The 113,709-nt window shown below is 44.8% G+C and overlaps 2 protein-coding genes and 1 long non-coding RNA gene across 3 annotated transcripts; 1 reads left to right on the forward strand and 2 right to left on the reverse strand.

Annotated features, from left to right (window-relative positions):
- Positions 1-31,346: 31,346 nt before the first annotated feature.
- LOC106984773 (uncharacterized) lies at positions 31,347-64,529 on the reverse strand. Its single transcript, XR_001431775.3, has 5 exons — positions 61,942-64,529; positions 60,774-60,920; positions 41,637-41,722; positions 35,953-36,026; positions 31,347-34,514 (listed from the first exon to the last, which is right to left on the reverse strand). It is a non-coding gene; the product is annotated as an uncharacterized LOC106984773 (long non-coding RNA).
- Positions 45,054-63,644, forward strand: TECTB (tectorin beta). Its single transcript, XM_015082969.3, has 11 exons — positions 45,054-45,332; positions 45,486-45,648; positions 46,348-46,538; positions 47,729-47,871; positions 47,977-48,049; positions 53,233-53,336; positions 53,457-53,540; positions 57,674-57,836; positions 59,345-59,417; positions 60,609-60,641; positions 61,784-63,644. Exons 2-11 carry the CDS (start codon positions 45,573-45,575, stop codon positions 61,831-61,833), a joined length of 990 nt encoding a protein of 329 aa, XP_014938455.1. The 5' UTR covers positions 45,054-45,332; positions 45,486-45,572; the 3' UTR covers positions 61,834-63,644.
- A 1,223-nt stretch (positions 64,530-65,752) lies between the features above and the next one.
- On the reverse strand, positions 65,753-109,527 carry LOC106984748 (guanylate cyclase 2G-like). The gene is given in 23 exon segments (XM_027063513.2): positions 65,753-66,489; positions 67,814-67,905; positions 69,151-69,249; positions 70,648-70,822; positions 72,766-72,891; positions 72,893-72,960; positions 73,865-74,004; positions 75,600-75,777; positions 81,526-81,555; positions 81,558-81,683; positions 83,495-83,660; positions 90,672-90,743; positions 91,267-91,371; positions 92,084-92,167; positions 94,363-94,500; positions 96,775-96,938; positions 97,582-97,703; positions 98,814-98,949; positions 100,620-100,764; positions 102,203-102,388; positions 105,588-105,697; positions 107,252-107,597; positions 109,024-109,527. Coding segments are annotated over 23 exon segments (3,294 nt in total). The 5' UTR covers positions 109,405-109,527; the 3' UTR covers positions 65,753-66,384.
- Between the last annotated feature and the right edge of the window lie 4,182 nt (positions 109,528-113,709).

Raw genomic sequence — 113,709 nt, forward strand, 5'->3', positions numbered from 1 at the left:
TGAATTAATCACTGGGAGGAGGGGGACGGGAAGGAGCACCCTGGTGGACTCCCCTGCCCTCAGGAAACTGTCACAGCTCAGCAGGCAGGAGTTTATTATAAAGAGTCCTTTGTGCAATCAAGCCAAAGGAAGGGGCCAGTGAAGGCAGCTTGTCACAGAGGGTTTGGGCCTGTCCAAGGGCAGCAGGGGAAAGCCAGCAATGGTGGACAGGAAGTGGACTCAAGTTAGAGGGCCAAATAGAGCCAAACCATCTCCAAGGGAACTCCTTGCAGGGCTCCGACTAGGGGAAAAAAGAGGAAAAGCAAAGGTAGGTGTGTGTGTGTGTGTGTGTGTGTGTGTGTATCAGCCTCCTTAAGATATAACTTACATCCCATACAATTCAACCATTTAGATGATATAATTCAATGATTTCTAGCATATCCACATAGCTGTGTGGTCATCGGCAGAATCAGTTCGAGAACAGTCCATCACCCCAAAGAGAAACCCCTTCCCATTAGCCGTCATTCTTCATCCCATGCCCCTTCCTTACCTCTACCAATTCTAGATAACCACTGATCTACTTAGTGTCTCTTATGGACTTGCCTATTCTGAACATTTCATGTAAAGGAATCATATACTATGTGGCCTTTGTGACTGGCTTCTTCCACTTGGCATCACATTTTCAAGTTTCACTTCATTCCTCTTTATTACTGAATAATATTCCATTGTGAAAATACACCACAATTTGTTTATCCATTCATTCATGGGCATTTGGATAGTTTCCACATTTTTGCTGTTATGAACAATGCTGCTATGGACATTCATGTACAAGTCTCCACTCCCCTTTAGCCACAAATTCACAATCCCATAGCGGAAAACCAAGAAGACAACAAAGCAGGTGAGAGAGCTAGGCTTCGAAGGGTGTGTCTCCAGCTAGAAGTTAGGATATCCTAGCAGTAGCTGAGTCTGATATGTGCACAGGTTTTTACAATGTGGAAGCACCATCACACATTGCCACTTGTGTAATTGCCCTCACAATCCTAGGCATGAGGGAGGCATTATTTTTATTGCCATTTTAAAGATGACACCATAAGAAATAAAGTTTCAGTAACTTGCCAAAAGTCACCCATCCAAAAATCGAAGCCAGAATTAAGTCCAATGTTTTTTTCTAGCTCCAGCTCTTCGCACACAAAATGGGTCTTTAATCTTCTCTTACATTCTCAGTCTGGCTTCCAGGATGTACTTCAAGGAGGAAAAAAAAAGGAAGGAAGGAAGGAAGGAAAAGAAAGAAAAAAGAGCTTAGTTATTATTTATAGAGAAAATGGCAATTAGACCAACAAATAGGTGCTATCATCCGCATTTTAAAAATGTATACATTCCACTCAGAAAAATTAAATATCTTTTCTAAAGACACAGACCTATTCAAAGGCAGACACGTGATTCCCAAACATGGGCGAGATCAGCTTGCTTCCTTGCTAACATTTAACTGAGAGCAGTAGAGGTCTTGATTGTTCAGGTGGGAGGAAGGGTAACCTTGGAGGAGGCACCATAGGTTAGGATAGACCTAGGTGAGGGAGATGCCATGCATCACGGGGTAGATTAGGGAACACGAAAGCCTGAAGATGAGGAGAAAAGATGGCTGTGAAGACAAGAGCAGGAGATAAAACAGAGAGAAGGTGGGGAGAGTCCTGTTGAAAGGTTGGCCATGGTCCCAGCTTTCCTGTGGCCAGCAATGTTTCATCCAAACCCTAAGGTCACTTGATAAACAATACAAACAGATGTTCTGGATGGAATGATGTGGGGAAACATGAGCCAGGAACAGCAAGTGTGGTGATAGGGCTACAGAGCCCACCCAGCTTCTTATCACCTGTCTAGCCCCAGCCAAAGAGCACAGACCTGGCAAGCACCACCTACAGGGGATCCTCCCAGAAGCAGGAGGGCAAAGCTCCCCGTGGGGAGAGAGGAGGCAAAGCCAGTGATGGGCATGGCCATAGCTCACCTCTGAAGTAGAGATTCCAATGCAAAGTGCTTCAACCTGAGAGTCGGGAACATGGGATGAACAGAAGGGGTGTGAAAGGACAGGAAGTATGGAACCAGCCAGGAACCTCATGGCTTCTAGATCTTGACCCATTGCAGCAAGATCGTGCCAACTGCACTTGCTTTCCTTGGGCCCATTACTTGCGGACTGCAGTACAACACCAGGAAAACTGCCGGAAAGAGCCAGTTAGAAAACTCTCCAAGATATCAAGCGGTGCCAAGCCAGTTCCAGGCCCCTCATATCTCTGAGCTATCTACAGGACCCACTCATGGAAGATGAAAGGGTATCTTTAGATCTGCTCCCACTTCAGGGGGAGAACCAGAGAATACTGGGCATCAGGAAAAACAAGGCAAGCACCTATCAGCAGGTTCAACTTGCTGAAAAGAAACAATATCTGTTGTCACCTACCATGAGCCAAGTCCTGGAAAACCCTATAGGGTAGGAATATGTACACCCATCTCAGAGAATGAAATAGTAGAGCTCAGAGAGGTTAACTAAGTTGAAGTCATGCACTTAATAAGTGGTGCAGTAGGGACTTAAGCCTAAGGCCATCTGACTCCACAAACCCATGATCTTTCTGGGAGTTCACGTTAGCACTCATAAGAGAGTTCTTTTTAATTTTAATGTAATCTTATTTATTTGAGAGAGAGAGAGAGAGAGAGAGAGAGAGAGAGAGAGAGAGAAAGCACAAGTTGGGGAAGAGGGGCAGAGTGAGGAAGAGGGAGAGAATCTCAAGCAGGCTCCATGCTTAGTAGCATGGAGCCCGACATAGGTCTTGATCCCACAACCCAGGATCATGACCTGAGCCAAAACCAAGAGTCAGACACTCAGCCGACTGAGCCATGCAGGCACCTTAAGAGAGTTCTTAGATTCATTGCCTTTTTGTCTCTCACAAGCTGCCACTTATTCCCATTCTCCCTCAGTAATTTTTCCAGCATTCCCAAAATCATATGTGTGTGTTGGCATATAACATGTGCATCTAGATCCATATTCATACATATCTGGGAGAATACAGATCTATGCACATATTCATGCATGTGTTTCCTTGCTTTTAGATACATGTGTTCTGTTGCCTTCAGAGAAGGGCACAAGTAGATTTAGTTTTAATTTCCTCAAGGCTATGTAAAAGTCTGTCCTTACATAGGTGGTTGATGGCTGTCTTCCTATTTACGTCGGCCCTTGAGTAGAGAAACTGGCTCCTCTGACCAGGTAGCTTTTCCTACTTCAGGCATCTTCTGAGTGCCTAGTTCCGGGATGGGTGTTTCATCTCTGAGAAGATCTGTACAAACTTCCATTAATAAGCTACCCATTGATGCCTACCATTGATGTCTGTGTCATAGCCAAACAAAAACCCTGTTTGATTCGGGCTTGAACTATCTGCACCGCACAAGGGCAGAACACATGCACACACACACACACACACACACACACACACACACACAACTTGCCAATGGAGTTGGGGAGACTGTCCAGTATATATCACAAACCCAAAAGCATCTTAGCACCAGGCAGGTAATGTAAACAAGAAGAAATAGGTTAGCTGTAATTAATAGGGAGTAGTGGGGGCTGAGGTCAAATGCAGGGTACACACCCCATCTAAGGACGTCTACCACCTTCAGCCAAATATTACATGGGGAAATGTAGGCCATGCTGCCAGATTTCTTTATTTTCAAGAGAGGCTGGAAATAGAGATTTTAATGTGGAATCTCCAAAATTTGAAAAAATTCAGCAACTGTTCAGGCCAAAAAATCCCCACAGATCTTCAAGATAAAGTCAGTCTATGCACGGGTAGTTTTTTGCTCCATAATGTAAACAAAATACCCATTCACATACATGTACGTACTAACTCTCTTTCACAGTGGCCAAAGGTTCTAAATAGACTATAAGAGCTGATCCTCCAAGGGGCTTGTGGGTTTCTCTCTCTTGCTTCCCTACTCAAGAGTCAAGAGTCACTAATGTGCGGTCACAGAGGACCCCTTTATCAGAAGGCTCCAGCTACTTAAGAAGCATACAGATCTCCAGGCATCACCCAGGGAACCCCAGGGACGGAAACCAAGAAGCGCCCATTGTTTGCGTCTTGCTGTGAATAGCAGCAGGTTTCTAGTCATTAGGAGTCCCACACAAACCCACACGCCTTTCTGTAGATTTGTTTTTGTTTTTTTTAATGACTCATCGGTGTCTACAAGGCCCCTCAATATCAAAAGCTGGTTTATGGCCAGGGACCCACATAATCACAGTACCTGGCACAGAGCCTAGTCCCTGCTCGGTACTCAGTGAATGCTGAATGGGTGGAGGCAACACGTGGGTGTGGGCAAGGCTGTGTTGACACAGAACGCCCAGCATACACGCCTATCCTAATGCCTAATGAGAATATCCCAAGCTTCCCCCCAAGGATGCCTCTTTGAACCACCACTACACTTGGTTCCTCACGATCTCAGACTGCTCCGTCACTCTCCTTTCACTACCGGCTTCATCGTTATTTAATGCACATTCCCTGTCCGGGTGTGCGGATTGGTCTTCCCGGCTAGATCCTGAGCTGCCTGGTGATGGCAAAGATGTTCCTCGGATTCCTGTAGCTTCCGGGCCTGCCATAGAACCTGGCAAGGGTGTGCAGGCAAACAATGCATGCCGTGGCACTGTAGAGGTGTACTGAGCAGCTTCCCCTCCTGGAGAGCCTACTGCAGGAGCCTAGTTGATGAACATCCTCCAGATACTGCCTCTTTGCATCCATGACATATTTCAGCCAAGACCGCATTTCCCCAGGCTGCTGCTGGTCAATGGCTGGGCATGATAGAGGGCCAGAGCCAATCCTTTTCTGCCCATGCAACATCACTCCATCAGCCCAGCAGTGACGTTTTCAGAGCTGCACCGCTGTCCTCTGTGGCTCCTCCTTCCTTCTTTCTCTCCCTTCCCAGCTCAGACCTGCATCACGGTCCAAGGCCCACCTACTTCTGCTTCCTCCCTCTCCATCCTCCAAAAGCATTTCCCCCAATAAAGCTCTTGCACACCTACTCATTTCGGCACCTGCTTCTTGGAGAACCCAAGGTGTTGAACAATCAAAGTGCCTAAACCCCACCAATAGCCATGTCCCTTTCTTGCACATGAAAAAATAATAATCCATTGACCTCATTTGAACACATGGTGTGAAATTCTTACCTTAGAACCAACTGAATAAATTCTGCTCTGAACTAAGATGTTCTCTTCTATGCAGAAGCCATGAGTTGCAGTGGAATGAATCAGGGCCTCTGGAGATCTATATAACTGTAGATGGCTTTGTGACCTTAAGCACAGGCCTTTCTTTTGGGGTGCCTCTTTTGCGTAAGAAGGCTAATAAGATCTTCCTTAAGTTGAAGTACATTTCTAGGCCCCAGATGGAGATGTTCCTGCCCAGGACGCCACATCAACATGTCAAATCTTTGATAACTTTCATCTCCCTGTAATTGCTCTGCTCCACCGAAAACACAGTATATCCAATCGGCTAATCCTCAGGTGTAAAGTTAACTCTGGGCTCTACAGTACCTTTTTCTTTCCTTCTTCATTTTATATTTGTCTCTTCCCTATATTCTTTATCGTAGAAAAGCTTCCTGACTTCCATCCACCCTTGGTCCAGAGACTGCCTGCTTCATGAGGTATTAAATAAATTTCGCCTGTAATCAACTCAATTGTCTCTCTCAGTCATTGCTAACTCTTACCTTCCAGGATGCATATATTTGAAAAACATGTCTTAAGTGCCGTAAAACAAAATTAGCAAACTTGTTCTGTAAAGAACTAAATAGTAAATATTTAGGCTTTGTGGGTCTTACGATGCCTGTCACAGCTACTCAACTGCCATGTCGACAAAAGCTGCCATAGAGAATATGTAAAAGCAGTGTGACTGTGTTTCAACAAAACTTTATTTTTTTAATGGTTTTATTTATTGTTGTGAGAGAGAGAGACAGAGCATGAGCCAGAGAGACGCAGAGAGAGAGGGAGTCACAGAATCTGAAGCAGGCTCCGGACTCCGCTGAGCAGTCAGCACAGAGCCTGTCGTGGGGCTTGAACCCACAAACCGCAGGATCATGACCTGAGCCAAAGTCAGACGGCCCAACTGACTGAGCCACCCAGGTGCCCCTCAACAAAACTTTATTTAAGTAAAAATGTGTAGTAGACTGCAGTGGGTCCAAGGGCTGTAACCTTGCCGACCCTTGCCCTCATCACAGAATCTTACGGCTGGAAAAGGCAATAAACATTGTGAGGTTCAGGGCACCAACAACCTTCCTCCTACATTCATGGCAGAGCTGACCAATCAGGAAGCATCTTCTTGCAAAGCTTGCAAGTGACCTCAGAACCCTTAACACAGGGCTGTAGATGAACCTCAGTTGGCAGGTACAGTGATGTCCTTCATTTTCCCCTGATCTTGTTTAGTCCCCACAAGTCCTAAATGAGAAAACTGAGGCCAGTGATTCAAAAACAATAAACATAAAAGTATTTTAGGGGCGCCTGGGTGGCTCAGCTAGGTAAGCTTCTGACTCTTGATTTCGGCTCAGGTCATGATCTAATGGTTTGTGAGCTGGAGCTTTGTGTCAGGCTCTGGGCTGACAGCGCAGAGCATGCTTGGGATCCTCTCTCCCTCTGCCTCTCTCTCTCTCAAATAAATAGATTTATAAAAAAGTATTTTAAAATGTGTGACGCTCTTCTTCAATGCAAAATGCACTGATATGGGGCTAAAAATTAGCCATTTAAAACAAAGTTCAAATAATAATAAATTAAATCATTGCATACAAAATGATCATGATCTTCTGCAGCAGGAACAATTGGGTTGGAAATTTCTATTGCCCAATTCCTACCTCATGGAAAGTAGGGATTCACCATTTTAGTTTGTACAGATAAATGTTTGCTGTTTTCCCACTGGCAGAAATGTGCTGGGCTCCCCGGCCCTGGGCTGGAGCCAAGAGACGGGTCTGCATCTTGCCCCAGCAAGACCACACAGGTGCTGGAACACAGTTGCAAGCTGTCTTAGATTCCCTCCAAGCAAGTGTCTGTTCAAAGCAGCGTCCACATGGGCACCTCCAGGTGCTCCTCTGGCTGGTGTCTCCTTGAAGTGGTTTTGTCATGGTGTTCTGGGAAGGCAACCTTGACATTTCTTCTCTCTGCTCGACTCGTTGATCAGAAAGATCAAAGCCTTTCGTAAAATACGCAACTGTTCAGGATTCGTGATATTGTGAGTTTCTTTTTAATAAGGAATGTATGTTTTGGTCTTCGTTCCAATTCCTGGCACAGAGTTCCTAAAACCCTTGAAATTTCTGAAGGGAAAAGGCGGTGAAGGATAAAGATGCCTTTTAGTTTTCCTAGCAAGCCCCTTTCAACCACACTGCAGTTCATGTTAAAATGAGGTGATTCTTGGAAAGCCCCCAAGGATGGGGGGCTGGTGGCCAGGGGGAACCTCCATTAGTTGGTTGGAACTTTAGCTCCACCTCCCGACCTGGCAGGGAGAGAGGAAGTGCTGGAGATTTGAGTTCAATCACCAATGGCCCATTGGCCATTAATCACTCACGCTTATGCAATGAAGCTTGCATGGAAACCCAGAAGGACTGGGTTGGGAGTGCTTCCAGACTGGTGAGCTTACCGAGGGTTCCGGTACAGTGGCACACTCAGAGAGGGCGTGGAAGCTCCTTGCCCCTTCCCACACACCTTGCCCTCCCCACCTCTTCCACCTGGCTGTTCCCGAGTTGTATCTTTTATAACAAGTCAATAAGTAGACTGTTTTCCTGAGTTCTGTGAGCCACTCTAGAAAACTAGTTGAACCAGAGGAGTGGGTCATGAGAACCTCTCATTTATAGAGATACAGGTGTAACTTGGATTTAAGATTGGCATCTCAAGTAGAAGGAAGGTAGTCTTGTGGGACAGAGCCCATGAACTACAGGATCTGACACCAATTCCAGATAATGTCAGAATCGAGTTTAACTGTAGGACACCAGGCTGGTATCACTGAATTTCTTACTGTGTGGGATACCCACACGTCTGGTGTTGTAGTGAGTGCTGAGAGTAGAGACACACAGGAGAGTGACTTTGCCTTTACAGGACTGACAGTTTACCTCCCCACGCCTAAGAAGCCAAGTTCCCTCACACATTACATAGGTGAACTCCACCATTGAGAGCAACTGCCCTTTTAGAGTCTGATGATAGCCCCGGACCTTCTCCACAGGAAAGGCACATGCCCTATGGTCACCCCAAGTTTCCCAGTCTTCAGGATCACCTCCTTATTTATATCCAAATGATAGTCCCAGACTATCGATAGCATAATCATTGCACAGAATACAAATGGTCCTCTGTATCATTAAGCAGAACGCGTAACATCTCAGTTTGGAACACAGTCCTTAGGACGACTTTGCCTGATTAGGGCCTCTCGGGGGATCCCGTGTGGATGCCAACCTCACAGCTGCCGGACAGAGAAGTGCCCCAGAGATCCCTCCCAGAACAGGTGGATCTGTTCCCTCCTTGAACAGATCTGAGCTTCCAGTCTAGAACACAGAATGCTCTACATCTCCACAGGACAGCACTTTCCAGGTTCCTGATATGCACAGGCACAAATCTGTCTACGACTTTATAATCTCAGAGGAGAGCCCAGCGTTGGATAAGCTATAGTAACCCACCTGGGGGACACTGGCTTCTGGAGGGCAAGTTGGGGCCTGAGGTTCAAAGCTTCAGGACACTCAGCCACCTGGCCCAGGTGTCACTGCCATACCTTTCCACACCATAATTTCACCCTCCCAGCTCTGCCGCCAGCCAGCCTAATTTCACTACTGGGACGTCTATGTGGGGAAGTGAAGGAAAAAGAACGTTCTAGGGAGCAATGGCTTGAAGGTGGGAGGATTCTGGGTAGGATGCCCGGGCACTGTGATCTCTCATAGAACAGGACACGCTTCTCTTTTCCTAAATGAAGCCTTCTCTGACCTCTATGTAAATAATGGCCACTCCCTCCCCACCGAGAAGAATGTCTGGCCCAAGGAATACTCTGTTCAATACGTTTAATATATAACGAAAGAAATCACAAGTGGTCATGTTTTTGGAGGCTGGCTGAGGCTCCACCCCTTCTGGAAACCTCCGCTGAGTACTCTGAGGATCGCACCATTTTTTCATGTGGACACTCGTTCATTTGTTTTCGACAGATTCATATTGAGCACCTACAATGTACCAGATCATATAGCAGGCCCTGGATTTGAAGGAGAGACTAAAGGAAAGCCCCTGCCTTCAAACAGGTCACAATATAGTTTAGTACATACAAAGCATCCAGTTTGGGTTTCCAGTTGCTTCTGATAGCTTTTTCTTCCCAGAGAGCAAGAGGATGCTGGAGAAGGGGGAGGGCTGACACTGCCTGGGCACCGGCACATTCCCAGTCTTGTGATATGTGCTCTTCTGGAACCAGGTGGTCTGACCCTGGAAGAGGGACCTCAATAAGGAGATGATGGGAGAGGAACAGAGAAGAGACGTGCAGAGCACAGGAGTCAGAGCCCAGAGGTTGAAGGGCTGTGGACAGCTGTTCCCCATTGGAAATATAAAAGGAGGCTCAGAAAGGATGGAGGGAAAGACCACCAGGCCTGGTGAAAAGAAGCCAGGTTGCATCCGGAACCCATGTGACCTTGGGCACACCACCTTCTTGTCTTGGCATTTCCACATCAGTAAAGGCAAATGGTGGCCCAAACAACCTCCAAATCTCTTTATGTGCAAACATCTATGATCCTTGCTAACCTACACGTCTTCCTCCTTTATTTCCTGTGGACCTTCTTCTAATACCTTGTTATAAGAAATGACTTAGGGGCGCCTGGGTGGCTCAGTCCGTTGAGCGTCCGATTTTGGCTCGGGTCATGATCTCATGGTTTGTGAGTTCGAGCCCTGCATCGGGCTCTGTGCTGACAGCTCAGAGCCTGGAGCCTGCTTTGGATTCTGTGTCTCCCTCTCTCTCTGCTCCTCCCCTGCTCTTGTTCTCTCTCTCTCTCTCTCTCTCTTTCAAAAAAATAAATAAAACCATTAATGAAAAAAAAATGAAAAAAAAAAAAGAAATGACTTAATGGTGCTTCCATAAATGTGATCTTTGTATAAGGGAGGGCCCATTAAACCTGAACTTTTAATTCTTTTTTTTTTAAGTTTATTATTTACTTAGAGAGCGAGAGTTCATGCACACAAGTGAGGGAGGGGCGGAGAGAGAGAGGGAGAGAATCCCAAGTAGGCTCCACACGGTCAGCACAGAGCCCCATGCGGGGCTTGAACTTGTAAATCATGAGATCATAACCTGAGCTGAAGTCGGACGCTTAACCAACTGAGCCACCCAAGTGCCCCAGAACTTTTAATTCTTGAGGAAAATTAATTTGGGGAATGAAGGAGAATAAAAGAGCTCAGTGGTTTCTCCATTCTCCTCTTTCCAAGCGCTCTCCTTCATGCTTCACCTCCTCCTCTGGCACCACTCAATCCTGGAGCTCAGCCACTGGCTGTGTGGGTTCTTCTCTTGCGCAGGTGACTCACCTGACTGGCTGTGTGGCCAGAGCCCAATAGGCTCCTGCAGTCACCAAGATGCCTTGGCCTCTGGCCCTCCGGGCTCCCATTGGGAAGAGACCAACAAGACTGTCCTCCCGAGTGACATTTTCCTCATTGTGCTGGCCCCCTGGGCTCAAGAAGATGGGTTGAGACAGGTAAATGAAGGCAAAGGAAGATGCGAGCCGAAGACCCTCATTAAGGTTCTCATCCTGCTGTTGCAAATGCAGAAGCAGAGATCAAGTTTCCTGCCCCCACCCTAGCCACTGACCAATCACATACTGAGAACTGCATGATGAGTACCTGGTGCCTTTTGGAACCACAAACAGTCTGGGTCAATTTGTTTCAAAAGTTCATTTGGCAACCATACTGCTCTCTTCTCTCTGTCTGCCTGGTCATGAGTCTCCTGCTGACCCACCACCTGTTGAGACAGGCAAGAAAACCTACCCCTCAATTACAAGGGTCTGGGTACACTGAGCACAGTGCAACTAATTAACCACATTCCGTTTGCAATCATGAGATGATATGAGCAGAACCATAGCATCCTCACTAATCATTTCCAGGTCATTCAAAATACAACCTCTTTTTCAAAAGGATAATCTTATCACTGGGCTAAGTTGCTGATAATAATAATTACTAAATGATGGAAGATGGGCAGCTGAAAATATTCCATAAACAATAGTATGACAGTATCATCTTGATTATTCTGCTTAACGTCTTAAAAAAACAAACATCATTTTGTGTTTCTGGGTCCCGTAAAGATGTCTAAATCAATAGTCTCAGAAATCCTTACATATTCTGTAATCAAGAAACCAGAGAGTTCAAATCGGACCATCAAACGACTAATATTTGTTGAGTATCTACCACTCACAAAACACTGTGACACACAGAAACATAAAGCTCAGCCTTTGACTTGGGGATGCAAGGCGGTCACTGAAGAGGGTTTAGGAATGGAAAAATTAGAAAGCTACATAAAAATAATTGAGTAGCCAGGCATTAGGAACTCACACTGAAATGACCATCTGAAATAAGTACTTGGCTGGATTAATATCAATACAGCCTGACCAAGTTCTGATGTGAGAGTTGGTAATTTTACATGGAGCATAAAAAGATAAATGACAGACAGGAATAATACTGGATTTCATATGCGTCTCCAATCAGTTGGAAGGGCATTCAGCTGCAAGTGACAGGAAACTCACAAATGGTGATTTAAACCAGCCTGGGGCATGTTTTTCCTCAATAAGAATTCCAAAGGTAGACAGCTCAGAGCTGGAGAAGTTGTCATGAAAATCATCAATAGCTTCTACTATTTCCTGCCATACTGTCTTTTGTGGACTGTGCCTCATGTACTCAAAATGGCTGCTGCACCCCAGGTATCATATTCACATTCCATGAAGAAAAAAAGAGGGAAATATAAATGGCAAAAGTCTTCTCTTTTTAAATTTATTTGGGAAGAGAAGCCTTCCTCAGGTATCTGCCTTCATCTCATTGACCAGAACAAATCATAGGGCCGTCCCTAGCTGCAAGGGAACCTGGGCATTTTTTACTTTCCAGGCTCTACAGTAGAGAAAGGCAAGGGAGAAGGCGATTTAAATAGATTTCATTGAGCCTACAGTATGAACTGTACTTCATGAAAAATTTTTTTTAATGTTTATTTATTTTTGAGACAGAGACAGAGACAGAGTGCAAGCAGGGGAGGAGCAGAGAGAGGGAGACCCAGAATCCGAAGCAGTCTCCAGGCTCTGAGCTGTCAGCACGGAGCCCGATGCGGGACTCAAACTCATAAAGGAACCGTGAGATCATGACCTGAGCTGAAGCCGGATGCTTAACCAACTGAACCACCCAGGCAGTCCTGTACTTGATTTTAAATAGCCATATTATAAGAGACTATTTCCCTGGACTCACTGACTATACAACATGCCCTATTTTTACCTTTTTAAGAATAGGTTTTTAAATTTAATTGTGTTTTTAAGAATAAGTTTTCAAAGAATAATTAGATACATATTTTATAGTGATTACCTCCGAGAATGATGAAATTCAATTTTTTAATAATTTATTTCCTGTGCTATTTTTTAAACTTAATTTTATTTGTTAGTTTTCTCTAACAAAAGTATATTATCTTGTAATCAAGAAATATTTTTTTCTTAAAGAACATTCACGATTGCTTGTGATATATTGTCAAGTGAAAAAGCAGTGTATGACATGTTCCCGCTTTTCATAAATACATACAAGAGAAACCAATATATATGAGAGAAACAAACAGCTAGAGAGTTGCCTCTGAGTGCTGGAACTATAGATTGTTTTCATTTTTTTCCTTTTTCCTTTTGGTATTTTCTGAATGGGTCCCAGTAAGGAATATTCGGAAAACACAGCAACACTCCAGTCTTGAGTGTACCCTGAACAATAGGCTTTGAGGATGAAAATTTGAGCAAAAAAAAGAAAGAAAAAGAGAGAGAGAGAGAGAGAGAGAGAGAACAAAACATTCTCCTGAGGAACAGGCCTTATTTGTTAAGACCAAAAAGGATACAGGAAAATGCCTCCCTGGGTCCCTATTTCCTTTCTCCTAAAGCACTTTCTGCTAAGAAACATTAAACCCCCTTAACATTCTTCAGGGGATTCTCAAGTCCCAGGCTCAGAGACCCACAGAGGGCTATTTGTTCCTTCCTGGTGAGTCAGCTGGGAAATGTGGCTCATTGTTTTCTAGCCAATATGGCCACAGGAAGGGCCCTTTCATGGCCTCTCTTCTTCCCAGGAGGCTGGAAAAGCTGAGGAGCAGAAAGATGGCCGATGGCTCCTTTGACTCTCAGGTGGCCCAGTCTCTGTACAACCCAGCAGCCATTTTCTTTCCCTTGTGTGTTTTTTTTTTCTTTCTACTAAACACTCAGCTTTCTCCCAGAAAGCAAGAGCATCTGTAAGTCTCCTGAGTTTTCAGAGCAAGAGGCCATACTCCCAAAGAACTGGGAAATTAATAATCTGGTGAAAGGTTTCTCCTACCAGACCAACCTCAAAGACAGACAGTCCATTCCTTAGGCATTCATTCATTCATTCACTCACTCACTCACTCACTCACGCATCCATCTATCCATCCATTCAGCAAGAGTGCCTGGCTTGAGGATATAGTGAGAACCAGACAGATTAAACATGGCCTCTAGGGGTATGTTTATTATACTGGGGGCACATGGGGTGGGGTAGACAAAAAATAAGAAAAAAGGAAACACACAATAAATACTTTCAGAAAGTGAGCACAGGTTCTAAAGAATATGAAGCAGAGGAAGGTTCTAGAGAGTCACAGAGGAGCAGGGTGGGTAGTGAGGAAAGGGTCTTTTGGGAGATGACGTTTGAATCGAACGAAGGAGGAGACTTGAGTGACAGGAAGGAGGGAGCTGTGAGCAGCTCCAGCACAGTAGAGGCAGGCACCTGCAGAGGAGGGAAGCTGTAGAAGCATGGGCTCTCAGGGGCTATAGGGAGGGGGACAAGTGGCCATCATCAGGGTGTGACCCGCCAGAGTGAAGGGTTGCAAGCAGCCATCCAGCTGTCCGCAACTATGTTCCAGTCCTGCTGGATGAGAACATAGACGATTTGATGAAAAGCTTCTTTTCTAGGAGCTTCCAGTCTAGGCCCAGAACCAGAAACAACAACTAACACCACTGCGGAAGAAATCAGGGCTAAGTTGCGTGGCGCTGATTCTGCACAAAGGCATTTGGAGAAGGCAAGATCACTGTGACCAGAAGCAGTCAGAGGCTTTCACCGGGGAGGAGCGAGCCAGACCTAGGTGGGGGGAAGGATGGCACCAGCACGGGTAAGCTTTCACGGCACACGCTCACTCCTCCCGCTGCAAACACCTCGAACCACTTTCTGTCCCACAAAACTTGGTCTCAAAAACTTTCTCAAACTAGCATTCCAGGCAGACGCCTCCAGAGAATCAGACTTAGCAAGGAAGAGAAATCTCAGCCCGAGCCAGAGAGCATGGATCAGGGAAATCGACAGGGGAAAATGCCTCCCAAAAAGAGAGGCCTTAAGATCAAGTAGGAGTTACCTAAGAGAAGCTGGCCAAGATGGTGGGTTGAGCCACAAGAACAGCAGGTACAAAGGGCTGGAGGTGGACAGTATGGGGCAAGTGGCTCCATGTGGCCAGAGTTATAAAGGGCAGACAAGATTATCACAGAGGGCAGTGGGAGCCACGGGGGGAGCTCGGGTTTAGGGGAAGCAGCACAGAGGCTTTGAGAGGCTTCAACCAAGGAGGAGTGTGATACTTGTCCAGCTCTAAGCATCACGCTAGCTGCTCTGCAAACCAGGGGAGACAAGGCTAGGGAGGCTGTTACAGGAACCCGGGGGACGGCACTAGGGTGGTACCCAGGGGAATGCAGACAGGTGGGTGGCTCGGAGACAATTTAGGACATGAAATTGCTCGAAACTGGTGATCCGCTGGGGGGCAGGGAAGGGAGCCAAGGATAGAGTGCAGCTTCCTCATGGGAATTCCAAGACCCCCCCCCCCCCACCCCTCCCCTTCACCGACCAGGGAGAGATGAGAATTGACAAGGTCAACTGAGCTGTGCATCCTGACCTAAAGTACCCACAAGAAGCGATTGGCGCCCAAAGCTTTGTCAAAAGACGTCTACATCTTCCCTGAGAACTCGATACCCCCAGACACGCAGCTGTTTGTGACTTCTGCATTAGGTCTCAGACAAGTGGTACACAAAGGCTTTTCCATCCAGGGCCTCTCATCTCGAATGGCACTGAGCAGTAGCCCAACCTTTGAAAACCACTTCCTACTCTAATTTGCTGGTGTCGCTTCTTTGCAGAAGATAATCCAAAGTCTCAGAGAGGTTGGGAATGTGATTCAAGGCCACACAGCAGGTTGGCGATGAATAGAGTTAGAACCAGACTGTCCCAATGTGTTAGACGCCTCGCTGCTCAGGCTCTGAACAAATCCTAAGTTAAGTCACTGCCCACCTTAGCATAGGGAAGCACCCTCTGAACACTGTGTCAGCACCTCTGGTCAAGCCCCTTCCCCCTTATAGGCAAGCCTCAGGGCGAGGCCTAGAGGCAGCACCTCTGAATCTCAGTTCTCACCTGAGCACCTACTGTGTGTAGATGCCACCATCAGCACTGTGCACTGGTTACCTATGTGCACTTCTGTTGAGGCCTCTGATAAGCACTTTTTGCAGAACAGGAAAAAAAAGATTTTTAAAGTTTGCCTTCCCTTGAGCTCTCTTGAACCCCTCTTGGCTGGCCTCTTCGTGTGGGGCATGCAAATTCAAATTCAAAGGAGCTGAACTTCTGTGCAAAAGTTAGAGACATCTGGAGATCCGGGGGCTGGAGGAGGGAGGGAGGAGCAGGGGATGCAGGAGTCTCAGAGACTGGAAGCACCCAAGATTGGAAACCCCCAGGAGTTGGGGCGGGAAGGCAGTGAATAAGGTGAGCTGGACAATACAGGCCGTCCTCATCCCTCACATCTTCATTCATTCATTCACTCATTCATTCATCCAACAGTTACTTATGAAACACCTTCTAAAGTGTTCTGGGTGCTGGATGTTATGCTAAGTGAAAAATGTCGGGCAGAGAAAGACAAATACCATATGATTTTACTCATGGGTGGAATTTACTCATGGTTACCAGAGGGGAGGGGAGTGGAGGGATGTGTGAAATAAAGGGGATTAAGGGCACATTTATCACAATGAGCACTGAGAAATGTAAAGAATGTTGCATCATGTTGTACACGTGAAACTAATATAACACTGTATATTAATGACACTTGAATAAGAAATGTAACTAATTTTTAAAAATAAAGTGCCCTGGGTGCTGGGACTATAATAGCAAAGTCAACAGACAAAGTCTGTCCACATGCAGTCAGCACAGGGGTAGGGGAGACGGTCTGTTAGAAAGGACATCAGATGTCAGGGTGAGATATGCACTAGGGAGAACGCCCAAGCCTGGGAAGGAGACACACGGACTGGGTGGTAGGTGAGAGAGGCTCAGCTGTGGTACTGGGGAGGCCAGGGAAGGCTGCAGGGAGGAGGTGAGTTTTCATCAAAGACTAAGGGAAATGAGGGAGCTAGGGCAAGAGCAGTGATCTGGGCAGTCCCCACGTCTGAGACCCCACACCACCTCCAGGGTGGCCTTCCCACCACAGGGTTCCTCCCATGTCTCTCCTGAAACAAAACCCAAACCAACCAACCAGCCCGCAAAACAAGTCTCCCCATTCCTCCTCAATTCAGTAAGAGTTTTTGTGCTGGATCTGCCCACCCGAGTGGTCCACCCGAGTGGTTCTAAACTCCATTTAAAGATACATTGATGGACTCCCCCCATGTGAGTAGTTTTCTCTTTCCAGAGTCTGTGGACCAACAAATAGCTACTATGACTTCAGTAACACTTTTTTTTTAATTTTTAGTGCTTATTTATTTTTGAGAGAGAGAGAGAGAGAGAGAGAGAGAGAGAGAGCGCGCGCGCATGAGATGGGAAGGGCAGAGGGAGAGAGAAAGAGGGAGACACAGAATCCAAAGCAGGCTCCAGGCTCTGAGCTCTCAGCACAGAGCCCGATGTGGGGCTCGAACCCATGAGATCATCACCTGAGTGGGAGCTGGACGCTAACCGACTGAGCCCCCCAGGCATCCCTAGTTCGGTAACACTTTCAAATGAACGGCATGTCTTCTTCATCAGTACCCCGTGTGCTTCAAAAATACCACCTACTGGGAGCTGCCACGTGATTTGCTACACGTAGATTCATTGACTTGCAGGGACTTCACAGGCCCCAGGGCTGGTCGCCCACAGAAACCACCGATGAAGGTCAAAATGAAAACTTTATTGAGCAGCAAACTGAAGCCAAAGGAAGACTAGAAGGATTTCCCAAAGCCACACCATGAGAGGTGAGGCAGAGACCTGAGCCCTCAGCTTCTAATGACCCGTGTATCACTCTTTACCGCAGAATACTCAAGACTCTCCTACCCCGGGCACCTGCGTGGCTCAGTCGGTCCAGCGTCTGACTCTTGGTTTCAGCTCAGGTCACGATCCCAGGGTTGTGGGACTGAGCCTCGTGTTGCGCTTCGCGCTGAGCCTGGAGACTGCTTAAGATTCTCTCTCTCATGGCGCTCGGGGGGCTTAACCGGTGAAGCGGCCCACTCGTGATTTCAGTTCAGGTCACGATTTCACAGTTCATGAGTTAGAGCCCCATGTCGGGTTCTGCGCTGACAGTGCAGAGCCTGCTTGAGATTCTCTCTCCCTCCCTCTCTTATCTGCCTCTCCATCGCTCCTGTTCTCTCTCTCTCAAAATAAATAAATAAAAACTTCAAAAAAAAAAAAAAAAGATTCTCTCCCCCGCTGCCTCTGCCCTCCTCCCCCAAGTTAAATTAAAACAAAACAAAACAAAACGAAACCTAGGGGCGCCTGGGTGGCTCGTCCGTAAAGCGTCTGACTTCACCTTGGGTCATGATCTCGCGGTTTGTGAGTTCAAGCCCTGCGTTGGGCTCTCTGCTGACAACTCAGAGCCTGGAGCCTGCTTTGGATTCTGTGTCTGCCTCTCTCTCTGCTCCTCCCCTGCTCATTCTCTGTCTGTCTCTGTGTCTCAATAATAAATAAATGTTAAAAAAAATAAATTTTAAAAAAACCTCATGAAAAAAAAGCAAGATTTTAAAAAAAAAGGCTCCCTTATCAGGCCACACCCACCTCTGCGTATTTGTGTGGTATCACCTCCCCATAAGCACCAACATGCCTGATAAAATCGATTACTCACACCATAATTCCCCTGGGAGAGAGAATAATGGCCTCCAAAGCTGTCCGTGTCCTAATCTCCAGAACTTGTGAGTATGATACTTTACATGGCAAAGGGAACTCTGCAGATATGATGAAGTTAATCATATGGTTAGGGAACTATTCAGGCCGGCCCGATGTAATCCTATAACGTTGGTAAAAGGGTGATAGGCGATAGGAGAGTCAGACGGGGAGATGCGAGGATGGGAGCAGAGGTCAGAGTGAGGCAGGGCTGGGAGCAGGGATGCAGGCAGCCTCCAGAATCTGCAAAAGAGCAGAGGCAAGAGCCTCCAGAATGAACGCGACCCTGCTGATGCCCCCTTGAGGCCGGATTTTGGATTCCTGATCCAGGTTCTTGGCCACTAAGGTAGTGGTAACCATCACAGAAGCAGGGCACAGGTAATATACCCTTGCACACCTGTGATAGTTTGAGCCAAATTTTACACTGTGTATGTGCGCACTTACAGGTAAAGGGAAAAGAAAACACACCAAAATATTAATAGTGATTAGCTCTGAGTGTGGGATTATTGGTGCTTATATTTTTATCCTTCTGTGTTCACAACACTTCTACGATAAACATACGCTGCTTTTATGATCAGAACAATAAAAAGACTTCAAAAGCCTTACCCATTCTTGAAAACCCATCTCGAGCGCCAGATTAGCAAAGACTTTCACTCTCCCAGAGCAGAGTGAGAGTGATTTGCTCCTCCCTGGTGCTTATCTTACGCTGCCTTTTATTGGCAGTTATTTATTTACTTTTCTTATCATTCCATCTTTGCGGAGAGTGCTTCAGAAGTGAGCTGTATTTATCTCGAGTGTAGCGAGCACACACAACGCATACTTGTGACATACAATTGCGTTGGCTATGTTGTGCTAATACCTTCCAAACACACCAAGGGTGAGACCGCCTCTCCCACCTCAGCCGTAACTGTTCTGGTCCAACCCTACGACCCAGCAATACTCTGGCCACTGGTACCTCTTTGCTTCCAGGGGACCAAATGAAGTCAAGCCAGCACCCAAAAAGGCTTGGAAAGATTTTTCTCAATAGCTCCTGGTTAAGGAAATTCTATCCAACCTGCTGACTCTCACCTTCTGGACTGATTTTTCCAACCATCTTTGGGGCTCAGAGAAATTAAGAAACTGGCCTGAGGAAACCCAGGCAGTAACTGTGGAGCCAGGGTTCCCAGCCAGGTCCCCCCTCCCACCCCCACCACCCCGCTCCCAGAAACACTGGATGTGGGCCCTTGGGGTGAGATTGAACAGCCAGCATTGTCCGAGTATTCACCCTGCCTGGACTCCTGCTCTCAGTCTCCCTCACAGGAACCAAGGGCAGGAATTCGGCCCCAGCTTCCCCTTCTCTTACCTGAGCACCACCTGACCCACCAGGTGCCCTGCCTGCTGCGAATGCCCGTGATCATCATCAGCTGTCCCACTCACTGGACCTTGAAATTGTTCTATTCTGGTATTACTGTCTGTACTTCCTAGTGGACAAAAGACACCTTGAAGGCAGAGCCTGTGTGGAATATGTCTTTGTGTCCCCCGTGGCATCTGGCATAAAGCCTTTGTGGTTTTTTTTTTTTAAGTTTATTTATTTATTTTGAGAAAGAGAGACAGAGAGAAGACAAATGGGGGAGGGGCCGAGAGCTAGAGGTTCCCAAGCACGCTCTGCGCTGATAGCGTGGGGCTCGATCCCGTGAACCGTGAGATCATGACCTGAGCCAAAATCAAGAGTCAGATACCAGGGGCACCTGGGTGGCTCAGTCAGTTAAGGGCCTGACTTCGGCTCAGGTCATGATCTCACAGTTCGTGGGTTCGAGCCCTGCGCTGGGCTCTGTATTGACAGCTCAGAGCCTGGGGCCTGCTTTGGATTCTGTGTCTCCCTCTGTCTCTACTCCTGCCCCACTCACACTCTGTCTCTCTCTCAAAAAATAAACATTGAAAAAAAAAAAAAGAGTTGGACACTTAACTGACTGAGCCACCCAGGTGCCCCGGTATAAAACCTTTCTTATTTTTTTTTTTTTTAATTTTTTTTTCAAAACCTTTCTTATTAAAGCTTGAGGAGAAATGAATTTCCTGTAGGTGCCATGAAAATGGTAAAGAGAAGCAAACTTTACTTCATTACCAGAAAATGCTTGTCGATCCTTCAATGATTGGGCTGTGAAGTTCAAGGTGAAGTACTAAGCAACTAGGTTATGAGTGACTTGGGAACAGAAACTGATTCAAGGTTGAACCCTTAGATCAAAAGCTCTTCACTTGAAGCCCATGACCTCAATGGACAGACTTGAGTAGGTCCAATAACACCCCAAAAATGTATGTAAATATTTGTCTGCCACAAGGATCCATACCTTTCATCAAATTCCCAGAGCGGGTGAAGACCTATTTCCTAAGTCTCACTCACACCTCCAAGGACTGTGGAACTAGCACTTCCTCAACAACCAGTTGCTACATGGATTAACAAATTAAGGAAAAGAAGTAAACAGGAAGCAGACTTTTAAGCGTGGGTCTATTTATTTCACTGGTCTTAGTGAAAGCCTTTGGAGTCCTCCCACGTGGTCAAATTCTTCTTCTCAGTTAGAGGATCCCTTAAGTCAACACTCACAGGCCAAATCTTAAAAAGTGGCAATGTGACACAAGTTTTGGACTGGAAACCGGGAGACCTGAATTCTGATTCAAGTGGTTACTAATCAGTCAGAGTGGCCTTGCGCAAGTCCCTAAAGGCAAGGTGTTTTGTGACTGTTCTTAAACGTATTCTGCCACAGCCAAATGACAGATGATTGTCCCATAGGGAAACAAGGAGTACTTTTAAAACAATTTTTTTTTAATTTTTTAATGTTTATTTATTTTTGAGAGAGAGAGAGACAGAGCACGAGTGGGGGAGGGGAAGAGAGAGAGGGAGACACAGAATCCAAAGCAGGCTCTAGGCTCTGAGCTGTCAGCACAGAGCCCGATGCAGGGCTCGAACCCACAAACTGTGAGATCATGACCTGAGCCCAAGTCAGACACCCAACCGACTGAGCCACCCAGGCTCCCCTTTTAAAATTTTTTTTTAATGTTTATTTATTTTTGAGGGAGAGAGACAGAGCGCGAGTGGAGGAAGGGCAGAGAGAGAGAGGGAGCCACAGAATCTGAAACAGGCTCCAGGCTCTGAGCTGTCAGCACAGAACCCACCATGGGGCTCAAACTGGCCAACGGCGAGTTTGACCTAGGCCAAAGTAGGACACTTAACCAACCGAGCCACCCAGGTGCCCCAAAGTACTTGTTAATGTATTCAAAAGTAAAATGTGACAATAATTCATAAACACTATGCATATATTAACAGCATATTCCAGAACATTCTTTATAACACCACACACCCCCATCTTTCCATGCCCCTATACTCCTCACCCACTTGTAGCCTCCCTTTCATTTCCACCCAAGAAAGCATATAAGCAGGCGAACCACAGCAATTCCTCCTAATTTAATCTAAAAGTTCGTTGTTTCCAGACACGAGCGCTTTGACGAGTGTATGTTACAAACTCCTCTGACATATCTCCGGGCAGATCATAAGCATATTGAGCTCAAGGACCACAGCGGAGGTGGAGAGACCCCCTGCTTTACCATCACATCAATTGGAAAGCAAATCTTAACTCTGCTAACGGGCTGTGTGACTTTGGGAAGTTTAATGACTTCTCTGAGCCCCTATTGCTCCAACTGAAAAAATAGAGATGATACCCCTTATTCACAGGGTTGTGGGGATTAACAAGGTGGAAAGGGCTTTGTAGCCCTGTGCTCAGCTTATGATAATTTTTAATGCCTGTCTCGTCCTGATTCCCCTCTTGGACCCCAGGTTCATAGTCATCAGGAGGAGAGGATCAGATTAGACCTATGTTGGTTCCCCTCACCTCCTACCTTTAGCTTAGCTACCAGGTACCTTGGAAGGAAATTCTTATTAAGAAGAAGAAAAAACACAGAAACCTTGTTAGTAAAATAATGCCTCAAAGATTTGCAACGTAAGTATCCGCTAATGTTATCAAGAGAAACCTGTTTGCTGTCGCTTCTCTGAAGGACAGGAAATATCAGCCTTCATTCGCCCCTCTAGCAGCCACAAAGGGAAAACTGTAGGGAGTGGCGCATCCAGGCCTTCCATACTCTGCAGAATTAGGTGGCATTGGGTGCTTCTCAGATTCAGGGACTGGCGGGGCACCTGGGTGGCTCAGCTGGTTGGGCATCTGACTTCAGCTCACGTCATGATCTCATGGTTTGTGAGTTCGAGCCCCAGGTCGGACTCTGTGGCCACAGCCCAGAGCCTGGACCATGCTTTGGATTCTGTGTCTCCCTCTCTCTGCCCCTTCCCCGCACACGCGCACGCTCTCTCTCTCAAAAATAAATAAACATTAAAAAACATTCAAGGGGCGCCTGAGTGGCTCAGTCAGGTAAGCGTCCAACTTCAGCTCAGGTCATGATCTAACAGTTCGTGGGTTCTAGTCCCGCGTCGGGCTCTGTGCTGACAGCTCAGAGCCTGGAGCCTGTTTCAGATTCTGTGTCTCCCTCTCTCTCTGCCCCTCCCCCGTTCACGCTCTGTCTCGGTCTCAAGAATAAATAAACATTAAAAAAAAAATTTTTTTTTAAAAACATTCAGATTCAGAGACTGGTACCCTTGTGGGAATGAAGCAGGGCCTAAAGACACAGACACAGAGTGAGCCAGCCCGTCTTCCTAAGACACCAGGCTTCTTCCAATTTTGTTTTTAATTTAATTTTTATTTTTCATGCTACGTTTTTCAAGCGGCAATATAAAACCTTATTTTTGCTTTCATTAAAACAAACGGAAATATTATGGTGTCACAAGGCTTTTATGAATTCTGAAGATGGGGGGGAGGGGGTACAATCTAGTCCCATCCTTTACCATGAGGGAGAAGTTTCAGAAACTTGGAACAGGATGATCTCCCTAAAATCTCATGTGGTTGTGTATTTGCATCAGCTCCAGACCTGCCTCAGACTGTCACAGCTTAGCAAAAACAAACAAATAAATTAAAATGTAAAACTAGGGGAGAAAATTCAAGTTCACCTTGAAAAGAATTACCTTCCAAGGCAAGCAAGCCAGGGATAGCCCATGAACTAACAGCTCCCTGCTGTCAGCCTGCAGGGCTGCATGATCCTGGGAGAATGTTCCCAACTTATGCCAAGAACAGAAGGCACTCCTGGACATGCCCTGGGCTGAGGCAAGTGCTCCTATGATAGATGTTAAAGGCAGGGAGGGAATGGACCAGCCATTCTTCCTGTGTGTGAAAGGAAACCCGGAAACTGTAAACGTTCCCATAAAAGAAAGCTCACAAGTCAACCGAGCATCAAAAAGGACAAAATTCTTGACATTTCTGGGCACTGCTCGCATTTTGAAAGCAATTCATTTTATCATATAAAATTGAGGAAGTGCTGGCAAGTGCCAACCAGAAGTAAAAGTTACACATAATCCTTGTCTTCGTCAGGTGGGGCTGCTCTAACGGAGTATCAGATCCTGGGTTGGTTGTAAATGACAGAAATTTATTTCTAACGGTTCCAGAGGCCGGGAAGCCCAACGTCAAGGTGTCAGCAGATTTGATGTCAGGTGATGGGCCACCTCCTGGTTCATGGGTGTCATCTTTTTGCTGTGTCATCAACGATGGAAGGGGAGAGAGCTCTCTGGGCATCAACCCCATTCACGAGGGCTCTGTCCTCATGATGCAATCTTCTCCCAAAGGCCCCATCAGTGAGGGGGGGGGGTAGGATTTCAACATATGAATTTTGAGGGAACACAAACATTCGTTTCATAAAATCTGCCTTCCCCGAGATAATAAGTGAATAACTGTTACCACTTTTGTATAGCTTTTCATAGATGCATGTTCTTTGCATTTGCAATTGTCCTATAAGCAATGTTTTGTAGGCTTTTTTATCACTAAACATTAAATTATCAGCATTTCCCCCATGTAATTATTCTGCAAAATTATGGTTTCTATAAGTCATTATATTTCATTGAATATAATATACATATTCAATACACATACAGACCTTCCTCCACTTACGTTAGGGTCGCATCTTGATAAACCCATTGCGACTTGAAAATACAAGTTGAAGTATATTTAATGTGCCTGACCTACTGAGCCTCACAGCTCAGCCCAACCCATTCTAAATGTGCTCAGAATGCTTACATTAGCCTACAGTTGGGCAAAATGATCTAACGCAAAGTCGATTTTTTTGGAAAGTGTTAAATGTCTCGTGTCGCTTATTGAAGAGCGTGCTGAAAGTGAAGGACAGAATGGCTGTAAGTGTGTGGGTTGTTTGCCCTCACGGTCGCGTGGCTGACGGGACTGTAGCTGCCACCATTTTCCAGCATCACAAGAATCATACTGCATATCACTAGTGCAGGAAAAGATCACAATTCAAAATCTGAAGTACCATTTGTAATAAATGCATGTTACTTTTACACCACTGTAAAGTCAAAAAATCGTTAAGTCAAATCACCATAGTTGGGGAACCATCTGTGTAGTCAGACAATATATATGTATATATATGCGTATATATATATTTTTCAATTGCACAGTTATGTATACATTTAAATATACGTATCTGTGTATATATGATTAACTAAACAGTGTTATTAATTTATTTCTAATTTTTCACTATTATAAACAATAGGAGCAAAATAGCTCATTTTTATTGTGTTAAATGCTCAGACTGAGCTACCCAGGCGCCCCTTTATTATTAAGTTTCACAACAATGCCAGAGGTGGGTATTATCAGTCCCATTTTATAGATGAGGAAATAGAGGCAGAGAGAAAGAAGTAGATTGTCCCAAGTCACAGGGCTAGTAAGAGACACAGCCAGAATTTAGACCCAGGCAGCCTCTTAACCACTCTGAAATCTGACTGGGTCTCAGTTTCTTTCTCAGTATAAAGGAGACTGTTGTGGCCACTGGTCTATAAGGTCCCTTCCAACTACACATCGCATTTAATCCATTCCATTCCTAGGAGAGATATAACAGTGGGGAAAGCAGAGGTTTTGAAGCCAGGTTAGTCTGAGTGCATAATCCGAGCTCTACTGTCCACCAGCCTAAACTCCTCGCCTTAGGGCCCTCATCGAGAGGGTGATGGGAGTCCTACTTCATTGGATTGCCCTGAAAAATGAATCAGATGATACCTGCTAAGTGCTTCAATGTTCCACAACGAAAAGTTTAGTTCCACTACTAAAAGACGAGCGGTTTTGCAGTTACCACCATTGAGGTCTTGACAAAGGATGGCGACTTCTATTATTCTAGAAGGTAGAAATGAATTCAGGCAACATTCCAGGAATGGACTTATATTCACATCACACCAGGAACCTCACCTGAATTTTACCATGTACCAGCTGGGACTTGGCAAAGGATATCTCTGGGAAAATTCAGGCCAGATTTGATAGTCAGCCCCTTCCCTGCAGACCAGACATGGACGGAAGTGAGTTCTCTGCCCTCCCAGAGCCCAGGCTGGCCAGTCATAGACCCACACAGGGAAACCTGGCCCCTGTGGCTAAGATCCAGGATGAAGTCCTTGCAGAGGGTCCCAGAGAGGCAAGGAGCCCCTGGCCGGGGATATGAGGTTAGGGACAAGGAGGCATCAATCACAACCTATGGCTTCTCAAAGGTCTCCAGAACAACCCAGCCATCGTCTCTATTTCCAAAAAAAGGAGCTTTTATGTGGTTTTATTTCTAACCGGTAAGAGAAATAAAGAGATTTACCATCCCAGGGAGGGCACCAGCCAGGGGTTTATCCAGAAAGTGTCGTAGGATGGTATCATCCATAAGAAACGATGAGGCAAAGGGGCGCCTGGGTAGCTCAGTCTGTTAAGAGTCAGACTCTTAATTTCGGCTCAGGTTCTGACCTTACTGTTTGTGAGTTCGAGCCCCACATCTAGCTCCTCGCTGACAGTGTGGAGCCTCCCTGGGATTCTCTCTGTGCCCCTCCTCTGCTCACTTTTGTGATCTCTCTCTCTCTCTCAAAATAAATAAGTAGACTTAAAAAAAAAAAAGAAATGATAAGACATCACTCTCAACATACACGAAACAACACACCCGTTGCTGAACCAACTTACCAACACCTTGTTTTTCTCAATCACTCCGAACCTTCCTGAAAAGGTAGGAGCAGCAGTATTATAGGAGGTTGTAAAACCACTCTGGTTCATGGCCCCAACTTCTCCACCTCGCCCACCTCTCTACTGCTTTCACAAATCTGATAAAAATCCCTTTTTCTTGCTTCCAGTTTCTCATGTTTTCTTCCAACAGAAAAGGCCGTTTCAGAGGTTGGAAAATGGCCAGTTTTACCAAGAACCTCCCCGGCCCTCCCACCCACCTCTGAGAAGAGCTTTTCTGTTTGAAGCCAATGAAGACCCTTCTCCATTTTGGCCCCGAGAAAGAGGGGAGAGGGGTCGGCTGGGGAGAGACGAGAGAACAAACCACACCTGTCAACGTCTCCCTGGGGACCCTTCCTCTCTACCACAGCCTTTGGAGAGGAAAACAAAACATTTTTAGAAGGCAGTAGAAAGCAACAAAAAGCTCCTTGGAACAGCGCTTTGTTACAAGATTCCTCTAATAATATTAGGACGGGAACCAGATGATACCAGAATGGAATGTTCCATATGTTCTCACACATCCTCCCCGTTTGCAGGAAAGAAAACAAAATGCCTAAAGTATTATTGTTACCACACTTCCTGCCCTCAGTCTACCAAACCTGAACAGGATGGATAGGTTAGGCTTCTAGAGAACCTGATTGTTTTTCATGCAAAACACTTCCGTTGTTTTGTGTGTTTTCTATTTGTTTGTTTCAGCTTACTGTTTGTTAGAGCACAGACTCCTGGATAGGTAAACTTTTAAAAACAAACCACAGTACCCACCCTGTTTGTAATCAACTGTTGACTCTGTGAAGTGTCTTTTCAGAACCTTCCTGCCAAACCCCTTGTTCCTCAAGCAACATACCTGCGTCTGGGGGAGGCATGACTTACTCGGGGTCAGACAAGGCCACGATGACCAGGAAAGGGAGATGGCTCCTCAGCAACTGTTGACCAGACCAGGGCTGTGACAATGACCTCGGCCAAGCACAAGCATCCCCCACTCCCTCCGCCACCCTCATAGAGAGTGTTTTTAAGAATTTGTTATTTTAGATTTCCAAAAGAGCATTAAAAATTCAGAACTACATTGGATTCTTGATTTTTTTTTTTTTTTTGCCATACACTGTTTATATTTTGAATTGCAAGTAGGAGAGGGGGGACACATGAGTATTTGGGGCTTAGGGACTCTGCACTGCCCACTGTAGCTTTGCTCTGTGTCACCTCCCCAAGCCCCCCTGCTCGTATCTCAAACATCCACCTCCCTTTCCCCAAAAGTCACATTCGCAACCCACTCGGGCAGCATGATGACTTCCTGTGACATTTTTCCCTTTCAAGAGGCTGCACGTGATTCTCTCATTGACCTTTAGCTGTTGGAAGCTGGAGTACAGCAAGAGAAGAGGAAGGTACATGGGTTTCCCCTAGTTGCCCCGAGTGGGAGGGGATTAGAATTAATTCCACACAGAGAGAAATGAAAGCTAGGCCAGGCTCACTGGCTTCCCTTCTCCCATTGCACAGATGAGGCAACTAAAACCCAAGGGAAGGACTCAAATGCCCTGGCGGCAGTCCAGACCCAATCCAGGACTCTGCAGTCCTGCATCAGTGCTGTGCCCACCTCAAACCCCAGGCAGCTGAATAGAACACCTGCTCCATGGACTCTAACGTCTTTTGAAGGGTAAATAAACTTTGAAATAAATAACTGGAGTTAAGGTTAAGCAATAGCTCTCAGGTAGAAATTTTAGACTCCAACAAAGACAGAGAGAGAGAGAGAGAGAGAGAGAGAGAGAGAGAGAAATTTAGAGGCAAGGCTAGTGGAGCCCTGCCAATCATATTGTGAGCATGTTGGGTAGAGGCCAGAGGGGCTCTTCTGAAGTAAGCATCTTTGCCCATATTCCTTACCCCATCCTCTCTGAACCTACCTAACTTGGGAGAGAAAGTTCCTTGACACGGTATTGATACATAAAACCTTCTCCTCCAAAGGTGCTGGTAAGAATAACAAGCCCAGCCCCTTAACCTCCTCCTGTTCCCCCTCCATGCCCCCTCCCCTGGTGCTGTGTGAGGATTTCCTGTAAACAACACCATCCGTGAGGGGATGACCCAGGAGAATGGCTGACAAGACGTGTCCTGAGGCCTTTTGAAGGTTGTCACACCCATTAGCTGGTTACCTTCTGCCAGGTTCCCAATTCCTGTGCCGGCCCCACCCCCAGCTCCAGGATCGGTCTTCCCCTTTCCACACACAGGCCCAGAAGGATCCAAAAAGGATTCTCTTTAGTTCCTTTCAGCACAGCTAAAACCAAGTAGAATTGTCGCTTACAAAGAAAACAATAAAAACCTTTGGAATACCATGGAGAAGCAAAAAAGAAAGAACTCCCCAAAATACAGAGTAACTATCACCACATTGTATACCAAAATGTCATGGTCTCCATGGAGGTCATGAAATGCTTTGCTGGCAACCGAATGCATTCACCCAAGGATGCAAACGCGCGTCAGGCATTTTGTTTCTTCCAATTCGATGTTCATAGCAGACATCACTAAGTCAAGCACAGCATTTTATCCAAATGTCGATGTGCTGATCTGAGAATCTATTTCAGCACAGCATTCTAGACAGCCGCAACCAATCGGTCTGAGTGGGCACAGGAGATAAAGCCCATATGCCATGCCTGCTCTTGCCAAAATAGATGGGAGAACAAGAGAGCGCCTTGTCCAGTTTCTTCCCTCCTAATTCCATTTTTCTTTGGACCAAGAGGTCTTCATCTTGATTTCTTTTTCCCCAGGAGATGGTCTCACAGTCACTTTCAACTAATTCCCAGTGCATCCCTCATTGAAGCAAACTTAGCCATGTTACAACAGACCATGGAACGTAGGAATCTCCACTAGTTCTGTCTCCAGGCTGAGCAAATCTTGTCTTCCCTGATTGGCTTAAATGCAGTGCTGGTCCCACTGAGTGAGTCAGGCTAGCCCCTTTGTCATCTTTATTGTTACATGAATTTTGAAATGGACTCATCCTGACATCTCCCTTCTCCCCCAACTTCTCTCAGTGTCTGACTTCCACAGTTAGAAAAGCATTCCTTGTGTTCCAGAGGCCTGCGAGCCCTTTAGAGGAAGCCCCACTATGGAGTGGTTGAGTCCAGTCTTGGGAGCCACTCAGGCTGACACTTGAGCCATGAGACATTGGGGGAATCACTTCACCTCTCTTGAGATCAATTTGTACATGTGTTAAATGGATGAGCTGGAGATCTGTTTGTCTTCCCAATCTCGTTTCCAGCCTGTTCTCTGCCCCAGGTGTGTGACCTCTATGAACCACTTCAATGAGCTCCTTTGTCCTCTGCCTTCTCCTTGGGTTCGTCATTGGAGAGACAAGCATGAGATTGGAGGGAGGAGAATAAGGTTGGGGTATGTAATCCTCCCTGCATCCCTCCCCAGTGCCATGTCAGGTGGGTGTTTCTCTTCCCTGCCAGGGTAACCCATCCTCATAGCCCTCTTTGTCCCCAAGTTCCCTTGTCTGTCCTTTCTTTCACTTCTGCAGTCCTAGCAGTTAGCAATCTCAGGGTCTCACACTATTCCCTGAAGTTTTCCTATATCCTGCCCACCCCTGGGAAAATACTCCCTTTATTAATCCTTCTCTAAACTATTCATATTGCTTCGGGGCTCCTGACTGACACAATTGGGCATAAAAGACTTAGGGCTTTGGTGAAGAATAAAATAATGTAACCGAATTCCAATTGCACACATCCTATTCATGTTCAACATTTGCAATCAGATGCTGTGTTAGTTTCCTGGGGGCTGCCTTAACAAAGGATCACAAACTAGGTGGCAGAAAACAACAGAATTTTATTTTCTTATAGTTATGAAGGTAGAAGGGGTCAGCAAGGTCATATTCCCTCTGAAACCTGTAGAGAAGAATCCTTTCCTGCCTCTTTGAACCTCTGATGGTCCCTGGCAATCCTTAGGGCTCCTTGGCTTGTAGATGCAGCATTTCAATCTCTGCCTCTGTCATCATCACACAGCCATCTTCTCCCTGGTGTGTGTTGTCTTCTGTTGAAAGGATCCCAGGCATACTGGTTTAAGTGTCCTTGCGGCTCTAGTAGGACCTTGTCTTAACTGATTACCTCTTATTTCCAAATAAGGTCACATTCTGAGGTACTGGTAGTTAGCACATCAATCTACCTTTTGGGGGGACACAATTCAACTCATTAAAGATGTCTAACAAGGTCATCAAATCTAACAGGCTCAAAATCAAGCTCTGAATTTCCCCCCACAGTCTATTTTTCTCATGGTCTTGCCTGCATCAGTCGATGGAAACTCCATTCTTCTAATTGCAGAGTAAAAGCCTGGGCAATTAGGACCCCTGAGTCCTCCCTCTCTTCCACATCTCCCATCTCGCCCCTCACTGCCTGTCCCTGTAAGTGCTGCAGAGACCATCCAGGATGGGGAAATTTAGGCTTTCCCCGCAAGATCACAACCCAGATATCCTCTCCCACTCTGCAGTGTGATGTTCTAGGTGGTGCTTTCATTTGTCTTAGTAGTGCTTTGGAAGACTCTATGTATGTGTTTTCATGATTTATTATTGTAAAATTATTGTTGTTTTACTTAAGGCAGGAGTTAAAAACACAAATGCCTGCAGAGTCCAGATGGAATATGAATTTGAGAAGCAGAAGCAGGTGGAAACATGCATACAAACTGTCTGTGAATGGTAGGGATCATGACAACAGGGGGGCATGTGACCTGTCAACCGCATGTGAGAGTCAGTCTGTAAGCACAACTACCACTGTGCCGAAATGTGGGCACAGTATGGTCAGAGTGTGTTATTCTTCAGATTGAGTTGAGATAAAGGTGGTTGTTAAAGGTTATGTGAAATCTCCCAATTTTAAATGTTGGCTCAAATTCATAAAGTTCTCTGAGGGCCAAACAAGTCATGTAGTCTGCTGGTTGAATCAATCTATAGCCTGCCTATTCCTTTTTTTTTTTAATTAATTTTTTGGGGGGAGGGGCAGAGAGAGAGAGAGAGAGGGAGACAGAATCTGAAGCAGGCTCCATGCTGTCAGCTCAAAGTCCAACGTGTGGCTCGAACCCACAAACCATGAGATCATGACCTGAGCCAAAATCAAGAGTCGGATGCTCAACTGACTGAGCCACCCAGGTGCCCCATGGCCTGCCTATTCCTAACCTTTGACCTAAGGAAAGGTACTTTTCCTTAGGTCAGCAAATAGTTATGTGTTAGGTGAGTAGTGGGAAGTGACCTGAAGAGAAAGTAAGGAAGGAGGTGGGGAGCCATTGCCAGCAGAGGAGGGGTTAATCAGTGGAACACAATGAAGAGACCACACTGAATCTACTAAATGGATGGAGAAAAAGGAATAAAACCTAGAAGGGCAAGTTAAGGGAGATCATTGAGGGGTCCCTCCAAGTATTGATACCCAGGGATTTGATTTTATCCTGGAAATCATAAGGAGCCATTAAACACATCTGAGCAAAAGAGTGACTGACAGTTGGTTGCAGAAAGATTTTACAAAATCCGGGCATCCCTAGGATGTCTTCTGAAGTGTGGCACTATCTCCCTCCCTTTGATGAAACTAGCAGGCTGCCATCAAAGGATGAGTAGCAGAGGGCTGAAACCTGTGCCCAAATCAGCTTCACCACTCACGGGTTTGGCTTTGTTCTTTTCTCCTAAAGCCACTTTCTTGTCCTTCTCTCACTTGCAATGTGTAAGCCACCTCTAACGGGCCACCTCGAAGTTACTCAATATGGGTTCCAAAAGGCCTGGGACAATGAGGCTGGCTCCAGGGGGGATGGTGCTATCAGCTCCCTTGAAATCACAAGTGTAGAAAAACAAGGATTGCCTGATAGGATAATGGCTTTAGTGTGTTCACAAAAGGAGGCCCTGGAATGAAGTCATAGGCTTGAGTTATGCAGAGGAGAGAATTCTGATTCCACTCAGGATAAGCTCAAGTGCAGCGGGGAGAGGTCGACATTTGCATCTTTCCAGTGGCCATTTGATAGGAAACCTCTACTGGGCCCCATGAGAGATTCTGGAAGGGGGCAGCTTACGGTCACATTGCTTTATCCCCACCTCAATCCCTTTCACCATCTGGAAAATAGAAGACTTTTGCTGTGGGTCTGCCCTCCCTGGATGGCAATGAGGCTAAGTGAGGTGATTCTCCAAGGTTGCAAGTCTCCAAATTCCACCTGGGAGAAGGTCAAGAAAGATGGATGAGAAACAGAATCTTGACTTGCCCTTCTCCAGCGGTGCAGGGATCAGGACACCCTTGGTAGCCACAGTTGAATATTTGAGGTTTAAACTATTCACAAGTGACCCTGAAAATCCAAGACATGGAGTCATTTGTTCTTTCTGGTCAAGTGGACTTGAGTTTCAAGCAGTCAAAGATTGGGTTCTGGGATCCAGTTCCATAGTCAGTAATGGAGCCCAGTCAACAGGCTACAGTAGAATGCAGTTAGTGTCACAGATGTACAAGTTCATGGTAGGTAGTGGAAACTTATCCTGAACAGAGAGTCAACTGCTGGTGAAATGGGTGAGAGAAATTTTATTGAGGAAATTATACTCTATACCAGTGTTAGCAAATATGGGGATTCAAGAGGGTCCCAAGATCTATCCCTAGGGATCATAAAGGTTCTACTATGCTGCAATCAGAAATGGAGGTGGGCAGGATACCAAAATGTCATAAACCATAGGCTCTCAATGATGTCTGAAAAATGTACAGCTAACACAACAGTAACAACAACAATAAAAGAAAGGGAACAATTCACAGTCTCCACAGGGGTTGCCTCAAGGAGATGGGATTATGCATTTTTCTCTGTGTCTTGAATATTTTCTAAACTTCCTAGACCATCTGCAATGAGCAAGTATAACTTCTTTAGTAAAAAAAAAAAAAACCTAAAAATAAAAAGGGGAGTGAGGGCAGGAAAAGTGAAAGGAAAAGGTTGGTAAGCTCCCGAGGAAGTGTCTCAGCCTCACCGCCCACAGCTGTGCAAAAGCCACAGCTCAGAGCCACCACTCAAGACCCGTTCTCCACCTGCACAGCAAAGCAGTCTAATCGGCAGCCTTTCCTCCAGCTAAAAACACCATCAGCCACCAGACCAGCTTCACTATTAGAAAAGGTGACCTCTACAAATACCCTACGATTTCACTCATATGTGGAATTTAAGAAACAAAATAGAGGAGCATATGGGAAGAGAGAGGAAAAGAGAAGAGAGGGAAGCAAACCATGAAAGACTCTTAAAGATAGAGAACGGAGGGTTGATGGAGGGAGATGGGTGGGAGATGGGCTAGATGGGGGATGGGTGTTAAGGAGGACACTCGTGATGAGCATTGGGTGTTGTATGTAAGTGATGAATCTCTGGATTCTACTCCAGAAACCAATATTGCATTGTATATTAACTAAAATTTAACTTAAAAAGTAATAAAAATTAAAATAATAATAATAAATTTAAAAAAAAGAAGAAATGGTGGTCTCTACTAGGACCTTGCATATATGTGTGATCTTAGAGTATTGACAATGCACTCATGGGGCACCTGGGTGGCGCGTTAAGCGTCCCACTTCAACTCAGGTCATGATCTCGTGGTCAGTGAGTTAGAGCCCCGCATCGGTCTCTGTGCTGACAGCCCAGAGCCTGAAACCTGCTTCATATCCTGTGTCTTCCTCTCTCTCTCTGTCCCTCACCTGCTCGCACTCTGTCTCTCTCTGTTGCTCAAAAATGGATAAACATTTAAAAAATATTAAAAAAAAAAAGAAAAAGAAAAAAGAAAAGGCACTCATAACCTCCACCTACCTGTCTGCAGACTTTGCTTAGTAGCAAGAAATTATATCATTGCAATTATATACTTTGATATACAACTTCTAGTTTCTAAAACATTTTTTGATGCCTCTCCTCTGATCTTCATCATAACCTCGTAAGGAGCTTGATGCAAATGAATGGCCAGAGAAGTGGAGCCATTTGACCAAAAGCAGGACCAGAATGGGGGGTGCAGTGGGGGTGGGATCGAAGTGCCCTCCAAACCCAAGCCCTCTGTTCTCCAAGGGAAGACTGTGTTGGGCTGTGCCTATCTCGGAGTGTGCATAGAGCCACAAATGGATTTCCTATCAGATGGAGCCATCTTTCACGTCCCTCTGGCAAGGATTGATTTCCATAGCTTTTTAATCCATCTGTAAGAGAGCAGAGTTAGTTTCCAACCAGAAACTAAAGCAGTGTAAATGGTCTGAAGTAACCAGTAAGGGTCACAGGGCACAAAGGGCAGGGCACAAAGCCACAGAACTATCCGGCAATTGCAATACTTGAAACAAAAAATTGCAGGCCGGACTATGCAGCTGTCCAAGTTGCTCAGATTCAACATTTTGGGCTACTCCGTGTTGTTTTGTTTTGCTTTGCTTTAAAAAAAGTAAAGGAAAAAAAAATCACCACACTAGATTCTCTCATAAAGGATCTTACAGCTGCGTGTGCATTCTGGATGGTCCCAGAATATTGATACAGGTTCCCTCCGCTATCTGAATGTAGAGTGTTCCTACGAAACCTTCAGTAAGCTGAAAGAGTAAAAGCAAAGAAGCAATGACTATTAATTTACATGGGAAATTTTTTGAGCATCGCCAGGCCCAACAAATAACCTCTCTTAGGCTTTTTTGATACCTTAGGATACATCTTGCTAACGGATGCACAAAATAAATGGGGATAAAACACAGGTGCTCACAGACACAGTTCACAGCTCTGGAAGCTTCATGTGGAGATGCTGAGAGTCATTCTGGGGAAGGAGGTTGGCGGACCGCTCTTGCTGCCCGAGGTACATGCTGCCTTTCCGTAACAGCTCGCTGGGAAACAAACGCTGACCGCTATTTTTGCTTTTTTCCTTTTTTTGTACAAGCAAAAATCCTCCTTGGATTTCTTTCAGTTAGTGAAGACAGGTACTAATGTAGATCTCTCGTAAAAGCGAAGTAGCAGAATGCAAAACTTTTGAAAAGTGGAGGATACCCGTATCGTTGTTCAGGCCAACCTGTTGGCTCACTGGGTCACTGTCAGATAACACTGTTTGATTGTGAATTGTTAAATATAACAAATATTCAGTGACCACAAAATCACTAAATCAATGGACTCTGTAAAGACAGACAATGAAGATAAAAGCAAATGGGAACAAAACCAGAAAGACACCTCACCTGTGTCCCAATCCTGCAGGTGGAAGATGGTAGGGGGTTGACCTAAATTTCTCCTACAAGCTCTAACCCTGCATGTTTTTGTGCTGTGACCTGATTTCTCAGCACAGGGGCAGATACGGGTAGATAAATGGTTCCATAGGATATGATTTAAAAGAAGAGTTAGTGTCAGAAAGGCAGCGCTGGGGGCCAGAAGCACCTTGACCCTTGAAGCTCCCAGACCCTTGAAGGCCACTTGCTGGCAATTGAGATGGTGGGACCCCCAGCTCCTGAAACATGTGAGTTCTTGAGTCTATCCGGGAGCCCTAAGGGCTCAGATGAAAGATGTCTTTTACATGAAGGGAACTGAACCCCATAGAAGGACCCAGAAAAAACTGCCCTCCAGGGACTTTGAGAAATGGTGTTCAGGTGATAGAAATAGCTACTAGTTATGAGCACTTACTGGGTGCCAAGTACTTTATCTGTCTTATCTCAGTCTCCACAGCAACCCTTGGAGGCAGGTATTGGCATTACCACCTTTTTCCAAATGAGAAAGTGGGAGAAAGAGAGGTTAAGTAATTTACACATCATACACATAGCTCCTCAATGTAAGTGGACATCACACTTTAAGGGCCACCCACTTATAACCATCCTCTGAAAGAAAAAGAATCCAAATTTTTCTTACACCTGATTGCTGTACTTCAACCAGCATGAGCTTGACTTGGATCTCAGCTGATTGGACCAGGGGTCGGTCCTTCTATAGGCTGGTCAGTAATCATTGAGATAGCTGGCCTGGCAAAAGAGCTCTGCAATAAGGTACCAGCTGACCAATAAGATCCTCTCTTGGGGCTGAGCACTAATCTACAGAGAAGTTCAACATGCAGTGGGCTGTCTGCCCCGGGCATGGGAAGGGGGTGCAGCAGCATTGTGCCAAGATTTATTGTTCCGGCCAGATAAACCACCCAAAGCCCTGCCAACTCTGAGAGCCACCGACATATCCAGTTCCGGACCCTAATTTCTTCTGTCCCTCCAGCCCCCACCAAGAAGGGAGACCACCACCCTGTGCTCTGAAACCTGAGGCTTGTCTGCGTTGGGTCACAAGGCCTGGCTACTCTGAAATGTGTAAAGTCTTTGTACTGAACCCTGTTCCCATTATCACTGCAGGGTCTGCTCTTCAGATTTCAGCAGTGGAGGACACAAAAGAGAGAATGAGCCCCTTTATGTTTGTTTGTTTGTTTGTTTGATTTTTTTTTCCCCACACAGTCAGCTGCCATCAAAGTAACCATCACACTGTCTGCAATTCTGCTGGGCCGGGGCCCAGGAGATGGCCGATAGTGGGCACTTCTAATGGAGCTGGGGTTGACAGGCACAGCCTTGCCATGTTGCCAAAGGAAGCAGAAGGGGAAGCACCAGGCGATGAAGAAGGGGCAGAGAATCTCAACAATGAGAAAAGCATCACTTGGACAGTAGTGCAGTTGTAGCAGTAAAGAGGGTTTGGGAACCTCCGTTTTCCTATAATCCATATCAACCATTCAATCCTCACTATGAGCAATTAGGGTTTTTCAGTCTTATGTAAGTTACCCTTAATCACTGAGACATCCCATCTTTTCAACTGGAATGTTACTTTAAATCCCTTCCTTATAGAAAATCTGCTATTGCCATTGTGCCAAAATAAACAAGTTTTTCCAGATGAATCACTGGATTAATTAAACAGAGCCCCTGCACAGTCTCAGGAGCATTCCATGACCCTTTCCATGCCCACAGTCAGTGTAGAGGCTGATATTCACTGAGCATGTGCAGGGGTGTGGATTTAAGAGCTGTGTGCCATATCCAATGGCAGTTTCTTCTCTCTCTGTGCCAAAAACAGGGGTCTATGTGGTTAAACCTAAAGATTTTCAGGGAGTAAGATACCAAACCCTTCCTAGAATGAGATCAGGAAAGAAGTCGTTCTTTACCAACCCAGAACTAATGCTTCTGAAACAGGCTTACCCACAGAATGTTAGGACATTCTATGACCCAGGGTATGCTCTCAGATTTTTTCCAGGTAATTCTCTAATCTGGGGCCTTGAGCCCTGGTCAGGGCCTTTGCTTTTCATTCACTAGGGAATTAACATATGTTTACTGAGCATTTATTAAAGATTTTCAGGCTGTGAATCGATAAGGTTGGAGCTGTCCTTTAAGAAGATTGATCTGTCAATAATTTGCCTGGTCGACTGACATTAAGGAACACAGCCTAAGGCTATCATAGCAGTTAAGTTAGGATGTTTGAGGCCTGAATAGAAACAGTGACAGGGGAAATAGAAGATGATGGAATAGTGCAAGAAATCAGGTTAATAAGCAAATACAGCGTGGTAGCTTTAGAGCCAGATAATCATGGATTACATTCAAGCACCAGTCCTTACTCCAGCACGTGACTTGATCTTCCCATTTCAGTTTTCTTATCTGTAAAATGGGAATAATAAAACAAATTCTTGGGGCGCCCGAGTGGCTCAGTCAGTTGAGTGTCTGACTTCGGCTCAGGTCATGATCTCACAGTTCATGAGTTTGAGCCCGGCATCAGGTTCTGTGCTGACAGCTCAGAGCCTGGAGCCTGCTTCCGATTCTGTGTCTCCCTCTCTCTCTGCTCCTCCCCTGTTCACACTCTGTCTCTCTCTCTCAAAAATAAATAAAGATTTTTAAAAATTTTTAAAAATAAATAAAACTAATTCTTGATAGACAATAGATAGATAGCCACATAATCTTCCCAAAGTTAGCTATCTATATTTGACTACTATCTACCCACCAAAACTCATTTTTAATCTCTGGGCATGCCACGGAAGCTAAATGTTGCCACGTGATTGAGTTTTAGCCAATGGATTATGAGTGGAAATGATGTGTGCCTCTTCCAGGCTTGGCTTTTTCCCATTCCCCATTGGAGGCCCTCCATACTCTTCTCTATTTGCTTGCTCAATACAGAGATCTCTGAGGATTTGGAGGAGAGCAGAGCAAGTAGTGAGAATCGAGAAGCTCATTTCCATGGGTAACCACAGGAAGACCATCTTTCAACTGAGCAAACCCATTTGAAACTTCACATGAGTGAGAAATGATCTTCTATTTCTATTTTATTCTTGTACAGGACTTGACAATATCATCCTTCAGTAAATAATCATTATGACATCTCGGTATTATAGGCAATACAGAGACCTACAAGTTCTCAATTTACGAAGACAAAACATACATATAGCAGCACATACTAGATGCCATATACATGAGGCAGACAACAGAAGTTCAAAAAGTTCAAAGTCCTCAGAGGTAGGGGGATCTGAGATATCTTCACATAACAGGTTGCTTTGAGCTTGTCTTTGAAGAATGAATACTGGATTGTCTGTATCATGGAGATTCCACTCATTCACCTACATTTAAAAACATCAACAAGAAATCCCCCATCATCCAGTATCCGTTCCCATGGCCCTTCAGGTTGTACCAATATTTCTTTACTGCTCATGTCTTCTGTCAATGATGTCCAATGTGGTCTGGTCCTAGTTTCCACCTTGACCTTCACCCATCTGCAACCTTCTGAAATCACCTAACACCTACTTTCTATCCCCCAGAAGCCCCGGCTCAAGAAAGGAAGGACCTCCAGCTTCAGAATTGCTGGTACCCTTTCCCATGGATCCATCACAGCCCTGGGCTTATGGCTCTAAAAGAATGGCTGGTAAATGAGAGATAATTATGCACACATACTGCTCCAGCATTTTGCTTTGCTCCTTGCAGCTACTGATCAATTAATCCATTTTAATGACGATTTCCCTCTGGCCATACAGGCAAAAAAATCTTCATTACAGAAACAAACAAACAAACAAACAAACAAAACAAACCCTGATGGATCCAATGAAAGGACTTTGTACTTTAACCATTACCTTGTAAAGAAAGTATGCAACAAAAAATTACCCCTCTAAATTCCTTCAATCAGACAACGAATTATAGATGCTATGATGACAGTTCTGCCATGCTTTACAATTTGCTTTAATCAAAACTATCACCCTTTAGCCTTTAAAATCAGTTCCACCTTCCCAAATTTTCAACTTTTCCAAAATGTTTAACACGGGCATTGTAATTCTCCAGGTTCAGAAAAGCACAATGTTTGCGTTAAGATGCAAAGCAGACTTAAAAGTGTCACAGGTCATTCTGCCAGTTTATTAAACAAACGAGACCCCCATGTGCAGGGTCAGAAAAGCAGAAGAATAGAACTACTCAGAATTTGGCACAGGAGATGATTCAGCACTCTGTGGAACATACATTTTGCAGGGAGAATGCTAACAGAGCTGAAAGATTTGGAAAACACTCCTTCCCCAACCCCAGGATGCAATTTGGTTCTCAGAGCAAAGGGGAACCCCTGGCAGGTATGTGCCCTGCAGTTACACAGAAACCCTTTTGGTGCAATATGGAAATGGCCTTCTCCTCAGAAACACACTTACACAAGGGTGCCTGCCTCAAGGGGCTGCAGTAATGAGAACCAGTGAGAGAATTCGTCACAGCACATCAGAGATGAACATCTGTAGGACTTCAGAAGGAGTCTAACTAGGGCTCTTTTGGCTAACTGGCCAAAATGTCACCAACCGACTTCACAAAGAAATACAGAATAATACTCTCCTGTGTTTGAGGGCAGTTTGAAAGTTCTTTGGCTTCTTCCAAAGAACAACTTCGGCAAATATTTTCTAAATCAGAGCCTCCTTAAATGCCATACCCTTTGCCTAGAATACTCTTCCTCTACATACATACTCCCACATACATGTGTGTATACACATGAACAAATCCCCAGCTCATTCTCATCCTTCAGGCTCCATCTTAAATCTCTTCAAAGAGATTTCCTTGACCAGGTTGTCTAAATTAGATGCTTCTTCTCTTTCCTGTTATTCTTTATCTTTATAACCCATATGTGTCCTTCCTCAATATCCTTATATTTACCCCAAGTAGAGGATCCACAGATCTTCCTCAACTTAGGATGGGGCTGCCCAGCTTTACTAGGAGTGTTGTACCATGTATCGCTAGCCCAGGAAAAGATCCAAATTCAAATTTGAAGTATGGTGTCTCCTGAACACATCACTTTCACACCATTGTAAAGTCAAAAAATCTTAAGTCGAATCATCATTAAGTCGAGGACCATCTGTCTACATATTCATATACGTTATTTGATTACTACCTGGTACATAAGAGACACTCATTATGTGTTTGGTGAATGAATGAATGAATGAATGAATGAGAGAATAAAAGGATGATACCTTAGGAAGTTTTAACAAATTATTCACCTTGAATGTTTTAGACCAGCAATAAGATCCCTAATCTTGAACTGAAAAGGAGCTATTTTTCATTCTCTAGTCTTATAATTAGAGGTGAGGAGGGTGGTGGGGAGACAGGCAAGGGAGGGGCTGATGGGTTCTACTCTCCTGAGAAAATGGTAAGGTTTTATCCCCTGCTTAGAGGTTAGCCAGTTAAGACTGGAGGTTCTCCTGGAAAGACCAGTTTATCTGCCTGGGTCAGTCTGGTTCCCAGAAAATGGTGGCTGCTGGGTCTGGGGAGGGATGGGGGAGGCGGAGCTTCTTGCTCTGAATTTCTGATGCCCTATCAGCACAGGCTCTTTTCTCACTTCTCAGTTCTCCTTTATGAAGTGTATTTTCTCTGAGGGGAACACCACTTTCTCTGGAGGACTATTAATTCCCAAGCAGTAAGCCATTGAAGCCTGTATGGGAACGCCCACTCATTTGCAAATTGGCAAAAGAGTCTCCCACAAAGTAGAAGAAGGCTTGATTCAGGGCTTAAAGGAAACAATGGAGTCCATTTAACAAAGCCAACACTTAATGAACTCAAAACAGTGTGCTTTAAAAAATAAGTTAATAAAGAAGCCTTTTAAACTTTAATGCATGTTTATTAGCTTTATTTCTAAAGTACCATCTGTTACTATAAGTGCTTCCTAGTTTGTTTTTCATCATGATTCATCACCTATATGATTTCTGAGCTATGAATGAAAATGTTGATTGGAACTTTGCAAATGGCAACCCTTTGGTGTCTGGGTCAGCTTTCACAGATCATGCAAGACCTTCAAATAGAACAGACAACTCCTACTGCCTGGCAATTCGCAAAAGAAAAGCACAGGAAAGATGAGCTCACCTTTCAGATGAGTCTGCCATAAAATCCCCTTTACTGGATTCTTTCAGGATCCTGGGATTGTTCAAATCTTCCCATCAGTTTCATTTCTGTGTTTTATGGAGAAATAGCAATTTAAGTCTCAGTGGGAGACATTGCCCCGGGGTCCATCCCCCAGTGGCCTCCCTCTGACTCCACCATCATCTCTGGAAGGGAGAGGGGTGTTGGAAAGCAGAGAAGGGATAGGGTGGAGGAGTGAAACAGTGGGTAATTACCAGGAAAAAATAGGAGCCTCCTACCTTTTATCAGAGCAAGCATCAAATACTGTTCAGCCCAAGTACATTTTGTCCTGTTCTGTTTCTTATGCAAATTCAACATCTAGTGAGCTGCCTGCCACAAAAGTTGACTCCGCTTCCCCAACTTCATTCAACTTGCCCTTGAAAGGAGTATCATATACCTGATTGTTAGCTGGGCCCCCACCTCTAAGAAATTGTAGGCAAGATCTTATCATTATCAGGCTTTTCTAGAAATCAAAAGCACCTGCTCTTTGATAAGGTGGGCTTCTAAAGAGAGAAATATTCCCATTAGAAAATGCCCAGAGTTCATACGAGAACACTAGTGATAGGTCTTCCTAGCCTGAGGATACCAATCTCAGATGAACAAACTCAATGTCAGTAAACTTTACTGACCATTTACTGTGTGCCAAGACTTGTGCTAAGCAATTTACATGTATCATTTCATTAGGTCCTTGCAACGGCCATAGGAGACAGGAAGCCTGATTTTACAGATTTGGAAACTGAAGGCTTAGAAAGGTCAAGTTACTTGTGTAAAATCATACAACTGGAAATGTGACCGAGTCATAATCTCTCAATCACAACCTGTGCTTAGTTACATATGACACCATTCAGCATTGATGACCATAATGTATATACTACCCAGTGATGACCCACTCTTAATGGGCTTCCCTCTTTGGATTTCCCAAGCAGAACAAAGCATAAAACAAGTTCTCCCTGATGCCCTGCCCCTTATAGAGGAAAATAAACCAGGTCTCTGTAAAATGATTTATATCTCATTTAATACTCTAAAACTATGTCATAGATATTATTCATATCCTTTTAGGACAGGAGGAGATTAAGGTTCGTGGAAGCTAAGTAACTTCCCCAAGAACCCACAGCTAGTAAATGGTATTGATGGACTTCTGATCTCAGGCCAACAGCAGAGTCTGTCTGCCCAACCTATCCTATTCTGCCTCACAGCATCTTATAGGCATTTATCAGACATTCCCACTGGGAGACAAGAAAGGTTTTGATTTCCACTGCAACACTTTCCTTGAGTGAACGCTGCCCTTCCAGGTCAGAGGCAAGATGATCCTGTTGACCTACCTGGGCCAAAGTTGGCTGAAAGGAAGGATGTATTTGAAGATGTGTGAGAAGAACCTTTTTGAAATAGAAACAAATATCCCAGCATACCTGGAAGAGCAATACTGAGTTATCAGTGATGAGCAATCATTATGTTGAATCAGAGGGGCCATGCTCCATGGGCTAGGTTGCTTTGGGCCTCTGTGACTTGGCTTACTTGGTAATTCCTCTGCCAAGCATCTTGATTTTCCCCCTTTTCCCTCCTCTCCAACCTACATCCCATATCCCATCACTCTGCGCATCCCTCACCTCCCACCCAGTTGACTTGCCTGTGTCTTCCCAGGGCATGGTATACTGTTGGGGCTCAAATGTTTAAGGAAAAGGATGGAGGAAGAAGCACAGAGTTAGTGCTAAACCCTACAAAAGAGAAACTCAGAGAATTCACACATATTTGTCAAAGTCACGTGCCCTTTTTTGTGCTCAGGAAGTAACGCCTGTAATGAACTGTGGAGATCGCTATAAACATGCTGGTCTCTCCGGGCCACATGAAACTTGATCCAAGTGTATAGATTAAAAAATTATGTTCCATCCCCCCTTCCCTCTTCAGCCCACTCGGTCTTTATCCATAAAATACATGCATGTCTGCTATACAATGTAGATATGTCTCCTGTTAAATGAATCTAGGATACAACACATTGTGGTACTTTTCTTTGAGGAGAAAACAAAACAACTCCGGGACATAGACATTCGCACGAAATTGTTCGTTGTCTTTTCATGTAATCTACCATTTATCCACCACTTTACAGCTTAAAAAAACCTTCATTTCATTGCTCTTCCTCCCTGTGACGTAAGCCCAGGCCTATGGCTTCCATTTAGAGAGAGGGAAACTGAGTCACAGACATTTTTAATGACTTGCCACATGGCTACTTCCTTGGTTCTTAGACATCGTTGTTGTAAGACATAACCCAACTTAACAACAGGTTTTTAAGAAGTGAGGAAACTTTACCATGTTATGTATACATATCGCTTGTAAAACACATCCCAGTGTTTCTGCAACATTCAATTACATACACTTGGAGGAAGGGATGTGTATCTTAAAACTAAGGAAATGTGGTAAGTAGCAAATAACAAGTTAGCCCAGCATTCTGATTCTGAGTCAGTGTGTTTTGGTGACTTAGATTCTCAGCTACATTGTAAAGCCCTGCCAAGCAAGGCATTTTTCTGCATTTTTTACATCCGTCTCTTGAAGGGCTTTATGTAGGGGTTTCCACACAGTATACCCTCACTTAATTGATAAAAAGAGTCTGTTTCTTCTAAAAACATAGATTAAAACAAACCCTGATTTTTCATTCTTAAATTTCTGGGTGCCCAAAAATCTCAGGTAACATATTCAGCAACTTCCCAGGAGCAGCATTTTATCTGTCGTTTTCAGTGGGATCTTGCTTGGTGATAAAGGATTGAGCTATAAGATTGCCTTTCTAATATTGCTCTGGGAGACTAACAGAACTTTAAAAGCCTGCAGATGTAAAATAAAAAGTTATATTTCAGGATGAAGTTCTAGAGAAATGCCAGAATGATATTCTGGTTCAGCGTTTATTAAAAAATATTAGAGGGGAGGGACGCCTGGGTGTCTCAGTTGAGCGTCCGACTCGATTTCAGCTCAGGTCATGATCTCACAGTTCGTGAGATTGAGCCCCGCATCGGGCTCTGCACTGACAGCATGGAGCCTGATTGGGATTTTCTCTCTCCTCTCTCTGCCACTCTCTCAAAATAAATAAGTAAATATTAAAAAAATATTAGAGGGGGAAAAAACCCTTCACATGTTTGCGTTAACACAAACAACGTATTTTTGTTTGAGTAGCAGGTCTAACACAGCTGAACTTGGGTCCTCTTTAAAGTTGAGACAGCCTACATATAAAAACAAGAATGTAAGAAAGCAAGACGTTAAGAAAGAAAATTGTCACCTGGAACTGTACAGAAATCAGTTTGCCTCCAATCACAGTTATTTTTTGTATGAGGGGGAAAAATTCAACTTTTTATTCCAATCCTGGTTGAAGCAGTTTAAAAAAAAAAAAGTTTTCACAACTCTGTGAAGTAAAATAAATTAGATTCAAGCAGCTGTAACTGAGCTTCCTATCGGATTATTGTGCAAGGTTCCCTTTTATTTCCCTCCACAGTGGATAATGCGTGTTCATTGTGATTTATCTGGAGCCGGTTTCTTTTACACCCTCAGCTGATATAAAGTCGAGCTAGGACTGAAGCCGGAGATTTGGGGAGCATCTGGGAGACAGCCTCTACAGTCCAGAGAGAATGAAACAGTCAGAAACATAAGCAACCGCATGTGTCATTGACGTCCCTGGTGGTATGAGCCCCACTTTCTGCCTCTCAGCACAGACAAGGAACCATTAAGAAAGAGGGACAGAATTATTGATCTCTCTTGGAAATTTCCCCCAACGGTGCGTGCTGCTTGATTTTCACCCTTGATTTTAACTTCTCGCTCATGTTTCTGACCTAGAGTGATCGAGGCTCGGGCTCTGGCAGGACTGTGAACATTTGGCCAGCTTGGTTTGGCCGCCTGGCAGAGAGTGTGTTCTGAGAAGCAATGGTGATGAGGGCCTTTGTCCTGTTGGCTGTCTTTGCAGAAGCCTCTGCAAGATCTTGCACTCCGAATAAAGCAGGTATGCCCTGGTGCCCGTCCATCTTTCTGGAAAGTTTCCTGAAGCTTTTCTTTGCAAAGTTCAGAGCTCTGTGTTTATCTTGTTATCAAAATTCAATATCATGGTCAAGTAGAAGCTGTTAAGCACTCCGGTGCCAATGAGATTTTTCCCATAGGAAGTGAAAATGTATTGGATAAACATAGACTTTTTTAAAATTAGAGAATCCTAGATGGATGGATAGATGGATGAATGGATAGATGGATGGATGAGTAGATAGGTAGATAGATAGATAGGTAGATAGATGGATAGATATAAAATCACCACTGTTTTTCTGCTTTCTATTTGACTATTGAACTTCTGTGCTATAAAATAGTGTTTCATCATGTTATGCATGAAATGGACATTTTAAAAAATTTTAAGTTACATGCTCACTTTCATGGCCATGGAAATTTGTGTATATTTCTAAATTTATATATATTTCTAATCCATTCATTCTGGTTTCACAGATATATTCTTTAAAATAGATCAAAGCTTAAAAGGGGACTAATTTTGAGTCCCGAGGTTTTGGGAAAGCGTTCATCACAGCTCATGAAGGATAATGAGGAAAATGTGTCTAACCAACTCTTTTGCATGTTCATGTGTGGCTAGGACCTGCTGTTCTTTATGTAGATTGATATGATCACCGTATCTGATTTCAAACCATGTGTATCCTCTTTCTAGATGTCATTCTCGTGTTTTGTTATCCCAAAACCATCATCACCAAAATCCCCGAGTGTCCTTACGGCTGGGAAGTGCATCAGCTGGCGCTTGGTGGGCTGTGTTACAATGGGGTCCATGAAGGAGGTTACTATCAATTTGTGATCCCAGATTTGTCGCCTAAAAACAAGTCCTATTGTGGGACCCAGTCCGAGGTAAGTCCAGGCCACACAATAAAGAGTTGCTAAGAAAACTAGGCCCCCAAAATAAGATAAAGTTTATTCTCCTAATTTGTTGCCTGAGCAACGTAGGCAACCTTCTGTGAGTAGAACAGTGTACATTTCCTACGTCCACCCTGCTTTGAGTTCTGAGCATGTGCTCACACGGCGCCATCCTCCCTGGCCAGATGGTGAGGCATCCTCGGCCTGAGACTTTGAAGTGGTGATGAAAGAGAGTTAGAAGTGCATTTTAAAGAAGTAACCAAAGTGTAACACAGTTCATAGTTGGGTCTCATGAAGCACCTGGAGCAAGTAATCAGAGTTAAAAGGAACCACAGACCCCCTCTTGCCGAAAATCCTTAGATGATAGAGGAGACATTGGAAACCTCCCAATAAAGTCACTAGTTGAGGGCCACAGAACCAGTCGGGGCGTAGTCACGAAGGGAGACTGCGCCACTGCTGACCCCTAGCATTCCTACTGCCTTGACTGCACAAGATTGTACATAAATAAGGTCTCAGCAAATGAGAGCAAAGAGCACCCAGGGCCACTTCCTCTTCCTAAAGGCCCCACAAGGATTCAGGAATTCAGAGAGTCATGGGCATGATTAACAGAAACATCATGTCTTTGAGCATCCTGAATGAGCTAGAAATCATCAGCGTGGTCTTAGGCAGGTCACCTCTCACATGGATGTTCGAGAGCTATCCCAGCTTCAATATTCTGTGATCTTGGAGTTCAACAAGTCAGAGGAAAAAGTCGCAGAAATAGCACTTATTATTGGCAGAAGGAAAAAGCAACGCACGAGATAATAACGTTCTAGAAGTGGGAGATGAGTGAAGGCATTCATGCAAGATTACTTGGACGGGGGAAATGGATAAAAAGGTGATGCTGGGAAACAGAGATTCTTTGGCCAGTTCTTCTCGGTCAGAAGCCCAATGGCTATATGGGTTTCTTGTAAGTGTACAACATTCAACCCAGATTATTTTAAACAATTTTAGCTGAACGTATTCAAGAACTCTTTGCAAACATTATCAGTCAACCCACATCCAAAAGAGTAGGCACGGACGTCAATGACTGGCAGACACAGATATCTTCCTATTGGTCTGACCATCTTCTATCACTTTTTCCAGAACCCTCATTCTCATCATGGGGTCCAGGGCCACCCTAACTGCCTTCTTCCTTTCTCCAGTACAAGCCCCCGATCTATCACTTCTACAGCCACATCGTTTCCAACGACAGCACAGTAATCGTAAAGAACCAGCCCGTGAACTACTCCTTCTCCTGCACCTACCACTCCACCTACTTGGTGAACCAGGCTGCCTTTGACCAGAGGTAAGTCACTCCGAGAGTGGAGGGCTGGCTGCCTTGTGTGTGTTCTGCAGTCCCTGTCAATCAGGCATGTTTCAGTCCTTATGCAAAATTCTCTCCCCTTTTCAGAGTGGCCACTGTTCACGTGAAGAACGGGAGCATGGGCACATTTGAAAGCCAATTGTCTCTCAACTTCTACACTGTAAGTGGTCTCCAGGTTCTCATTAGTGCCCTGTGGCCTTTCCAGGAGATGACAGGATAATTCCTCCAAGTTTGCTTTTCCTTAAGCTCTATGCAGAACCCCGTTCTTGAATTGAAATGAAGAGACAAGCTTTGGTCTAGTTCTAAATCTCTTCAAAGACTAGATGCCACAGAAAGGTAGATTCATAGCCTGGATAGAGGAGCTGAGAGAGGTGCCATAGAGCTATAAAGTTACCCTTCCCAGATTTTGAGAAAACTGAGGCAAGAGAAATCCCGTGAGTGGCCAAAGGTCAATAGGCAGTAAGTCAGCCAACATCTAACCCTTAGGCAAGATTAGTTTCCACCGCAATCCACTCCAGAGATTTATATTAGCATCCAGCTCTTGTTAAAGCATTTGGCACAGAGTAGTGACCTTTCTACCCGGGACAGGGCTAAGGAGAGAGGATGGGGTTGCCCTCCGATGCCTAGTTCTTTGGTATCCAAAGCCCTTCGGATAGTGGGCTTCCTCTTGGTCTAATTTGGGCACACTGCCTATGTTGACATTGAAGTTCAAGGCATAATTTGGTCTCTCAAAATAAAACTAAATATGCAGTGGCCATTAGCCCAGCTGCCCTCCTGTTTAGAAGGGGTGTTTTGTTTTTTAAACCTGTAGCTTCCAATGAGGAAGCATACTTATAGTGACACTCCAGCTGGCTGGAGGAAGATGCAGGCAGAAATAGAAACTTTTACATACAACATCAGAACTGGGAGATATCTTTAGAAGCCATCACGCCCAATCCATTCATTTCACAAAGGAAATGACTCTATTACCTGGAACTCCACTGACCTTGAACTCTTTGAACTTGTTTTACCGCCTGCCTGGAAGCCACCAATCCAGCTGAACTCAGAAGGTGAGAGATCCTCTAGGAGGGATCCTAGAGTCACTTGGCCCATTTTACAGATAGAGATCTGAAGCCCAGAAGGAAGAAATGATGTGCCCACAATCCCGCAGGTACGTCAGAGCAGTGCCCAGTCTAGCATACGGATCTCTCTTAGCACTGCTTTCTGAGGCTTACTTCCTATGAAGGGGATGGAACTTAAGTTTCATGACCTCTCTCTTGCACTGGCTTCCTTTAAGGACCTGGGCCTCATTTCATATGCAAAATTTTGATTCCTTTTATTAGAAAGGACTCTCTAAATTATATAAGCTTTGAGGTCCCAAAGAACCTAGATCTGCCCCTGACAACAAACCACTAGTGGTTAAGTCCCGAAAAAAGAAATCCCATTAGCCCCTGGACCTATAATCAGGAGAGTTAATGCAGTGTGGACTGGCAGGGGCATGAAAAGGTAGCAACAACATTGAGTAACTGATGAAGGTTGTCCAGAGAGAAAAACAGGCTTACTCATCAACAACAGTCTCAGGGGGTATCATGGTGACAGGCTGTCTTTCCTACTGAGTCCCTGTCCTGATGTGCATGATTATTACTTTAACCAGATAAAATTATAGATATGATCCTACAAAGATTTTATGAAATTAGCAATAGAAAGGCACCAGGATTATCAAAAATCATCTCTCACCATCAACCATGTTAGGCTGTTTCAGACATAAAAATTCAATTTTAGAACTGGAAGGAACCTATACTTTTTTAAGAAAAAAAAAAAAAATTAAATGTCATATCCTCATCATCACCCAGACCATACTCTGGGCTGGATAGACAGACATAACAGGACATTTCCTTGAGCTGTTCTAGAAGTGAAGCTAAGGCATCTCCTGGGACCCATTAAGACCTTTATAGGACAAACGGATCTCAGCAAAGAGGGAGTCAGATGTTGCAACAGAAACTTTTGTACTGATTAGTATTCCTACCATAGTCTGGGTTTCCTATGCCTGACCCATGCGGCTGGTATTTTTCTTCTCCTCCCTTCTTCCGCTTTGAGAGCATTCTTGTGTGTTTCTGAAGCAACAGCTGCTCCCTGCATACATTTCCATTAAATTACCAGAGACTGAGCTGTGCCCTAGATTGCACAAAGGATCAATGCACCGCCAATTGCTTAGGATTCCAAGGGCTCTAAATGCTGGGCTCCAAAACCACCAGTTCTACTCAACATGCTTCCTCTCTTCTCTCTCTACCCCCTCCCACTCACTCCTGCCAACAGGCCATAGTTGGTGTTCTCAGTGAGAAGTTATTTTGGCCCCCAATTCAAAATAAAGGAAGGTAGTCAGCTTGCAGAAGTAGACTACCACTGTGCTTAAGAAAATAGTCTGTCATTGACCCACTGGTTTAAAGTCTAGTTCTACCATTTATTAGTTGTGTGACCTTGGGTAAGTTAGTGAACCTCTTTTAGGCCTTCATCTATGCCTTTGCTAAATAAAACTAATAATAGCACTTACCCCATATGTCTATTATGAGGATTAAATAAAATTATTCTTATGAAGCACTTACCATAGTACCTGACACAAGGTAGGTGCCTGTGAAAGTAGCCAACTGGGGCTACTTTCATGATTGGGGCCTGGGACCCCATTTAAAGTGGAAACTCTGAGAGCTCCTAGCACCGGCAGTTGCCATTTGAGTGTTGTTGCCTTTATGCTGTCAATGTCAGTATGGGGCTAGGTTGACTTATTCGATCGAAATAGTATTGACCTTTCTTCCTAGTTAGACAGAGACCAGTAAAAAGGCATGGGATGGAACAAGTGCAAGCCATAGAGGTCAAATTCATAGACTTCCAAAGTCAGAACAATCTTAAGAGATGATCAACCTTGGCTTTGCACCCAAAGTCCAAAGCCCTCCTGCAAGATTGCTAAGGGGTGGGCTCCCCACCTCTTTCAGGGACAAGGGCAAGTTGACCCTTCCCATTTTAGATCAGCATTTTAGATATGACATCCTGAACTACAGTCCATTGCTTGTGGTTCTGTCTTCTGAAATAATTCTGAGTCGTGATGTTGCCGACGGCCCTTCAACTCTCTTAGGCTTGCCTACCCCAATATCTCTCCACCATTGGTGCTCTACCATCCTCTTCCTCCTTCTCTAAGAACGATCCACTTGGCCACTGCCCTTATTAAAAAGTGGAGCCCGGAATTGAAATCTTATATTCTAGACCTTTTCTGACCTATGCAGGGCACAGCGGGTCAGAGGTGACCTTCTCAGTTCTGAAAGATTCTAGGAACATGGTCTGGGATATTAGCTTTGCACAGTTTCCTTTCATTTCTATCTCACACTGAGCTTGTAAGCAACAGCAACTCTCAGCTCTTGCCCACGAGAACTGCCATTAAGCCAGATGTACCCATCCTAACCGTGTCAATAGCCAGTTGTGACTCAACCTTTCTGCCAAGTGAAAGGACCGGAGGGCATGATTTTTCAAGGTGTTCTTCCATCCTGTTCAGCGAATGGGTAATTTATGTGGTGTTTCTGTGCTTCCAGGAATGCCAGAACATACAGTCTGAGTATTATAGGATGAAGCTATCTGGAAATAGGTCCCTAACTCATGTTCTAAAGAAAGTAGGAGGAGATCACACTGATAATAGCCTCAGCTGTAGGGTGAGAAGTGGAGAAACTGACCATTAAAAGTGCTTTGTTTCAGAAATGGAATTAATGATGCAGATTCTTTTCTCCACTTTGTAACAGAAACACACTAGCTCCTCTGCAAGTAGAGGCATTATTCCAATACCCTGATACCCTGGGATGATCACTGGGAGATGGGGTGGGAGAAGCACCAGTGGCTACATTGGGACTTCACTGTGGTCCCCAGGTTAGGTCCAACATTTGTAAACAGTCTCTTGAAACATGACAGACCCCAGAAACTAACAATAAACGGGAACGGTCATTGTCAATCTGCCACTTTACCTGCATATTATGCTGGTAAATCACTTATGATTAAGAATGTTATTGTTTAATTATTGCAACCATCTGAGTGGTGCAGGGGGTTGACTGAAAGAAAAGAACTGACTTCTAGGTGACTGAGTCAGGGAGCCCTAGCTGGACCTGAAATCAGTTAAAAATGAAGGACCCCTGGAAGATGAATCTAAGACCTCTCAGCAAATGCCCTAAATTTGACCCTTAGCGGGTTAGAGTCCATTTTAACTATATCCTTGCTGCCACTATTTACCTCCAAGTCCATGAAAATCAATCTTTTAACTAGTATCCTGGCTTAGGCTTTATACTTCTATTACATAAAATCACCATCATAAAAATATTTCTGCAAGGCTGATGAAGGCACAGGACGTTCCCATTTTGCAGATGGGGAAACTGAGGCCCAAAAGCCTGATTTGCCTGTAAGTTAGTAGTGGGCACTAGAATTAGCCCAGGATCCTTGTGCTTCTGTCAGAAGGCTTTTGTCTCTGGAGGCTAAACTCAGAGAGTAGTTAAAGGTTGCTACTAAAGTTGAATGAAACCAGGGCAATGAATGGAGAAGTCAGTCTCCTTTGGGTAAGTCATTTGGACACCCTACTATTTTTCTTAACTCACCCAGAACTGCCTGAGGAAGTGATAACCACACACACACACACACACACACACACACACACACACACATATAGTTTTTCTATATAAGGTATTATATTCTATTCTAGCATATTATGTAATTTACTTACCTGCTGTCTATTGTCTGCATCCCTTGCTAGAAAGTCAGGTGGTTAGAGACAGAGATCTTTGCTTTGTTCTCAGATACATCTCTATGAAAGACTATCCCAATATGGAGAGCAGCGCCTGACACTTAGTAGGTAATCAGTAGGTTGTTGTTATCGCCGCTGTTGTTAATTGTACTGGAATCAGATCATATGCTTTCTGACCCACGCTAGAATCTGCTCGGGTAGATAGTCAAGGTGAGCGAGAGCAAAGTGGGGTTGCATGTGTTTCATCCCTATTCGCGTGGGTGATTAAGTAAAGCTCAGTGCTTCAGCATTCTTGGATTCTACCTTTTTTCCATCAGCCAAATCTTGTTCCTCATCAGCACAGATGAGACATACAGTATGTGTTGTCTCATTGTGACCAGCAAATCCAGAGATGTGATAGCCTCATCCTTTCTAAGATGGTACCAGCATCCTAGGAGGTACACCTTCTCTAGTCCTGGAGGGTCTCTCTGTGGTCTCATGTGCCTGTGCCTTTTGGGGAATTCCCACCCCTACTCCGCCCCAATTCATCTGTTCCTGTCATGCTCAATTGCTCAGTCTGAGAGGTTGTAATGCCCCGTGTCAATTTCCTTCTAAAGAATGCCAAGTTCTCCACTAAGAAGGAAGCCCCTTTTGTCCTGGAGACATCTGAAATCGGTTCAGATCTGTTTGCGGGAGTAGAAGCCAAGGGGTTGAGCATTAGGTAAGTATATTTCCTCCATGTTTATATTTTTAAATACAAAGAAAAGAAAAAAGATCAGCCAAGATGTTTCTAGGCATACAATTCTCTGGTTCAGAGGGATGCCTTTTATTTCATTTCCAGGTTTAAAGTGGTTTTGAATAGCTGCTGGGCCACACCATCGGCTGATTTCATGTATCCTTTGCAATGGCAGCTGATCAATAAGGGGTGAGTACCACTCCCTTGAGCACAGTGCCGAGAAGGGCACCAGGTAGACCCAAGGCTACTTTGGCTTGGAATAGCTGGGGAGGTAAAGGGGGAGCTTCTTAGGGTCACATTAGTGACACCTTGTGTTTCCGCACTGAGTATTGATGCTAGCAAACTTTTATATAGTGCTTTCTGGGTACCAGGTACTGTTCTGAGAGCTTTATTATGTATTAACTCATTTGCCTTGCAAGAGGTAGTGGTTATTACCTACCATTCCCATTGTTCTGGTGAGAAAACTGAGTCACAGGAGGTGTTAAGTAATATAAGTTATATAACATAGTGTGTGTGTGTGAGTGTGTGTGTGTGTGTCTATTGCAAAGTGGGTTCAAATCCAATTAGTCTGACACCAGAACCCTGGTGAGGACTCAATTTAGATAATCCATGCAAAAAATTTAGCATGTAATACCTAGTCAGTATCCAATCAATTTAAATAATATTGTCGATTTTTATTATTAATTCAGTAGATAATGAAGAGTTCTTAACATTTTTGAGTAGAGGACAAATTATGGGAATTGTACAATAGAAAGATGATTCTGGAAGTCATCCACAGGATGGTTTAGCAGGACATGGGAGGTAGAAAGACCATATTAGAGGCCGTGGCCCAAACTGAGGCATAGCCAAGTGAATAGAAAGGTCATCCAAAGGAGGGAGAAGTGATCAAAATTTAGCAACCAATTGGATATGGGGTGGAGAGAAGGACGGGGCAAAAAGCCTGAGAAATATGGGACATCAAACCTCTGGGTTGTGAATGTGAGGAATGTTTGCTGTTGGTTGCTAGGGAAGAAGATTTCTGGCTAAGGGTGTTCGATTCTCCTTGACTTCAGGGATGTCATGTTGAGCTTGAGATGGTAATTGTCTAGAAACACTTAAAATTGTAGCTTTGAAAAACAGAGGACAGATGGAGCTAGACTAGAGATGTGGGCAACAGCCACACAAAGAACAGTAAATACAGAAGAGACCGTTCCCCAAACCCAAGCAGGCAGGCACGTCCATGTTGTTGCTGGAACCCATCTGAGCTAAGTCAATATTGGGGCCCCGGACAAAAATAATTAGACAACAAGGGTGGAGCCACCGTACCTTGGGCCTTTATTTATTTTTACTTACCTAAAAATTATACAGCACTTACAACAGACCAAACATGTTCTAGATAGGTGCTCTATAAATATTAATTTAGTTAAATTTCATCAGTGGCGCCCGGGTGGCTCAGTCAGTGAAGCAACTCTTGATCTCAGCTCAGGTCATGGTATCACGGTTCTGAGATCCAGCCCTGTGTCGGGCTCTGCATTGGGTGTGGAGCCTGCTTGAAATTCTCTTTCTCCCTCTCTTTTTTCCCTCCCCCAACTCTCTCTCTTTCTCCCTCTCTCTAAAAGTATATAATTAATCTCATCAGCGCCCCCCCCCAATAGTAGGGGGAGTATAATATAGTAGGTAGTATATAGTAGATAGTATAATAAGCACTATATTACAGATGAGAAGTATCAGCGACAGAGACGGCTTCAGAAACTTGCCTAAGTCCAGAGTCACTAAGGGAACAGATGATCTGGGCTTCAAACTCACGCAGCATTATTTCCTGAGCAGTGTAGGTAGGACAGGCCAGCAGAATCACATCTACACAACCCAGAAATCTTCCTGCAGAGATGGGAGCTTAATTTGGATGTCACACCTGTCACTGAATGATTCATTTAGGTTCTGTGGACAATGGTGTAATCAGATGATTTCAGGGAGATTGTGAAATAAATTCTTGGCCTACAGGGACCTGAAATTATGATCAGGCACTGAAACCTCTCTCAGGCAATGGCCACACGGGGGTAAAGGTTTCTGGCATACCATGGAAACATCTCCCTGCAGATCATTCTGGTACTGCGACTCCCAGCTAACAATGGGTAAAATAGCAGGAAAAAAGGAAGGCTTGTGCCCTTGTGGTAGTCTATACCGGCAGTGCTCAGACTGTGTGTGCACGGGAATTACACACCCTGGGTGCCTGTTACACATGCAGGCACATAGTTCACCTACCCCGTCAGAGGGTTCCTGGGCAAACCCTGGGAACCTGCATGTAAGCAGAGTCCAACTGAAGAAGCCCTAATCTAGTTCCATATTCTGCTTGGCTGAAATGACCCCTTGAGGTTGGAGATACTGGCACAAAAAAAACAGTGCCAAGGGGAGGAATGAGAAAGTCCACTCCCATAATCTCCCAGATGCTTTAGGTTTCCACTGGGCCCTTTTAGAGGAAAACCCAGTTTTCAAGAGCGCCCGGAGAGATTAGAAGAGATATATTATTGGGAATTTTGATCCTATGTGGGGAAGGGGGCTCCTGTGGTGATGTTGTCACAGCTTCCCTTGGGCGTCCTGTCTTCCCAAGATGTCTGTCACAGAGGGGCAGGTGCCACAGCCAATGCCAAGAGGCGGCAGAGCCAAGACATCTAAGCTTGCCCAGGACTTGCCTCCTCTCCACCCCCAACAAAGCTCTGCTTACATTGTTTTCCACTGGCATGGTGTCACTCCAGCTGCAAAGAGCTATTTTAAGGACTCACGTCTTGAGTTCGTACAAGGATCTCAGGTTTATTGAACAAATGATCCTTCAAGGTCTTGTTTCACAACTCGGAAAATGCCTCCAGCTGTCATGACTCAGAGGTCACCACAAACACGGCCCGGCTTCTGACCCCTGGTCCAGATATGAGGCACACTGTCACTTCTCATCTTAATCACTAACTCACGGAGTTGACATTCCTTCAGTCTTACCTCTAATTTGCCCCCTGATGTCTGGTTTGGATGGAATGGATGGAGGAGGGCATATCTCGAAGGCTCTGAGGTAGCTGGGTGGACCTCTGGTATATGTACACTGAGTTGGATTGACAATGGAGTCAGAGAGATGTTCTGGGAAAGGCATTAACTTTGGGGTCCACTGTGGTGTTTATCCACTGGTCTTAAGCTTTTGGGCCCATAGACCATTTTCCACAGAGGACAGACTCTGGTGTTCCTTGTCACCTAAAGACAACAATTCCCAAAGCTCATGCGGGCCTCACTGTATATTCCCAAGAATGACTGTGTCTGTTCCCAACACTTTGTTGAACGTCTGGCACTTAAATGGGGAAGCAGCATCTGTTCGATAAGTGAAAAAGCAATTTTGCTTAAACCAAGTACAGTCTCAATACCATTGACATTTTGGGCTGGATCATTCTTTGTTGGGCGGGGTGCTGTCCTGTGCATTGTACAATGATGTGCAGTGTCGCTGGCCTCTACTTACTACATGTGTACCACCGTCTCCCTATCATGACAACCACAATGTTAAATGTCTTCAGAGCGCAAAATGGCCCCCCAGTGAGAGTCATTGACTTTTGGGCAATGTGAAAAATGCCCATCTGTGTCATTATTGTTTCTTCTATTGCAATGATTATCTTTGGGACTTTGGAATTTCCCAAATATTACATTTTCATGCAGAGAGTTTGGAAAATATATAAAGATATAAGAAGAAAGCAAAACCTGTCCCTAATTCTACCACTCCATTATAGCCAGTGTTAATATTTAGATGGTATCCTTCCAGTCATTTTTTTTCCTATGCCAATATCAGAAACATGACCAAATTCTTACAAAGGTAACGATATAATGCAGAATTTAAATAATATAACATAAATTCAAATTCCCAGTGGCAAACCCTCACAATGTACACAGAGCAGTATGTTGGGTATGACTTGGCTTAGGTGGCTATGGCAGTACTTTGGGAATACTCTTCTCAGCACCAGTGTCTTTATCTTGTACATATACTGGGAGTCTGTACATGTCCCAGTCCTTCAGTCGACTTCATCTCTCAAGGATTTCCCTTCTTGGGGACAGAGGTATGGTGACTTACCAGGTGTGCAGCTTCTCACTACTCTCCACCCCTATGGAATGAGGACCAGCACACCCATCCCATAGCTCCTCAACTTGACCTCATATTATGAGGGTAAGGAAGGTGCTGCCAGTCAAAGAGCTTTGTGAGGATAACGTACTGTATAGAAGCTCAAGGGAGTGTTGCTGTTGTCTGTGAATTTACCTCAGAAGACTTTGCTGGAGTTCATGAGGTAATTTTTTCTCTCCCCCTGTCCCATCTGCTCCAGCTGCCCCACAGATGAAACAGTCCTTGTACATGAGAATGGGAAAGATCACAGAGCCACCTTCCAATTCAACGCTTTCCGGTTCCAGAACATCCCCAAACTCTCCAAGGTTTGGTTACACTGTGAGACATTCATCTGTGACAGTGAGAAGCTCTCCTGCCCAGTGGTGAGCCACCTCTCTCCAGAAAGAGATGTGACCAGAGGTGGGGGTGGGGGCGGAATTTGAGAAGTTGTATTTTTAGCTGGGAATCGTAACCAGACCAATGTACGCGTGTGCTGAGAGCATTCTGGAAGAAAGGGCACTGGGTATGGGGGCAGACCTTCCGGCTCTGTCTGCCTTGCCACCAACAAGCTACATGGTCTAGCATATGTTAATCTCTGGAGCCTGGTTTTCTCATCTTTAAAGACAGTGGTGATAAGTCATGGTGGCCCTTCCCTCTTCAGAGAGCTGTGTTAGGGAAAATGAGTACAACGACAGACATGGAAATACCTTGAGACGGTTAAAAGCACAAGGAAAATTCAAAACCTAGGCGGTAGCAGTAGGCACTGGATGGAAGTCAAAAGGTGGGTATTTTTAGCTCTTGCCTGGCCAGCCTAATGGTCCATCTCTGGGACTTGAACTAGAGAGATACTGCAGAAATTCCCGACACGCATCACAGCTGAACTGACCTTGGGAGAGGAAGGGCCTGGTGGTGACGCCCCTGCTTCACAGCCACGTTCAGTGCAGCCCATGCCGGGGGTCAGCTTTCCCCTCTGCATCACCCACCAAGGAGCTGCTGCAGAATCCATCAACACGCATAGCAAGTTCAGCTGGGAGACACTCTACCGCTGCTGCCAGGTGTGAACCTGGTCCTTAGATCAGTTGGTCCACAGTGTGGTCCGCGGCAGCCTCAGCGTCACCTGGGAGCTTGTTAGGGAGGCAAATTCTCACGTCCCTCAGACCGCCTAATTCAGAAACACTGGGTGGGCCTAGAAACCTGTGCTTTAACAGACCATTCTGAGGCATGCTCAGGTTTGAGAACCACTGTCTTAGACCTAAAAGTGCTAAATCACAGAGTGTTGCCTGCTCTGGTCTATTTGGATAAGAGACCCCAGTCAGGAGGAACACAGAGTTTCTAAAGAGGACAACCTGCTCATGTAGCCTGTAGTAAGCAACCAAAATAAGATTATGATCTCTATTTCTACTGATTTGCTTGGCTAGAAAATGGTCAGGTAGGAATACAAATAAAAGGGAGGGAGCAGAGAGATGCTTTACAGTTAAGGAAAGCGTAATTATTGCTACTATATTTTAAAAAGAGAAGAAAATGAATCAGAACACATTTGCAAGTGTCCAATGACAGTAACCGCGGGTAAAAGCCTTGCTTACCAAAACAAACAGTGCCAATCCCTCCCACACCCAACAACCTCTCCCAGAGGGATTTCTTCCAGCCTGAAGAGTTAATAAAGAAAAGCTTTGCCCTCTTCTCAAGTTAGAGAAGGGACTCTGGCTCTGGGTTGTAAGTAAATACATAAGCGGACAGATAAGGTAACTAACACCTGTTGGCTGGGGAATTTTGACTATCAGGTTTGTGACTTCTGTTTTTAATCTCTTGTCTTTCTCTCTTTTCTCTCCTGTGTTCGTTTCTCGGGCCCCCTTCTCCACGCCCCTCCCCTCTGCTGCTCCTGGGTCTCCAGACTTGTGACAAACGGAAGCGACTCCTTCGGGACCAGACAGGGGGCGTCCTCGTAGTGGAGCTCTCCCTCCGTAGTAAGCTTCTCTGTTTTCCGAATGGTTGAGTTCACTCTGGGCTGCGTCCACAGGCACAGCCGGTTTGAGCATTTTCACTGAATTGCCAAACCAGTTGTGCCTGTAGACACTACCTGCACCTGCAACTCACGGCTTCCCAGCTGGGGGGCCGGGAAGCTGTAGCTCATGCCAAACCAAGAAGTTGAGGCTTGTGAACGACCCAGAAACGTTCTATCTGCAGCCTAAATTCCAATGCCCGCAAGGAATCAGGAAATTCTGAGCTTCCGGGCAGAGCATGTGGTCGACAATGATAATACACGATGAAATGTACCGGGGACATCTAGCTCAAGTCGACAAAACTTCATAGAGCAGTCAGTGCTGACCCTGGGCAGGGCTGGGCGCCGGGGTTTCAGAATTAAAGGAGACCCACATGGCCCTTGTCTTCAAGGACTTACATCTAGCAAGGAGAGAGTTGCTAAATGCCAAGGGAAAGGCAGATGACTGTCAATGGGGCTGGATGAGGCAGGGTGCCATGGGAGTTCACAGCAAGGGGATTCACCCCCGTCCAGGGCCGGGGAAGACCTCCGTCAGTAATCCTTCAGGACAACCTGAAGAGTGGTATGACGTGAATGGTGAGCAGGGCCTGCGGGAAGGCTGGGGCCTCTAGTAGCTCCATACCTTGGAGGACAGTTGCTAAACTACGGCCAGGGACCCAATCCAGGCTGCTGCCTGATGTTTTAGGGCCTACGAGCCATGGCCTTCTTATAGGGTTGGAAACAAATCAAAAGAATGACGTTTCGTGTCACGTATACATGACAAAAAATCAAATTTCAGTTTTCTATCAAGTTTTATGGGAACACAGCCACGTGGGTTCATATCGGTATTGTCTCCAGGTGCTTTCATGCTCTAACGGCAGCATCAGGTGGTTGCAATAGGGTCCATACGGCCCCTAGCTGGAATATTTACTCTCTGGTCCCTTCCAGAAAGTTCATCAACTCCTGCCTGAGAAAGCCAAGGAGAAAATGATTTTCTTCTCCTTTCAAAGAAGCTTTTATGAAACCCACTATAAACTTTGATCCTAAAGGCAATGGGAGTCTGCTGGTTTAATCAGGGGGAGATGTGGTCAGGTTTGTACTTAAGAAGCATCGCTCTGAGGCTCCTTCCATGACCTTTCCTTAAATCTTCAGTATTCTCTCTCTTTACTCATTACAGGCAGGGGATTCCCCAGTCTCTATAGCTTCTCAGGTAAGGAAAAGAGGCACTTCTGGGAAACGTCATGGGGTAATGCCTTTACAACGTAGACGTGTGTTTTAAAAGAGGCTCACCTTTGGCCCCAACAAAACCTTCAGGACTTGAAACTTGCTGTTTAAAACACACCTGAATGGGACAGAGGGGGATGGAGGTAGATGTCTCTCCAGCCGGCCCCAGAGCTCTGCAGGCAGGGTGGGGCTGGGGCTAAATCGGACGAGGCAGAATTGGACCCCGCTTCTCAGCACAACATCACCAGGGGCTTTGCTTGGGTTCCTGCATTTAGAGAAGGTGGTTTTCAATGATCTGTTTTTTGCACAAATATTTCTGAGTCCCTGCTGTGACTCTGCCCCTCATTAACTGAATGACCGTGGGCAATGAAGTCACCCTTCCCCTCCCCAGTTTCCTCTTTGAAGTTGGGCTAACAATTGCTCCTATCATACATAGCTGCTGTGTGGATTAAATGTTACAGCTACGGGCGCCAGTGCCCAGCATACGGCAAACATCCAGTAAAGATCAGCCGTGATTACTCCTCCAGGCAGTGGTGCTCCTGCAGAGAGAGATGGGCAAAGCCCCTGCCCTTCCCACTAGTGGGACACGTCGGGGTGGGGGTAGAGGAGTGATTTAGATAGCAGCCAGGGAAGCATCTCGGAAGAAGAAACGTTTCAGCTAAGACCCAAGATCTCACCCGAATGATGAGAAGGAGAACAACTATGTGAGGAGATGGGGTAAGACGGTTCTATTTATTAACAAACTCACAGATGTAGACTTTGCTCTCACGATTACAGGAAATCATGTAAACCAACTTTTTGAGACTCTAATTCCAGATCCTCATTTTTGAGGAAGTTCTACAGTGAAAGCCCTATGGTGAAATGTGCTGTCACTGTGTTATCCATGTTCAGAGTCCCATCTGTCAGAGGTCCGTTACCCAGGTCAATCTGCCGGGCTCCTTGCACTGACAAAACCAAGCTCCGGAAACCCCAAAAGATAAACAAAACTGATTTTGTATAAAATGTGCAGCGGTCTATGTAAACCTACTTAATGCCCCCGAGTTGCCTCTTCTGTTGAGTTCACTCTTTGTTGCCACCGTCCTTGCTACATGTAAACTGTTTGTGTCTGCTTTCCTATCTGGTTCCCAGATGTCCTCTATCACCTCATCGTGATGCTGGGGATTTGTGCCGTGTTGTAGGGGATCGCCAAGCAGGCAGTGGCATCTCCTCCACCCAACATCATCTCCTGTGTTGATGACAAACTCCCATTTATTGTGCTGCCAACAAGAACACACAGAAGAACATACCATTGAGGAGCGGAGAATAGCGCTTTGCCAATTACGTGTTCCAAAGATTTTTGCGCCTTTCAGTGATTGTCTTTGGTGCCCTCCTTCCTCTTGTGACTTCCTGTGGCTCTGAGATCCTACAGTCTCTCTCTGGCAGCTGGCCGAGAAGTCTCCTTTCCCCAGGCTCAAGTCAGGGCTGCAGTGGACTCCTTTGAAAGCCATTCTAATTTTAAAACACTAGCACACCCAACCAAGTGCAGCTGAACATTTTGACGAGAATGTAGGGCATAACCACCAAGTCAGTGCTAAGTACAGAATGCACAGGAATAGCCAATTTTGCCAAGAGGGCGCCTTTGTCCCTGATGTTGTGCAATGCTTATTTAAGAACCAGGGCTGAGCCACCAGGCAGGGGGTTCCAATCTTTCAAATGATGATATGTGGGAATCAGAGTGGAATATAATAGTTTTGCTTAAACCTGAGTATTATAAAAGAAAATAATTCCTGAGAGGCCCCCAGTGCTAACCTAATTTGTTTTTATTATAGTGTTTCTTCAATATGTATAAACATTATAGAGGTATTAACTGACTCATTTTTATATTTGATTGATTTCTAAAATCAAAAGAAAATTACAGATGAAAAAGGAATAAAGCTACAAAAAGAATGAAACTCACATCAACATAAATTTAACCTCCTACTGTGGCACTGCCTAAATGAAACCTGCTGCTGGCAACATGACTCTGGAGTGACATCGGTGACAAGGTCTCTGGAGTTCCCAATCCTACCGTATACCTTGTGATGCTCGATGCTCTCACTATTTGTTTTCTACTTGATTTAAGAAAGCATCAGTACCAAATGGACTGACTTCATTTAGCCTTTACTTTAACAGTGAAGCAGGTATCTGTCTTTGTCTCATTAACTTCTGATCATTAGAATGGAACCCACACACACACACACACACACACACACACACACACACAAGTCAGAAACACACATGCAAAAACAGCCCGTGGAATCGCGTGGTGCTGCACCCTGATAATACTGCCACCCCAGTGATCCAGAAGACGTTGATTTTAATGATGTACATGGTCAACAGGATAAGAAAAGTAAATGAACCAATCCTCATAGAGAACTGGCAAATCCTTAGAAGCTAGAATGTGCTAGAAAAAGCCAGAGCTCTACTTTTTCTTCCTTCGTCTTGTACAGACTTAATTAGTGGCCTTATAATTTGAAAACACATCAGTTTGTATCTCCATGTTTAATGTATTTGAGAAGTTTTGAGATCTGTAGTTTGTTGGGGCTTTTACAACCGTGTTAAGAAACTGAGAAATGCAGCTAGTTCCCAAATTTCTGATCACAGGGAGTAAATGTTTATTTAGCAACAGACTAGATTCAAGTGACTCAAGGAAGCTTAAACTGGTCTCAAAGCTGGAGTTCCAACTAGTTTGGGATCTCTTCTTCCTGTAAACTCAGAATTTTTATAGTCAGGAAGGACAAAAGACATATTTTATTGGTTCTAGTCAAAAACTCTTAAATAGCATAGAGACATTATCATATATCTTTGGCCGTCAGAGTAAAACAATGCTGTATTAGTTTTGCTTTATTTTATCATATTGTTTAATGATCTTGTATCTCCACCTGGTGCTATGGAATAAATAAAATGCCTTAAAATAATTAAACTACGGCTACAGCTTACAGTGTTAATATGTCATATTGATAGCCAACTCCTCGACCCTCCCAGAGGTTCCTACAACTAGAACTTATTAGACTCACATACATACCACCGACTTTCCATCATTCTACCCTATATTTACTTTCCAAAACTTCCAGCATTCAGTTTCTGATGCAAGGAGGCAAAGCCATCTGTATGCTCTCCACGTCTCTAATGCCCTAACGTCAATCACCAACAACCAAAAATGTTTCAATCTCAGGTTAACTAAAGTCCTTCGTATCTTCTAACTTCTCTCTCAAGGAATTAAGAGAAAACACTCAATCTGTTATAAATTCTTGTGAGTGTCAAACATAAGATATATTTATAGAACAAATAAAGAGTATATTTTCCCTTAGGTATCGTTGGTTGACATAGAAAAAACATCGGATGTAGATTTTAGGAAATTAATCTTATCAAATTCCTGCTTATGATCCTTAAAGACTCTCCTTCTCTCTCAAAGCTTGAGTAATATAAAGAAAAAATAGACAGACATGCATATATACATATACACATATATACTGAATATACACACATGAATCTTTACCTATTGATCAACCAAAAGAGACAGATTTAGACAGACATTCATGTGTGTATACATGTACATGTGTGTGCACATGTGAATGTATGTGGATGCACATGTGTAGATATATGTATTATGTGTTTGTATGAGCGTAGATGCCAAATGTTTATAATGTTCCATGAAAAAGACAGAAGTAACAAAGTCTTTATTGTATAAACATTACTTGGGTCAGCAGGTGGGCTAGAGCTGGAAGGGAACAAACACACACACTACATACAAATACAAAGCTGGGATAATATTAGACAATCCTTATGTCCCACCCTACCCCTACATCTGTGTATCATTTTCTAATGCTTTTTAAATGCAACAACATTGGACTTCTTAGTTCCCTATACTTTGGTATATACCTGTATTAGTCCTTAATATAACAGTACTAAAACTTGTGTCACCTCTCTTCAACTAAACTGAGAGCTAAAGATCAAGGAAAGTGTCATATCCTCATCTCCCCTCCACCCCCTCACCCCACCCCAGCCACCATATGGTACCTGGCAAAGAGTAAGTGCTATAAAAATGCTCTTTGAATAAATGAAATGTCATATTGATGGATAGATGGATAGATGGATGGATGGATGGGGAATGGGCTATTTCTCTGAAAGACCTCATAGCAGAGGTTGTTCTATTCCCTTCCATGGTAGAACAAAGCGTTTGGAATCCAGAAGCCCTGCTCCCAAATAAGGGAAGAAGTCCTGAAGGATGAGAAGACAAATATTGGTCCATTGTCACTATGCTGAGGTAGCAAGGGAAGCTCCCCTGTCACCTTCAGATAAATGCCTTCTTTTGACTAATACTTTCAATCTTGGATGAAGGGCCTAGAGAGAGGAGCAGATCTCACCACAATAAAAAATGGGATCATGTTAGAGAGAATGGAATCTGTGAAAGTCCTAGAGCTCAGTCGCCTCTCTCTGGGCAGAAGCAAAGTCCTGCCAATGGAAGCACAGAGTAGTTCCATGAAGATGGGACTGTTTGTAAAGCATTTCCCTTGGCCCCTATTTAGTGTCTCTCTTCCTAAAAAAGGCAAGAATTCCACCAAACTTTTTGTAAAATGTGTTATTAATGGCTCTAAACTCACCAAAAAGTAGCTTATTTTCCTATACAGAGGTCAAAAATATCCCTACAAAGGCAGCTCACAGGTCACGTACAAAAGAAAACATTCCCAGTCTCATTGATTCTCACTTTTCCAGTCATGAGAAATTCACCAGGAAAAGGTCTCAAACACAATATATCATCTGAAGCACTCTCCCATATTTAAGAGCAGCCACAAGGAAGAAAAACTGGATGTGAGGAGTTGCAAGGGATCAAAAAAACAAACAAACAAAAAGGACTGTAAGTTCATTAGTGGTTCAGTAAGTCTACTACAAGAAACCACTTGACAGGCATGATGAAATCCTGTTCTTTATGTAAAGGGGAAAATGTGTATTGCAGAATGGATGGGTTCATCTTTGTCTATCAGAGATTGAAAAAAAATAGCAATTCATAAGTGAATGAAAAATTCCACTTAAAATTCAAGCCTTGATTGGAAGAAAAGCCTATCTTTACTCCTTCGCTTTGGATAGGAAAGAAATTAAGCAATAAATTGAGAATGGGACATTTCCATTTGAAAGCTGCTGTGCTCACAGAAAATCAGAGCTCAGGACCAGGCTTTCCAGGGACTGACTGCCAAGATCTGGCGTACCTGGAATGGCCTGATCCTGTTGGATTTCAGTGGTTGTTCGCACCTTAGCTAGAGCTTTATCCCCCCCCCCCAAACATTCCTGAGATGCCTTCTGATAACCAAGGGTTAGAGATCAGCCCCTTGCAAAGGAAGGCAGCACAGGGTGGGGCCAACAGCCCTAGGTTTTGTTCTAGCTTTCCTCTCTCTCCGAATGAAATTGGGTTCACTGCAAATTCACAAGCTAATAGGCCGGAAATATCTGGCAGCCAGGATAAGTTCACTGGCAGGTCTGGGAGCAACAGCCCAGCCCTGGTCGCCCAGAAAATGAGTTCACTATATCCAGCTCTTCGAACTCCTCATTTGGTCTAGGCCACAGAACTCTAGGGCAGGAAGGGGAGGCCAGCTAGATGGCTCCCCCTACTGGCTCCCCCAGATCTACACCTCCTGAATGGGATATTCAATGCATCTCACAGAATGGTCCTCAGACTTTCATGGGACCCCATAAACATCTTTAAAGAAAATAGCTCAGAAGATCTCTGGGACTTTAGCTTCCTCTTCCATAAATTGAGGGAGTGGAATAGTAAAGCCTTCCTTGCCTTTCAACCAGAAAGTTGTTTGTTCTCCTTTGCCCTGTGGGAGGCAGAAGAGAGTGCTGGTGAATCACTCAGGTGGAAAGGCTGCCTGTGAAGTGTGAGCTCTGGGCAGACAACTTGGTGTCCCTTGCTTATTTACTGAAAATGTTGTTCTTAGCCAAAACTGCATGTAGACAGGAGCTGCCTCAGTGAAGGAAAGGCCTCTTTATAGATGAAACCTTGATTTCCTTGGGCTTTGCCGATAAGCCTAAAGGGATAGTCAGCAATGCTCTAGGAGGTGAGGGCCAGTCAAGGCTGAATTTCCCTGCAATTTCCCTGAATATCTTTTAAAAACAATAATAAAATTAAAAAAATAAAAAATAAAAAAAAATAATAAAAATAACAATAAAATCTATTGAGCTCTTATGATCAGCAGAGCACCAGGTGAAGCATCTCATATACGTGTCCACATTTAACCCCCGCCTCTCCCCTTTGAGGACAACTTTGTCACCATTCGCATTTGACTGGCAATAAAATCAAGCCCACAAATCAGACAACCAGTGAATAGTAGGACACAACTCAAAGGGAGGTCTATACTGCCGCCTTCTAGAAAAATCTGCCTCTTACCTGAAGTCTATTGATCAAGTACAGCGTGTGAGGTTCAGGCTCAGCAAACTGGGGAATTGTTGCCATCCTCTTCCCTTTCACTTCTTCCCAGGAACCCCCATACCCACCCAAACACCTAACATCATAGTAACCACCCACCACTTCCACCAGGAACATCTCCAAGATGTTCTTCAGAACATCTCAAGAGGAGCATCCGTTTCCCACCCCACGAAAGGCCGGTGTTATAGGGAAAGTTGAGATGCATCATGGTGTGTTTCAGACAGACTGGACAGAGGAGAAGGCAGAGGGGAAGGGAAAAGGTATTTAAATGAACTGAGAGGAGGTCCTGGTGCCCCCAAACCAATGGGCCTCTGTCTCCTCTATCTGGGCCCTTTTGAATCAGAAGGGACATAGGAGGCAATGTGGGCATGATAATTTCTGAGCTCATCCTTGCTGTTGCTTTGTGAAAGAATAGATTGGTGTATTCAAGCAGAAGCCAGGAGACCATTTGTGGCCAAGAGAAAGGAGGCATCCCCTAGGGGATTGGTCTAGGTAGGAGCTAAGGTGTTTTCTGTCTTAGATTCCATGTTTGACCATTTGAGAGAAGCATACAGTCTTCTCTGAGGGAAGAAGACCTGGCGGTCACAAGAGCCTCCACATAGACCTTGGCAGTCTCCACACACCACAATGCAAAGACACACTCATCCCATCAACTTTCTCAACATCTCCATCACCGACACAAATGGGGCAGGCAGGGTGCACTAAGTTGGTTTTACCTTGACTGGGATGGTGCCTCTCTTTTGCAAATCGTACCCTCCCAATGCCAGCAGGCTGGATGCAGTGCTCTGAGAGACATGAATCCGGAGAGCTGCCATAAACCAGTTATTGCCTAGTTATTACCTTGGTTGTGGCTTCCATCTCGGGGTCAGGGGGCAGGGCTGCTGTGGAGAGGGAATGCTGCATTGCTCATGCTCTTAGGCTGCTAGTACCTCTTAGGAAAGCAAATCACAGACAACCTCTCTGAAGTCTGGGAGTCTTGCGGTGGGACACCCCCAAACATTGCAGACATTGTTCAGACATTGTTAGTGTTGCTCAAGCTTTAACAGGTTCAGTTTAGAAACAGTAGGCATAACTGACTCCATATGCAAGCTGGTACTCCCCATGGATGGAGGTCCACTGGGCTCCTCAGGTTCCTGAGGATACCAGAGTTGGTGGTACCAGAGCTGGGACACATCACTGAAAACATGTTCACAACCAGCCCTGCAACCAGAATCAGGCTTGGAGCCTACATTTGGGGCTCCCACTTTCAACATTTACTCTTAAAATCTTGACTTACAAGTTCAAGGAGAGGTTTAAACCAGTGTTTGAGACTTGGCTGATTAGCTTAAACAATGCAGTAATCAGAAGAGAAAATATTTTTGTATGTTTTTACATATTGTGGAAAATTTACAAATTCAAAACAATGTTAACCTAAACATTGTGAAACTTAAATCCCTAAGTAATTATTTTTTCTAGCTGATAAACAGCTCATAAATAGCATATATTGTCTAGCAATAGCAAAATAATATGATATCCCCTGGAGTTCCTGACCACAGATAATTCTGCACCACCAAAACCATATTCTACATCAGGGATGGGAAAATTACCACCCTCCAGCCAAATCCAGCCCACCACTTGTGTTTACAAATAAAGTTTTATTGGAATATGGCCTTACCCATCATTCGTATGTTATGAATGGCTGCTTTCACACTACAACAGTAGTTAAGTAACAGAGACTATGGCCCATAAACCCTAAAATAGTTACTGTCTGGCCCTGTATGGGAAAAGCTTGCCAACTTCTGCTCTTCCTTTAAATGATCTTACTATATGTGTCCTTGACTGTTTAGAATTGAAAATCTTGGAAGGAAGTCATATGTGTTCTCATAGCAAGCACTATGCAAAACCCTGCCTACAAAGTTTGTGATCAATGTTGTCTGAGGTGATGATCTTATCCTCCAAACAGAAAATAGTAGACAAAATGAAAATGGGTCTTCTAAAAACACCCTCTGGTTAAAGATAGGAGACTAGAGGGACAGTGATCTTGTACTTGCAAAGTTCTGCAAACAGTACCCACGCAAACTGCTGCTTTCCATTCTGGATGCCATGTTCACAGTGTCTCCGAACAGACAGTACCTGGGCATGGTGATTCCCACCACACCAGCCACTACAGGACCTACGAAGAGAAGAACAGAAGGGCATAGCCAACCTGCATTTCCCAAGGGCTGGACTCGTGATACACATTAAGTCAACAAAGGCAATTCAACAAATACTCAAGTGCCTAGGCAAAGGTTGGCAATAGATCTTAGGGTCTGCATAGAGGCAACCTACAGAACCCACAGACTTTTGGTGGAAAACGACATAATCAATTATAAATTTTTTTTTAATCCTTACTTATTTTTGAGAGTCAGAGACAGAGAGAACGTGTGAGCAGGGGAGGAGCAGAGAGAGAGAGACAGAATGCGAAGCAGGCTCCAGACTCTGAGCCATCAGCACAGAGCCCGATGTGGGGCTCGAACCCATGAACCATGAGATCAAGATCCAAGCCAAAGTCAGACGCTCAACCGACTGAGCCACTCAGGCGCCCCATTATAATTAACTGAATGTTTGTAACCCCCTCCCTCATTCACATATTGAAGCCCTAACCCTCAATATGATGGTATTAGAAAGTAGGGCCTTTGGGAGATAATTAGGTTTAGATGAGGTTATGAGCGTAGGGCCCTCATGGTGGGATTAGTGCCCTTATGAGAAGAGAAGGAGACCACAAGGCTCTCTCCGCTATATGAAGACATAGTCAGAAGGCAGGCTTTGGCAAGATAGGAAGAGGATTCTCACCAGACCCTGACCATGCTGGAACCCTGATCTTGGGCTTCCCAGCCTCTAGAACTGTGAGAAAATAAATATCTGTTGTTTAAGTCACTTAGTCTGTGGTATTTTGTTATGACAACCAAGCAAAGGCAGAAATTAATGACGTGTTATTCACGCACTAGAGATGGAAACAAAACAACTGGGGCACTAATGCTGATTAGGGGTCAGGTTTTATTTTAGTCAAGCCCTGGAGGACAGGTAGGAGCAGGGCTAGCTACCTAGTTTGCAGGGCCCAGTCTAAAATAAAAATAAGGGACCCCTCATTCAAAAATTATTAAGAAAATAAGAAAATTAATATTATAATATTATTATATTTATAACTAAGAAATTGAGACAGAAGAGCATTAAGCCAAGTGCTGGTCACTTTTGCACAGGTCACCTGCCCGTGAGTTTTCAAAAACCAGACCAGATCAAAGGGCATTTGATGCAGAGGCATGGGGGGAAAGTAGCCTGGTATAACTGTCCTACTTTTTGGTCTCCTCCTAACTTTTGGTTTAACACCTTGGAGTCTCTGGGTATCTTTGCTGTTACCAAGTAATCCGGCTAACTGGAAATACGTGTGCAAAGACAACGTGAACTTTTGTTTCCCTCAAAAGATGCTACCATTCAGTTTCCAGGTCCTAAAAACGTCAGGCTTAGGACTTGAATCCAGAACCACCTGCTCCCATACCTGGACCACAAGGCCACCTGCCATCAGGGCGGCTACCTGTGTGGATGCCATTCCTGATCCTGAGCTTCTCCTCAGGCATGTGCCCAATCTGGAAGTGGACAGTGGCACTGAGGAAACGTAAGGACATCGTGGCAATCTCGTCCACATGCTGTCTTCCATTGCGGATAGGAAGTCCGCTAGCACCCATGTATGCATCTCCAATGGTTTCAACCTGAAAATAAAGCAACAGAGTGGCCTTGTGTTCTCCAAGAAAAAGGCTGGAGTAGCGGTGGGGTCAGAGACCAAGGCCCTTTGTTACTGAGCCCTGCATTCCCTGCGCTTTGGAGAGTCATACTCCCCGACCTCCACTCCATCCACGCCCCAGCATTTCCTCACGTTTCTGCTCTTGTCCTGGTTCTTCCACAAAGCCTTTCTTCCCTGAGCCCTCCTATGCACAGTCACTGTTTTCTCCTCTGAAATTTGATAGTGGTGGTGACCATATTTCCTCAAGTTTAAAACCAGTTAAACAGACAGTAGTGTGGGAATAGGGTAAATCTTGAGGGATCACATGCATCCATCAAGTGGAAGTCATCTTACCCAACCAGAAATGTCTTCACCCCATACAATGGCTCTTCAATACATTTATACATATCTATACATTATACACAATATATACACTTATGTATAAATGCATGTATCTGCCTGATCTGTCCTCTTCTCTCCCCTAATAAATCCTAATAAAATTAGCTTTCAGATTCCTTATTCTCATTACAGAACCGATGACCAGTGTCAACTTTAAAGATACAGCCCTGGGGCGCCTGGGTGGCTTAGTCAGTTAAGCCTCCGACTTCAGCTCAGGTCATGATCTCACAGTTCCCGCGTTGGGCTCAGTGCTGACAGCTCAGAGCCTGGAGCGTGCTTTGGATTCTGTGTCTCCCTCTCTGCCCCTTCCCCGCTCCTGCTTTGTCTCTCTCTGTCTCTCAAAAATAAATAAACGTTAAAAAAAATTAAAGATACAGCCCTTTCCAGATACATTTGCATTTTAGCAGAATCCAAAGATGATGTGGTAAAGGTGGAATTTCAGGCATTAGCCAGGCAGTGAAAATACCTCTGTCTACTGGTCACCCCAGAATTACCCAAAATCAACCCATATACAAGTCAGATTGCTTCTAGGCTACCTCTCCCCACCATGGGTACATCCTTTGGACATTGAAACTGATTTAGTATTAACTCATGCAAAACATAACCCAGAAAACAATGCCAAGAAGAAATCCCAGAGGAAGCCCTCCTAAGCAGAGTAGCTTTTGTTTTGAGGTATGTGTGATCTGCTCTTGGAGATTATCCACACACCTTTTCTTTCACCCTTAAACAGAGGCAATATCTGTGGGGGGAACATTAGGGATAACTATTAAAGGCATGTCACTGGGGGACATGACCACACTATCCCCCAAATCTCCCCAGCCCCCAGGCCACAGGTAAAGCCCTGCAATCACGATCCACCTGTGACTTGTCCCAGGCACATGTGAGCTTGGGAACCCCGCAGTCATGATGTGGCCCCATCAGAAAACTCAGAAAACACCTGAAGCAACCATCATCCTCACCACTTAAATGAAGCTAAATTATTCGTTGTTGCTATCCTTCCCTGAAAAATCAGTTTTTACTCCGGGTGACCATATTCATACATACCCCCAAGTAGCACTAGGCAGACGTTCTCATTTCAGCCACAATTCTGATCATCTAAACTTAGGAGTCTGTCTTCACCTGCATTGCTAAGGATCACGGTAACAGCAGTGAGACTCACACAAGGTCCCAAAACAACCTTTAAAGGTGAGCCTCTCTGAATCTGAAGGAAATATATTCTGGAGGGAACTGGAGGGATTAGCCAGTAGAAGGGCAGTGCCTCTCTAGAAATGTGTTAACAGCCAGATAAAATAATGGAAAGAAACAAGAAGCAACTGGGGATTATTGACAAGCACATTCATCTGTGATTAATCAAGCCCTTTTCCAAGAAAACAAACAGGAATAAAATATTGAGTTTCTGCCATGAATTGAGATGGACTGCCAGCCTGAAATAAAGCCTTCCTCCTGGCTCACATCTAGGGCCGGGTCCATCCTTACGCCCTAGAGTCGGCGGACAAGGAGCGTGTTCCCTCACAGCCCCGGGGTATGTCTCACCTTATACACATCATATGTTTTAATGATGTGATCAAATAAGCTGTACAGGTCATTAAGCAGCTTTACCACTTGCAAGGGGGAGCTGAGAGAACACAGTTTTGTGAATCCAACAATGTCGGAGAAAAACGGTTATCACAGACTCAAAATGTTCTGGTGCCACGGACCTTCCAGCTATGAGCTGTTCTCCAGTGAAGCCGAAACCAAAGAATAGAGATTGGTTTTGAACGGACTCTTATTCATCTTGCCTCCTACAAACACCTGCAAAATCTTTCCGATAGGTCCTTTTGCTTCAGTGGATTAGATTTTCGGTCAACAAAATCCATCATCTAAAGGGATTCTTTTGACACCCATTTTTCTACTTGCATTTTCTCTGAAGAGATATTTTAATTGGTGGGTATAAACTGGAGGCGGGGGGCACGTCACAGAAATGCCTTTGCAGTAAGGATTTTTCTCCCGGAGGGCATCCCATTTTTTTCTATTGGCTATAGAGTTTGAGTGTAAAAATGCAATTTGCAGATGTGAAGCAAAAGGAAGCATCCATCAATCCACAAGTCAATGCGTTTGCTTCAATCAACCAATCTCACATTAACACCTTCAAATCCCTAACTCCATCTCTTTGTCAAGACACGCAAGAAGGGTGCAGAAGTTTTAATAGCCGACGCTTCTGCCAAGTTTTTAGACAGTGTAAAGGTGCAAGCAGAGCCAAAAATGAAGCAAGTTTTGAATCTGAAGTCATGGGTGCATATTGTACTGTGCAAAGTCTTTGGAGCACAATCTGAAGTACTGAGAAACTAGCTATTAATCAGACTCATGACACTAAAGCGCCATCTAGTGGTCTATCTCCCATAGCTGCATCCGCCATCTTCCCTGTTAAGAGACATTCTCTACTCCTGTGAATTCAAGATTTCAGGCAGAGCCTTTGCCTCTATCTCCGTTTACAGGGTGTACCAAATTGCCTGCAAAATGCTTGACTCATTTAGAAGAACCTGAGTTCCTCTTAGGAAAAGAACAAAAAAGTACTCTGTACATGGGGCCCCTTAGATAGTGATGCTATTGCTTTCTGGGTCCTTTGTCAAGGCCCCCAGTGCTTTGGAATACCTTGGCAGCATTGTGGACAGAAGCCTATCCACCTTCCTCTTCTCCGCCATCAGCTGGTTGGTCCTCTCTTCCACCACGTCCTCCAGGTGATTGGCATACACCTCCAGCTTGCTCACCATACTGTCTAGGATGTTCACATGGCTTTAAAAGAACCCAAAATGAACATCTTTTTGTCCAAGAACATTAGGGTCACAGTAGAGCACAACATCCAGCTATACGTTCCAAGAAAACATGTATCACCCTGAAGGTTTCCTACCTAAGGGCTGCCAATGGACAGCAGTGGAATGACAATGGCAGTGAAGCCATGGGGTGGGACAGAGACTGCCCTTTACCAGCTCTGTGGTCTTGTTCTACACCCTTCATTTCTCCAAGCCTCAGTTTCTTCATCTGGAAAATGAGGATAATAATGCATACCTCATAGGGCTTTTCTGAGGATCCAGGGAGATGATGGGTACACAGTGCCTACAGCTGTGTCTGGCACTCAGCAGGTACTCAGCAAATGGTGGCCTTCACTGGCACTCCCCCATTTCCCAATATGCTCCCTATTATCATCATGGTCAGTCAAAAATGTATATTTCAGGATGCGTCTTTTTTTCCCCCTGAATAATACCAGCTATTTTCCTTTTGGATGACATATATAAGGGGGCACTTCTAGACCCTGTAGGCTCTTGCTTTAGAAGGGCCTTCAGAAAAATCATTTAAATAGCCCATTTTTCGGATGAGGAAACTGAGGCTCACATAGGAAATAGACTTGCTTTAAATCGGGGACCAGATTTTTTTAAGTAAAAGTCATGATTGACCCAAGACATACCATTCAAAACAATTTTGATGTGGGAAATACAGAATATAGGGCTGTTGTGTTAAGAATGCATAGCAGACTGGCCAAGTTAGGAGTAGATGCCAGAATCCCAGCCCAGGGTCCTTCTATAAACTCAGGCTACTTCTATCATGGCTATGTCTGCCTATGTTCAATGTGCCAAAAAGATGACACAGCTATCCTAATGTGAAACAAGCTACTGTCAAGGAGGTTGTTTGAGAGGCATGAATAATTCAAGCTGATGACTTACTCTAAGGTTGGTGAATAGTTTCTTATACTATAGTCCAACCCCAACTGATGAGCCATGACCTTTGGAATGCTGGTTTGGAAAACATTCTGAGGTCATGTCAAAATTCCCTGGGAAAGAGAGCCTTGATTGATTAGAGATACCTGGAATGGACAAAGGAGGACAATGGATGTGCTGATGTCTGATACACTTTTGTGTCATTAATGAAATAAAGGGAGAATTTATCACCCAACTCTAGCCAGCATGTAACACGGTGCTTTGCATGTGACAGGCATTGAGTGGGTATATGATGAATAAATGAATGAATGGATAAATAACTGAATGAGTGGAGGAATGAATGAATGGGGTGGGCCACACAGAACCAGTCACAGCCATGTAGTTTTAAAATTCTAATAGTTAGGAGCACCTGGGTGGCTCAGTCTGTTAAGAATCCGACTCTTGATTTCTGCTCAGGTCATGATCTTGCTGTTCGGGAGACTGAGCCCCACGTCCGGCTCTGCATTGACGGTGCAGAGCCTGCGTGGAATTATCTCTCTCTCCCTCGCTCTCTGCTCCTCCCCTGCTTGTGCTCTCTCTCTCAAAATAAATAAAATAAACATTAAAGATATTTTATAAAAAAATAAAATTCTAATGGTTAAATGATTGGGAGAAAACGTCACACATCTAACTCACTCTTTGGAACTGGATTCTCGTAAAATTTTCTTGATGGAAGAGAAAGTGGGCCTTTTCTCTGGAGATTCATCCCAACATGCTCTCGCCATGGCCACGATCTTTTCATTGCCCTTCTCCTCTGACAGGGAAGCTCGGAGTGGAACTGAGGCCATGGGGTCTTTGATATGGCTGATGATTTCTGAAATTCATTTGGGGTTTAAATAGCAAAATGTCTGAGCTTTGGGCCATGTAGTACACTTCACTTGAAACATATGTGCTCTTAAATTTGTGAATTGAATGTGTAAGTATATTGAACAGATTGGAATTTCAGAGAAACCTGAACATTTTATGAGAAATATTTGGGATCCTTGTGGAAAATGAAGAATCCTACTGTAAAACATATCAGCACCTTCTAATGAATCTGTTTTTAGATTAAGTTGTTTTTCTTCCAATGGAACTTTTCTTGAAGTAAAGCATATCTCTATGTGACTTCAGGAGTGTATAAGCATCTGGGATGGGAAACCCGCAAAGCACACCTTTTGCAATTTGCATTCCATATAAAATGTCACATAAAAGTTATTTTAACAAATAATAAATGTCACCATCATGTGCTGCCTCGGTGTCCAACTTTGTAAACCTATTTTCTTTCACTTCTGCATTGGCTTCTACTGACATTTATTAAACATTCTGCTATACCAGGTTTTTCAGAGGAAATAATAATTTGAGAACAACATATACATGTTTTTGTGTAAAAATACTGTGGGTGTAACAACATGGATGAATCTTAAGGGCATTTTACTAAGTATAAAAGGGTAGTCTGAAAAGGCTACACGCTGTATGATTCTGTTTATATGACATTCTAGAAAAGGCAAAATTATAGAGACAGAAAACAGGTGAGATACCGTTAGGAGCTTGGGGAGGAGAAGGTGCTGAACACGTAAGTCACCAGGGATTTATTTAAGGTGATGAGACTGTCTATAGGGTACATGACACTGTGTATTTGCCAAAACCCATAGAACTTCACTGCACAGAGAGTAAACCCCAAAGAACACAAATTTTTAATAATATCAGTTGGGAGGTTGGACAACTCCAAGATAGAGGCAAACCGTGACAAAAGAATCTAACTGTATTATAACTGTATGACATTGCCTCGCTGAAGGGGATGTATTATAACTATATGACATCACTGGCTGACTTAGGCACTTCTGAAATGACTCAAGACCATTAAGACTAAACAAAAGGACCCATTCACAATCGCTGTATTGTAGACGGCAAGATTGGGGACAGAAGAAAAACTTTGCAAGTACTAGACACATATACTGGGATTGGATAAATAAATAAATAAATGGATGGCAGATGGTGGGAGCCAGGATCTCACTGTTGGAAAGGGAGGCTATGGATAGAGGCAGGGGGGACACTGGAATAAATGAACTATGTGGTGGTAATGGTGTTGGAGATGTTAATATGAACTCATGCTTAGCTTAGTATAGATACAGATGGGTAGACGCAGATATGAGAATGTGTATACACTGAGGCTAGTGTGCACATGCTTTTCCTTACTGTGTCCACTGAGAGGGGCTAGAAGCAACAACACCCCGGTTGCAATGAGCACAGTCAGCATCCAGGTCTTGGTTTCTAATATCATCCTCCAATAAAAAAGAACCAGTGTCCTTGAAGACATGGCTGATTCTAGGACTAAGGCAGGGAAATACAAGAGGAGGCTGAAGCCTCTCATGCCACCAGGAAGCAAGGCGGTACTAAACAAACCAAATCAAAACACAGCAATGGGTTTATATCAAAGGTACACAGAAGTCAATTGAAATGGAATGGCCGAAGATGAAACAACTGGAACCGTAAAATAAAGTAGTATTAGATTACAATTCAGAGGATAAAATAAAGATATAGTGTAATATATAATATAAAATGGACACATATGTTATAATATAGATATGCATAATAATATAATACAATACAATATAATACCAATAATTGAATAAATACATAAGTGGGAGAGAAGAGACAAACCTCCTGTGGAGAAAAATCCCAAATAGTTTACATAGATAGTCTCCACGCAGGGTAGTAGAATGCAACACCCCACTCCTTAACTGTGGACTTCACATAGTGACTTCTTTCTTTGGGGGACAGTATAGGAAGAGGGGAACCAATGGGTAACTCTACGGTGGAGAAACCTGACAAGCCTCATCCAGGTCAATATCAACAGTCATGTTGGTCAACATGATAGTCAACAGATAGTCATGTTGGTCGTATGTACCCTTGACATGATGTGACGAACATGACAATTTACCCCTGTAGCCTTCCTCTCAAGACATATAAGTCCAGTCTCATCATAAGGAAGAAAAATAATGAGACAAATCCCAAGTGAGAAACATTCTACAAAATACCTGGCCAGTACTCCTCGAAAGTACAATGTCATTAGAATTATAGTTTAAGGAACATTCTTGAAGAGCTTAGACAGACATGATGGCTAAATGCAGCATGACGTCCTGGATGGGATGCTGGGGCAGAAGAGGACATTGGGTTGAAAACTAAGGGAATCTAAAAGAGTATGGCCTTTGCTTAAGAAGAAGAAGGAGGAGGAGGAGGAGGAGGAGGAGGAGGAGGCGGAGAAATAATGTCAGGCTCTGTGCTGACAGCTCAGAGCCTGGAGCCTGTATCAGATTCTGTGTCTCCCTCTGTCTCTGTTCCTCCCCCGCTCACACTCTGTCTCTCTCTCTCAAAAATAAAGATTAAAAAAAATGAAAAAAAAAGAATAAGAATAAATACAAGTTATAACACTGTGTAAAATATGATCTTCTTTTTTTTGTAAATGTACATGCTTGTGTTCAAATTCTTTTTTTGTTAACGTTTATTTATATTTGAGACAGAGAGACAGAGCATGAATGGGGGAGGGTCAATGAGAGAGGGAGATACAGAAACCAAAACAGGCTCCAGGCTCTGAGCCATCAGCACAGAGCCCGACGCGGGGCTCAAACTCATGGACCATGAGATCATGACCTGAGCTAAGTCAGACGTTCAACCGACTGAGCCACCCAGGCACCCCTACATGCTTGTGTTTAAATGCACACTTTCAATGCCTAAAAATAATCTGAAGGACTATACATAAGAAAGTTCTATGGGTAATTGTGTTTTACATCCCAAATGAAGTGTAATTTGAGACATGGGACAACAATGGTTTTAAAAGAAGTCACTGAAGAATTACTATTGTTGCATCTTCTGCTTTCTTATCCTCAGCTCTAAGAAATATCATGAGAGAATCAATAAAATGATAAAAAAAACTTTGAACCATGGGTTCAAATTCACATCATGGGCCTGTACCTCGGAACACGTGTTTATGAGCTAGTAACGTGAAGCCATCCCATAATCCACCAGTCACCAGTCACTCTATTGTCATTGTTCTTCTTCTTCGGTGTGCATCAGAATCAGGGGTGGGGGGCTTCTTAAAGCACAGCTTCTGGGCCTATCCCCAAAGTTTCCAATTCCAAAGGCCTAGAGCCGGGCCTGAAAATTTGCTTTTCTTATAAGTGCCCAGGCGATGCTGAAGCTGCTAGTCTAGGGTTGCACTAGGCTTCTCAAAACTGTGGATCTTCAACATCATCTGGGAACTTGAGAAAAATGCAAATTCTCAGGCCTTGCCCCAGACCTACTGAGTCTGAGACCCTGAGGGTGGGACCCAGCAATTCTTTTTTTTTTTTTTTAACAAGTCCTACAGGTAATTCTGACACCAACTAACATTTGAAAACCACTGGTCTAGTGTGCACAGGACATCAATATCTATTCAGTCCCCAGCACCGGGACTGTTTGTAGGGAAGTATGAGATGTTAACGGGAGAAGCGTGTTTGGCCACAAATTAGGTGCACCTTGTACTTTCCCTGATTGCAGTCCTGTGTATACATAGTCCCATATGGCCAGCTTTCATTGAACTTTGTGGGCATAAGACTACAATGAGGGGCAAATATACCAATTGGGTACAGTCTTCCCACCCCGCCCCCACCCCACCTGGTGCAACCGGATGGCAGCTGAGCTTAGTGAGTGTGGCTGGGATCCTTCCTGGGCTCACTCTCGGAATATCTGAGTGGCTTCTTGGTTCTAAAGTCAGTTGCCCTTGGATTTGAATGACCCTTTTTGGATTAGTCTCCCCTCTTTTTCACTTGGCCATAAATTAGAAAGTGGAATCCATTTTTAAAGTAACTATATACGTTGAGAAAGGATCCTGACTTGAAATTCTCCAGGGAATGCATGATCTAACAATGAAACTTGAGGGTGGCCATTGGGAATGGACTAGAAAAAGTAGGCATGGTGATAAAGAAGAAAAACCAGGAGGGAAAGGTGGGCTGAGTTGATTTAGCAACTGACACATGCACACCTCCCTATGCTTGTTCTCAGACAGTGGTTCTCAACATGAGCTGCATGTTGGAATCACCTGCAAATGCTGATGCCCAGGCAGCCACCCAGATCGATAGCATCAGCACCTCCTAGGCCGAGATCCAGGCACCAGTAGTTTTTAAAGTTCCCCAGGTAATTCCAGGGCACAGCCAAGGTGGAAGATAACAGTGCTGGGGGGTTACACCTACTATACTTTTTTTTTTTTTTTTTTATCATTCTTGATCAAATTTTGCTTTATCTCCCCAGCTTCTGCCCTTAATTCCATGACGGGATGTGTGTTAAGAGACAACTCAGCAAAAAAATGAGCCTAAATATATCCTATAAAGACAACTGGGCAGCATTTATTTAAAAAATTAAATATACTTAAAATACATTTATCTCTTCAATCTCAAGCCCACAAAGATACAAGGCTGCTCACTGCATCAACTGTAATGGCAAGAAAAATGAAAAACAACCAAACTGTGCATCAATCAATAATACACAGCCTATCCTTACAATGAAAATTCTGTAGCCCTTAAGAAAGATTGAGGTAAATTTGTGTATACACATATGAGATGAAAGATATCCAGGCAGAGGGAACAGTGTGTGCAAAGGTTCTGGGGTAGGAATGTGTCTGGCATGTTGGAGGCACATGAAGGTGGCCGGCATGACTGAAATGAGCAAACCATAGGAGATGGAATTAGAAAGGTGTATTGAGGTGAACTTTGTTTCTCAAAGAAAATGTCCATGTCCTAACGTCCAGAACCTGCAAACGTGACCTTATTTGGAAAAAAAAAGGTCTTTGCAGGTATAGTTAATTATCTTGGGTTGAGGAGGTCATTTCAGATTTCCAAGTGGACCCTAATCCAATGACAAATGTCCTTATAAGACACAGACAAAAGAGACATATACAGAGGAGGAGGCAACGTCAAAGTGAAGGCAGAGATTGGAGAAATGTGACCACAAGCCCATGAAATCTGGACCAACCCCCAAAAGCTGGACAAAGCAGAGAACCGATCTTCCCTAAAGCTTCTAGAGGGAGCACAGCCCTGCCAAACCTTGATTTTGAACTTCTGCCTTATAGAACTGTAAGAAAATACATTTCTGTCCACTACACCCAGCAGGTATGTGGTTAACTTAGAATGGCAGCCATAAGACCCTAATAAAGAATGTCAGAGGCCAGGTCAGAGGCCTTTGGTGGTCCTGTCGGCCACTGTAAGGGCTTAGTTTTCATTCCCCAAATGGGAGGCCAGGGGAGGATGTTGTGACCAGAAGTGACATGACCTGACTCATTTTCCAACAGGATCACTCTGCTATAATAAAGTATGTAGTTCTGAGCTCTTTGATTGTTTTTGTAAGCAAACGGCAACTACTTTTTTTAATTAAAAAAAAGAAACTTTAAGATAGAAAAACAATGGAATAAATAATAAGTTGATGAACACTTCATAAAAAACAATCATTTAAAAGCTAGCGTGCCACTGCCCCCACCCCCGCCCCCTGCAAATATAAGAAATAAAAGCTAGCCCACATGACCAAAGCCTGCCAAAGAGACTTTCGGCTTTACCGTCTGGCATCTCGTTGAGGTCAGCAAATGTCCGTGGTTCTGGTGGTGGATCAGCTCCGTCATCAGGATGGCAAAGCTGTAAACATCTCCCTTTGGGGTGCCTGACCGGGGTGCCTCTGGAAGCCGCAGCAGCTCTGGGGCCGTCCGGTAGAGCTCTGCAAAGCAACAGGTGTCATGAGGGAAGCATGGAGTGGGAGAGGGACAGGCAGAGCCGGAAAAGTCACCCCTCTTTCTCAGGAAAACACAGAACTGAAAGTACCCAGCCCCCGAAAAATCCGCCCTAATGGTGCCTGACTTGTAGAGCCAAAAGGGGTCTGTGGGTACGTGAATGCAGACAGAACAATCAAGAAGAACAAGCACTAACATCTTAACTGTGGTTAACACCTGATTGTGCAGTTACAAGAAGTTTTCATTTTCCTTCCCCTTTCTGTGATTGTCTACATTAAAATGTTTTTTTTTTTTAACATTTATTCATTTTTGAGAGACAGAGGGGGAGGGACAGAGAGAGCAGGAGAATCTGAAGCAGGCGCCAGGCTCTGAGCTATCAGCACAGAGCCCGATGCAGGGCTTGAACTCATGAACCACGAGATCATGACCTGAGCCGAAGTCAGACCCTTACCCAACTGAGCTACCCAGGCGCCCCTGTATTGTCTACATTTAAAAAACTAACTTATAGAGGTACGATTCATAGAACATAAAATGAACCCTTTTAAAGCAAACAATTCAGTGTTAGTTATTTAGCCCCTTTGCAAGATTGTACAACAAACCACCCTATCTACTTCCAAAACGTTTCCAGGGCCTCAAAGTAAAATCCTGCAGCCATTAAGCGGTTTCTCTCTGTTTCCTGTACCCCCAGCCCCCAGCAAGCACCAGTCCGCATTCTGTCTTTACAGATTTCTATGTTCCTGATATTTTATATACCTACATTTATTTGTTGGTGTGAGGTTGATGGGTTTATTTCATTGTAGGTTACAATCATTAAAAGAAACTATACTGGGGGATGGGGAAGTAGGGTGACTACAAGCAGGTTTTCAGAATTTCCCCCTCTGTTTTTTTCTGTAAGGCCTCATCCCGTGTTACAGAACCTCCTCGCATGCGCGCAGCAAAGCTGTTGGCAATGTGCTGCCCCAGGGAGAGGAGTTCAGATGGCTGGGATACACGCGAGGTAAGACTCAAGACTGCTCACTAGCTTTGGACAAGGAAGAGTCCGAGCTTTAGTTTGCTCATATGCAAAGGAGGGTTTGACTCCAGGCAGAAGGTCTTGCCCTGAGATGCGCATCAGAATCACTTGAGAGTTTTTGTTTCTATTTAATTTTATTTTACTTGAAGGGTTTATTTATTTATTTTTGAGAGAGGGAGAAGGAGAGAGAGAATCCCAAACAGGCTCCGTGCCATCAGCACAGAGCTCAACGTGGGGCGTGAACACAGGAACTGTGAGATCGTGACCTGAGCCAAAATCAAAGGCAGATGTTTAACCGACTGAGCCACCCAGGTGCCCCGAGAGTTTTTAAAAAACAGTGCTGATGCCCAGATTTCATCTTCAGATATCTGGGGTGAGACCCAGCCACCCACATATTTTGTAAAGCTTCTCAAGTGATACCAGAGCAGTGAGAGGATATAGGACCGCTGAACCCATGGTCTTTGAAGGGCCTGCAGACGGTGTGCTGAGAACACAGGTGAAGTGTAGTGGGGTATAGAGGGCTAAGGAGAAGACCAGTGACTTGCTTCGGGCCACCCGGCCTGGCCAGGATGAGCCCTAACCTTCTAACTCAGACGTCACACCACGGACTCACCACCCTGGAGGCTATTTTTTCCTGCTCCCTTGGGTGAATAGAACAACCACGCACTGTCAGCTCCAGAGGAAGGCCCCCTGCTGGCACTTGTGAGTGAGCTTCAGGAAATAGGGTGGGGTCAGATGCCCCGTTACCACGTGGGCTAGTGGGTGCACGATCTGTCAGTGGTTACCCCTAGTGGTCTGTCGGTTCCTCGTTGTATGCTCTGTACATCCGGCCATACTTGAACTCCCACAGCCCAAAGCCTGTCAGTTTCACCTGCATCTGACTGTCCACCAGGCAGTTGGAAGCCTTCAGGTTGCCGTGGGACCCCAGGGGGCTCCTGTGGAGGAACAGCATGCCCTGGAAGAGTGAAAATAAGCAAATGAATTAGCGTAGGGGCCAATGGAACCTGCTGGAAGACACAGACAGAAACAGATGGGAAGAAACACGACCCGGAGGAGGGGAACCGCCCATCTCTATGTTCATCTGTTCAAGAACCACTAACAGCCCCTTGCCCTTGAGTCAACCTGGATAGTGTCACCCAAGTAGGGGAAACTATTTCTGGCTCCCCAGTGTGCAGCCATGAAGGCAAGGCCAGCCTAAAATAAATAAGCTCCAATAAGCTAAACAAAATAGAGTCTGACTAAGTGGTCAGACTCCTGAATTGAAATCCCAGCTCTAACACTTAGCAGAGAGCAAGTTACTTGACCCCATAAGCCTCATTTTTCTCATCAAATGGATGCGACGATCTCTGCCTCAGAGGGGGGCCGTGGAGATTAAATGCAATAATGCATATGAGACACCAGACATGGTGCATGACACAAAGTAAACACCCACCAAAAATTATCATGGAAAACGTGTGTAAAAATGATAAAAAAAATCAACTTGGAAACAACACTATGTAATTAAGAATATTCTTTTATTACCTACATGTTCAAGTTATATTCTACTCCTACCTACATGTAATGATTCTATAATAATATTATATTATATTATATTATATTATATTATATTATATGCACTTTAGGGTCCTGTTTGAACACTTTGAGGGGAAAAGCAATAAAATGAGGAACGTTGGAAAATTCTCATGTCATCTGCCATGTTCTTAAACATTTATATCTATTATTATTATGCAATAATAAAGTACCATTATTTATGAAAGGCCCAGAAAGAACACCAGAGTCAGAAGGCATACATCCCATCTCCACTTCACCGCTCGGTCTCTTCAAGCAAGACACTTCACCTCACTGGGCCTCAATTTCACCATCTACAAGATAGGACTGTCTAGATCCCCACCACTTGAAACATGGCCTTGGGACCAGCAGCACCAACAGCACCTGGGAGCTTGGCAGAAATGCAGAGTCTCAGGCCCTGCCCAGATGTACTGAATCAGACTGTGCATTTTAACCCAATCCCCAGGAGATTCATGTGCACACAGTCTGAGAACAGCTGGCCTCCTCTACTGTTCCACATCTTGGCCACCCACTAAAATCACCTGGGGAGCTTAAAAAGAAAAGACCAATGGTTGGACCTGAACAGAAGAGCCTACATTAACTATGGATTGTGTGTGGCACAAGCCAAGCTGGATGCGAAGGAACCCAAAGAGACTAATCAAAATGGGGAAAGTGTGCCAACAGAAAGAGTTTGCTAAAGGAGGTGAGTCATGAAGGCAAAGGGCACACTCATTTGGCAAGGAGGCGAGGGCAGAGTGCACAGATCTTTCCATAGGCAGGGAAGGGCTTTAAAGAAAGACCTGGGATTGAGGAGGGAAACAGGTATTTGGGGAGGCTAGATAGAGAAGAGATGAATTTGAAAATGAGAACGGTCACATTTGAAGCAGGATCTGATTGATGGATGTTTGTATTTCTCTGAAATTTCCAAGGGCAGACCTAGAAGCAATGAAACGAAGGCTAAGGGGACGGGCTGACTATGTTTTGGAAGTAACTGTAACAGTGCAGGGGGATAGGGGGACCCACTGTTTATGATCCTGGGGTCTTTGTTTCCTTACCTTCCTTGATGGCTTCACAATAAGACATTTCTGTAATATTTATTCAACATTTCCTGTCTCTTGGAGTTGAAATACCTACATAAGGTTTCTTTAGATCTTTGATCTGAATCTCTGCACCATTCATTTTCAAAATACTTAGTGTGGGAGCTGGTAGAGAGCCAGAGTATGTCACAGGTATGGGGCTGTCACAGAGCCATTTTAATTGCATTAGCCTGAGAAGCACGGATCTCCTCACACCGGCCTCACCCAAGAGGTTTCAGAGCAAGAGTGAAAATGACAATGTCTTTCTCAAGGGTCTTACTGGATACTTTTTTTTAAGGTTATCATGCTAACCTTATGTGACATCCATTCTAAGTCCCTTATTTAAACTAGCTTGTGTTATTCCCGTAGTGACCTTGTAGAGTCAGGTGGTATTGTCATTGACCTCATTTTACAAATAGGGAAAGGGAGAAATGAAGAAGTTAACCTGCCCCAGGTCACATCGCTGGCCCGCAGTGGAGCAGGACTGGGAATAAGTACAGTCCGATTCTCAAGTCCCTGCCCTTGACCAACTGCACAAATGCCCTCGACTGAAGAAAGAAAGCTCTGAAGGGCAGAGAGTGAGGAGTGACTGAGCATTGCATTGAAGCCACCAGGGTCCATGGAGATTCTCACTGTGATGTGGATCTGTGATGAACAAATAAATATCAATAAACCTTTTTTTGAGCACTTTGTACTATGCATTGTGCAGGGTGCTTTATACATGTTATCACATTTGGTCTTTCTGGAGATAGATTAATATTCCCATTCTCTGTTTCCCAATGAGGAAACTCACAGTTTTAAACTGCTCCTGAAGAGTGAGGGCAAAGCTGGAATATAAACCCAGGTTGGGTTGCCTTCAAAGTACAGCCGCTTCTAAATCATTAGCTTTTATTGTTTCCAGTGTCCTGGTGATTGTCCAGGAGGCTGGGGGGGGGGGGGGGGGCGGGGCGGTCAAAGCACACCTATTCTCCTAACACCATGATAGGAGGTTCAAATGACAAGCCCAGCTGAGAAGGGGGGTGATGTCACCCATGGGTGTGGTCCATAGCACTCAATGTTCCAGAAAAGATGAATGTGAGGAGGCCCTGAGTGGACTATTGCACCCAGAGATGGGGTCCTTGGGCCTCTTGGTCACCAGCTCAGGGACTCACTCTCCCTCCAGCAGTGATCATAGTCTGAGTCACCATCCTGCTTTAGTAAAACTCCTGAGCCAATAATGCATTAGAAATTCAGTCTGGGGTGCCTGGGTGGCTCAGTCAGTTAAGTGTCTGACTCTTGGTTTCAGCTCAGATCATGACCTCACAGTTCGTGAGTTCGAGCCCCACATCGGGCTCCGTGCTGACAGTATGAGCCTGCTTCGGATTCTCTCTCCCTCTCTCTCTCTGCCCGCCCCTACTCATTCTCTCTCTCTCTCAAAATAAATAAATAAACTTAAAAAAAAAAAAAAGAAATACAGGCTAATGCAGAAAGCAGTGAGGAAACCCCCAGGGCAGTGGATACACCACTCCTACTCCCACCCCCAAATTCAGGAGGCTTGTGTGTTTTTTGAGACGATAGAGTTCAATCACATTTTGGGACTGCAACCCACTCACTTGAACCCGGAGGGGGCTGTCTGGGGGCCGTCTCTGGAATTCTCCAGTGAGGCTCAACAAGCCAAGGTCTGGGCACGCAATCTGGGGAGACCTCTGTCCAATCAAGAATTCTCTCTCACCTCATGGAGACCTCCCCATGCAGCAGGGCTGTCCCTGACCCTCACAACTGTTCCTGGCCTTGCTAGAGCCAGGCCCACCCTAGGCAGGAGACATTTTTCATCTGGTCACCACTGATCACTCCTGATGTCCAGGTTTATTAACAGAGCACATTCCATTAGGAGATGTTTGGGATACAGTGGAAATCCTAGAAATGGAGTCCTCTTTAAGAGATACCACACATCTCTTCAGTTCTTTTTCTTTTCCTGTTGTGGTGGAAAAGTATGATTTTATGTGTATTGTCACAGGCCAAGTAGAACTGAGAGGTTTATGATTTATGTGCCAGATCTCATGCACTTCTTGCAATTCTATCACCGACCTGTCTGCTAGTTACATTTACTCCCCTCCTGGAAAGTTGAGTGGCGGGTACCCCCAGTGCTCTCATTTCTGCATCCCACATTTGGGGTCTCTTGTACTTCATACAGGCAAGAAGCAGAACATGGAAGGAAGAACTCAGCCTTTGGAGACAGACTGGTTGCAAATCCCAACCTCCCTCTTACCAGTTGGGTGGTTACTTCACCTTCACTAAGCCTCATTTTATTTCCTCTTGAAAACGGAGTAACTATTAATTTTATTAATATTGGAGTTAAAAGTGAACGAATAGTGGCATGAATTGCTGGTTATTAAGAACACTGTCCAATAGAAACACAGTGCAAGCTACGTGTATAATTTTCACTTGTTCAGTTAAATAGGTAAAATTACTTTTAATGATATATTTTACTTAGCCCAATGTATTTAAAAAAACTTATTTCAATATGTAATCAATATAGAAATAGTGAGATATTTTTACTAATTCTTTGAATCTGGTGTGAATTTTACACTTTCCGCACACTTCAGTTGGAGCTACCTACGTTACCAGTGGTTAGTAGTCCCATGCAGCTGGTATTTTTTTGGACAGTGCTAATTCATCCCATAGGACTGTTGGGGGAATAAATTTTTTGACTGTACATTTTTTTAGTACTAGTGATGGAGTTATCTGTGATAACAGCAACACTATTGCTTCACCTAACAAATGATATTTGGTATATACCTATTAATGGGTAAGCACAGTGCTGAGCATATCTTAGTTCTCGCAACAACTCTACGAGATGGGGACTGTTGTTACCTTTATTTTATACACAGGGACACTGAGGCTCAAGGTAGGTAAGGTCACCTGGTCAGTAGTGGAAAGCCAGGGTTCAAACACCCAAGACAACTTCAATGCCAACTGCTCTCATCCTCTTAATCAATTAAGACTTCTCTTACTTAGAAATTGAAGTCCCATCCCTCACTCGAGAAGAGTATTATAATCTCCAAAGCTCCTTCCCAGGCTGGCTCCACTGGGTTGAACTCTTCAGGAACAGGACAATGAGCCAATTCTTCTGTGCCCTCCATGCCCAGAATTGGGTCTCAGTCAAATTAGGTGCTCAGTCAATATATGTCGGTTGACTTGAAAAGTCTGTGGCATCTTGGAATTTCTCTGGTACCTGGCATCGAGAGTGTTCTGGTCAAATAAACATCAGGAGAGGAATTGTTTTTATGATTGATATGTGATGGCCAGAAGCACAATCTGACGTACAGAGCTTGGCCCAGTGCCTGGGTCACCAATGGGAAATCTCTGAGAAGCTTTTGTGAATTTTATGTTACTACAGTCCCTTTCGAAGGAATTCTGGCAGAGTAACTGACCTTGAAGCGCCTAAATGTGCCTTGACTGAACTCATTATGACTTCCTTACACTGTCCCATAATGCACACGCTCCATTTCAGAAGACAGCAATCCTTCTAAAGCAAGGTATCCAGCTGTCTTTGGTTCCCCTGGCATGGAGCAGGGGATAGAGACTCAGTGACCTGAAAGGACTGATTAATACCAGGGAGACTTTCCTTTCAGAGTGCCATTATCACCTACCCTAGCATTTCTCCAGAGAAACTTTTGGGTTAACTCCTCTCAAAAACCAAATGCCGATGGAAAAAGCTAAATCTATTAGTTATTCGTATCTTACCTGGGGACAGCTAACTTACTCGTTTTCTCTTCATAACAAATATACATGATGTCATCTGTTTTGGCTGGGGCAGGAGACAGATCCCTGGAGTCTAGAATACTTCTCTGGGCTTGGTAGGAAGGGAAGAGAATGTGGGTGAAGGGAAGGAGAGAGGAGTCCAGGGTAGAAAAGGATGCCACATCAGATCCTATTTATAACTGTCCCACCATTTAATTTTATATGTATATTTCCTAACTTTTTTTTTCTGTACCTAGATTTTATTCCATCTAGCGATGAAAACAAGTCTTTGTCTTCTTATGACAGTTCCCAGAGTAAGGCCAACCCTTAATAGATGTTCCATACAGTTTTACTAAAATAATGACAGTGGTGGCCCAAGGTTGTCCGGGAGGACCCAGTCATAGGCGATTTCAGTTTGTCTACCTTTCTTGGTAATTACAATATTCCGGTTTCCACTAAAGCCCAGGAAACCGAAGTTTCACAAGGCCAGTAAGATTCAGCTTCTCCGAAATAAGGAGCAATCAAATCCTAGAGAAAAAAGAAAAAAACCTCTTTGATATTAGTCAGGCCAACCTCATCTATTGAACGCACATGGAAGCTGAGGTCCAGAGAGGGGAAGTGACTTTCCAAAGTCACTCACCAGTCACTACTGCAGGAGGGCAGAGCTTATATTTCACCCTGTGTTCCTCACAACACCCAGGCCAAGTCTCAACCTAAAGGAGTCTGTTGGTTGATGAATGGACTGTTGATTGACAGATGATGGCCAGCCCTGTCCTGCTGCCCATGTGTCAGACTGAGGGACTTCCTCACCAAGACCCAGGTTGTGGGCATAGTCCCCTCTGATGGTGAAAGCAGGCAGGGCAAGTTTACAAAATGAGGCTGGATTTTAGCCCGGGGTGAGGAGGATAGACTTAGCTGGTCCACACTGACGTGCTACTCCCCATACTCCCCTTCCATCTGTGAAATGGAGCTATGATAGATCTACCTCATATTTTGTTGTGAGAATTAAATAAGTTAATACACAAAGTGGTAGAAAGCAGGCAAAAATAATCACTAAATATACTTTAGCTACAAGGCCACAAGTACTGCGATTGCTACTATTATTACTTTTTTTTTTTTCCAAACACCACAACCCTCTTTGCCCAAAGGAAAGACTCTGCTGCCCGCTTTTACAGCTTCCAGATCTGCATCCATAGCCCACCTCTCAGGTCAAGAGCTTTGAGGTAATTGTGGCACCAATTCCCATTTTCTGGGGAAAGGAATCAAAAACTAGGCAGAAAGAAGGGGTATTGGGAATCTTCCTCCCCAGCTTGTTTCATGGCCTAGTAATTAGATTTTCTTCGGGGTAAAAAAGTTCTACCCTGAAATGTAAATACTCTGCTCTTTGGGTACTGGATAAACCTAGCATCCCTTTCAACTTTAGTGTGCCTCCTTGAAATCAAGGAGGGTGAAAAGAATGGAAAACCTGACTGAAGTGGTGAGTTTTAAGTGCAATCACTTTGAGGAGATCTGAGCAAGATCAGAGTTTTCAGGAAAGATTACAGTTCAACTTCACCAAAAACACGGAACAACTCAAAAACGCTATGGTATTTGTTCCTTAAGTTTTATGCCATACTCACCTTGACAATGTCATATGCAAACGAGAGTTTGAATATCCAATCCATCTCATTCTCTGAGTTTCTCAAAACATCCTGAAAGACAGTTACTCAGATTATCACCATGGACTCAACCTGAAGCACAGGGAGTTTTGTGTGCTGAATGGTTTTGATTCTAATATGTTGGATCATTTTGACCAGAACCAAATATAGCCACCTGAGGCAGAGTACTCTACAGCCAATACTCGAAATTTCCCAGGAGATATTATAACCTGACTCATTGTTAAGTCTGGAGTCTTATAAATACTTCCTTTTTCCAGACATAAAGATGATGGTCACATACTATGGGTAGGAGGGGGTCCAGAAACACAATTCAGAAGTAGCAATAGTGTCTTAGGCAACAAAAACAGGCTCAGGCAATCTCCACCCAGAGCAAAGAAAAATTGACTGTTGGCAATTCCACTGCTAATTGTACTCCCTGTAGGCGGCCCAACAAGATAATGCAGGTCTTGCAATTAAACCAGAGAGGGACTGTTCTTGGATAAAGGGCAAAACATTGACGAGTTCTTTATTAGCTGCTATTAATCTAACCTGAAGTAAGGTTTACTAGTTCGCTCACCGTAAGACTCCCTTTTTTGCAATACTGGGTGACAATGCAGACATTGGGTGGTTCTGTGCAAATGCCAAAGAAGGGGACAATGTTTTCATGCCCTACTTCATATACCTGAAAATAATAATAATAGCTTATGATCGTAGTACGTCTTCTGTGCTGGGAACTCTGCTGTGTGCTTTACATACACTTAATTCTCACAAAGACCCTGTGAGAAAGGAACTCTGACTGTTCCCATTTACAGATGAGGAAACTGATGCTCAACAGTAAAATAATGTGTTGAAGATCATACAACTTATTAGTGGCAGAGCTGGGAGGTAAATCCAGGCAGTCTGCCTCTAGCAAATAAACCAGAGGAATGATCCAAGTCTAACCTTAGCCATGGGGATTAACTAAAACCACATCACAGTAAACAGACCTGGCCCTGCTTCCTGGTGTTCATGGCTGTCAATGCCACGGTGTCTGGGCCATGACAGGTCATAGATTTCGAGCAAGAAGTCAGACCCCATGAATCTGACTCCATCCAAGGAAAAGTTTCAAGAGAGGTGAACAATCCTCACAGACACAGAGGATGGAGAGGTGGAATGAAGGCCAGGGGGAATTTAAGGGAAAAGGGCAAGGCTGGAAGGGGTCCCAGATTTCAGGTGCCTAAAGGGTCTTACGCCTAACGTCTGGGCTGTCAGGGGATGGGGGTAGTGGGCCAAGGTAAAGGGAAGAAGCTTCCCATCATTGATCCTTTGGACTGGGGTGTTCCCAGATGGGAAGAGGGAGCTGGCAGCAGAGAGCCAGAGATCAGCACCCCAGGGAGAGGGGGGAGGAACCTCACCAGTCAGATTTCCTGCAGCACAGACGGCTTCCTGACTGAGGCTTTTGCTTGGTCACCCACGTAGCAGATGGCCACATGGTTTCCCTGGAACCAGAGACAAAGTGGAATGCTCTTAATCCAGGATGATCCAGAAAAGCTCTACTCAGAAAAGACTAGGAAGGGAAGCAGGAAAACCAGCAAGAAATCCACCTACAAAAGGGACATCAGAGTCCAGATCAGGCCAGGGTGGCACTGTGCTATGTGTAGGTGCTCAGCTAGCTTCTTAACACATAAGATCTCATTTCCCACGTATCATAGCCCTGCAAGACGGGCATGTTTCCAGGTGGGAATCACTAAGGTTCAGTAACTTGTCCAAGGTCACACATTTGTAGGTAATACAGCCAGAATTTGAACATCTGACTCCAAGATTACACTCTATTACACAGTAATGCCCCATTTTCATTCAAAGGGATGGTGAGCTGAGGTCTTAAGAGTAAGCCTGGAGTCAGATACCTGGGTCAAGGCCATTTCTACTGCTTACGACCTTACTGCTCTTACCTTACTTCTGCTTACCTTTTACTGCTTACAGCTTACTAATTTTGAACAAGGGATTTAACTTCTCCAAGCTTCCATTTCCTCATCTGTACCATGGAGATTAAAAAGGAAACTTATCTCATAGAGTTCTTACAACGGTTAAATCAGTTAAAATACGTAACACTGTTAACTCAATGCTTGGCACATATCTGGCTTTCAGGAAGTGGCATATCTCATTGCCATTACCTATTAAGTTTGCTTTAAGAGAGTCAATAAATTGCCACAAATCATCTGACAACCTGGGGAAATCTGCACAGAAAAAAAGATAGAATCGGGACACACAAGCCTCAGCACAATTTAAATGCCAACCCAAGATCTCCCACTTTTAGTATGGGGTTAATTGCAAAAGACTCTGGTCTATGATGGGGGTTCCCAAGGAGGAAGGTACCCCGTGGGATAGAGGAGAGGGTTCTTGGAAGAGGTAATGCTAAGGCTGAACTCTGAAGGGCAAGAAGGTTCCAGAGGGGGTGGGGTAGGGGCAGTAGTCATGGCATCGTCGAAGGTGAAAAACACACATGGCTTAAGCAGTAAGACCGACTGGATAGTATAGGATTTCAGCCACGAAAAACAATTTTTCTGAAAGTAGGCTGGGACTAGGCAGTAGACAGCCTTGAACCCTTGTTAAAGAGTTTGGACACTACCATAAAGAGCTGGGGACCCCAGTGATGGTATTTGAGGGAGAAGAAAGCAAATATTTCAGGAAGATTAATCAATAGAGATATTCTGTGGCTTCCTGGCTGCCATCTCTAAATGGCTACTGGACCATTATACACAGTTTTGTATGAATAAAGGTGCTCAGGGTTTTATGGATGATGATATTCAAGACAGTTTTTTTGTAGTTCGAAAACCCAAGTAAACATTTAGAAAAATAAGTTCAGTTGCAAGAGGAATGCTTTGGTTCCAATCTTCATGAAACCCAATTTAGAGCAAGGAACAAAATTTTCCTTGCTTAGAGCTTTTGGCCCCTGCTCTCCGGGACCTCCCAGATAATATTTTTTTTTGTATATTTCAAACACTATATATGAGTTTTTTTTCATCACATATTTTTCACCCAGAGGACTTGAACTTCTAGAGGAGTGCTAAGCACAGGCAGCCATAACGGTCTGGGGAGTGGAAGAGAGGGTGAGAAAGGGCAGGCAGGAATTATGTCGCAGGCTCTGGTGGCTGTCCATGCTTATACTGCAGCAGCCAATTCGTCAGTGCTGAAGTCGTACCAAGGAGGCAGTAATACATGCTCTACGAAGACACTGTCCAATAAGGTAGCCACTAGCCACATGAGGTTCCCCCCAAATTAAAATTATATAAAACTCAAAACCAGTTCCCCAGCACACTAATGTTTAATAGTCTTAGAACAGTACCATACTGGACCACACACATTTGGAATATTTTCCTCTTTATGGCAAGTTCTCTTGGACAGAGCTGAGTCTAGTCTAGAAGCCAGCGTAGGAATCACCTGGGAGCTTGTTAGGGAAAATGCAGAATCTCAGGCCCCACCCCAGACCCACTCAATAGCATCAGCTTTGTAACAAGAGCCCCGGTATTTCATGTACACATTGAAGTTTGAGACGCACCGCTCTGGAGCCACAAGAACACCCTGGCTTTTACTTGGAGTGTTCCCCTATTCACAGTGCCCTGCCTGGCAGAAAGGACAGGGGACAGAGACACACACTACAACATGCATGCAGTCACTTTGCCCTCAATAGTACCTGGTAAGGCCCTACAGGGGCATAAAAGACCTCTTCCACCTGCTGGCTCTTGACAAGGGAACTGGCATCCCCAGAAATCATCACACTAGATGAGTTACTGTTGCTTCCTCTCGACACGGGCGTGCATCTCTGGGATGGCTGTAAAACACAACGCAACCCGATTGCTCTCTGTAGCACGACCAAGTACCGAAGAGAGTGTGCCTTTTATAGTTCAGGAAAATGGGCACCAAGGTCACGCAGTTAATAAGTGGGGAAAGTCAGGCCTTGAGTCCTGATCCCTCTGACCCAAATGCTTGGCTACTACATGAGTCACTCTTGTGTCTATACCACCACAGACAGTTGTCATGGATAAGGCTCTGGGGTCAGGCGGCCCAAATTCAAGTTCTGGCTCTGGCGCTTAATTCGATGTGTCTCCTGATGCCAGAATCCTCTTCTGAAATGAGCACCTAACTACATTACCTCTCTATTTAATAACCCCAGTGCCTCCCTAACACCTAGAGAATGTATTTAAAACAGAGGAATGCTGTTTTTCAAGCAGAGTCTTACCTGGAACCCTAATGTAGAAACCGGGCAGGACAGAGCAGAGCTGATTTGATTGAAGAGGGAAGAAGGCTGAGTATTCTTCTCCATCACACTCTCCACCCCCAATCTGTCATTCACCCCAGGACCAGACCAGTGAGCCCCAGAACCCCCAGGGACTTTGGAAACGACTTGCTAGTGAAGTCTGATCTGGTCCTAACGTGTTGGAGCTTCCTTGAGCTCCTCTAAGTCACCTTTATTTTTTGAAAGTCACAACTCATTTAGTGAATGAATAGTACATTCAAGAATACCACTAAAAAGAAATGAATAATACAAACTACAATTCTGAAAAGAAAGCCAATATAACAGGAACAACGCATACGTAACATGAGAGAAATGTTTGATTTTGACCCATAATGCATTACTTATCTTCACAGTTAATCTAAATGTCCGTGAGAACAAACCTATATACTTTGGTCTCACTTTAGTGTTTTTTTTTAACAAGCACCAACATTCTAGAACACTTTTCTTTTGCTTTGAGATATTTAAGACTCATAAATCTGGTCAAATACGTAGATTCTTGTTATTCTCTTGGTATCTTGAATAGCATGTACTCCTGAGCAAGTACTCTCTGAAATTCTAAAATTACTGATCTTTAAAATTCATTTCAGTTGTAGGTTTTTAATAAATTGAGGTGAAAGCAAAATTTACTCCCTCCCTCTCCCTCTTCCCAGGAACAGAGAGCTCTTATTAAACTGCAGGAACTCGGGTGCCTGGGTGGCTCAGTCGGCAGGGCGTCCCAACTCTTGATTTCAGCTCAGTCATCGTCTCCCAGTTCGTAGGTTCGGGCCCTGCATCAGGCACTGCGCTAACAGTGTGGAGCCTGATTGGGATTCACTCTCTCTCCCTGTCTCTCTCTGTCCTTCCCCTGTGATCTCTCTCTCTCTCTCTGTCTCAAAATAAATAAATAAACTTAAAAAATTGTTTGAAAAAACCTATAGAAACTTGAATCCGTCTTTCTAATCTAAAGAACATTTCTTACTAACATTTCCGGTAGGGCAATAAATCCTCCCAAATAATCAACGTATGCTTGCAAAGATTGCCCTGTTTAATATCAATAACAAAAAAAAGAAAAAAGAAAGAAAAGACACTTCAAAATTTCAAGCTAAAATACACTGAGTCATAAGATACAGTCATGGTAATAGTTTTTGAAATTATGTAAATGTTACACCCTTATCAAACAATGTTATGTTTATTAAATGTAATAAATATACATTTATTTATTTAATGTATATTAAATCAATATTTAATATATTTATAAATATATAAATCCTGGCTCACCCTCCGTTACTTCTCTCCTGGTCATCTCTAGCAAATCCCTCTTCCCAAATGTCACCTGCTTTCTGAAGATGCGGCTGAGACATTTACTCACTCCATTTATGGGGCTTCTGTCTCACCTTATAGACACCTCCGTGGGGCTCGCCTCCCTCAGAAGAGGTCGTTGAGCAAATGATTCTTACTATATTCGTCGTCAGCTGGTTAAAGGAGTTCATGTGGTTTTAAAAATAACGAAATGCTGCCCGGGAGACAGCTTTGATATTTGAGCAGGATACATGAGTCCTTACACCCACAGGGCAATAGAGCTGAAGGGAATCTTCAAGACCATCTGATCATTTATAAGGATTCAGAAGCTAAGGCCCAGAAATGACATTCCCAGGGATATTCATCAAGGAAGTGGGAGGCCCAGAGCCAGAATGTGGGGCTAAAGGCTCCGTTAAGCACTCACTTTATAAATGAGTCAGCCTCGGCTTTCAGAAACTCCTAGATGAGGTCCCTTCCACAAATCACTAGCCGTGAGCAGGAAGTGGCTATCTGGGCCGGCTGTGGCCTCACCTTGTTTGGGGGCAGAATGGTGATGTCGTCATAATTGATTTGCCACCAAATGTCTTCCTTTCGCCTTTGCAATTTTCCCCTCTGAATCCTTAACCAAAGACCTATGATGACAGCTCCCAAGACAGTAATCAAGAGGGTCATAGCGAGGATCACAGCAGTCATGCCTAGAGGACAGGGACATGTCATCACTACAGCCTGCTGAAGAACAGAAGAGAGCACGTCCTGGCCCCAGCCTGGTCATGCCACACAGATGCCTCAAAGGTTATCCAGGCATGGGTCCAAGCTAGGATGTCCTGGGTCCACTCAGACTTGTCTCTCCCAAGAATTCTTTTCTGACCTCCCCTCTGGTTCCCATGGCAACTGCACCCACCTCCCCCTGTGGATAGAAACCTCCATTGTAGACAATGGGGATGACTTTTAGTACCACCACCACTGTTACTGAACGCTCACTATGAGTTCTTAGAGTTGTTCTCTGTTATGATCCATCTAATTCCAGGAGCACCAGGCAATACTCCCTTGTTCAGACTCTAACTCCTTAGAAATGAAGTCCCTGAGACTCACATCCCGGGGGCCAGGTTTCCCTGGAGCTGAGGTTCTCTACAGGGGAGGCAGGTGATGTTGGAGATTTTTTGGGTGGCTGCAACTAGAGAGCGTGGCTAGCCTGTAGCGGGTAGAGGCCTGGGATGCAGCTATTCAGTGCACAGGACACGTCCGCACACAAAGAGTAGCCTGCCCCAAACATCAACAGTGCCACCATTGTTGAGATACCCTCCTGGGGAGAATCCCTACCTACCGCCTTCTCTGAGCGCCCGCACTGACCGGTAGAAGCAGGTGCCTTTCCACAGAGCTCATTGTCAAATCCACAGCTGGGTCTGTCTTCAGGAAGTGAGCCCTGGGGCCAAGGAAGAGTGGAGAGATTCCTCACGGGTCTTAAAAAAAAAAAAAAAAGACAATTATAAGTCAGTGCCCACTGCATATTTATTCTACTTTGTCACTACCTTAGGCAGAGCAGAAGCAACTGAAACATGCGCGTCATTTGCAAGAAGCAAGCCTTGGTCTCTTAATTCAAACATTTGGTGACCCATCCAGTTTTCACACCTCACCTAGACTCTTCAAACTCACCTGCAGATCATCTAATTCATGGAAGGGCACTATCATTCTGTTGCAGAGAAGAGCTGACTTAATCTTTTGATTGGAATCCTGTCACTTTCGATTTAAAAGTGATGTGCCAATGCTCCGGTGTTGCTGGCATTTTCTCCCATGTTTGATGTAGACAAATCTTGTTACACAGCACCTTGACATTGCACACACCAAAACACCGCCTCCTTCGTGGAGAATGCCTGTTCCGAGGATCTGTTTGTTACTGAGGATTATGATTATTTCATTTCCTGGGCCTGTTTACTTTGGCACATGAAAATTCCATAAGGGTAGGGAGGGAGAAAAGTGTCAAATCAAATCTGGATTGGGGTGGTGATGGTGGGGACAAGTAGCAATTCAATTAAGCTTTAGGTTTCCTTTTAGTTTTCTCATTGATTTATAGCCGAGAGAACAAAAACAGATTTTTTTTCCCCAGGGATTCCTGGGTACAGGAAGCCGGGATGGCACCCAGGTCCTGGTGTCCACAAAGCTGTCTGTTTGGGAATCAGGCCGCCTGGGTTGAGTGGGTTTGGCTGGCTGGGGACTCGACCCTGCAGGGGGTACTGTGTTCCCCCACCCCTAGGGCAGGGCCTGTCCCTGAGATCGCGCCTGTGGGACCTGCCTGGCTGCAAGAGGAGGCCTAGGTCCCCGTGGAGGTGCACTTGGGGGTTGCTGTGTTCTAAACTAGGATCTGAAGTGGCTGAGCCACACCCACAAGCAAAGGCAAGATTATTTTAAAGGCCCAGAGTAGACCTTCACCTGAGTTCAGGAGCAACAGACAACCTGTGTGGTGCATTCTAGGAGCTGGATCCTAAACCGGCCTCCTGGCAGGACCCCCAGCCCCCGCCCCCTCCCAGGTCCCTTCCTGTAGCACCATCTAAACATAAAGATCCACCCGGTACCTGATTACTTTCTGATCGCTGTCATATGGAAGAAAAGGAAGAAAGCGGGACCCGTTTCTAGATTTCTGTAGAGCATAGATTGAGTAATCCACGTGCCTTTCTCCCTGGGAGTCCACAAACACGGGGCCAGTGATTCCTGGGAAGAGAGAAGATGCTTACGATGAGGGGGACAGAGGGGAGCATGTGGCTGGAAATGCCAGTCTGTCAGCTCAGATGAGCAGAAGCCCCGCCCAGCAGCCACCAAAAGCCAGCAGTGAGGTTCTTGTCCTTTCAAGAAATCTGAGACAGGGTCAAGGAGGAGCGTGAAAAAGGAAAGGTGGTTCAGAGTGGTCCCCTGGTGGGGCAAGGCACTTTGGGCAGGCAGATGTGTGTTGTTAGGCCTATGCTGGGGAGCCCATCCAGCATTAAAAAAAAACCAAACAACCCACAATCAGATGTGACAAAAGGGGGCAGATGGCCTGCCAGACCCCCAGGGCATGAGTTTGCAAAGTTTGTTCTTAGCGAGCCTCTTCCCTCTTAGTTTTGGTTTGTGCTTGGTGTAGACATGGTGCCCCGTCCTGGCCCAGGATATGCTCAACCCGACGCACAAAGGACATGTTAGAGATCCCAGGGCAGCAAAATACGGCTCTTCCATACTAGCGACTAGGACGTATGGTCTGACATAGGACTTATCGCAGCTTCGTTCCCACCGGGGAGAGGACACAAAATGACCATTTATTGAGCACCTGCTGTGTGCCCAGCACCACGGGTCATGGTGATTTCACACGACTAGCCCCAGCGGACCCTTCTGGGGAGGCACCACTCCTTAACAAGCAGAGGCTGGAGGCAGACTCCCCTGAGTTTCCAGGGCCAGGAAGAGGCAGGCCTGTTAGGCTCCAAGTGCCGTGTTCTCCCCAGGACCCCACGCTGCCGGGCCGTGCGAACGCGTGCTGGCATCCGGAGTGTGAGGGCTGAGCCCAGCTCCCTGCTGAGGTTTGCACAGATTGCTGGCACAAATGCAACAACCCGAACTGCTGCCTTCAGCATGTACTTTGTTTATGGCGCAACAAGGCGACTGGGGTTCATCTCCTAATTTGACCTCCTTGGCCAAGAGCCTCTTTTCGATTGGTATGAAGGCCCCTGGCACTCACTAGTTCTGTGGCTGTGGTCCCACCACCGTGTGGCAGAAACGAATACGAGAAGCAGAGACAAATATCCTGATTCTGTCCAGGGCCAGTCCGATCAGGGGGTATTATCCCTGTCTTAGGGATGAGAAACTGGAGTGCACTGAAAGGTGGTAGCCGTCGTTGAGCACCCAGGGTGATTTGCTTCCCAGCCTATCCTCACCCCTGCGAGCAGAGCCAGACCCGGCAGTCCCATCATTAGAGGTCATTCTCGGGAATCAGGCCCAGCACCCCGGTCAGAGAGGGCACAGGATGGGAAGCATTGTGGAAGCAATCCCATGAGGCAGTCCTCACAGACTTTGAGTTTCATTCTAGACAGATTCGGCTCAAAAGGAGCTGGCGGGAGAGACTTTGCGCGGTGGTGGCAGCCGGGGACGGGGGTGGGGGGGGTGGGGGGGATGATGTGCCCCCGAGGCCCCCTCCCCTGGTCCGGGCAGCCTTCTGGATAGACCTGGAAGAGTGGCCCGTGGAAGCCAGGAGGTTGAACCTCAACCAGCCCTTGAAGAAGAATCTCCCTAAGAAAGAGGGACCCTGTGACTCAGTGAGGCAAGCCTCCAGCCACAGCCCGGCTTCTCCGGGCCCTGCCCATGGGAGCAGCAGCAGGCCCCAGTCGAGGAAACCCAGCAGCGGGCAAGCCACTCACCCCGCAGTGCAGCGCGACGGGAGTCTCTCAGGGTGCCCACCAGCTGCCGCCCGTCTAGGAAATCTCGCCCGGCCGCCGCCAGCTCCCTCACTGTCTGGGCATAGAGCAGCACCGCGTCGCGAAGGTGGGCAGTGTAAGGGCTCACCTTCAGGGAGGGAGGCAAACGCAAGGAAGACTCTCTCTCTCTCTCTCTCTCTCTCTCTGTCCTCTTCACCTTGGAACACACCCGTGGTCCCCGCTGTCCCCCAGGGAGAGGAGGGCCCTCCACGTGCCCGGGCCTGTGCCATCAAATCCCATAGCACGGACCACACTTGGCCTCTTGGGGCCTCCTGGGCCCGGGGAGATCACGTGATCCTGCAGGTCAGGCACGGCTCTTTAGGCCACGGGTGGGAGGGAGTATGGTTTAATGGAAAGAAGGCAGATTTCAGAGCCAGGCTGGCCCTGCTGCTTTACTGGCTGTGAGTCTTGGGGTAAGTTCCATAACCTCTCTGAATCTCTCTGAATCTCACCTCACCGATTTACAAAATGAGAAGGCCGCTGTCACGGTAATGATAAGGATAGTTAAATGAGGTAGAATAGGTATACTCCCATTCTCACTACCTGGAACATAGTAGGTCTTCAATACATGTTCTCTTTTATCCATTTGGTCAACAAAAATTTAAGTGCTGACTAGAGGCCAGGCAGGTTCTCCCTGGAGAATCTGGTACAGAGCTGACACTTAGTAGATGACTCCCCCAGTATTTGTCAGTTGATCATCTTTTCTTTTGTGTGAGGATCCACAACGGGCCACCTTGTTCCTAATGGAACGCCTGTCATCAGTGACCCATCACCACCTTCAAGGTCAGCTCAGCCCCACCCTGGAAGTGGTTCCAGCTCTGGCCAATGGTGTCTCTATAAAGAATTCTCTGTGGGAATGAGACACTTTCCCCCATCATCCCACACATACAGAGACCACCACTGGCTGCTAATCTCTCTCCCGACCTTCTTCTCCCAGTTCCAGACCACCTACTTGCCTTGACCTGTCCTAGCTCCACATCTCTGATCCCTCCATTCTGGTTCCTGCTCCTGGCATCCTGCTGGGAAAGGAAATTGTTGAGGTTTGAGGTCCCACTGGTATCAGTTCTGCTAATTCCATGTTCTGTATTATTAGATACTCAAAACCACACCGCAGAGGCAGATGTCATTATGAGTCCCATTTTTCGGGGGGAGACACAGATGTGTAGAAGATTAAGCAATTCACCTCAAGGCCCACAGTTAGTAAATAACAGAATTGGGATAGGAGCCTAGGTCTCTGATTCCAAAGGCCACTGACCTCTCATCTCGTAACCTCTGTCCTCCTTTATGGTCCTGGGGTGCAGATTTCACAAGACAGCATCAGGCTACTGTATATTTTGGACTGTTGAAGATGAGAAAGTGTGTGGCTGTGTGTGTGCACAGACGCATTTGCGTGCGTGTGTCTGTGTGTGTGTGTGTTAGGGGAGTGAGGCAAGCAGAGGGGAAATAAGAGGGAGACTCTCAGAGCCAAACACAAACATCCTTCAAGAAGGGGGCAGGGGCCTGTGCAGGAAGGCCCCACATCAGACCTGCTTGTCCGTGAATATGGAGCTGTGGAAGGGTGGTCCTCTCAGCCTTTGGTAGACTTGTTTTTGGAAGTCTTCACCTCCAGGGCCTTCTCCATAGGAGCCAAAGGCTATGAGAAACACTGACTCATAGACCGTGGAGGAGTGCATTGCCTTCTGATTTGTCAATACCTCCTTCCAAAAACTGTCCTGAAACAATAAAATAAACATAGTCATTCTGTACGAAATACTCCTGTTCAACGGGACCGCAAAAAGTCAACGTCAAATTTGAATCTCTTCACTGTGATCCTTGGAAACACAACTTTCAGGACAAAGTTTAGGCTCTAATTTATTAAGCGAGGGATAAGCCAAAGAAAACATAAACAGCTAGCATTTAATGAGCACACACTATGTGCAAAGCTCTTAACTTTTGCTTAATTACATCTCAGTGTTACACAGCAGTAAGAACCTGAGGCCTGGAGAAAGGCAGGCCTTACTATGATGTCTGGCTCCACCAGCTAATGACTGCCACCTTGGACAGGTATACAGCCTTCCTGCCCTGCTTTTACTCACCTATCTAATATAATACAGACAGCGATAGCACTGCCTCGTGGGTTGCACGAGGATTAAATGGGATAGTCCATGGAAGCTCCTGGCGCCCAGCTTGGTGTAAGTTAAGCCCTCAGTCAATGCTGGCTGTTATTACTGTATGTGGCCTGCACCCAGCCTTTGCACACTAAATGGATGGGAGATGTTCCAGGGGGCCTGGGAGCCCACCCATTTTCGAGCTAGCATTGAGAGAGTGGGAAGTAAGCCAAAAAAATAATAAATAAATAATAATAACTTACCTGGGGTATCAAGACCTTAAGATGCAGAAACCTTACCTTCTAGCAATGGGTGGCAAAAAACTTGAAAAATTTAGGACTGCTGAATTTTTTTTTTGTAATCTGATTTTTACTTCTTTAGATAGATAGATAGATATAGATGATATAGATATAGATAGATATAGATACAGATAGGTATGTAATTTGTTGTCAAGTTAGCTAACATATAGTGTATATAGTGTGCTCTTGGCTTCGGGGGTAGATTCCCATGATTCATTGCTTACATACAACACCCAGCGCTCGTCCCAACAAGTGCCCTCCTGAATGCCCATCACTCATTTTCCCCAACCCCTGGCCCCCCACCCCCATCAACCCTCAGTTTATTCTCTGTATTTAAGAGTCTCTTATGGTTTGCTTCTCTCTCTGTTTGTAACTTTTTTTTCCTTCCCTTCCCCCATCTTCTGTTAAGTTTCTCAAATTCCACATATGAGTGAAAACATATGATATTTGTCTTTCTCTGTCTGACTTATTTCTTAGCGTAATGCCCTCCAGCTCCATCCACGTTGTTGCAAATGGCAAGATTTCATTCTTTTTCATCACCAAGAAGCATTCCATTGTGTGCATATATATATATATATATATAGAGAGAGAGAGAGAGAGGAGAGGTGATATATATATATATATATCACCTCTTCGTTATCCATTCATCAGGACTATTGATTCTCAATTTTCTTCTTATGGTTTAGGTGGTTTGTTATGATCATTATTATCTATATTATTACTATTATGAAATGAATGCCCACCCATTGCCTGTATATACACGAAAGACCACAAAATCTTCCCCGATTCCCCTATGGCTCCCTCCTGTCAGTTCCGCATGCGTGTGTATTTTACTTAAGTAGTATCACACTATAATGCTGTTCTGCACCTTGATTTGTCCCCCACTAAGCCTACATTGGGAATCTTTTTCTAGAATGGATTTGTGCTATTGTTTTTTTTTAGAGCAGCATGAATTCAACTGCATGGATGTTGTGTGGTATGTTTTTACTTCTATATGATTTCTCCCACTACAAGCCAGCTGGAATGTGATCATCAAGGTTTGGGGGAAAAGCAGCAAGGGTGTTGAAGGGCTTCTCTGTCAATACCGAGACCTGGCTCAGCATCTCCTCATCTGTCTGAAGGCAGAGGGGACAGAAATGAAGAGAAAGGGGTGGCCAGCAGTGACAAGGGAAGGTGGGAGGATGTTCTGGGAAGTCTGGCATATGTGTAGAATTCCAACCGGCTGCCCAGAGAGATCTGAGACACTTCGGGCAATCGAAAATACTCTTGATAAAAAGATAAAAGAAATCTGGAACATTATTTTACGTTTTTCTTTACTCCCTTTTGCCCTATTTCAGCTCATGATTGTATAAAACAAGCTCATTTTAGAAAGATAAAACTGCTATAAAAATTATACAGTGTGTCCATAGCTAAGTGCAAGTGGCCTGCTAGTGTGGTGTGGTGATTAAATGTACAGCCCACTGGCTTTAAATACTAGCTCTCGGGGCGCCTGGGTGGCTCAGTCGGTTAAGCGACCGACTTCGGCTCAGGTCATGATCTCACGGTCCGTGAGTTCGAGCCCTGCGTCGGGCTCTGTGCTGACAGCTCAGAGCCTGGAGCCCGTTTCAGATTCTGTATCTCCCTCTCTCTCTGCCCCTCCCCTGTTCATGCTCTGTCTCTGTCTGTCTCAAAAATAAATAAACGTTAAAAAAAAATTTAAATACTAGGTCTCTCTCCTACCAGTCATGTGGCCTCTGGTAAGTTATTTCAGCTTTCAGGATCTCAGTTTCCTCGTCTACAAGTTCTATGAGTCCTCATCTATGAGTCCACAGAGGACCCATAAAAAGTAGCCCTCCATGGGGTGGTGTGAGCTGAAATGGGTTTTAGTATGTCAAGTACTCGTGGTGGGGTCTGGCATCCAGTAAACACTCCATAAGGCAGAGCTATCGGGGCAATGAGCTCAGTCCCAGTGTCCACAAGACCCAATTTGGAAGACCAGCTATTCCCCTCAAGAGCTCTGAGCTCTTGGGTAGGGTATCTTAGTTAGCTCAGCCTCTGTTTTTTTTTTTTTGGTCTGGAATGCTAGTGACATCCACCTTACGAGACTGTTGGAAATAAGAGAGCCATGATGCGTGTAAATTATGCATGGAATAGCTGTCTCACGGGACCCTTGGGAGTATTGAGAGCCATGAGGCAAGTAATATGTGTACCTTGGTACTTAGAGGAGGTACATGATATGTTTTAGCCATCCTGACCATTACCAAATGAACCAAACCACCTAAGAATTGTCTAATGGGACCAGTATGTTGGCCTTTTGAGGCTTTTCCTAGGGCTCCACCAGAGACCTCTCACCTACTGTGCAGAAGAACTCTGGGTAAATTCTTTCAGCTCAGTTTCAAGGTCCTGATCCTACAATGAGAACACGAGGGCACCCGCCTCATGGGATAGCAGTGAGTACTCAGTGAGCTGATGCATCTGGTGCATAGCAAGTGCTCCTTGCTTGCTACTTCTTACTGTGGGAACCATAGAGGGCTCATGAGCACCACCTCCAACTGCTGCAAAACAATGAAGACAAATTCTCCTGTGTTGAGTCCCAGGTTCTCTGCAGCCAGCAGCATAATTTTTGCATCCTCTGAGCTGCCGATTAAGATGATGACTAAGAAGAGAAAACAAAGTCGGCCAGTTGTACATGTTCACATGCACATGTGCCCACACTACACACACACGTGCGCACACACACACACACACACACACACACACACACACTTTATAAGTCCAGCCTGAAGCCACTCCAAATGAGCCAATGAGACGTGGACTTTTTCTTTCCTTCCTTGAGCATGCTTTAGGAAATAGGAAAGCCCAGACTATTCCCAGCATGTACACTTCCAGAACCACACCAGCAGTACATAAGCTGGTGTCACAAAAGTCCTCACTGCGCTCTCTCCCAAAGTACAAGCCAAAAGAAGGTTGTGACCACTTTCTGGGCTCTCGTTTCTTCACGAAATTCACTCAGAGCAACAGATCTGGCTTGTGACTCATCAGCCACACAGCAATTAGGAGGAGTTCACAGAAGACTCAGAACCAGGAGCATTCAGACCTTCTGACTTTGGATGGGTGGGGGGCGGGGGGGGGGGAGACAGGAAGCAGAGGTCACGGTGGTTTTATGCCGTCCAAACACATCAGCATGCATTTTGACACCCAAATGAAGTAGTGACTTATTTTTTCAAAGGAGGCAAATGATAATCTGCTTATTTGAGTCCCAGTTGTGTGTCAGGCACTGTACTATAGACAGGATACAGCAGTGAGCAAGAGAGAAGGCCCCTGCCTTCAGGGAGCTGACAGCCACAAGGCATGCAAGTGAAGAGATTACGGAGAGCATTTAAGATTCTAATTCGTGAGGGAGGAAGGATGCTCTCATACTGATGTGGGTGAGGTGGTGGTGGGAGGGGGGACTGCTCCAGGTCAGGTAGTCCGAAAAGGCTCCTTGGAGCAAGTGGGCTCTGGGCTGAGTCTGGAAGGGGAAGAGGAAGCTATGTTTCCACAGAAAGAGGGCTGGGTGGGGTGGGGTGGGATTTCAGGTAGCATTCCAGGCCAAGGGATCAGCACGTCCCCAAGTCCCAAGACCGTAAAGGCCATAAGGGCTTAGTTTATTGGAAGAACAGAAAGGAGTCAGTTACTAATTCATGCCAGAAAGCAGAGCCTCATAAGTACCATGACAAAAATAATTGCTATCACATGCTGACCAGTTATTGTGTTCAGCACTTCACCGGTGTGACTTCATTTAATCCTCACCATTCTGTGAGGTAGCTAAGATAATTGTCTCCGTCTTACCAGAGGCACAGAGAGGTTAATGTACTCGCTCAAGAGCACACAGCTAGAAAGTGTCAGAGGCTGGTTTCAAACCTAGAGCTTTCTATCTCCACAGCCCATGCTCTAAACGATAACCCAAATGCAAAGACCCAGCCCATCTGGAAGATGCTTCCAGAACTGGCTCTGTGCATCATAACACTATAGCATCAGGGATTTCACTTTACATTAAAGAAAAAATAACTTTGTTCTTGGTGGTGCTTTTATGTATCATTAATGTTGCACCATTTCCTTCTGCTTTTTACATCCATAGAAAAATGAAGAGTTCTTAGTTTTTTCCAAACCATCTGCTTTCCTATTTGTCTCTATAAACATAAGCAATGGAAGACTCTTTCCTACTTACTTCTGACAATCAATGACACGCTTCTAAGGTTCTCTCGAAGGAAGGCTGGATGGCTGTTGATGTATTTCACACTGGCAGCGATGGTGAAATGGGATTTGAGTCCGTTCTCTACAACCTTCCATAATTCATCCACTCTGTCCCAGGAGGAAGTCCCAGAGTGACCTCCAAACATCCCAATGTGTTTCCAGCCCAAGTACCGGAGACTTTTCTGGAGCACATCACCAATTTTGTGCATGGGCGACACAAGTTTCACATACGTGTCGTATAAGTTGTCCTCCAGTTTTGCAGTTTGTCCAACAAAGTCCAACACAGGGATGTTCCACTCTGAGGCCAACAAGCCAATAACCTTGAAAGAAACCAAAAGGATGCCTTTCCATAACTCGGTTTAGGCTACACTCAAACCCCGTTGGAAGGTGTCTGTGTAAACTTTGGATTCAGTGAGTCTATGGGTCAGACCGAATCCTCTCTTTTGGAATATTGATGATAATGTCTTGGATCCATCTTCAGGATGCAAAACCTCAAAGGACAAGAATAACGATAGCGAGCATTTATTGATCGATTTGTTCCTTATTTACTTCTCAATACTTTTCATTAGGGTCCTACTATTTACAAGGAACTGTGGAGATCTTGCTCTTAAAGGAGCTCATGATCAACTCTTTCAGGAGCTAAGGCATATAAAAACAGTTTAGAGTTAAGTATACCATTCAATACTTATCGGCTATAGATTTATAGGAGTTAAGTAAGAAATTACTTCTGATTTGGGAATTGGGGATATGAAGGGTCAGGGTGGAGGAATGAAGACACACTCCACGGCCTTTGAATTTGCCTTTGGAAATTGGATGGCTCTGGAAAGCTAGAAATATGTCAAAGGAAAAATTCTGGAAGAGATCAAGATCCAAGTTCAAATGTGAACTTCATTTGTTAGCACCCAGTACTGATAGCTCCCCGGTATGTTTGAGAGTGAGGACTGTGATGTTCCTTCCTAGTCAGCTTTGCATTAACACCTGTCAGAGGCAGGATGCCAAGGACTTCCACAAAGCTAATCTCATCAGCTAAACAGCTACAAGTCATGAGTCTACTTTGCTTGCTCTGGCTTACTGCAATCTGTCATACTTCACTCTTTGCCGTTTACTTTTACCATCGCTGAATAATTTATTACACACACCAAAGGGAAATCTACACAAGCAAATGATATTTTTCTGTTTGAAACGAAGCATCCACTTTCCACTTACTCTTTGTGAGCCATGTGGCTGACAGCATTAGAGTGAATAAGAAGGGTCTACGTACAATAGCACCAAGTCTAAACAATCAACAAGTTAGGGAGTGAACTAATAATTAGTGATTTGAAAGGCTTTCCTTAAAGAGAATGTTAACTGTTATGATTACATGGTCTCATTACATCTCAAAGAAATGGTACTCAAGACCTACATAGTTAGTATGTATAATGTCACCCTTGCCAAGAGATTATTCCAGTCTGTACTATCATTTTAATTTTTTTAACGTTTCTTTCTTTTTGAGAGAAAAGAGACAGAGTGTGAGCTGGAGAGGGGGCAGAGAGAGGGGGAGACACAGAATCTGAAGCAGGCTCCGGGCTCTGAACCGTCAGCACAGGGCCCGACGCAGGACTCGAACTCACGAACTGTGAGATTGTGACCTGAGCCAAAGTTGGCTGCTTAACCAACTGAGCCGCCCAGGTGCCCCTGTGCCATCATTTTAAAAACCATCCCTTCCAACGGACACTCAGCCAAAGTTTCTGAAGGGCTATACTCTACCTCTGCTGCTTCTGGGCATGCTGGTCCGAACAGGGCAGGAATCCATTCTCTCTGGACCTGGTTGGTGAAAACAAGAGACTCTGTGGTGCTGCAGGTTGAGTTGGTATAAGTGAACTCCCAGCTGAAGTTTCCAAAATCTGCTGTCTCTGAGTTGATCTTGTCCATGGCAATCTGGAGGCCCGCACCCAGCTTTTGCATGCTGAATGAGTGAGAGATGTTCCAGGGGGCCTGGAAGCCCACGGTGAGTTTAGCAGCCTCAAGCCAAGTCACCAGCATGCTGACCAAGAGTGTCAGAACTAGTGTTGGGTGGGCAACATGACATTCAATCCCCCAACGGAGCTCAGATCTGAGTGAGGCCTCCGCACCTACCCTGGGAGCCATGGAAGACAGCTAACATCTGTATCACAGCAGGAGCCTCCTAACCACTCAAGCCAGGAGTTTAAATGATTGTGCAGAGTTCCCTGAGGACCGCAGCTTGCTTTCCAGTCAGTGGCATTAATTAACCAAAACCTTCCCTTTTCAGAGTCTGTCCTAACCTAACACCTCTAGAAGCAGCAGTGTTGAAAAAAGAAACTGGGGCAAGGAGTCATCAAAGCCCTGGTAATGGGTCCAGTGACACCTCTGACAAAATTCATGGTCCTGGGAAGGTCACGTAACTCCCACTCCATCTCCACTAGCCTTTTGCTAGTAAAATAAAATCACGAGAACCACTCAAGTGTGGACAGATGCCCCGGGCTGGAATTCTGATTTCACCATATATTGTGTGACCTAGGACATGTTACTTCCCGTCTCTATGCCTTCATTTCCTGATCCATAAAATGGGGGTAAGATTGCAAAGGGATCCTCACCAAAGTGACATGGTAAGGATTAAAAGTGATCGAGTGCCCGACATAATATCTGGGCAAAGAGCCATTTCGTCAATGTTAGATGATGGTGGTGATTGATGATGTTGATATCATTATCACAATGATTATTATCACCTGCTGAACCTATCTTCCAGGAAATTCTTCTAGATTAAGTGAAGTGATGGCTGTGAGTGGGATTACCAACAGCTGGTATAGTCTGTATCCCTCACCCAGGCCTAGGGCACCAGGGAGATGTTACTGATGGATGAACACGAACTCTCCCGCTGCGCAGCTCAGGGCAGAGCTGAGGACAGCTCTTTGTTGATGAATTACATGTGATATATTACATGTATAATATTTTACAGAGAAATTTTGCTTTACATTGCAGGGATGGCAGGCCCCTTGGGGAGCCATCGCTATCCCCAGGTACGATGACCCAGCCACCAGCTGGGCAAATGCTCATAAGTATAAATGGTTCAGTCCCCATCTACCATCAGCTTTCTTCTAGATCCCACTGACACAGAAGGGGCTGGCATCTCCAACTCACCTCGGGATTATGTATTTCGGCACTGTAGGCTTGTTGTGATTCTTTTTTTTTTTAATTTTTTTTTAACATTTATTTATTTTTGAGACAGAGAGAGAGAGAGCATGAACAGGGGAGGGTCAGAGGAAGAGGGAGACATAGAATCTGAAACAGGCTCCAGGCTCTGAGCTGTTAGCACAAAGCCCAACGCGGGGCTCAAACCCACAGACCGCGAGATCATGACCTGAGCCGAAGTCGGACGCTTAACTGACTGAGCCACCCAGGCGCCCCTTGTTGTAATTCTTAAAGCTTGATCTAAGGACCACCTACCTCAGTCTCTCCTGATGGTCAGATGTATAGATTCCAGGCTCCCAGTGCAGACCCTCTGAACCATAATGTCTTGGGTTTATCCTTGGAATCTGCATTTAACAGATCCTCACATATCCCCAGGTACGCTAAGGTTTGAGAGACTTTGAGACAGTCTGAGGTGAGAGGAAGGAAAGGATAGCCAATCACTATTCATTATCTATTTACCTTCCTTCAGTATCAAGCACCCAGGATGGGACTACTGAGCCTTAGGTCTAGCCTACCTCAGAGGTCCATTTTCAAACCTGTGCATTAGAGGGGTTGCTTTTCTCCAAACCAAACTCATCATAACTGGTTCTTCACCCAGTTACAGATTCTCTCTCTCCTCTGCTAGGACAGCTCTGTGTCAATTGGCCAAAAAATCAAGTTTGGACTCCTGTGCTCTGACCATAGTTAGAATTCCATAAACCTCTTTTACTCCTATGCTTACCAGATGCATGTGGTCCTGGGAAAGTCAGTTACATCTGTGCCTTAGTTTCTTCAATTTCAGAAGAACACGATAACACCCCTTACAGAAGGGTGTTGTAAAGATATTGTGAGATTACCTAATTCCTCAGCACAGTGCTCTGCATTTAGTAGGAACTCAAAAAAGGAACATCCCTGATGGATGTATCATTGCACCAGTCATAATGTCAAAGCTAGGAGTCTGGATATGTCTTATTACATACACTGCATCCCGTCTCCCCCTCCCATATACAAACTGCTTAAAGCTCCTAATCCCACTCTAGATAATTTTAGATTCTTCACATTTACAGAGTGTCTTTTTCTGAGAAACTGTGAAGCCAAGATGACTGTCTGTGTCTGTGTCCCCTTTTGGATCCTCAGATCCAACACAGTGTTGGGCCTTTAAACATGCAAATTAATATTCATCATAATAAGTATAAATATGTTTTGTATTTGTAAGTGCTCACAAGTGGGTATGGTCAAAACCAGAAGATACCAGTGAGGTTCAGTGTTGGTGAGGGTCTGATAAACAGACAGACGCTGCTTATAGAAATGTTGGCAGCAATTTTTCAACATGCATCCAAAAGCCTTAGGATATACGCATTTTTGACTCAGAAATTCCACTTTTGGGGCTCCAGCCTAAAGAATACGATCATACGATAAAACGTAACAGTGGCACTGTATACCTGCAACTACTATAACACTGTATGGTAACTAAACTGGAATTAAAAGTAAAATTTTAATCTAAAAGATTAGCGACGGGGCGCCCGGATGGCTCAGTCAGTTAAGCGTCCGACTTCGGCTCAGGTCATGATCTCGCGGTTTGTGGGTTCGAGCCCCGCGTCAGGCTCTGTGCCGACAGCCCACAACCTGGAGGCTGTTTTGGATTCTGTGTCTCCCTCTCTCTGCCCCTGCCCCACTCGCGCTCTCTCTTTCTCTCAAAAATAAATAAACATTAACAAAGAAAATTGTTTTAAATTAGACACAAGTTTTATGTCTAACAGTGGGGGCCTGGATCAGTAACATGGAACAAACCCATATGATCGAGGATCATGCAGTCATTGAAAATGATATTTTAAATGTACATTTATTGACTTAGATCGTATTAAGTGAGGAAGCACACTATAAAAGTGGCATGTACCTTATTCCATTTTTATTTTCTTAAAGGAGGCACACAAGTTTGTATAGCAAAGATTGCATACACCAAATCACTGTAAGTTGCTCTCTCTGGATGAGGGAAATTATATGGGTGTTTTTTTCTTCTCTTTACTTTCCTTCTCATGTTTCTTGTCTTCATGTCTGCAATGAGAAAGAAAAGTGAAAGTGTGAATTAGTAATAAACCCTCCAGGGGCCTCTGGGTGGCTTGAGTCAATTAAGCATCCAGACTCGACTTCAGCTCAGGTCACGATCTCGGTGTCGTAGGATCGAGCCCTTTGTCAGGCTCTGCGCTGGGAGTAGAGCCTGCTTGAGATTCTCTCTCTCCCTCTACCATTCATGCATGCTCTTTCTCTCCCTGGGAGATGGGGGCGGGGGGGAACAAATAAAAACTAAACCCTACAGACTTGGATTTGGGGAGGAAAAGCATGGGCTCTATCTCATGGTATCTGAAGTCTCAGGCCAGAAGAACCTCACCGAGGCCTGAGTCTACACACCTCCAGGCACCTGGCTTACCTCCGGAGGCTCTGATCATTCTCTGCCGAGCTCAGTCCCTTCCATTTCTCCATTGCCCTCAGAGTGGGAGAGAAACAGACGCAACGGCCCAGGTAATGGCAATCATCATGTGGAAAGGTGGCCATGGTTACGGGCCCACCCACTTTGTGTGAAGCGTTTGACTGGCTGGAGTGGGAAGGCCTGAGGTTAAAAGCAGATTAAGGGGCCGATAGGCACTGCGGTGTCAGGGAGGGGGCACGAGGTTCTCCACTTTGCTTCTCCAGCCCTCCTCCACTCTAGGAGATTCTCATGCCGGCAAGTTACCAGTGCCACGGTGGTGGATTGGGGCAGCTACATTGTTCCACCTGATGATGGTTTAAAACAAAGGTAGACTGTGCGTGGCCAGCAGAGGTACAGAGTTTGGTTCTCTATGTCAGTGGGGTAGTGCTTTGATTCCTAATTACTTTATCCCATCTCTATTTCCTAAAGAGATTATTGCAGAGGGAGGGTTCTTTTAGCCTGACTTATGGGTTCCTCAATGCTGACCGGCCTGGGCCATCAACCAGATTCAGAGCCAGCTGTTCAATATCCATGACCGGGTGAGATTGGCTGCGTCCAGGGTGGTAGAGTTTTAGTAAGACCTCTGGCTTTTTCTCTAGCGGCCCTCCCTCCCCCCCTGCTCCCCCCAGCCCCCACCGTCTCCTTTCAATTTATAAATATGTGGCCTAACCACGTGTAGAGAAGAAGCAAAGGTTTGGAATGTGTGGATCTGAACTTGTCCAGAAGCAGAAGAAGGTGTTGGAATACAACAAGATGAGCGTGTAATCACCTTGAGGGAAAGACCGAAGGAGAGGCAA

The sequence above is a fragment of the Acinonyx jubatus genome, chromosome D2, assembly GCF_027475565.1.
Source record: "Acinonyx jubatus isolate Ajub_Pintada_27869175 chromosome D2, VMU_Ajub_asm_v1.0, whole genome shotgun sequence".
In the NCBI taxonomy this organism is placed as follows: Eukaryota; Metazoa; Chordata; class Mammalia; order Carnivora; family Felidae; genus Acinonyx; species Acinonyx jubatus.

Excerpts from the sequence above, each read along its gene's own strand:
- TECTB (XM_015082969.3), top strand. The coding sequence starts at position 45,573 with ATGGTGATGAGGGCCTTTGTCCTGTTGGCTGTCTTTGCAGAAGCCTCT. Across the intron at positions 48,050-53,232 it reads TGTCTCTCAACTTCTACACT|AATGCCAAGTTCTCCACTAA; the intron begins GTAAGTGGTCTC and ends TTCCTTCTAAAG. Across the intron at positions 59,418-60,608 it reads AGTGGAGCTCTCCCTCCGTA|GCAGGGGATTCCCCAGTCTC; the intron begins GTAAGCTTCTCT and ends TACTCATTACAG.